Source organism: Halichoerus grypus, chromosome 14 (genome assembly GCF_964656455.1).
Source record: "Halichoerus grypus chromosome 14, mHalGry1.hap1.1, whole genome shotgun sequence".
NCBI lineage: Eukaryota > Metazoa > Chordata > Mammalia > Carnivora > Phocidae > Halichoerus > Halichoerus grypus.
In genome coordinates, this window is record NC_135725.1 from 1,154,388 (window position 1) to 1,271,241 (window position 116,854).

The 116,854-nt window shown below is 49.8% G+C and overlaps 1 protein-coding gene, 1 long non-coding RNA gene and 1 pseudogene across 4 annotated transcripts; 2 read left to right on the forward strand and 1 right to left on the reverse strand.

Moving 5' to 3' along the window:
- Window positions 1-6,161: 6,161 nt before the first annotated feature.
- Window positions 6,162-6,272, forward strand: LOC118549395 (U4 spliceosomal RNA; annotated as a pseudogene).
- Window positions 6,273-18,190: 11,918 nt separating this feature from the next.
- Window positions 18,191-21,988, reverse strand: LOC118549390 (uncharacterized). The gene is made up of 2 exons (XR_004924070.2): window positions 20,653-21,988; window positions 18,191-20,175 (listed from the first exon to the last, which is right to left on the reverse strand). It is a non-coding gene; the product is annotated as an uncharacterized LOC118549390 (long non-coding RNA).
- Window positions 21,989-22,117: 129 nt separating this feature from the next.
- On the forward strand, window positions 22,118-115,949 carry FAM120A (family with sequence similarity 120 member A). Of its 3 annotated transcripts, none has more exons than XM_036113721.2 (18): window positions 22,118-22,634; window positions 36,850-37,096; window positions 40,751-40,833; window positions 54,195-54,323; window positions 54,984-55,080; window positions 66,350-66,447; window positions 66,673-66,953; window positions 76,344-76,431; window positions 78,424-78,651; window positions 81,003-81,177; window positions 89,925-90,174; window positions 96,558-96,672; window positions 101,579-101,788; window positions 103,272-103,455; window positions 103,987-104,121; window positions 106,355-106,496; window positions 106,915-107,011; window positions 114,048-115,949. In XM_036113721.2, the coding sequence occupies exons 1-18, from the start codon at window positions 22,161-22,163 to the stop codon at window positions 114,357-114,359; spliced, it is 3,345 nt and encodes a 1,114-aa protein (XP_035969614.1). In that variant the 5' UTR covers window positions 22,118-22,160; the 3' UTR covers window positions 114,360-115,949. The 3 variants fall into 3 exon arrangements, with proteins under 3 accessions (XP_035969614.1, XP_035969615.1, XP_035969612.1); XM_036113719.2 differs by having other exon boundaries at window positions 22,120-22,634; window positions 103,987-104,124; XM_036113722.2 differs by lacking the exon at window positions 103,987-104,121.
- The last annotated feature ends 905 nt before the right edge of the window (window positions 115,950-116,854 follow it).

Below are 116,854 nucleotides of genomic sequence, written 5' to 3' on the forward strand. Positions count from 1 at the left end.
TATAAACAGCATTTTGAATAAACAAAGTAGTGACAAATTTGTCTTCATATATCTTATATCAAATTTAAATATACAGCAGAAGCCAATTTGGGATTCGGAAATGCAGTACGCGATACTTTGTACTTTTCAAAAGCTTTTCAGAAACATCTTTAGGAAATGCTAAGTTAAGTTCGGAAGCAAAGGGAAAGTTTGGTATTTTCTCATTTAGTAATAAAATATCACAACATTGAGGACTCACTTGCCAAACAAACTGTTCTAAAAATCCCTGTTGCTAGGGAAGGACATAAAAAAGAATGCTGAAGCCACTTGGAAAAAAATACTTGATTATCTAAAAAAAATAATAAATTCAAGCTTAAATTTTATAAGATTTTAAAAGTCTTGGGACTTCTTGTGCTGGCCAAGATAGTGTAAGCACAATATAGCCTATTTCTCCCACTCATTACAATTAATTTCTGGGCAAAATTATATATCAACTCCCTGTGGACTCTGAAAAGTAAATAATGACAGGAAAATTGGGGACTGTGAATTAAAAATCAAGAAGAAACATCCTGTACAGGAATGAGTTTCCCAATATTTTTCACTCTTCTAGCTTTGACATGAAAGTGGCTCCAGTCACAGAACTCACCCCAGTTGGCATGTACAGCAAGAATGCCAATAAAATCCCCATCTTTCTGGCCAGAGGACCAGGAAAATGGTTTTTCTGTGAGCCACAGAGATTTCAGGGGGAGATCCCTGAGTGTTCTCTCTCTCCCCACCTCTCTCCCCTCAATAGGTAGGTAGGTAGGTAGGTATGTACATAGATAGATAGACAGACACATAGATAGAAATAGGTATAGATATAGATTAGATTAGAGATGGTGATAAAGATAGAGAAATATCTTGCTCTTGTTTTTTTCTCAGCCCTGCTTGAGGGGGACCTCAGTCCTGGAACTATGCAAAAACAGGATGGGCAACAAAGGCTCCAAAAAGTTCCTGTGATTCAAACAGTGTATGTTGGGTAATTATAGGGAAGAGAGCTAGAGAGAAGGAGCCCTCAATGCTGCACATGAACTGGTGCAAGTCCCGGGCTCAGACCTAAGCTGGACATGCATGGACAGATGCAAAGATGTGAGTTAAAGCTTTGCAACCAGAGCTGCCACTGGAGCCACCATCCAGGAAAGTAGAGACATAATTTTCAGACTATCTACCTGGGTTAATTGCGTACTTAAAATCAATATTCTCCAGAAAATTATAACATGTTGCAGAGTCTCACAACATAGTATTCAAAATGCCCAGGATATAATACAAAATTCCTGGATACACAAGGAACCAGGCATATATCACTTACTCACAAGGGAAAAGACAATCAACACATATCAAGTCAAAAATGATCCAGATGGTGGATTATCAGATAAAAACTTGAAAGCAGCTATTATAATTACAATATTATAAACCCTTAGGGTAAATAGGAAGAATTCTTGGCAGAGACATAAAAATTCCAAGTGTGAATTTTAGAACTGAAAAATATAATTTCTTAAATTAAAAAAAATGTAATAGGTGGGTTTCATAGCAGAATGGATGTAGCACAAGAAAGAACCATGAATTCAAGACAGGGGATCAATACAAATTAACCAATCTGAGAAACACAGAAAAAAAGATAAGACAAAATGAACAGAGCTTCCAGAATCTGTGAGACAATATCAAAAAGCCTAGCATTTAAGAAACAAAACAGATGAATATAGGGGAAGGGAAGGAAAAATAAAATAATTTAAAGACAGAGAGGAAGGCAAGCCATAAGAGACTCTTTTTTTTTTTTTTTAAGATTTTTTATTTATTTATTTGACAGAGACACAGTGAGAGAGGGAACACAAGCAGGGGGAGTGGGAGAGGGAGAAGCAGGCTCCCCACAGAGCAGGGAGCCCGATGTGGGGCTCAGTCCCAGGACCCTGGAATCATGACCTGAGCCAAAGGCAGCTGCTTAACAACTGAGCCACCCAGGCGCCCTGCCATAAGAGACTCTTAACTCTAGGGAACAAACTAAGGGTTACTGGAGGGGAGGTTGGTGGGGGGATGGGGTAACTGGATGATGGACATTAAGGAGGACACTTGATGTAATGAGCACTGGGTGTTATATGCAACTGATGAATCACTAAATTCTATCCCTGAAACTAATACCATACTATATGTGAACTAACTTGAATTTAAATAAAATCTTGGAAGAAAAAGAAGTCTAATATTTTTGTCATTGAGTCTCAGAAAGATGGCGGGGCGGGGGGAGATTGGTGCAGAAAAAAAATAGTTTGAAGAAAAAATTGCTGAAAACGTAAAATCTGGTGAACAAAATAAATGTACAGGTTCAAGAGACTCAGCAAAATCCAACAAAATACCCAGTATGTTCATAATCTAATTGATAAAAACCAAAGATAAAAAATCTTGAATGTAACCAGAAAAACAAAACAACATATTCAATACAGGGATATCTAGTAAAAAATCAGGTAGGATAGAACACAGTGAAACAATATCTTTAGAGTATTAGTAGAAAAGCATCATCAACCCAGAATTTTATATGCAGTGAAAATATATTTTGGGAGTGTGGTGGTTCTAAAAATACATCCACAGATCCCTTGACTTGGAGCCTAATTCCCATCCCCTTGGGAGTGACCCAGTACTAGTGATTCATATCTAATGAATATTATATGGTAGAAGTGACACTTTGTGACTGTGAAGTGTCAGGTACCGCCCTTTAGCTGGCAGTAGTACCCCAAGGTCATGGTTCAAGTTTTAGTTACCACAGCGTATTAACTAAGTAACTGCATAAAGTACAGGCTTGCTGCAAACTGCTCTAGCTCCTCATGAAACCACTTAAAAGCATAAAGTTGAACAAAAACCAAAATAGCTGCACTAATGCTTCAGTGAAGCTCGATTTTAAACTAAGTAACCTTTTTCCTCTCTTCTGCAAACCTCCCCATCTCCCTTCTTAGCCTTTTGTTTCAGGAACCTGGTACCACCTGGAGACAGGATGAATGAGGCTGGCAGCCAAGTATACAATTCCTGTCAAAACTAGCTAGACTCTGTACTTCCCTATAAAACCCCTTAGCCCCTTCCTCCAGGCAGGCTTGCAATTTTAAAGGCCTTCACCTACTACAGCCTCTTTTGCCTGGCAAAGCAATAAAGCTATTGTTCCTCTTCATCCCAAACTCTGTGTTGTATTTTGGCTCCAAAGTACCGAGGTCAGTTTTTGACAACGCTCAGTCCACCAGTCACTGGGTAAATAACAGATGGCATCATGCTCAGTGACCAGTGATGCCACTTCTTGCAGAGTCTGTTGGGGACCAGTCACTGCACATCTCAGTTCGTGCACAGACAGCGGAGCATGTAGCTGTGTCGCCTCCTTGTCTCCAGTGATAAATCCACATGATAGTTTACAAAGTGGACCAGTGAAAAAGCGGGAATTGGAATCCAACATAAATGGGGTCATTGAAGAAGTACCTTGCTGTGGCATGCCGGCATTGCTGCACTGCAGACGCTCTGATGTGCAGCCAGAAGGATCCAGTCAAGGTGGGGTTATCAAATGTGTCAGGAAAGTGGTGTGACCAAAAGGGGGAAGATGTCCCAGAGGAAGGGGCACCAGCAAAAACACAGTCAAGGCACCTGGAGAGATTTCATGACATTAAAAGCACAAAGGAGAAAACGTTGAAAGCTGATCCAGACTTAGAAAAGATTATGACAAGTTGTCAAATAAGTTACACAACTTATGAAAAAGGCAAGTACTGCTCAAGACTCTTGATACACTTTTTACAAAGACGAAAAGCACTTTAATTTTCTGTGTTGCTAATGATTGCAATTGCAGGGTACAAAATAAATATTAATTTTATTATTTTGCTCATTCCTTTATACATTTATAACTGACTATATGTATATAGTGTTTTGATGAAAATTTCTAGAAGTCACAGAAAACCATAATTTCACTCATTGATAAAAGATTGTACAACACAGTTTTAGCATGCCTGCCTGGACATTTTTACAGTTTCATACTGCTGTGCAAAGCAAAGACTGTCTGCTTCATGTTGGTAGACTCTGTGTGCTAGAAGTCTAAACAATTCTCTGGAGGATGTGGCTATTTTCGTTTCATCAGGCGATCACTGGGTTAGCCTCACACCACACAAACCTGTCTTGCCCTCTCTTGGTGATGGTTGCAATGTCACTTAATTTTCAAAGTGCTGCTCCTTTGCCTCACATGTGCAGCTCTGGGCTAAGCGTGGACATGTGTCTGCTCATACACAGAATTGGGGAGCCCCTTTCCAGCTCTCTCCTCTCCAGGATGTCCCCCAGACTCTCTGGCTCCCAGGGACCATTTTCCCTGGTGGTCTGGCTAGAAAGATGGGGTTTCCTCTCTGATTATTACCTGCCAACATGCCCCATGATTTTGCCAAAAGGAACAGCTCTCAGGCAAAAATAAGAGAAACAGAAAAAAATAAGCATACATTTCCTCCACATTCTTCAGACCACAAGGTCATTTCTTCCTGCCTCCAGGCTAAAGAGACAGGCTTTTTCTCAGGGTTGACCTTACTGCTATCTCTTTGGCTTCTGTAGTGCTTCTCCATGACTAGGGTAAAGTTCAGGGCCGGACTGAGAAAGAAAAAAAATTAGGCAAAGAACAGGGATGCTGACACACCCTCTGACTTACAGGGGCCCCATTACCAGACTTTTTAAAGAAAGTTCCAGACTATTTTCCTATCAATAGTGTGAGAGTCCCAGTTCCTCCACACCCTCATCAGCACTTGGTAATAAGCACTCTTAATTTTAGACATTCTAATAGGTGTGTAGTAGGATCTCATTGTGGTTTTTAAAAAGTTTTATTGAGACATAATTCACATATGATTCATCCATTTAAAGCTTGAAATTTAATGGTTTGGTACATTACAGCAGTAACTTTTTAAAATTGTGGTATGGTAAAATACATCTTATATACCATTTTTTCATTTAACCATTTTTAAGTGTACAGTTGGCTAGCTTTAATTACATTCATGATGCATGCAGCCATCACCACTGTCTGCTTCCAAAACTTTCATCACCCCAAACAGACACCGTACCATTAAGCAATAACTTCCAATTCCTCCATCTCCCCAGCCCCTGGTAACCTCTGATCTAATTCCTACATTTGATTATTCTTTATACTTCATATAAGAGGAATTTAAACTCTCCTTTTGTGCCTCCCTACTTTCACTAGCATAATGTTTTCTAGGTTCATCTGTATTGTAGCACATTTCCATACTTCATTTCTTTTTATAGCAGAATAATATTCCATTGTATTTATTTACCACGTTTTATCAGTCCATTCATATGTTGATGGACATTTGTGTTGTTTCCACCTTTTAGCTCTTGTGAATGATGCTGCTGTGAACACTGGCATATCTGTTTGAGTTCATGCTTTGAATTCCTTTGGGTAAATATATAGGAGTGGAATGCTGAGTCATATGGTAATTCTATTTTTACTTTTTTAAGGAACCAACAAACTGTCTTCCATCGTGGCTGCAACATTTTATATTCCCATCAGGTATATATGAGAGTTCCAGTTTCCCTACATTCGCAACAACATGCAATATTTTCCATTTTTAAAAATTGTAGCCATTCTAGTATGGTTATCTCAGTGTGGTTTTGGATTGCATTTCTATAATGACAAGTGATATGGAATATCTTTTCATGCTTATTTTCTCTTTGTACATCTTCTTTGGAGAAAATCTAGTCAAATCCTTCACTTTTGAATTGTGTTTGGGTTTTTTGTTGTTGAGTTGTAGGAAGGTTATTTTTTTTAGTTTTTATTTACATTCCAGTTAGTTCACATACAGTGTAATATTAGTTTTGGGTGTACAATATAGTGATTCAACACTTCCATACATCACCTGGGGCTCATCACCAGTGCACTCCTTAATCCCCATCACCTATTTCTCCCACGCCCCGCCACCTCCCCTCTGGTAACTATCAATGTGTTCTCTATAGTTAAGGGTCTGTTTCTTGGTTTGTCTCTCTTTCTTTTTTCCTTTGCTTTTTGTTTTGTTCCTTAAATTCCACATATGAGTGAAATCATATGGTATGTGTTTTTCTCTGACTTATTTCACTTAGAATAATACTCTGTAGCTCCAACTGTGTCATTGCAAATGGCAAGATTTCATTCTTTTGATGGCTTTGTGCAGTGGCAGTATCGTAGCCAATGAGGTTTGTCCGAGGTGTGATTATTGCTAATTGAAAACTTTTGATGGCTGAGTAATATTCCATTATAGCGCGCATGCGCGTGCACACATACACACACACACACATCACATCTTTATCCATTTTCAGTGGATGGACATGGGCTGTTTCCATAGTTTGGCTATTGTAGATAATGCTGCTATAAATATCAGGGTGCATGTACTCCTTCAAATCAGTATTTTTATATCCTTTGGGTAAATACCTAGTAGTGCAATGGCTGGATTGTAGGGTAGTTGCATTTTTAACTTTTTGAGGAACCTCCATACTGTTTTCCAGAGTGGCTGCACCAATTTGCATTCCCACCAACAGTACATGAGAATTCCCTTTTCTCCATATCTTCACCTATACCTGTTGTTTCTTGTGTTGTTGATTTTAGCCATTCTGACAGGTGTGAGGTGTTATCTCATAGTGGTTTTGATTTGTATTTCCCTGATGATCAGTGATATTGAGCATCTTTTCACCTGTCTGTTGGCCATATATATGTCTTCTTTGGAAAAATGTTTATTCATGTCTTCTGCCCATTTCTTAACTGGATTATTTATTTTCGGGGTGTTGAGTTTGATAAGTTCTTTATAGATTTTGGATACTAAACCTTTATCAGATATGTCATTTGCAAATATCTTCTCCCATTGACCAGGTTGCCTTTTAGTTTTGTTGATTGTTTTCTTCATTGTGCAGAAGCTTTTTATTTTGATGTAGTCCCAATAGTTTATTTTTGCTTTTGTTTCCCCTGCCTCCACAGATGTATCTAGTAAGAAGTTGCTATGGCTAATGTCAAAGAAGTTACTGCCTGTGTCCTCTTCTAGGATATTTATGGTCTCATGTCTCACATTTAGGTCTTTAATCCATTTTGAATTTATTTTTGTATATGGTGTAAGAAAGTGGTCCAGTTTCGTTCTTTTGCATGTTGCTGTCCTGTTTTCCCAGCACAATTTGTTGAGGAGACTGACTTTTTCCCATGGGATTTTCTTTCCTCCTTTGTCAAAGATTAATTGACCATATAGTTGTGGGTTCATTTCTGGGTTTTTTATTCTCTTCCATTGACCTATTGTCTGTTTTTGTGCCATTACCATACTGTCTTGATCGCTACAGCTTTGTAATATAACTAACTGTAAGTCTGGAATTGTGATGCCTCCAGCTTTGCTTTTCTTTTTCAAGATTGCTTTGGCTATTCAGGGTCTTTTGTGGTTCCATACACATTTTAGGATTGTTTGTTCTAGTTCTGTGAAAAATGCTGTTGGTATTTTGATAGGGATTGCATTAAATGTGTAGATTGTTTTGGGTGGTATAGATATATATTTTTAAAGATTTATTTATTTATTTATTTATTTATTTGACAGAGAAAGAGAGCACAAGCAGGGGGAGCAGCAGGCATCTGTTTCTCCCTTAAACCACATCTCCACACTTCCTACCTTCTTTGATGTGGCCTCTTCTCTCCCTTTAGTTGTGGAATTTGTTTTGCCAGACTTCAGCTGAATTTCTGGGTTATTTAGGATGATTTGATAGTTATCTAGTTAACTTAGTGTGAGGAGGCAAGCCTGGGGTCATCCTACTACATCACCATCTTCCTCTGCTGAGACCACTCTTGTTTTTCCTAATTTTCTAATTTCTCTTTTCTTTCTTTCTTCCTTCCTTTTTCTTTCTTCCTTCCTTCCTTTTTCTTTCTTTCTTTTTCTTTCTTTCTTTCTTTTCTTTCTTTCTTTCTCTTTTTCTTTCTTTCTTTCTTTCTCTTTCTTTCTTTCTTCCTTTCTTCTTTCTTTCTCTCTCTCTCTCTCTTTCTCTCTTTCTTTCTTCTTTCAGTAGGCTCCATACCCACTGAAGAGCCCAATGCAGGGCTTGAATTCATGAGTGTGAGATTAAGACCTTAGCTGAGATCAAGAGTTGGACCCTTAACCAATCGGAGCCACCTAGGTGCCCCTCAATTTTCTAATTTCATAATACTACTCTTGCTGTGTCCCATAAGTAATGGTGTGTTGTGTTTTCATTTATATTAATCTTTAAGTATCTCTTAATTTCCCTTGTGATTTCTTCTTTGATCCATTGGTTGCTGACAAGTGTGTTGTTATATTTCCACAATTTTGTGAATTTTCCAGTTTTCCTTATATTATTGATTTCTATCTCTAACCTGTTGTGGTTGGAGAAGATATTTTGCATGATATTTATCTTTTAAAATCTACTGAGACTTAATTTATGCCCTAATATACAGTCTGTCCTGGAAAATGTCTCAAGTGCGCTTGAGAAGAATGTGTATACTGTTGTTGTTGGGTGGAGTATTCCGTGTCTGTTAGATCTATTTGATATATTGTGTTAAGTCCTCTATTTTCTTACTTATCTTCTGTCTGGTTATTCCGTCCATTATTGTGAGTGGGATATTGCAGTCTTTGCTCATTACTGTAGAATTCTCTATTTCTCCTTTCATTTCTGTGAATTTTTTCTTCAAATATATTGATGATCTCTTATTAGGTACATAAATGTTTATATTAGTATATCTTCTTGCTATATTGAAACTTTTATTAGCATATAATGTTTGTTTTTGTCTTGTCTTTATTATTTTTATTTTTTTCCATGGTGAAAATGCTTTTATTATTTTTATTTAAATTTTACTTAGCATACATTCCAATACTAAATTCTGGAGTAGAATTCAGTGATTCATCACTTACATGTGCTCATCAGAACAAGTGCCCTCCTTAATATCCTTCACCCATCTAGCCCATCCCCCCTTCTATCAACCCTCAGTTTGTTCTCTATTGTTAAGAGTCTCTTATGGTTTATTTTCCTCTCTCCTTCCCCCCACCCTCCCCATATGTTCATCTGTTTTCTTTCTTAAATTCCACATATGAGCAAGATCATATGGTATTTGTCTTTCTCTGACTTATTTCACTTAACATAATACTCTCTAGCTCCATCCATGTCATTGCAAATGGCAAGATTTCATTCTTTTTTATGACTGAGTAAAACTCTGTTGTGTATATATATTGCACCTTTTTTTACCCATTCATCACTTGATGAACGTTTGGGCTCTTTCCATAATTTGGTTATTGTTGATAATTTTTTTTTTTTATAAACACCGGGGTGCATGTGTCCCTTGAAATCAGTATTTTTGTATCCTTTGGGTAAATACCTAGTAGTGCAATTTGTGGGTAGTTCTATTTTTAACTTTTTGAGGAATCTCCATACTGATCTCCAGAGTAGCTGCACCAGTTTGCATTCCCACCAACAGTGTAAGAAGGTTCTCTTTCTCCACATCCTCGCCAACACCTGTTGTTTCTTGTGCTGTTACTTTTAGCCATTTTGGGGGCACCTGGGTGGCTTAGTCAGTTGAGCATCTGCTTTCAGCTCAGCTCATGATCTTGAGGGCCTGGGATTGAGCCCCACATTGGGCTCCCTGCTCAGTGGGGAGTCTGCTTCTCTCTCTCCCTCTGCTCCTTCCCCCTGCTCATTCTCTCTCTCTCTCAAATAAATAAATAAATAAATAAATAAATATCTTTTAAAAAATTTTAGCCATTCTGATAGGTGTGAGGTGGTATCTTATCATTGTTTTGATTTGTATTTCCCCGAAGATAAGTGATGTTGAGCATCTTTTCATGTGTCTGTTAGCCATCCAGCTGTCTTCTTTGGAAAAGTGTTTATTCATGTCTTCTGCCCATTTCTTAACTGGATTATTTGTTTTTTTGGGGTGTTGAGTTTGATAAGTTCTTTATAGATTTTGGATACTAACCCTTTATCAGATATGTCATTTGCAAATATCTTCTCCCGTTCCATAGGCTGCCTTTTAGTTTTGTTGATTGTTTCCTTCACTGCGCAGAAGATTTTAACTTGATGAAGTCCCAATAGTTCTTTTTTGCTTTTGTTTCCCTTGCCTCTGATAATGTGTCTAGTAAGAAGTTGTTATGGCCAAGGCCAAAGAAGTTTCTGCCTGTGTTCTCCTCTAGGATTTTGATGGTTTCCTTTCTCACATTTAGGTCTTTCATCCATTTTGAATTTATTTTTGTGTATGGTATAAGAAAGTGGTCCAGTTTCATTCTGTTGCATGTTGCTGTCCAGTTTGCCCAACACCATTTGTTGAAGAGACTGTCTTTTTCTATACACCAATAATGAAGCAGCAGAAAAAGAAATCAAGGATTTAATCCCATTTGCAATTGTACCAAAATCAATGAGATACCTAGGAATAAACCTAACTAAAGAGGTAAAAGATCTGTATTCTGAAAACTATAGAACACTTATGAAAGAAATTGAAGAGGACACAAAGAAATGGAGAAGCATTCCATGCTCATGGATTGGAAATAAGCATCATTAAAATGTCTAAACTACCCAAAGCAATCTACACATTTAATGCAATCCCTATCAAAATAACACCAGCATTTTCACAGAGCTAGAATAAACAATCCTAAAATTTGTATGGAACTACAAAAGACCCCAAATAGCCAATGTAATCCTGAAAAAGAAAAACAAAACTGGAGGCATCATGATTCCAGATTTCAAGCCATATTACAAAGCTGTAGTCATCAAGACAGTATGATAGTGGCACAAAAATAGACATAGATCAATGGAACAGAAGAGAACCCAGAATTGGACCCACAACTATATGGTCAACTAATATTTGACAAAGCAAGAAAGTATACCTTTTGATTAAGTCTATTTTGTCTGCTATTTGTATGGCCACTCCTGCTCTCTTTTGACTACTATTTGCATGTAATATCTTTTCCACTCTTTCACTTTCAAGCTGGGTCTTTGGATCTCAAGTGAGTCTCTTGTAGAAGCATATAGTTAGAACATGTGTTTTTATCATTCTTCTAATCTCTAACTGTGGTTTGGAGACTTTAATCCATTTACATTTAAAGTAATTACTGATTACTGATAAAGAGGCACTTCTTTCATTATGCTACTTGTTTTGTATATACTCTACAGGGTTGGGGGTTTTTTGGTCATTTTCTGCATTACTGCCTTCTGTGTTTTGGATTTTTGTTGTAAAATTCTTGAATTCTTTATTTCTTTTTGTGCAGTTACCATGGAGATTACATTCACCATCCTAAAGTCGTGACTTTCTAATTGTAGTTTATAACAGCTTAACTCCAATAAAAATCTCAGCTCTTTTAGAACTTCAGCCTCTTTTAGTTGTTGACGTCACAAAATTACATCTTTATACATTGCCTGCCCCAAAACATAATAATTCTTTTAAATGCATCACTTTCCTCAATCATGTAGAAAACATTATGTGGAGTTGCAAATCAATGGTACAGTAATACTAGCTTTTACATTAGTAATGTTTTTAACCTAGGGGCACCTGGGTGGCTCAGTCAGTTAAGCGTCTGCCTTTGGCTCAGGTCATGATCCCAGGGTCCTGAGATTGAGTACCACATCGGGCTCCTTGCTCAGCGGGAGGCCTGCTTATCCCTCTGCCTGCCGCTCCCCCTGCTTGTGCGCTCTCTCCCTCTCTCTCTGTCAAATAAGTAAATAAAATATTTTTTAAAAATAGTGATTTTTTCTTTTAATGCATCAGTCTCAAGTCACGTAGAAAACAAAAATTACAGTTACAAACCATTCTTACAGTAACACTACTTTTTAAAGATGCCCTTGTATTTACTTTTATTGAGATCTTTATTTCTCCATATGGCTTTGAGTTACAGTCTAATATAATTTTGTTTCACTTTGCAGGACACCTTCAAGCAGTTCTTGCAGGGCAGGTCTAGTGGTCTTGAGCCCCCTCAGCTTTTGTTTATCTGGGAATGTCTTGATTTCTCCCTCATTTTTGAAGAACAGTTTTGCTGGATATAGGATTCTCGCTTGATATTATTTTTCTTTGAGTACTTTGAATATGTTGGCCCACTGTCCTATGGCCTCTATGGTTTCTGATAAGAAATCTGCACATAATCTTATTGAGGATCCTTGTATGTGATGATTTGCTTCTCTTTGCTGCTTTCTTTTTATTATTATTTAAATTCAATTAGCCAACATATAGTATATCATTAGTTTCAGATGTGTTGTTCAACAACTCATCAGTTGTATATACCCCCAGTGCTCATCACATCTTGCCGTTTTCAATATTTGTTGTCTTTTGAAAGTTTGAGTATGTGTCTCAGTGTGGGTCTGTGACTTCATCTTACTTGGAGTTTGTTGAGCTTCTTGGATGTTTATATTCATATCTTTCGTCAACTTTGGATGTTTCCAGCCACTATTCAAGTGTTCTCCCTGCCTCTTTCTCTTCCCCTTCTGGGACTCCCATGATGAGTATGTGGGTACATTTTGTGTTGTCCCATATCTCCCTTAGGTTCCATTCCTTTCCTTTAATCTTTTTTCTTTCTGCAGCCTGGATAATTTCCATTGCTATCTTCAAGTTCCTGATTATTTCTCTTGCCTGCTGAAATCTGCTTTTGAATATCTCTAGTGAATTTTAGAATTTTAGTTATTGTATTTTTCAGCTTCAGGATTTGCCTCTCTCTCTCCTTCTTAGGTTTTCTCTTTATTGATATTCCTTTTTGTTCATACCTCATTTTCTTGACTTTCCCTACATCTTCCTTTAGTTCTCTGAGCACATTAAGACAGTTGTTTTCAAGTATTTGTTTAATATCTTTTGTTTTTTTATTTTTATTTTTTTAAAAGATTTTATTTATTTATTTGACAGGGAGAGACACAGCGATAGAGAGAACACAAGCAGGGGGAGTGGGAGAGGGAGAAGCAGGCTTCCTGTGGAGCAGAGAGAAGCAGCTTCCCGCGGAGCAGGGAGCCTGATGCAGGGCTCAATCCCAGGACCCTGGGATCATGACCTGAGCCGAAGGCAGATGCTTAATGACTGAGCCACCCAGGTGCCCCTTAATATATCTTTTATTAAGTTTATTTCAGGGGCAGATTCTGTCGAGTGGTTTTACCTTTGAATGGGCCATACTTTCCCAATTCTTTCTCTGGGAAAGAATTTTATGTGGTTTTTGGTTGAACACTGGAATTTTGAATCTAATAATGTGGCAAGTCTGGCAATCAGGTTCTCCCCACTCCCTAGGGTTTTGGGGCTTTTGTTGTTGTTGTTGTTGTTGTTTTTGTTTTGTTTGAGGTTGTCTCAAACAACCATGGATCAGACTAAGGTATAAACATAATGTCTTCTTAGGTCTTTTCTGAGACTTTCCTTGGGCAAGTGCAGTCACTTTTAAATTTTCTCTGTACGTGCAGTTGTTTTTGAATATCCAATCTTTAATGTCTGGCTCATGAAAGGGGAAAGGTGAAAAATGAAGGGGTGAGAAAAAGGCACTTCCCTTCACATTTCCTGGAAGTCAGCTCAGTGGGGGTTGGGGGTAGGGAGGGGTTTGCAATGGGGGAAGGTTCAACAACAATGGCTACCCACGTCTTTGCACCTCTGTGATCAGAAGCACCAATCATCAGTGAGAGCACAGATCACCAATGTTTGGAGGGCAGTGTCCTTTTTTTCCACCCTTACTCCTAGAGGCTGTATGTAAACTGCTCAAGGAACATGTGTACAGTTGCCTGCCATGTGGCTGGGGGTGGGGATGGGTAGCTGCTGCTGTGTTAAGAGCTGAAATTGACCAAAATTAACAAAATTTTACCATCCAAGCCTTCCTCTGGAAGTTGCAATGCTTCAACACATTCCAAAGTTCCAAAATAGTTACATCAGACAGATTCTGCCAGGGCCATTTTTGTCTAGATGGGAGACAGATTCCTGGTGCTTCCTACTCCACCATCTTCCCAGAATCCTTGTCTAGGTTAATTTTATCTAACTATTGAGGGAAGACTTTTTTAGTACTCTAGCTGATGACTTTTGAATGATGTGATTTTCCAATCTGTTGGAATCGGGCACTATACCCTCTCATGCTTTCCAAACATTTCTTCCTCTGCCTTGGGTAGCTTGTTCACATGCATGCACTAATCAATTCTCAGGTGAATATTTCAGGAGGATCATCTGCAGATCTCTCTTTACAGAATTCCTCTCTCTAATTCTCTGCCCTGCAAATCCTAGCCACTTTGTCCAACTCAGATTCCCAGTTCCATTCCCTCAACCTGAGGCTACCAGGCCTTCCTCACATCATGGCCCTGAAACTTCTACCAGGCAGTGAGCTGGGTAATTGTAGGGCTCACTCCCTTTGTTTCCCATCTTTCAAAGATCTCTGTTTGTCATTGACTGATGTTCAATGTTTAAGAAACATTGTCTCACTTAATTAATTAATTACTTTTTTAGAGAGTGAGAGCAAGAGCAGGGGAAGAGGGAGAGAATCTTAAGCAGGCTCCATGCCCAGTGTGGAGCCCAAAGTGGGACTCAGTCTCATGTTGTCTCACTTATTTTGTTTCAGTTTTTTTTGTTGTTGTTTCAGGTGGGAGGGTGGTCAGTCCCTATTACTACATCTTGGCTGACAGTGAGGCTGAAGCTCCAATTTAAAATTAGTATCTTCCTCATATGAATGTACTAATGGTACTAATTGGTGCTAATCTATATCTTTCTTGGTAATACAAGTTATCTCTATCTTTTCTTAGTAGACTATGAGCTTCTGGAGAGGAAGATAGAAATCTGAGTCACAAAAGGGACTTGACAAAATGAAAAATATGAATGCTTAATAAGTATCTACCTAATAGATTAAAGTATTAAAAGTTAACCTTATTTAGCATAGGATTGCTAGACTTATAGGTCATGGAAATGTCATGGAGATATACCATATGTTGATAGCTGTAAGGAGTTACATGGTGTTTCTTAGGAGAACCTTTGTGATAAAATACAGGTCTTAGTTTCTTAGTTAATTAAGTGAATTTGTGGTGAGTTAAATAAATTAAAAAAAAAAAAAAAAGACAGATGGATCAAATTAGAACTGGCCGGTTCTTTAGATATGTGGCTCAGCAGTGATTCAGTATATAATCACTGGCTTAAGATTTAGAAGGCATGATTTTATAGTATCTGTGTCTTTTAAGGACAGGGTATAGGAAGGGTCTTATCATGTATGTCATGAACAAATGTCTATCTTGGACATTCAGCATTCCTTTTCCCTTCCTAAAGGTACATAGATATCTTTCTCAGGAGTTGTATATAGTTTTGGTGAGATGCTCAGTCCAGGTACATGCTTCTTCATATTAAAACTGAAGGAGCCATATTCTTTTCACTGCAAGGTTGGAGACATTTTACTTAAGCTTGGTCTATTCAACTCTTTTTTTTTTTTCTATAACTTTGAATCTTATGCAAGTGACCACAGGAAAAGGGAATATTGCAGTTCATTATGTCATCTTCAGCACCCCAGATGTATTTTTACATGTACTAGTGCCTGCCCTCCCTCACTTCTGCCCACTTCTAATCCTGGTTCCTCAACTTTTCTAAGTTGATTTATGAGGTTCTAATTCTTTAAAAAAATGCCATTTTGCTTATATAAGAGGGAGTTGTCTCTGCTGCTTGTGACATAAGAGCCAAAGCCCATACAGTGTAATATGCTATCTTGCCTGTCCAGGCGTGGGGTTTTAGACAGTCTTTTCAGTTGACCAGGCTGTGCAATTGGCTATAAGTCAATGTGAGCAACGTGGGAGAGAGGTCTGCTACAATGATTAACACAGACTTGGTCTGCACTCACAGACCTACCCAGACCCCAGGAAGCCGGTCTTGATGTACACTGTGCTGATCAGGCAATAACTTGGGTATGGCATCTGGTGTGAGCAAAGTATTCTTAAGACTACTGACATAAACAAACAAACAAACAAACAAACAAACAAACAAACAAAAGACTACTGACATATTGGAAAGGCATCTCTTGCATATGTCCTAGGTGGTAAGAACTCTACAAACTGTGATAGAAATGGTGTGGGCTGGAAAATTAAAAATGCAGGGTAGGAGCCTTATCTTATAATTTCTACATTTCTGCAAGTAACTAGCCATCCATCAGAGCCGAAGAGATTTTTTTAAGAGAAGGCAATTTATAAACTATAAAGCACTGAGCAAATGTGATGTTATGTTGAAGCGTTACGAAGTAATTTACTGAATAAATTTCATTAAATGTAAGCCAATATGAGGCAAGGCTGATGCAACTGCTCAGCTCTTTAGGAATTAAGATCTTTTGATATAGTAGCCACTAGTCACATGTAGCTATTTAATGAAAGCTAAATGAAATTAAAAATTTAGTTCCTCAATTGTATACATCAAGTGCTCAATAGCTACATATAGCTAGCAGCTACCATATTGGATAGCACAGCTCAGTTTTCTTCCATCACAGAAAGTTCTATTGGACAGTACATCTCAAGAAAAGTAAATGCTAGGATAAGATTACTGAGTCTAGGGGCACCTGGGTGGCTCAGTTGGTTAAAGTGTCCAACTCTTGATTTCAGCTCAGGTCATGATCTCAGGATGGTGAGATCAAGCCCCATGTTGGGCTCTGCACTGGGCATGGAGCCTGCTTAAGATTCTCTCTTTCTCTCCCTCTGCCCCTCCTCCCCCTTCCTGCTTATGCTTTCTCTCTCTCTCTCTCTCTCAGAAAAAAAAAAAAAAAAGATCACTGAGTCTATAATCTTTTCTATTTTTTAAAAGATTGTATTTACTTGTCAGAGAGAGAGCACGCAAGTAAGGGGAGCTGCAGGCAGAGGAAGTAGCATGCTCCCCACTGAGCAAGGAGCCTGATGTGGAACTTGATCCCAGGACCCTGGGATCATGACCTGAGCTGAAGGCAGATGCTTAATCAACTGAGCCACCCAGGCATCCCTCATCTTTTCTATTTTAATGATGTGGAAATGTTTATTTTGAAATATAGGGTTTCCTAGTTTAACAAAACTGGAGGTATCTGTGCTGAAATCCTTACTCCCACTTGCACTGATGTGGAGATGGATGTCTTAGCCCCTCAGCTATGGCTGGTGCTGCGTGCACCCCCATCTAGGACCTGCTGCAGGCAGGGATGGGAGGAGGCAGTGGTGAGCAGAGAAGGCGCAGCTGTTTCTTGCTTCCAGCTCTTTCCTAGGCTCAGGCTATTGCTCCACCCTGAGGGCATCTGCATTTAAAGCAGAACTTTCTCCCTGCCTTCCCAACAAGGCACTTGTGCTCCTATAGCTCAGCAGGCAACCCTAATCTCTTCCCTAGACAGCGGAGGAGTCCGTGTGGGGAACCTCAGCTCACTTTCCAAAGAATGACTGTGTGTTCCTGTGTGTGAGGCTACAGGGTCCCTGGAGGAGGTGAGGTTCATGTGTTCCAACCTGGTCAGGCCTGGATGCTCTTCATATGCTGGTGTGAGAGAAGTGTTCCTTCCAGAAACATTTTTTTATAGTTTGTACAAATGTAACAGACCATTTAATGATAACTAGACTCTAAATAATTAAATCTTAAAATGGTTTTGTACTATGAATGGGAGTTGCTGGTTTAAAAATTTTTTCTCATTAGATTTATATCATATTGAGAAATAAAATTTAGTTTACCAAAAAAAAAAAAAATTTGGAAGATTCCATCAGGCATATTTAAGGAATGACTATGAAGGTCTTCTATCCAAATAAGAGAGACTATATGCTGACTGAGTATTGTCTTCCAAAGCATCCCTTGGATGTTTGTCTCCTCCTCCTCAGCAGCTCCCAGTGGTGAGGGTGGGAGTGAAGACAGTGTGATGCTTGAGTGTCTCATGTCAGTAAGGACAGATGTTGGGAGGAAGAGGCCTTGGATGCCCAGAAAGTGTGAGGAAGGCCATCAGGCATTCCCACAAGTGGTGGGGAGGGGACACAGGCAGTAAGTCCTTTGCAGACTTCAGAAAGAATGGACACCAACAACTGTTGTAGATAGGGAAGGGAAAAGTATGGTGATAAAGAGTGCAGCAGCTGTTCAGCGGAGATGGTCACCAACTGACGATGTAAAACGTTGCCATGCATTTGGGAACTCCCGCTGTACTTGAAGAGTGCCAGAAATGTGAATTTATAGAAATCTGCTTATATTTTCCCAGTGACTTACAATTTAAAACTATAACTGTATACCTGTTTATAAAAATTATGGTTGAAAGAGAAAATAAATCCACACCTGTGAAGAAAAAGGACTTTTAATCCACATAACTAAAAACGAAAAGCACTTCCTAATTCCAGAATACCAAAACAGCAACAACAAAATCTTCAAGACTGCAGAGATACCTGTGTGCTCTTCCAGGTCATTTAAGTTGACAATTAACAGATTAGAGCCTTAGTGCAAGGTAAACATTATAGGTTCAAATCCCAAGCAGGGATTAATCTGTTCTCTGCTCAGGTCACAGATTCCATGCTTAGCTGTTCCAGCCTGCTGTTCTCCCAATATATGCTAGTGATTATATGGGTGGGAGCAGAGCTCCCTTTCACCTTCCTTGAAACAATGAAAACTTACCTTTTATTGCTGGTAGATAGAAGCCTCAATTAAGTAGAATATTAATCAAAGGTGTTATTCTACTATAAAGCACTTTACTTTGGAAAGAGTCATGTAACTAAGACAGTATTTTCCTACCTTGAGCTGTAGATGAATTGATCAATAACAGATTGGCTGAATCGTAAAAGAGCTGAAAATAGTATTTCTGTCATTGGTTTTCCACCTACTGATAATTTTTGCACACCATGGGCTTGTTCTCTTTGTGTATTAATCACAACGTTTTTCCTGAGATTTCATTTTGTAATTTTTGTGAAGCATAGGACCATGTCCTTTTTAGCATTTTTTAAAGTTTTTCCTCACTTGTGTGACAATCTCTTGGTGAAATGAAAAGTTTTATCATACACTCTAAGTGAATTGTCCAAGGATAAAGTCATTGGAAATGAAGGTCCCCAGTCATTAGTTGCCATGTGCTGTGAACCCAAGAATATATTATAATTTTTTACTGAATTTTAAATACAGATGTTTACTGTAAAAATAACGATATTTAAAAATTTTTTTACTTCAACCAGCCCCTGAATTTGAGCTGAGGATGCAGATTACATAAAATATTTGTCAGCCAAACATCTTGACAGCCATTAATAATATTAGTTAAAAAAAAAAATGAAAGAATTAGCTTTTTTAAAAAGGTGAACACATAGTTAAATAGGGCAAGTAAGCATAAATTAATTTTATGTTTTATACTTATGAAAACCAATTTTAGAGTTTTAAACAGTAAAATAACTTGTCCATGTTCTCAAGCATAAAGTTAATATAACTAATTATGTGGAAATAATAAATATAAGAGCCAACATTTACTGAGTATTTGCTGTGTGGTAAGCACACAAATTATCTCGTTTAGTCCTATAACAATCTGGGAGGTAAGTACTACTAACGCCCTCATTGTACAAATGATAACACCCAAGGTTTGAAAAGACAGTACTTTTGACAAGGGCACAGAGCTGGGAGGAGACAGACTGGGCAGTCTGACTCCAGAACCTTAGTATCCACACTGTCTTAAGGTGAAAATTTATTCCCTGAATCCCAGATACTGGCGCTAAAGCATTTACAAAATTAAAAACAGGCACGTTTAAAATAAAGACAGTAAATATATGGAACGCAATGCTATAAATTAAAATACAATGAGCGATTGAAACTATTCTTCTTCCTAACCTTGTGGGTCTGCAGTGGGTCACAGAGGCCATGTGGACATTTCTGGGGTGTCCGCATTTAATGCGGCCTTAAACGGCTAACTGCATTTCTGAGTAACACATAATCCTGGCTTCGTTACTAATTTTGTGCAAGGGTAAGTGGCTTCACTTGCTACAGTCTGTTTTTAAAAAATTGAACATACTTATCAAAATACCAAGAACATTTTACTTATGTATGTATCACACTGGCTTGTATTTGAGGTGAAGTTACAAGAAAAGACGTGACAAAAGCCCAACTTGCCTTTTCAGGGACAGAGAGCGGGGGGCTTCTCGGAGCCGCGCGCGCAGGCTCCATCTGCTCCGCACCTGCTGTCTGGGCTGCTCCTCGGCGGGGCTCCTCGGAAAAAGGACAGATGGCAGGGCTGGAGGTAGGTAAAAATGCCACTTTCGAGCTCTCAGTAAGAGTTCAGAGTTTCTAAATGCTTCATTCTGCAAGACATTAATGTGTTTTTTTAAAAGTCGTCCGGAAGCATAATACACATACAGGATTAACCTCATTTTTACAGCAATTGCGGCAAAGCCGCCAAAGCAGCAAGGGCTGAAATCGCCGTCCTCGGAGGCGCTGCCGAGCCCCGGGGACCGGGCGGGGCGGCTCGCGGTGGGAGCGGACCGGAGCGCGCGCTGCGAGGAGCCACGGTCCCGCCGGTGCGCGCCGTGACCCCGACAGGCCGCCGCCCCGCCCGGCGTGTGCGGGCCACAGCCCCGTCCGCGGGGAAGCGGGCTCGGCCCGGGGGCGCTGCGTGGCGGCCCACAGCGCTCTCCCCGAGGGCCCGGGCCGCCCCCCTCGGCCGCCCACAGCGAGCACCCCGGTCTGCGGACGACCGCAGTCCGGAGGGGCTGTGTCCCCAGCGAGCTAAAGCGCCGTCACTACTTAGCACGCGCTCATCTCCGAGCTCTGGTACCCACCCCGAGGACACGCGGCACCGCAAGGACCAGTGCCATCTGCTGCCCCTCCCCCCGACGCACCCCGACTTCCGAGCTCCGGACCAGCCTGCCCCCCTTTCCCTCTGCGGGCTGACCGGCTTCGGGGTCGGGACGCGGCCTTTTCCGGGTGGTGGGACCCGAGGGACGGGGTCTCTTCAGGGTGACGGGACCCGCGGACGACGACGGGGTCTCCCCGCGGTGACGGGGCCCGCGGACGGGGACGGGGGTCTCCTCAGGGTGACGGGACCCGCGGACGGGGTCTCCTCAGGGTGACGGGACCCGCGGACGGGGACGGGGTCTCCTCAGGGTGACGGGACCCGCGGACGAGGACGGGGTCTTCCCGCGGTGACGGGGCCCGCGGACGGGGACGGGGGTCTCCTCAGGGTGACGGGACCCGCGGACGAAGACGGGGTCTTCCCGCGGTGACGGGGCCCGCGGACGGGGACGGGGGTCTCCTCAGGGTGACGGGACCCGCGGACGAGGACGGGGTCTCCTCAGGGTGACGGGACCCGCGGACGGGGACGGGGGTCTCCCCGCGGTGACGGGACCCGCGGACGGGGACGGGGTCTCCCCGCGGTGACGGGACCCGCGGACGGGGACGGGGGTCTCCTCAGGATGACGGGACCCGCGGACGAGGACGGGGGTCTCCCCGCGGTGACGGGACCCGCGGACGGGGACGGGGTCTCCTCAGGGTGACGGGACCCGCGGACGAGGACGGGGGTCTCCCCGCGGTGACGGGGCCCGCGGACGAGGACGGGGGTCTCCTCAGGGTGACGGGACCCGCGGACGAGGATGGGGCTCTCCTCAGGGTGACGGGACCCGCGGACGAGGATGGGGCTCTCCTCAGGGTGACGGGACCCGCGGACGAGGACGGGGGTCTCCCCGCGGTGACGGGGCCCGCGGACGAGGACGGGGCTTTCCTCAGGGTGACGGGACCCGCGGACGAGGACGGGGTCTCCCCGCGGTGACGGGACCCGCGGACGAGGACGGGGCTCTCCTCAGGGTGACGGCACCCGCGGACGAGGACGGGGTCTCCCCGCGGTGACGGCACCCACAGCCGCCACCGCGAGGCCGTCCCGGCGCCCCCTCCCTCGGGCCGGTCGCGCTGCCTCTCGCTCCCCGCCGGGGCCGGGATCCGGACTGGGTGCGGGCCCCGCAGGCCGCGGCACCGCCTCTTCCGCCCTCCGCCGGCCCGCGTGCGTCAGCCTGCGCCGCCCCGCCCCGCCGCCGCCGCCGCCGCCGCCCGCGCGAGGCCGCCTCAGCCTGGCCCGGGCCTCGAGCGGCGCACGGCGCAGGTCCCTCCCGCCATGGCCCTGGGAGGCGGCAGCACATGGCGGCCGCAGCGGCCATGAGCGCGCCCGCGGCCCGCCCCGGCCCCCCCTAGAGCCCGCCGCCGCCCCGGCCGCGCCACGGCCCCGCCGCCCCCGGCCCCGCCGCCCCCGGCCCCGCCGCCCCGCCGCCCCGCGCCCGCCGCCGCCGCCGCCGCCGCCATGGGCGTGCAGGGCTTCCAGGACTACATCGAGAAGCACTGCCCGAGCGCCGTGGTGCCGGTGGAGCTGCAGAAGCTGGCCCGGGGCAGCCTGGTGGGCGGCGGGCGGCAGCGGCCCCCGCACACGCCGCTGCGCCTGCTGGTGGACGCCGACAACTGCCTGCACCGCCTCTACGGCGGCTTCTACACCGACTGGGTGAGCGGCGGCCAGTGGAACCACATGCTCGGCTACCTGGCCGCGCTGGCCAAGGCCTGCTTCGGCGGCAACATCGAGCTCTTCGTGTTTTTCAACGGCGCGCTCGAGAAGGCGCGGCTGCACGAGTGGGTCAAGCGGCAGGGCAACGAGCGCCAGACGGCGCAGCAGATCGTCAGCCATGTCCAGAACAAGGGCACCCCGCCGCCCAAGGTCTGGTTCCTGCCGCCCGTCTGCATGGCGCACTGCATCCGCCTGGCGCTCATCCGCTTCCACGTCAAGGTGCGGCCGGCGGGGGCCGGGCCGGGGGGCGGCGGGGGGCGCGGGCTGCGCTCCGGCCCGTCGGGGCCGGGGGCCGGGGGTCAGAGGGCGCGGGGGCCGCAAGATGGACGCGCGGCCTGGAGCCCCGGCCGGCCTGGAGCCCCGGGCGCGCGCCGGGCTGGCCCCGGGCGCGCAGGGCGCGGCGCCCCCGCCCCGGCGTCGCGGGGGTGCCCTCCCTCCCCGAGGCGGGCAGGTCGCCGGCCTGAACTTGCACCGGATGCTCCCTTCGCGTGCGGCGGTGCTCGCACAGCAACAGGTTTTCCGTGCGGGCGAGTGGGCTGCGTGGCGACAGGAAGGGGTCCCGAGCGGGGGCGACGGGGACCGCGCGCCGCTGTCACCGCGTCCAGCCGGGGCTCGAGCCGCCCAGGGCCTGCCGAGGGGGCTCCCCTTTTGGGAACACAGGGCTGTGTCCAGGTTCCCTCTAAGATGACAGTGTTTGGAGAAATTGTCCGATTTCTGTGTGCGTTAGAATTCACAGAATTGCAGGATTGGACATGATGGAATTCTGTTAGTTCTGTGACTTCGCGTCTTGGGTTTTGTGTGTCTGCTGGGAAGGGTGTCGCTCAGAGTCAGGGCGAAGGGGACGGGCATCCGAGTGTCCAGGATTGAGGTCTCTGCACAGGGAGGACTCGGCCACTCGGGGCCGTGCACGCAGGTCGTCAGCGCTGCCGCCGCCGCCCCTCCGCTGCCCCTCTGGCACAGGGCTGCTCGCTGAGCCGGGGCCAAGGACGCCTCGGGACCCAGCAGCCATGCACAGATAACATGCAAATCAATGACCCTCCACTCCAGTTTTGATTGCTTCCTTTTTCGTTGTTCTTTGTTAAAAATTTAGGCGTCTGTTTTGGTTTTCTGGCTGCTGCCACTGTGTCTTCCAACTTGTTTGCCATTATTTCTGCTTGAAAGTGCTTAAGCTCAAAGTTTGTGAAATTCACTCTTCCTGTCTGCCTGAGCTGAGATGGTGGTGGGAAAGCCTAAAGTGATAGCGGAAGTCCCACCCCGGTCCTGTTGCGATTGGTGACAGGGCTTCTAAGTCTGCGGGTCGTGGCGGCCGGGAGAGCGGGGATTGGTCTGTGGGCCTGGCACAAGCACAGCCAGTCCGCTGGGAGTTTGGGTGAGAGCCTGGCGCCGCTGGCATTTTCTGCCCTGGAGCCCGGGCTCCCGGGGAAGTAAGGCGGCGGCGATTCCCAGCGCCTGTCCACCTCCCGAATATTTGAAAGGTATTCGGAGCTGGAAACTAGCACTGAAAAGGCAGGATGAGCTTTCTGGTCAAGTGACTTTCAAAGGAACTCTGTAAATATTATGCAGGATTAGATTCAGGGTGTGCACAGCTCTGTATCTTTTGAAAGAACTCCTGAATTCTTTTCTAACTGTAAAGAAGTGTCTTTATGTTTATCTCCGCACCTCTCTGTGTGGTTTACCTACTAGGTGCTCAGAATTTTTGTACCAATGTGTGAGTGCTTGGAAACTAGATTTGAGATGATTTCTCCCGTTGAGGTTTCCAAACACAAGATGGTTTTTTACATGCCTGTTTTGCTTTAGGTAAGCTTTTAGCTCCTGCTACAGAAGCATCGCACAGTGCTAGTCGCACAGACTGATACAGTCAGGGCTCGGGTACCCAGTGCGCACTTAGCCTGGCAGCCTCACCTTTTTGGAACACGTCTAAGAAATTTAGCTACTAGAAATTTCTAAGCTGCCAAATGGGAGGTCAGGAAGTTTTGGTACAGTGACCCGAAAAGAAAAAACAAAGCTTTCTTTTTCCTCACTGGAGAATCAAATCCTCTCCTTCTCAGATTTGGTTCTGAGAAGCTTGGTAACGCATTTCTAAACTCGGCGTGAGAGAAGGGTGCAGAGGAAAGTCGCCCGAGTCAGGAGTGCCATTAATAGCAAGAAGTGACACTTGGTAAGGGAGAAGATAAAAAAAAAAAAACAGCTGTAAAAACCAGACATAATTCTGTGGCCTATGAGGAAGAATCAGGAAAACAATCCTGTGTACTTGAGTAGCTCCCGAGGGTGGCACAGTGTTTATTCTGCAAGGATGATTTTGAGTCAGAAAAATTTATGTTCAGTGATCCCTAAGGGAATGAAGCGGTGTGTACTTTTTTTAAGACATGTCCATTAAAACGGTTAAGTAAATTAAAACCATGATAATATATCACCGTATGCCTGTTAGAATGGCTAAAACAAGCGTTACCAACAATACTAAGTGCTGACAAGAATGCTAAGCAGCTGGAAGCGTGTCACATGCCTGGTGGGAATGCAGGCTGGCACACAGCGTTAAGTATGCACTTACCATGTGCTCTGGCAGTGCTGCTCCAGGGTCATTACCCAGTGAAACTTTTGTTCACACAAAGACTGTGCTTGAGTGTTCATAGCAGTTGTATTCATAACAGCCAGAACTGGAAACAGCCAAAATATCCTTCAGTAGGTGACTGAACAAACGGGTCCGTCCATGCTGTGCCGTCCTACTCCTCAGCAACAGGAAGTTTTGGTACAGGCAACTCGTGGGTTGAATCTCCAAGGCTTTATGTTGAGCGAAAGAAGCCAGGCTTAAAGGTGTGATTCTCTTTCTGTGACATTCTCATGGCCAGGTCAGTGGTTGCCAGAGGGCAGGGGTCAGGGGAGGGTGCGGGGATGGAGCTTTTTGGGGTGATGGAACTGTTATGTACTCTGATGGTGGTGGTGGGAATGCATTTTTTTTTTTTTAAAGATTTTTTAATCTATTTTTTGACAGAGACACAGTGAGAGAGGGAACACAAGCAGGGGGAGTGGGAGAGGGAGAAGCAGACTCCCCGCCGAGCAGGGAGCCCGATGCGGGGCTCGGTCCCAGGACCCTGGTATCATGACCTGAGCCCAAGCAAGGCGCTTGATGACTGAGCCACCCAGGTGCCCCGGGAATGCATTTTTAAAACCTTAGAACTACACATCAGAAGTAAAGTTAATTTTACTGTATGACAATCAGTAGTTTTTTTCTACAGTATTATGTAAAGTTGACAAAGGAATTGCCAAAATTGACGTGAAATGTCACTATATGTCATGTTGGGTCCATGAGGCATGTGTCTTATAAAAATCTACCATCTTGTTGGCCTTCTAGGTTTCTGTAAACTGGCAGAAAGGCTTACTTTCCTGTCAGCTTTGCTTAGAGAAATCTTTTTTGACTTCGAAGAGTATGTCTTTGGTAGAGTAATAATTGTAATTTTTTTGGTACAGTAATAATTATATTTCTTTAACCATTAGGAGTTGGCCTATGAATCGGCTAATTTTGTTCAGGTCACTGAACTGCCTGGCCTGAGCTTGGCCTCTGCCAGTTACTGGGAGTGTTTCCTCTTGTGTGCTTTGAGTCATCACAACCTTTGTAACTTCAGGGAGGGACTGATATTTATTTAAAAATCTTTGTGGCATTAAATCCCTGGAGCTTTCCTAAATGTTCCTGCCACAAGACTTGAGTCGGTGCGGGTTTATAATGAAGACCTTCAGATCTTCCCCTGAGCCGGTGCTCTGGCATATTTAGTTAGGTCTGACATAATAAAGCCGTGCTCCTGCTTTACGTCAGTGGAAGTCTGTGAGATTTGGCTGTGGCTTGAGATTTTGGGATGATGATGCGTACCCGATGGGGCAGGGACTGACTTGTCAGGTGCCTGCCCTCGCTGGGCCCTTTCACGGCGTTGTCTCATCTGGCCAGCACAGGGTTTTGTTACCCATTTTATATAGGATGAGACAGGATTGCTGAGTAGGCTACATCTGGGGACAAGTAACCAGTAACCTTCTCAAGGAGGAAGTGCCGAGCTGAAGGCAAAGTTCAGTTGCTTTGTGTAAGAATGCCTCAGGGTGTGCCTACCTGCACTTCACTCCCAGGTCAGATCCGATAGCACTGCCTCTGCTGTGTTTCCAGCTACAGTGGGAGTGGCACGGTTTCTATCCAGGAGAGGCCAAAAACTAGTCGTTACACCTTGTTCTCTAAGACCTTGAATTGACCAGGGAATACTTAGGTTCAAAATTGACCACATTACAACCGAAACCAGTCACCCATGTAAAATACTTATTTTAAAATATTTATTATCTTGCAGTGTACCAATTTTGGACTGGCTTAACTCAGCCTAATGTCTTCAAGATTCATCCATGTTGTGACATTGTGTTAGTTACCCTCCTTTTTAAAGACTGCATAATATTCCACAGACCACATTTGGTTTATCCATCCATCTGTCCATGGATGCTTGGGTTGCTTCCCCTTTTGTGTGTTGTGAATAATGAGTCATGCTGCTATGAACTTGGGTGTGCTCTGTTTGAGCCCCAGCTGTAGTTCTTTTGGAGATGCCTAGAAGTGGAATTGGTAGGTCATATGGTAATTCCGTGTTTAATTTCTCGAGGAATTGCCATACTGTTTTCTGTAGCAGCTGCCTATGTATGTTTTCTATTATACATTACACAACATATTATGTACTATCACCATATGGTTTTAATTTTTAACATTAATGTGATCACACAATACATTATTCAGCAATTTGCTTTTTTAAATAAGGATGTAAAAAATCTTTATATGTTTATATAATTCTAATTCTTTTTAATGCCTGCATAGTGTTCCATAGTTTATCCAGCCCCCTGCTAATGGTGCACACACAAACTTGGTAGATCCAAGAGTGTGCATGTTTTAAAAACCTTATTGGACTCTAGAGCCGGCATTATCAGACTTCACGTTTTTCAAGAAAGCCAGGAATCCAGACTTTTATTTGAAATTATCCCATTTAAAAAATACTATTTAAGCCAAACAAAATAGGCTGTGGGTTGGATTATGCTCTTGAGCCCCCGATTTGTGGTTTCAGCACTGATTTCTATAACATTCATCACCATGTCTAAATCTCTTCCCTTTTCTTGAAGTTAGACTGATCAAAGCCAGCATTTCTCCTTTGTCTGCCTTGTTGAACCCTTTTCGATGATCAGAGTGCTTCTGTTTCCTGGAGCTACTGAAATAAGACTTCCCATAATTGCCACTGTTCTCCACTGCATGCTCTTCCTCCTCATAATCGCAGCATCACCTCTTTGAAGTTACTGCTGTCCACGTGTGCACACAGCTTCTGACCAGTCCCACGGCCTGCTCGGGAGACTTGTCGGGCCGTTGGTGTTATGTGCTTGACAGCGTGTCTCCTGACCACTCAGCACCCCCTTGCTGCCTCCTGTCCCTCACATCAGGTGGCCATTGTGCTTGTGCTTTAGCCACCCCAGATGGGACCCTGTAATTAGCGGGAAACTTCACCGTTAAGACTTTGAAATGCTGTCTCCCTTCTGTAGCCCCAACCCCTTCTGAGCTAGTCTTCATTCTTGTTTCTGTTCCATCCTCTGTGCGCTTGGGCTCCTCGGATTTTGCTTATAACCTTCACTGGTTTGAGCCTCGTCATCCACTTCAAGGTCACACTCCTGGCCCCCTAGAGTCGTCGTGTTGCCCCCTCCCCCTGCATTTCATGACCCAGCCTGCTGGTCCCTCTGCAAGCCCGGCAGTCTCCCACGTGCCCTTCCTCACTCCAGTACCCCCACCATGTGAACTCTCCAAGTGGAGCCTATAGGCCGAATAAGTGATTGTGCAAACCCCTTGGTGCTTGTGAAACCAAATTATTGGGTATTTACCGGCATTTAGAAAAAATGATACAGAATAATAAAATAGAGCAAAAAGTACACTGCTAGACTTACCCTAAGGGTACCATTTTATTCACCAGTGTCTAAGTGTGGGCAGCCGTCAGAATTGTATCTCATCTGACTGGGCCCCACGCCTGCTGCCTCACTTGTGGAACTCACCCTGCACACCTTGTCGGTGCGGCCTGCGGCCTCCTCCGGTTCGTCACTCCTGCCGGCACCTTGAACAAAACCATTAATCCAAACTCTGTACTGAGGGTCAGACCCTCCTGAACTGAGCTCCTTCCACCTGCCCGCATGGCTCACAGTTCCTCTGCTCTCCTTTGTCAGCGCTTCAGCCATCCCACTCCCTGCTTCCCCAGGAAACGTTCAGCTTCCCCACTCTGTTCGTGTTGCTCCTTCTTGTCCAACTACCCACTTCTGCTGGTCAGGATTTTGCTCATACTTTAAAGTCCATGTCAGGTGCCAGCTTCCTTCATGGAGCCTCTTTTTTTTTTTTGTAAAGATTTTATTGATTTATTTGAGAGAGACAACATGAACAGGGGAGGGGCAGAGGAGAAGGAGAAGCAGACACCCATTGCTGCATCGTAGGACCCTGAGGTCATATCATGACCTGAGCCAAAGGCAGACGCTTACCTGACTAAGCCACCCGGGCGCCCCACATGGAGCCTCTTCTGATGATCCCACAGGTTGGACCAGGCATACGCACAGTGCGCCTGTGCATCTGGGCTTCCTGGGTCCCGCTTTGTTACAGCTGCCTGGTGCGTCCCCAGCTGACTGCAAGCTGCTTGAGGCTGGGGACTCAGTTTACTCCTCTTGCATGTATGTAGTGTAGGTGCTTAACTTTTTAATCAGATATTTGCTTTGTTCTATTTATATAGACAGACATTTAATTATTTTCCTTCAACACCTGGATCAATGGCCATTGTGTAAGATTTATTTGCTCACCTTATATTCTTGATACTCTCTTTTCTGACTGGTTCCCAGTTGATGATTCATCTTCCCTTTAGCAAAAATCGAGTACCTGTTATTGGCCAGGCATTAAGGCAATCTATTAAAGAGATTGCAAAGAAAAAAGGAAGTCTCAGCCTATTACATAGCCTGGCAGCCACAGTCCTTGCTAATGATGCACACTAACGTCGTCATCTGAAGGAAAAGTAAAACCTCTATCTTTGACAAGTAGGAAGTTACCTCTTGGAGCCAAGTGCTTAGGCTTCTTAAGAAGACAGGTTGATGGCACAAAACGCTCTTTTTATTATTATATATTCTTAATTTTATTTTTTTAAATTGTGGTAAACTATAACAAATCTTACTGTTTTAACCATTGTTAAGTGTACAGTGTGGTGGCATTAAGTACAATCACACTGTCGTGCAACCATCCGCACCATCTGTTTCCAGAACTTTCTCATCTTCCCAAACTGAAACTCTGTCCCCACTAAACACCCAAACTGAAACTCTACCCCCCCCAACCCCCCCCACCCCAGCCCCTGGCGCCCACTACCTACTCTGTCTTGGAATTTCACTGCTGTCGGGACCTCATGTAAGTAGAATTGTACAGTATTTGTCCTTTTGTGACCAGCTTATTTCACTTAATACAGTGTTCTCAAGGTTCATCCATGTTTTGTAGCAGGTGTCAGGAGTTTATTCTTTTTCAAGGCTGAGTAATATTCTACTGTGTCTATACACATTTTCTTTATCCATTCATCTGTTGATGGTTGCTTCCACCTTTTGGCTGTTGTGATAATATTATTATGAAAATGGGTGTACAAATACCTGTTTGAGTTTCTGCTTTCAGTTCTTTTGGTATATACCTGGAAGTCGAATTGCTGGATCATAGGGTAGTTCTCTGGGTAATTTTTTGAGGAATGGTCATACTGTTTTCCACAGCAGCTGCGCCCTTTTGCATTCCCACCAGCAGTGTGTGAGGCTCCAATTTCTTCACCTCGCCAACACCTGCTTATTTATGTTTATTTTTTTGATAGTAGCCATCCTTATGGGTTTTGAATGGTATCTCATTGTGGTTTTGATTTTCATTTCCTTTATGATTAATGAAGTCGAGAATCTTTTCATGTGCCACTCACTTATTTTGAAAAATTATTTTTCCTTCTAAGACCACTATAACCAGTTCTTATAGAATAGGCAAGAGATGTGTAAGGTAAGAAGCTCTTCAGCTCTGATTCCAGATTTCCTCAGGGGGAGAGACTTAGTTTTTAGAGACATCGCTAAAATATGTCATAACTTGAAATTGCCCTTTTAATGTTGACAACAACAATAAAAATCTTCCGCCAAATTGGAGTTGACTTTTATGTCCTCATTCCTCTGTTGGACTCGAGCAGGAGTGAGTAGCTTGAGTAATCTCACCCACCCAGGACCTGGCAACTAGAGTTCAAGATCAAGGTGTCATTTTTTAAAAAAGCAAAAGAATTTAGGTCGACTCCTATCCTCTTACGTTCAGGTTAACTTACATCTTTTAAATCTCATAAGTGGCTGGAGGGTGTGTCACATTATTCCCTGAGCTGGTATAAAACCGTTCTAAAGAAAAACCTCACAGTATTTTTTTTCTTGATGTCGGAAAATCTATTTATGACAACTCATAGTGTTTCAGGTCCCATATGTTTGAAAAGTATGAAGAAGCAGATCCTTTCTTATGCAGCTTTCTTAAAGACAAATGGTAGCCGACTTTTATCAGCGTTTGTTATTTATGAAGGACTGAACTGTTTACATGCAGTTGCTCATTAACCGTTGCAGCTGCCCTTTGAGGTGTAGGGATGGTGTTACTTTTGCAGATGAAGAAGTGGAAGTGCAGAAAGTGTTAAAGTGGGCAGTGGGGTTCACCCCCTGGCACCAGAGACAGAAACCTGCCTTTATGGCGTCCGTGGTCTCGGGGTACCAGCCTGGGGTTTTCCTTACTGAGGCCGTGCAGAATTCCAGGTTTGGCTCACTCTCGGGGAGGGAGGCTTTACCCCTCTACTACCGCTTGTAGGAAGGTGGGTCTCAGGGCTTCAAGTTTTTAGCTTGAAATAATCATCCCAGTATCGTATGTCATAGTTTTCCCTCACTTCTAAAATTAGAATTAAGAACCAGGTGTACCGATTTCGTTATATTCTGCCCAGTTTGCACCTGGAGCTGGAGGCCAGGGAATCAGAGAAGCAGGGTGCTGTCCCCGGGCAGCTTAGGTGGGAGGCGGGCCCCAGAGCAGAGGACTTACAGGCCCGGAGAGCAGATGCTCAAAAGAGAGGGACAGCCAGCGCCTGTCAGACCCTGCTTCCCTGAAGCCTAACTCTGACATTTACTTTTTATCTTTAATTAAATAATTGCCTTTCAAGTCCTGTTTTGACGCAGCCTAGACCCTTTTCCTGTCCCTAGCCAGACCTTGCACCGACCCAGTCCCAACACCTGCTCTTTGAGGTGGTGCTCGTCTTGAGGCATTGTCCCGGGGCCCTCTGGCCAGGGGACTTGGTTCGTTTATTCGCAGGTCTGTAGTGGCCCAGTCTCACCTGCAGTGGGCTCTCCTGCTTCCTGAAGCCCCACGATCTGCGGAGAGATGTGTTTTCACATAATAGGATCTTAGACTGTGCTGTTCATGCCTGTTAATGCTGTGTTCACCTGGTGAAGTAGCTTAAAATAGTCTTCCAGCTGGTGTCTTGTAGACTGTTGACTTTTTTCTTTTTTAAAATAAACTTAACTGTGGAATAATTTTAGGTTTATAGAAAAGTTGCCAAGAGGGTACAGAGGGTTCCCGAATAACCTTCCCTCCGCTTCCATGCGTGGTAACAGCTTGTGAGCGAGCGGTTATCAAAACTAAGAAGTTCGCATTGATGCGGTACCATGAGCCTCACTGTGTTCTTCATTCAGTTCTTATCCCTCCTTCCGCCGGGGTTCTTTTAGGCTCCGTGCCCCGATCTGGGTTGCCCTGTGGCCTTCAGGTGTCTCATCTCCTCAGGCCCCTCTGGTCCAGGACAGCTCCTCAACCTCTGTTTCTTTGGTGTCCTTGGCACTTTGGGTTACTGAGCAGGTATTTTGTAGGCTGGCCTCCAGTTTGGGCTGCCTGGTGCTTTCTCATGTTTTGGGAGGAATGCCCCAGAGGTGCAGTGCCCTTTGCCACACCATACCATGGTGGAGTCTGCTGGCATCTGCTCTGTGACACGACTTCATCCCGTTGCTGGTTTGCTTCTTTGGAAGTGGTCCTTTAGGCTAGCCCCCTCTCGGGGGGACGGTGGGGGTGAGCTTCAGCTCCTGGGAGGGATTTCACATTATTGTTGGAATTCTTGTGTAGGGCAGACTGTGTTTATGTAATCATTTGTTTGGACTAATATGGGCTCGTGTATTAGTTTTATACTTTAGGTGATAACCTAATATGTTCTTTATTTTGTTGCATAAATTATTCTAGCTTTGGCCATTGGGAGTCTCTCGGGGGGGGGGGCGGTTTCCTGTGTCCTGGCACACCCCTCCTTCGTTTTGTGAGCACCTCCTTCCTTTCTGGCACTACAGAGACGTGCCCTAGGACCGTCTTGGATTTCCCTGCCCTGGCATCACCCATTTTTCTCAAGGGCCCTGGTTCCATTTCGTGGAGAATGGAATTTAGAAACCACATCAGAGCGCAGGTGTTCTCACTCCTGGGGTGTCGCTGCTTTTCAGCTGTCTTTCAACAGCGGGGAGGTGTGTGTGTACACACGTCACCTCTGATGATTTCTGTGCCTGTCTGTGTTGTCACCTACACATCAGTTCATAGGACGTCTCCATGGCTAAGCTGGCACCATAGGGTCGTGCCAGCCTCCTCCTTTTGCCCATGTGTAACCCCGTTCTCTGACGGTGAGACACCTGGCTCGTCCACCATTCATGATGTGGTCTCAGCGCTGTCACCTGCACCCCTGTGCCCTCGAGATACACATTACCAGGAGAGGTCAGCATCTGAGTGGTGCCTGTCCTCAGAAGTCTGACCTTCCATTCAAAACATTGTTCTCCAAAGTTACCTAGGGCAGCAGCCCCCACCCCACTCAGAGAGGTCATTTCAGACTTTTCTAGTACAGTTCTGTACCTTAGCCAGTCTGCATTCATTCCTGGCCCCCAGATGTCCCGGCCGATTTGTTTTTAATTTGCATACGTTAAAGTTCATTCTCCGTGTGAGAGGTGTAGTTGTATGAGTTTGGACAGTGCATATGTCATGTGTGTCCACCACCTACATCCCCAGCTCTGAACTCTGGCCTCAGGGTTTTGTGGTAACGGACCACCACGCGTCCATTACCCGCCCGCCGGGGGAGGATCGTGTCTCTGTTACCTTATGGTTTTAAGGCCATGTTGCCTTTCCTCAGGTAAAGGTGGGAGAGAATACCAGAAATTTGGAAGTTGAAGGAAACTTAAAGACCCATGAATTGTACATTCCTGGCTGGGCAGGTGGGCGTCAAGCCAGAACTGGGACCTAGGCGTTCTGGTTCTGTCCCCTTTGCCGGCCCTCAGGGTGCCTGAGGTGGGAAAGATGAGCAAGACAGGGGCACAGGTCAGCCCACCTTGACTCGAGCCTTGAAGTCCATGCTCACGGGCTTGATTCCTCCATCTTTTGTTTTAGGACGTTAATTCTAGTGGGCAGCTATTTGTTTAACGCTGGGTGTGCTTTGAGGGAGGATAAGGTATTGTTAATCATTTGCAAGTTAGTGTTCTAGTGAATTAATAAGAGCTCATTCACTTTGCTTTTTAATGCCAACTGAAACCAGATGTTCTGAAAGAACAGGGAACTGTGCTTGGGATGGCGGAAGGAGGCGATGGTGGAGAGCCCCAAGTCCGCCCTCTGCGAGGCCCTCTGCCTGCTCCTTCTGCTGGATAGAGCAGATCTCACCCATCTGCGCAGGTAGCTTAAAGACTCCTGGGGCCCCGTAATGGGGCCCCCAGTGTTCTTCTTTCTTTTGGAATTTACCATGTGCCAGATGCCAGGCTAGACCCCTGGTTGGCAGATGAGTAAGTGCATGCCTTGTCATCCTTGGGGAAGGAAGAGCGCCTGTCCCCACTGTGGTGACACTGAGGAGGCCAGTGTGGGTGTGGCTTATCCTAGTGCTGCTTCAGCGTTTTTATTCATTTTTTTTTCCTCTAAGGAAGTTTTCGTTAAGCTTAATTGCACCGTCCTGACACAGCTGTTGGCGTTTGCTGTGTCCCTTCCAGTGTTTCCCCACTGACGCAGCTTCGCGCTGCTCTGTGTACAGGGGATTGATTCTGAACAGTTTGCTTAGTGTTTTGTCGAAAGCTTTTGCCCGTGTTTCTGCACAACACTGCGGGCTGCTGTGTTTGCCCAGCTCCTGGGTGTTAGCTTACGTTCTCCCACGGGAGCCTGCTCTGACCCTCTGACGCTCCCAGCATTTGTTACCGGTGCTGGTTTCTTAGGCTCCGTTTCCTGGAGTGAGATCACCGGGTCAAAGGGCACGCACATTTTCAGGTTCTGAAAGTATAGTGCCGATTGTTGTAGGACTCTGAAGCCTTCCTTGAGAACTGCCAGGTGAGACCCCATCCCTGCTTCCTCTGAGTTTGCCACTGCCACCTCCCCGCTGTGCTCACGTCGGGCCAGTGCACCTGCCCTCCCCCCTGGGGCCCTGGTCGTGGGCCCTCATACCGGGCTGGTCCCCCTCCCCTCCTCCCCTTCCCGGGTGGCTGTGAGGCGTGCAGCCTGGTGACTGGCACGGGGGCGCTCAGGAAGGATGACGGCCCCGGCTGCAGCGTCCTGGGAGAGTGGTTTAATAGACTCTGTCACAAACGTACATACCGGGTGTGCAGTGTGCAGCTCCTGCACTTAATTCTGCCCCATCTCCACAGGGCGCCTGGCTCTGGAGCAAGTTGCCATGCTGCCTTTTCTGGAACTCCTTGGAGGGGTGGGGGGTGAGGGGTGGTCACTCACAGTCTCCTTTCATTTCAGGGCTTCTGGGGAGATTGTGCAGATTTATGATTAAAGTTGTCTGGACGACAGCCAGGGTTTGCTGTGATTTAGAAATGTTTTAAGACGTTGCTGTCATTATAAAGTTGTGCATCCTGAAGTGGGGGGAGGCGGGGGCTTGGGCTGGGAGAGGTGGAGCTGGCCTCACTTCAGAATTTTCTTAAACTGTACTTTTCTGTTTTAGTGAAGGTACAGTGTTTTTAGATAAGGGACGAAAGTGCATTTTTCTATTCTAAGAAATAGAAATAAATTGACTAAATGTTTATATTTTTCTTACGAAGTAAAATGTTTTTATAAAAGTATTAAGAGAATGCAGGAAATTACTTTTCCTCTAAATAGCATTTTTAAAGGGTTTGCCTTGCTTCTAAGTGAGATTTCATTATAACTAACTTTCCAACAAAATACGGTGACCACTTGTCCTGTGAAATTCAGTGAGAAATGGGAGCAACTCCACAGTGTGCCCAGCCGGTGACCCCTGAACACTCGTACTTACTGTTTGGATGTGATTTAGTTTTGATTTTAATTCAGTATAGCCACACATTGGACAGTATAGTTCTAGACACTTATATTTAAGGCGCATGTTTTTCAACTTTAGGGCTCTTTGGGGAGTTAATTTTCTACCGTTAGCTGAGTCACTTGATTTAATTTAAAAATCTGTTTTCTCAAATACCTTATCTATTGTAGAAACAAAAAATCTACCAGATTTCAGTTGGTTGAATGAATTTGGGAAATAGGAGAAGAATTGATTGTCTTTGACTTTATATATTTTAGGAAAGTGTTTTTCAAATGCCTTTTGGTATGTTTTGGGAGTAGAAAGATTCCTAGAGCCTTTTACTTTTCCACGGGTGTTGCCCGCTGCCCGCCCTTAGGATGCTACGGTCCCCGAGATTCCTGGGTCTCCGGGATACCTGCGGCGGACCACTCACCCTGGGAGAGTCGGGACAAGGAAAGAAGCTGCAGCTTTGTAGTCTTCATCACTAAGCAGGCAGTGAGTTTCAGCCTGGTCCCCATGGTGGTCCTGAGCCTGGGACTACACCACCAGGTCTGATCCTTTGCACGGGGTAACCATGTGACAGTGTTGTTTGGGGTAAATGTTCACCTTTACTACTGTCCCCATATGCTGAGTGCTCTAGCGTGTATAATAACTAGCAGATCTGTGGGTGAAGGGTAACGCTTGGCTTTTCTGTAAAAAAAAAAATCGTTTTTATTATTTTACCTATTTGACATATTTCTACTTTGAAGAAATTATTTGGTTTTACCGAGGTGGCTGGCTTCTGTCTCCTGCTTTGACACTTGTTTATTTTCCTCTTTTATCCGTGTTTCTTCTCCCTTTTTTCCCTCAGAATACTGTTAACGGGGATCAGCTGGCATTGTGTATTTTTAAGCAGGACGATCTTTGACTATGACAAGAAATGGGCAGTTAATTTGCAGTTTAGATGGGATTGTAGTCACTGACCAGGAGATGGCTCCCACAGAGCTTGCTCCCACGAGCGGTGTGCCACACCCTTTTTATGGTTCTTTGATTCTTTGGCTCTTTTGGGTGTTTCTGTATCTGGGATCTGCAGGTTCTGCACAGAGGCGTCTGCATGGGCACTGTGGCGGGCGGGCTCTGACCACATGCTCCTCTTGCTTGCACAGGTGGCCCAGAGCATCGAGGACCACCATCAGGAAGTGATCGGTTTCTGCAGAGAAAACGGCTTCCACGGCTTGGTCGCCTACGACTCCGACTACGCGCTGTGCAACATCCCTTACTACTTCAGTGCCCACGCCCTCAAACTGAGCCGGAATGGGAAAAGTCTCACCACGAGCCAGTATCTGATGCACGAGGTCGCCAAGCAGCTGGACCTGAACCCAAACCGCTTCCCTATCTTTGCTGCTCTGTTAGGTAGGTGGGCAGTGTGAACTGCTTCGTTTGATAGGGTTCTACGCTGGGAACACATATATATATATATATATTTTTTAAGATTTTATTTATTTATTTGACAGAGAGAGAGACAGCGAGAGAGGGAACACAAGCAGGGGGAGGGGGAGAGGGAGAAGCAGGCTTCCCGCGGAGCGGGGAGCCTGATGCGGGGCTCGATCCCAGATCCCGGGATCATGACCTGAGCCGAAAGCAGATGCTTAACGACTGAGCCACCCAGGCACCCCGCACACTGATATTTTTAAATGTCAGTGCTGGAATGTTGTGGAGTGTGCCCCTCCTCAGTGGTGTTCCTTACTCAGTATTATTTTTTGGTGTCGCTGATAATGTGCTTCTTTTGTTCTTAAGTATTCGTTTATGTGTTGTTCTTTCCGGGGCGGAAAACTAATTTTGTGAATAAATTCACTAATACTTTGGGGAAAATGGTATTTTAAAATCACAAATGTTAAGCACATCCTCACTATGAAAATTAGACATTTAACCCTTTGTCATAACTTATGTTTGTTAGAGAAGAAAATGTGTTGTGAACTCAGCTCTGTCATGGGTTCTTGTGTGTTGGGGGCACTCACTGCTTTGAAAGAAAAACAACAAACATAAGCTACCTTAGCTCACCTCCAATACCTGCATTTTAGATGTCTAGAAACTCCCTCGGAGGAATTCCTCATGCTGGATACCTAGAAGAGATGAAATCTTGTTTTGATTGAAGTTTTATATATTAATTCGTTTCATGTAAAAACGACTTTCCAATAGTTATATATTCATCTATCACTTTTGTTTGCATTTTGCAGTTTTTTCTTTCTTTTCTGTTCATTCCTGGTTTTGTGCTTGTAGTATGCACGTTTAAAGCTACTTGGACACCCAGCTGTAGTGGCTGGTTTTGTAAGAATTGTGCCCACAGTGTGAATGGGCGTTCTCCAGGCTGGGCCCTCCTGGGATCGCAGCCCAGGGGCCGCAGTGGCGGGTGGGGGGCCGCTAGGGACATGCAGGCCCTGTTTGAATGCTCCGTGGTCTCCAGATAAGTGAGATCTTACTGTGTTCTCCGTTTGTCTTCTCTGAAATGTGTAGGATGGCAGTCATATTGTGAGCTGTGTTTAGATGTTTCTACTTATGAGATTTTATAAACATTCCAAAAAGTTTTTACACAGTTAGAAATTACACTGAGGGAGCCACAATTTTTTTTGTGTTGTATTTGGTGATAGCATTTCAAACTGTGTAACCACCAATCCGTCAACAGTTCTGATTTTGCAGATTATCCTTGCTTGAATCTCACCTTAACTATGTGTTGTTAAGCACGTGGCTGTTTTCTGTCCATTTGGACTTGGGATTTGGAGAATTAAAACCAATTTTCTAAATATACTTTCATATTTTCAAATATTAAAATATAGAAGGTATTTTCTCTGATGTTAAAAGTGATTATGTAAATGGGGATATTGTGAAAAGTTTCCTGTTTACCTAAATGTTACACAAAATGACTTCGGCATATTAATTGACCTTAAATGAACTGGAAAATTGAATGCTTGCAGAATATTGGGATTCCCTAGCTAATTTGAGATATGGAGGATATTTGTTTATTGTATTTGAGAAACGTTGAATATATTTCTTAGGAGAGAGTGCAAACTCTGTACTCTTCTGGCTAAATTACCCTGTGAAGTCTTTTTTTTTTTTTTTTTTTTAAAGATTTTTTATTTATTTATTTGAGAGAGAGAGAATGAGAGAGAGCAAGCACATGAGAGGGGGGAGGGTCAGAGGGAGAAGCAGACTCCCTGCCGAGCAGGGAGCCCAATGCGGGACTCGATCCAGGGACTCCAGGATCATGACCTGAGCCGAAGGCAGTCGCTTAACCAGCTGAGCCACCCAGGCGCCCATACCCTGTGAAGTCTTAAAATGAGTGAAAAACAATAGTTACATTTTGAATAATAATGAATTTAGGGCTTGGAATTTCTTTAAAAATTTTATTTTTTTTATTTTTTATTTTTTTTTATTTTTTTTTTAAAGATTTTATTTATTTATTTGAGAGAGAGAATGAGACAGAGAGAGAGGGCATGAGATGGGGGAGGATCAGAGGGAGAAGCAGACTCCCTGCCGAGCAGGGAGCCTGATGCGGGACTCGATCCCGGGACTCCAGGATCATGACCTGAGCCGAAGGCAGTCGCCTAACCAACTGAGCCACCCAGGCGCCCTCTTTAAAAATTTTAGACTAGTTGCAGGTAAAGTCTTAATTGGGCGCGCATTTTTATTTTAGATTTTGTGTAAAAGTTTCAGTGTTCTCAAATGAGAAAGATTATTTTTCTTTTCCTTTTCCTTTTTGTAATGGGTAGTGTAGTTATATGAGTTATTTTGTTTTAGAGAGGTTGGGTAGAATATTCAGTTAAGTATGTGACCCAGATTTTAATAGACTATTACTGATGTTGGAATTGGCCTCATATTTTTTCAGATAGAAGCTTCAAAAAAAATCTAAGATGCATCATACTTCACAGTAAAGTTCTGTGCACCTGTGAACCCAGGAAGGCAGTGCAAAGCTCAGTAAGACAGTGAGGACGTAACTTTGCTCCTCTGGAATTCATGGCAGCTCAGCGCTCATGTGTCGAGTACTTTCATGTTTAGAGTATTAAGATTAATTAATTAGTTACTAAGAAATCACTTTTTTTTTTTTTAGATTTTATTTATTTGAGAGTGAGAGAGCATGCACAAGCGGGGGGGGGAGGGGCATTGGGAGAGGGAGAAGCAGACTCCCCCCTGAGCAGGGAGCCCGATGCGGGGCTCGATCCCAGGACCCTGGGATCATGACCTGAGCTGAAGGCAGACGCTTAACAACTGAGCCACCCAGGCGCCCCGAACTCATCTTGTTTTGCTTTCTCTTAGTAGTTAATTAATGAATCTGCCCTCTCAGTGGGGAGGGGACTAAATCATGATATAAAAATCACAGAATTATTCAGGAACTTGACACTTTTAAATTGCATCGAGAGAACTAACACGCTAATGATGTTGGCATGTTGGCATCCAAGTGCTACAGTGAAGGGAGAGTGTTCCCCAAAGTCCAGTTTCTCAGCCGGATGCAGCTCGTATTTTTGAGGCAGCCCTGGTGATAGGGCGTCCAGCCGAGTGGCATTCCTGGTGCTGGTGTGGTCTGTGCTTCGTCATCTGTGGGTGATGGTGGAAGTGATGGGAGGAGGTTGACCCATGTCACAAGTCACGTAACTGTGCTTAGAGAGATTCTGGAAGTGCGCAGTCTGCCTCTGCTGTGGAACCTGGAGTTTGAAGCCTAGGGTCTCGTGAGCAGACGAAACCCGATATCCCAGCATTGTCAGACTGACCTTAGCACTGTCGAGCGAAGTCACTTCAGGTTTATGCAGTTTGTTCCGTTGGAATGCTGTTGGAACTGTCCTGGAGACTCACGTCGTGCTGAGGCAGCTGCAGGAGGTCTGCCTGCTGGCTGTTGCTTTGTATGAAAAGATGAAGATGTATTTTCAGTGTTTGTGTGGAAGTTTTATGTGGTATGTCAAAGGAGACGGTCCTAAGTTACCGCAGCGTCTAAAACGAAGCCCCTAGGGACCTGCGGATGGTGGTGTGCAGTGTCAGTGACGCGCTCTTTCTCACTGTGCCGTGTCTGTGTTGCAGGGAATCACATCCTGCCCGACGAAGACCTGGCCTCCTTCCACTGGAGCTTACTGGGCCCAGAGCATCCACTAGCCTCGCTGAAGGTACAAGTGCACTTGGTCTCCAACGCTGGTGACGGTCAGCTGTTGAGTTTGCTGCTGCTGTAGTGATGTGAATGATGTTCCGTTACTGTAGAAGGAGATAGGCTGCAGAGTGAGCGATACCACGCCTCCCCTCACCACCGTCAGCACTGACAGACCCACAAACCTGCCTTATCTTGTTCCCAACACTTAGGCTTTAGCGAGATAAATGAATGTCCTTAAACGTCTCCTTAGAGGAATTCATGCTTTGTTCCTAGGTAGGTGGAAATCTTTTAGCTAAAGGTTTTTTATATTGTTTTACAAATCCTAATATTTTTAATAGGTAATACAGTCAGCTGTTACTTGGATCATGTCTTAGCATAGTTTGATAAATTTCATAATGTTCTATAATTTTCTAAAATAATAAAAGTCTAATTAATAATTAAGGTTTTAGTGTTTGGGTGATGGAGGGGACCCGACCAAGTTCGTTAGAGAAATGTTCCCTTTATACTGCTTTATTAACACTTTATATTTTTATCTTTCTTGCCTTCCTGTTGTGAAAGTGAGGAGCGTTGGAAACACGCACGGTTTTCTAAAGCGGGAGGGCTGTGGGGACGCCTGCCTGGTGTGTACTGGCCAGCAGCCTCCTGGGACTCTTGAGTCCCCTTTGCCGTGACCACAGTCGCTCTTGGGGGGCGGGTGGGAAGTCTGTCGGGCAGCCTGGGCCTTGGTTCCTGTAGCGAAGGGGCTGCTTGGGATGGTTCCCAGGGGTGCTTCTGTGAAATTCTGTCTCCTGTCAGATTGACCCTCCCGCTGTAAACTATCTTCTGTGGTGGTTAGTTTCAAAGCGGATTTTGTGTGTAACTTGGCGTGAACTTTGGAGAAACCGGATCATTCAAGCGCATCTCTTTCCTGCCTCTTTCCTCTGGCTCCTTGCCCCCTGGGCCCCTCCCTTCTGGCGTGCTGGCTGTCAGGACGCTTTCCTTGTCCTTCTGACAGTTTTCGGGCCTGGGGTTTTCAACTTCTCCTCTTGTTAGAAGCTACTTGTTTTCTTTGTGTTTTTCATCCTTGAAGGAGAGAAGCTTTCTTCCTGCTGTTGGCCGTAGTGTCATTCCTGTGTCCTCATGGATGGAAGTGCTGCCGTTTGTGGTCCTGCCGGTCCACTGCTGATGTGCAGCCTGAAGGCAGGTGCGCTTGCATGAGGTGTTGTGCTCATCCGGTTTGCCTGGCAGTGAGCTTTTGTAGGTGGGATGAAGGGAAGGCTGGCTTCTTACAAGGGTCAGGCAGTTTTGGGTAGCAGCGGAGAGGCTCCCGAGACCCCAGACCACACGTGCATTTCAGCCGAGCTGGCTTTGGTCACACGTCAGACATTAGACAGCAGCACTGTTGATGGGGTTAGTGGGGGACCAGCTCAATCTCGTGGCAGGTCACTAACATCATTAGCATGTGCTTTTCCTCACTTTGTTTAAGAAAAATATTCAGTACGTGGAAAGTTGAAATAGACAATGTCCATCCATGTATCTACTTGGTTCTACAGTTAACATTTTGCCATAAAGTATATTTCTATTTATCTTTGTTTTTTAACTCCACTATTTGGAAGTTAGTTGCAGACATCCTAACACTTCACCTGTGAAAACTTCGGTTTCTATCACGACCCCCTAGAAATAAGGCTAGTCTCTTCCTCACTCATATTACTATTAGCAAACCGAACTACATCAGCAGCAGCCCCTGCGTTCTGTAAGGTCAGGTTCATGTTCACGTTTTTCACTTGTTCCTGCAAGTCATTTAAAGTGTGTGTGTGGTTTTTTTTTAAAGTCAGGATCCAATCAGGTTTTTCGTATTATCATGTGTACTGTAAATATCAGCTGGGGGTTTTTGTGGGTATGATGGAGAAGCAATCTGCAATAATTTTTCAATGACTTGATAAGTTCTGGGTGTTTCAGAGTCACGGTCTGCAATGCAGGCACACCTGGCTTTGAGTTCAGGTACTGCGCAGTGTCTGTGTTTGGCCTTTTGTGCACACGTCCTGTGTGTAGCATCATTTTGGCATCGTGGCAGACGTGGGGAAGTCGGACATGATGGTGCCCTTTCTCATGAGCATCCCTGCTGTGTCACACTGTTCCTATCCTGTCTGCTTTACCCCGCTCGTAAAAGTAACCACATCTTTTGAAAATTTGGTTAGTTGCGTGTGACACTTTCTTGTGATTTTTAACAGTCTGTGGTAGACACAGCTTTCACAGGCATCTGATTCATGTCCCCAAGTGCAGGTGTTCCTCGCCCTTTCTTGTCCTACTGGGTTGCGTTTTGCCAAAGTCACTCCCACTGGATTGCTGTTTCCAGAAGGTGGGTGTTCTGTGAACTCCTTACGTGATGAGCCCACAGCACCCCTTGCCATGGAGGGCTCTTCACCCTCTCACAGCGACCTCCTTGCCCACAACTGCAGGTGGGTGCAGAACAGTGCAGACAGCCAGATCGAGGGGTGAAACCTGCAGACAGTGGGCAGGGAGGGGAACAGACTCTGTGCCGTGCTGTTAATCAGGGTGTGCTCACTGCGGGGGGAGGGCAGTGCTGGACACACTTAGAACCTAAAATCTCACAACGGTGGTAGAAAAGAGGAGGTGAGGCAGCCGGGCAGGTGTTGAGCTTTTTAGTTCTTCAGTTTCTATGGGAAGAGGTGCTGGTAAGGTGGCATCACATGTCTTAGGTTTGACTCAGAAGTAAAGAATATTTCATTTGTGTTCAGGACAGCAGGCAGCCATGTTATGTGATGGAAAATTCTAGAACTAGGGGCGGGGCCTTTGGGGCATGGGGTGGGCAGCCCTGGTGGGAACACCTCCTGGCCATAAGCACATGCTGAGTGAGCTCCCTTTTTAAATGTGCTTTTTGGGTTTTTATTGCTCTATGATTTTGAGTCCTAGTAAGTGGTAGAATTTTTATTTTGGATAGGCATTTAGTTTTAATTTTAAAAACGTTTTTAAGTTGGACCATTAGTTACAGGTCTTTGTATTCATTTTAATGGTTGTTCCTAAACTTCATGTTCAGTTTCCCGCATTTGGAGTTTTTATCCCGATCAGTGGTTCTGACCGCCAAGCATCTCCTGTCACGGAGCCCCTCGTCCACCTGTTGTTTGGGCGTGCCCCCTTGCAGGTCTGTGCCGGCCTTTCCTGTCCCTAGACCTCCTGGGGCACACACGCACACCTGGTGCCCCACCAGTGACCTCTGCATAGTAAGCACTACAAGGCGGCTCAACCAGAGACATTTCCCTTCTTGACACGAGCCATGTGTGGGACCAGAAAGATATGTGATAAAGCTGGGATTTGCCGGGCATTTACTCCAAAAGTGCCACTTGCTTAGAAAGCTTGTTTTTCTTTTTGTAGCAGCTTTATTGAGTTATAATTCACATGTCATAAAATCTATCTTTTCAGAATATACAGTTCAGTGATTTTTAGCTTTCACAGAGTTGTGCAACCATCACCACTGTCTAATTTTGGAATATTTTCATCACCCCAAAAGAAACCCAGTGCTTATTGGCAGTCATTCCCCACTTTTCCGCCTCCCTGCCCGTGGCAACCACTGATGTACATCTGTCTCTGGACACTTGATATAAGTAGACTTACGTGTCCTTTTTTGTCTGGTTTCTCTCACGAGCATAACTGCCTGGTTCATCCATGCGGGAGCAGCTGTTGGTGCTCACTCCTGTTTCTGGCAGGAGGACACTGTTCCCCTGGGGGCGGACTCAGCTGGTGGACGTTCACGTTGTGCCTACCATTTGGCCGCCGTGAGCATCTGTGCCCACGTCTGTATGGACTTCCCTTTCTGTCAGGCATGTGCCTGGGGCCAGAGTTGCCGGTCCTGCTCGCCTTCTCGTGGAGCCACCGGAAGGCTTCCTGTGGGGGCTGCCCTGCTCCCACTCCCAGCAGCAAGTGTGTGAGGGTTCTGATTTCCTCGCATCCATGCCAACACTTGCTATTGTCTGTTGTATTTTCAGCCGTCCCAGTGGGTGTGAGGGGGTTTGGATTTGCATTTCTCTGATGAGTGATGGTGTTGAGCATCTTCTCCTGTGCTCGCTGACCATTCATTTATCTTCTTTGGAGAAATGTCTGTTCAAGTCCTTTGTCCATTTTTAAATTGGGTAATTTGTCTTTTTATTATTGAGTTGTAAGGGCTTTTTTTAGTTTTTGTGTTTTTGTTTGTTTTGTATTCTGGATTCTGTCTCTTAGCAGACACATGATCTGCAAATACTCTCCCCCATTCTGTGGGCTGTGCTTTTCCTTTCCTGATGTGGCTCTTTGGTAACTCTGAAGAGTTAGGCCATCTAAACACCACCTCTCACCCTCCTAGTGGCTGTACTCAATCACTTTTTGTCACTTGGGAAAGCCTTGGGGTCCTTGCCAGTCTTCCCCTTTACCTTCCAGAGCCCTTGGGAGCTCTGTGCACTGGGGCTGCCAGACAGCTTGGCTGCACGTCCTTCACCTCCTGTCAGGTCTGCGGTCGGCCCTGCTGGACCACGGCCTCCTGGGCCCAGCGGCCTGCCCTGGGTCTCCTCTCAGAAGAGCTCCATCTCCCCTCGTAAGCTTCCCTACCCCTCACCCTCTGTCACCGGTGCCACCTTCTGCTGGTGCTAGTTCTCAGTGTGGACACTTGCTGCTGGGCCTCTGGGGGCTCTCTGCTCACCTCTTCTCATACCGCCCTTCCGGGGCACCCTCTCAAGCTGGTTATGCCAGCACCACCTGCCTTGGGCTCCTCATCAACCCCCTGCCCAGCAAACCCTCCTCCCTCGATGGTGCTGCACTATCTCTTCTTGAGAACTGCCCACCTGAGCAGATGGTGAATTTACAGTTGTGGTTAAAGAAGGACCTAAACAAATGGAAAAAAACACTGTGTTCATGGATTAAAAGACTTACTTAGATTTTATTACCTCCCTATCAGAATCCTAGCGAACTTTTTTTTTTTTGAAGTAAGTGAAAACTGATTTTAAAATTCATGTGGAACTGCAAAGGACCTAGACTAACAACAAAAATGTTGAGAAGGAAGAACAGAGTTGGAAGGCGCTCATGTCAGAAGCCCAAGGTAACAAAATGGGGAAGGGATAGTTTTTACAGTAATTGGATATCCATGTGCAAAAATGAAAAGAATATAAAAATCAAGTCTAGAAGAAACATAAGAAATCTTTACAACCTTAATTGAGGCAAAGATTTCTTATTGAAAAGCAAGCGGCCGAGGGAAAGGGTCAGAGTGTGTCTCTGGTAACAGACCCATGTCCAGAATTTGTAAAGGACAGCACAGTAAGATGATACAACCCAGCAAAAAAGGATGGGGGACAGTTTGAGCAGGCATTTTCCGGAATGTTCAGTAGGTGCGCAGAGGCGCTCTGCATCATGAGGGAATGCCAGTCACAGCCAGGGGAGGTGGCGGGACAGCACAGGCCGCCGCTGTCCAGGTGGCTGCCAGGGGAGCACGGCGAGTGGCCACCTGGAGAGCAGCCCGGCAGCTTCGCACAACACTGAACACACACCTCCTTGTGACCCGCACTCCCACTTGGCGACACTCGCCCCAAGTGAAGCTGTGTGTTCACACACACCTAGGTCTGAGCGTCCCTGGGGCTTTACCTGGGGCCTCCGAATCACCCCTGGGCCGGCCGGTGAGTGATGGGTGGAAGAGTCGCACGGGGAGGCCCTGGGAGTGGCGAAGAAATAAACTTCTCTTCAGTGAGAACTCAGACACAAAGGAAAGCTCTGAGACCGCCTCTGCATAAACCCAGAAAGGAGAGAACTCGAGAGAGGGCGCTGCGTGCAGCTGCTGCCTGGGGCTGGCTGGGAAGGGGCGCAGGGGGCCGGGGGCGTCTCGGGCGCTGTTCCCCATGGCGGTGCCGGCTCCGCTGAGGTGTGCCTTCCTCAGAACTCAGTGGATTGTGTGCCTGAGGTGGACGGGTTTTACTGCATGTAAAATGCCTCCGTAAAGCAGATTTAAACATTAGGGTCCCCATCACGAACCGGGCTGCCCGTGTCCGCAGGTAAAATCTCTCCTCCTGAACGTGTCGTGAACATTCATTGCTGTCTTCCAGGCTCTCCTGGTCACACACTGCTCCCACTTACCCTTCGTCCCAGCGCTGGGGCTGCTGCCCCCGTGGCCCCCTCCCCACTGCCCGTTCTCCCCAGCTAGGCCCGTTGCCACTGCCGTTTTCTGGTCTGAGACTGGTCTGTGATGTGTTCTCGAGCCGAGCTGTTTTCATTGGATGCTTCTGGGGCCCTGCACACCCGGTCCCGTCTCCCCTGTGCTCTCATGGCCCTCAATTTGTAAATGTGCTCCAGTCTTTCCCACGTTCTCCCAGCCCCACAGCTCCTCTACAAATCTCCGGAGGGTGGCCTCTAGTAATGTGCTCCGCAGCTTAACCCTGCAGTGAATTTAGGCCACCACAGTGGGCCTTTGTCCAAGGCCGCTGAGGACTCGGTTGACGTCTGTGAAGTGTTGAATGGTTTTCATCTCCCTGGGGTGTGAAACACTCAACGCTCAGCCACCCTGTTCTCCTTACCTCTGGGAACCCCTGCTTTTCTTCCTGGACCCCAGCCTTGTTCTGTGTCCCTCATGTGCCGTGTCCTCTTCCTGACTCCTGTGTGAGCGGGCTTCCTCTGCTTGTGTGTGTGTGTTCCTTAGTCCATGTGCATCTTGCTGCGGCCTCAAGCTTTCTGCCACATCTCATCTGCTCTGAGGGTTTCAGCTGCCATCGCTGTGTTGACCACTCTCCAGTGTAGTTCAGCCACGAGACCCCTTCCCTGACTGTGGGGTGTAGCCCATCATCTGCCAAGGCATCTCCACTGGGATGCTCCCCCTGCACACCAAATAAGGTATTCCTCCTTGCCTAAGTGGGTTTATCCCCTGGATTCTGTTTCTCAGAGAGTGATAACCAGCTGGCCCTGTTGACCCTCTCGGGTACAGCTTGGGGGTGTCTCTGATTCTTCCCCTCTCCTACATCTGGTCTGACCCTTCCTGCCCCCGTCCTTTCCTTCCTGCCTGCCTGCAGTGACGGTGCTCAGGTGTGTGCCAGAGCCCCCGGCCCCCGTGCCCATCCTCCCTGCGTCTGACAAGGCCTGACCTCCTGTCTCTCCTGTGGACAGTCTTTCTGTGGCTCGATCAACAGCATGGATTCAGGTTTCATGGACCTGTTAAAAAAAAGGTTGGGAGGGCTACTGTAGTGTTGCCAACTCTTAGCTGTGTAGGAATACCAAAAGGAAAAGGAGCTCGCCATCTGCCATTGTTTCATAGAAAGGACATCTCAACCCTAGAAGAGGTGTCACTTAGAAGGTAGGAGACCGGAGTGTGCTCTGCCTCGGGGTGGCCGCGCTGCTCACCTGGGTGCTCCTACGAGCAAGCACCTTAGTGGGCCCCTCTGTCCCCTCGGGACGTCCAGAGTGCACCGCACGGTGGTGGTGTGGGGGTAAAACACAGCGGTGCTCCTCTACGCGGCCCTCCGAGGGTCCCTCCTACGTCAGCAGTTTGTCTCCAACAAGAATGTGAGCCCCTGGCGTCCCATGTTCATGCACGAGTGAAGGAGTGTTGTTGGCAAAGTGGCTTTCTGGTTTCCTTCCCTGACACTGCCAGGATTGAGACGTACGCCGTCACAGCTGCGGCTTTCCTAATGGTGACGGAGCAGAGCTGTTGTGTGGAACTTGTGTTCGCTCACCCGTGTTGCAGCGAGCGGCCGGGAGGCCGTGTGCGAGCAGCAGCACCAAGCCCCAGAATCCTGGTTTTGTGGTGTGTTTGTTCAGTTAGCAGGGAGTCCTGTAGGGATCCCTGTGGGTCTCAGAGCTCAGGCCAGATGCACTGACGACTGGCCTGACGGGGACTGAGTGGCCATGACAGCCGTGCCGCCCCAGCTGTTGGCGTGAGAGCAGTACGCGTTCTGGCTTGCTCGTAGCCTCGCGCTGAGCAGTGAGACGAGAGGATACGGGAGGGAACAGCCGTGCACTTGCAGAAACGTACGTGATGGACGGATCGCATTTATGCAAAGTTTGGACACAAGCTGGGAGAGATCGTGAAGGGTTTTTTGTTCTTTTTTGTTCTTGTTTTTTTCACTTAGTCAAAATTTATTTCAGACTAACCAAAATAGTAGCACAGTAGTCTCCTATGTAAAACGTCATGTAAAACTTTTTGAAAAAGTTGATATTATTATTTAATTCATAACAGCATATTATAAGATTTTCAAAAGCAAAATAAAATACCATTGAACTTTGACATACTTATGATGACATAATTAGCAGAATTAAAATATAACTACAGTGTTTTTCAAACAAAACGGACATGAATCTGTTATACTTTGCATCTTATTTTTAACTTTGCTTCATTTTAAAGCATTTGGATTTCTAACATTTATATTTCCTGTCTTTCTAAAGAAACAAACTGTATTGTTTACCATAAACTAACATCCATGAAGTCAGACATGGTCTGGCTACATGCACCCGTCTTCCCTTCCAGTGTCAGCTTTATAAATGTTGCCCTGAAGTCAGCTGTGCAGCTCCTTTATGCAGGTGGGGGCGTGGTGGACAGCAAGTCATGCCCTGCAGCGGCCTCCAAGGGCCGCATCCCTACACAGTTGCTGCTGAAGGGGCCCCATTTGTGTCTTCCCGTTTCCTGAACATCTGAGGATTTCAGATTCCTGTCAACATGAAGAATAAGACTTAAGTGGCCCCAAATCATCTGTTCTGTATGAAGAAAATGCACGGGAGAAAGTTTAAGAGCAAGTGAAACTTCACCATGGGCTCTCTGCCCCAGGCTTCGAGCACCGCCAGGCCAACGTCAAACTGCACGTGCGCGCACGTCTAAACGCAGTTTAATGGGCTCTTGACTGGTTCCCTTGGTGTGTGCGGGGCTAAATTTTCGTTTTAAGAAACTGGTGTATATAAATGTGTTCAGCTAAATTGTGTGTCAGAATGCTGATGCTCTTTTCCTAAAGACGCAACACATAAAATCTTACAAAAATAAAGGGAGGGGGAGCCCCCTAGGTGGCTGCCTGGCTCAGTCGGTGAAGCATCTGCCTTTGGCTCAGGTCATGATCGCAGGGTCCTGGGGTCAAGCCCCGCGTCGGGCTCCCGCTCAGTAGGGAGTCTGCTTCTCCCTTCCCAGCTCGCTCTGCTTGTGCTCTCTGTCAAATAATAAATCTTTTAAAAGAAAAAAAAAAGCTTTAGAAGAGCCTTTGATACAATCTACATACTGTCTGGGAGAAAATCTTGGATTTTAGTGGAATCCTTTGCTGCTGTGGCATAATGGATTTAATTTAACAGTTGAAGTGTCATGTGGTAACTGCATTGTGCCATTTAAATTAATTTGCAGAAAAGTCTTTGATTTTTGAAATGTAACCAAGATGAGGCGACAGAATCACCTAAGTAGTGGAATGCTAGAACCTGGTGGCTACAAGTTGGTTCTATGGCAGGACCCTCATTATTTCCCCTCTAGGGGTGGGAAGAGATTATCTCCTTGGGGAGACAGATGCTAACTCGTGTTGTGGCCTTTGAATTGCTAGCGTATGGATGGGAATGGGGGCCCTAAAGAGTGGGAGCCTGTTGCTGCCTGTGGCGGCTGGTGCTGGCTCTGCTGGGGGGTGCGTGGCGAGGGCTTCCGTGGACCCGGTCGCATCCCTGTGGGGTGGGTGCGTCCCGTGCTCATACCACTGAGTTCATGACAGCTCCAGCACTGGACCAGGGGTCGGAAGAAAATACAAGGTAGAGGTTGTCAAGAGAGGCACATGGAACAGGATTATCATGGCTGGCAAAACAGGGGGCGCCTGCTGGCTTGCAGCTCTGAGAGGTCCCAGAGGGAAAGCCAGGGGGTGCACGAAGGGCCAGCGTGGAGGCCACCTGGCTGAGTGCCTTCCGCACTCGCCACCTGTCCACGACCCGCAGGAGACGGCAGCACGTGGTCTTCAGTAGGAAATGGGACCTTGGGGAAAGATGAGGCTCAGTGCAGATGGCCCCGTCGGAGGTGCGCCTGCCGCCCCCACCACGCAGGGTGTGTCTGCCACACCAGTGTCCCGTCTGCAAGCAAGGGGGCTGCACACTCTGGGAGGTCTTTGCCAGTTCCAGATTTCGTCTTTTTGCTTGCAAAGTGAGTAACTAACAATTACTGCAATTGCTACAAAGTGCTGTAAAAAGGCAGATGATCATAAACGTTTGGTTTTTAATTAAACAGAATTTACTTTCTATCCTTGGAGACAAAAAATACCTGTTCTCAACTTTAGATATATTGCAATTTATTTAAATTTTGGTTTTTTCCCCCTAATGTTAAGCTTTGGGCTAAAATAAAAGTACAGCTGCTCAAAGAAAAGAAAAAAGAAGTGGGACTTTCATAAAAATACCTTGAAGCCTCTCTCCAAGGAGCGAACACTTCATTTGTGTGGTTTGAGTGTTGATTTTGTTTTTATGAGTGGACAGGGGTGGATTGCTGTAAGTCTCCTGCAGTTGCTGCTGTGGGGGGGGGGGCACATGCTCCCCCAGAGCATCTTCGGGAGGTTTTAGCGCTTTTTGAGGGACAGCAGATCAGTGTTTTGCACCAGCCGAAAGTTGGCTGAGAAACACCTTCGTGTGGTGTGCGTGTGCGGGTATGTGTGGACGGAGAGCCGTAAGCCGTGTTCGAGGTGGCCGGGATCTTCAGGGACTGTTTCTTTGTCCGTTTGATTGGCGCTCTCAGCACCATTTTCCAGCCCGTAGGAATGCGCGATTCCTTCCCAGTGTGACATGGCCAGGTTTTTAAAGAAAGTACAAATTGGGGCGCCTGGGTGGCTCAGTCATTAAGCGTCTGCCTTCGGCTCAGGTCAGGATCCCAGGGTCCTGGGATCGAGCCCCGCATCGGGCTCCCTGCTCTGCAGGAAGCCTGCTTTCCCTCTCCCACTCCCCCTGCTTGTGTTCCCTCTCTCGCTGTCTCTCTCTCTGTCAAATAAATAAATAAAAATCTTTAAAAAATAAATTAATTTAAAAAAAAGTACAAATTAAAAGTTGTCAGGAATGTCAGAAGTTTAATAAATTGGTTGGTTATCTGCAAATATATCCTTATTTGAATGTACCAGGAATCTTTCTCATAAAAGGAATTCTGTGGTAAATCATTTTGAAACGTGTATAATCTTTTGGCGAATGTTTTGAGGTTATAACAGTGCCATCTGAGTTGCAGAAATTACTTTGTGTGCTCTTTCTTCCTGAGTTAAAGCCTCTCTTGTGTGCCCCAAGCCGTGCGTGTGCTCATGCTGTCCCCTGGGCCTGGCCGCTGCCACTGGGTGCCGCCCTGAGGTGGGTTTGGGAGGCTTGATTCTGAATGAAGCTGCAGGGCCAGTGGTGGCTGGTGTGAGGGAGTCAGGGCCGTGGGGACTTCTGCACCACTCGGGGCGGAGGGGGGGGCACTCAGGAGTCCTCACTGGTAGCGTCGGCTGTTTTCCTTCAAGGCTCGTGCAGCACAGCAGTCGTGGGGGCGGGAGTGAAGCAAGGATGTCCACAGGAACGAAAGTGACAGGTGGTCCTTTTCACTCGAGGTGGGACAGACTGTGAGTGGCTCCCCATCATCTGCAGAGTCCCAGTGACAGGGTGCACACCCCAGGAGAGGTAGCCTGTGCCACCGTTAGCTCCCCACCCCTGGGGGACAGCCCTTTCCAAATTTGGCTGTTTTTATATCCTGTAGGTTGTTCTCACCATGTTGTTATCGCTCTGTTCTGTATCTGAAATCCTCGTACAAGAGCCAGCCCTGGCAGTATGGTATGAAAACCTCGAGGGCCCCGTAGGCTTTCAGGGTGCCAGGGGCACACCTGGTCAGCCAGGTCCACACTGCTGAGGCCGGGAGTCGAGGCCCTGGGCCCTCGGGCACGGCTGTCCCTGGCCCCGTCCATGTTCCTTGAGGACGGTGCAGGGTTTCTGTTCCGATGCCTCCCTCCTGGGCTGCCACCAGCTGGTCCTGCTCCTGCCCGGCCATGGGACCAGACACCCCAGAAGGGGGAGCACAGATGGGACTTGCATTCCTCCCAGACTGGCTGGCACACGCTGTTCGCCAGGCTTCGTCCCGTGGAACATGTGTGCACCCATGGGCTTTTGTCTTCATGGGGGGTTGGGTTTCTAGGACTGAGCTTGTGATGTGTGCGCATAGACGTGTGCATGGCTCTCTGCAGGCCTCGCGATGGGGTGTCCCTTCATGAGCACTAATGACCGGCACATGGGGGCTGAGAACCTTGACTAGGACATGAGGAACGGTGCTTCAGGGAAACCTGTTGCTTCTGTGAGGAGAGAGTGAATGTAGTCTGCGCATCTGAAAACTTTCTTGATGGTGACTTAAAAGTGTAAATGTCTGTTTTCTGGTGGGTTCTTCCACGTCTTGTGCTCAGGCTCAGGTTTTCTGAGTTTTTTCTTTTGTTTTTCTCTGTCTTTGTGCATGTGTGCGCATGTCTTAAAACAACTCAGATTTATCATCTTACCGTTCTAAAGGCCACACTCCTTCTGGAAGCTCTAAGGGTGTTTTCTGCCTCTTCCAGGTTCAGGGGCCGCCGCACTCCATGGTGTGTGGCCCTTCCTCACTCCTTGTCCCTGAAGCCAGGTCCCCTGTGGTGACCCTGGGCCCACCTGCACAGCCCAGGGTGGTGGGCGGGAGCGGACAGTTCTGGAGGCACAGGGCTTTTTGGGGTCTGTGCCCTGTTTTTTTATCTTTGTGATCTTTGTGGTTATATGGGAAATAAAGATTATTTCTTGCTATCATTTGACTTTTTTTAATTGCTAGAAACAGACTTAGTGCCTGATTCATCTTTGTTTCTAAGAAAAGGGCGAAACTATAGTTTTAGCTGAAATCATATTTTTTCATGGTTTTTTAGTTTTTATTAAAGAGCATAAAACCTTTTAAAATAAAATCTGTTTACTTACCTTTTGGTGGAATGAGCTATTCTGAGACAATGAAGTATTACGACACTTGTTCCGTGTATCTTTCACAAGACATGACCGTCAGCATCAGCAGTCAGGGACCCACCTTTCTTCCCACTCAGAGCCGACTTGGCTTTCTTGGTGCTCTGGTGCCTGGGCTGCGTTCACCCGGCACGGCCTCCTGTTGGCTGGCGTAGGAAGAACGGAAGTGTCTGCAGCCCGTGGCTTCTTGCGCTATGTTCGCTGCTCTGGGGCACGGGGTTTTGAGCCCAGGGTTGATGGTGAGCAGGTCGCAGATGTGTCAGAAGTAACGTAGGACTGCCAGGCGCTCCGTGACCTAGCTTGGTGGAAGTGGCCGAGTTGTACTTAATAGCCGAGGGGAGCTACGGCTTGAGCCTCAGCACCAGAGTCTTGGGACCGAGACTCACCGAGGGGTCATGATGGGGCCTGCAGCTTCTGGGCCCTGCCCTTGGGACTCATGTACTGACCTGTGCGCTTCTTTCTCAGGTCCGGGCCCACCAGCTAGTCCTGCCGCCGTGTGATGTGGTGATCAAGGCTGTGGCCGACTACGTCCGCAACATCCAGGACCCCTCGGACTTGGATGCCGTAGCTAAAGATGTGTTCCAGCATTCTCAGGTACAGCGCAGGCTTGGAGCACTCTGCACGGCGGGGGTGGGTGTGGCAGGGGCCCCTCACCTGGCTCCCGGCCTCCCCGCGGCTGCACCGGGAGGGCTCGAGGTAGACGCCTGGGAGGTCTGCTGCTCCTGCAGTCTCCATCATGATTGATAACGTTTCTCCTGAGAAGACAGACCTATCACGCGGGCTGAGTGGAATTGTGAACATGACTTGTCCATCCCTTCAGGTGATGGTCAGGGATTTCTTCTTCTTTTTTGGGGAAAGTAGGGAATGTGAGCGAGTCGGGGTTAATGGAGGACATGAGGTTGGTGTGATCTCCCATGTCTCTCTGGAAAGCTGAAACCACTGTCCTGCTTGCTGGAGACAGGACAGAAAACCTCCCCCGGCCGCACCAGGGACGTGGCCCGGAGAAGCCCGGGACTCCTAAGGGCTGCATTGCAGACCCAGGTCTCCTGACGGGGTGCCAGTCTGTGTTAACCCACGTCACTCTGAGAGGATTAGTGTCTGATTTGTTGCTTTTCCTGGAAGATTTTAATGTCACTTTAAACTCTTCTCTAACTTGAAAAGCTGTAGATGATACATGTGCTGAATTGTGAAAGTATGTTCATGCACAGGACCAGTGGCATGCGATTTACAAAGGTTTTCCTACGTTTATTCCAGTCTAGAACAGATGACAAAGTTATTCGATTTAAGAGAGCAATTGGATATTACTCAGCGACTAGTAAGCCTATGGCATTTCACCCAGCACATTACTTAGGTAAGTAAATCCAAGCCTCTGTGACGGACGCTGACCATGCAGTCACCAGAGAGATTAAAACGTGGGCCCAGTAGTCTTGTAGTTTTATTCATTAGAGTGAGGTTTCCGCCGCTGGCATGAGTGCATGGAGCTGCACCTCCTGGGCAGACTCCTCAGTGGCCCCTGAAAGGCTGAGGAGCAGGACAGACAGACCTGGGAGTTGGGGGCGGGCCAGGAGGTGGCCACGGGGTGCTCTGCGGGGAGGCCTCTGGACCTGCAGACGCCTTCGTAAATCCACTTCAGAAAAGCAGATGGGTGTCTTCTCTTTTGCTGCCTCTTTTTTTGTTTTTTGTTTGCAAAAGACCAAATTTAACTCAGAGATTTGAAATTGGGGAATAAAAGTAATTATAAGCTATTTACGTGAAGCCTGCCTGGTGGTGCTCTCAGGGAGGCTGTGAAGCCCCGAGTCACGTGCCAGACTTCTCCCTGCGTCCGATTGCCCCTGTCTGGGGCCGGAGCCACGAAGCTCTGAGAGACTGTGCCGCCCACTGGTGTTTCTGTTGTGTTTGCTTCCACGTTCCTGATGTGGTTTGAGAGCGCCTCTGTGGACTGGTTTCAGAAGATTAGTCCCAGGTTTGCAATGTCCCAGACAGATGTCCCTTATGGGGTACGTTCATCAGCTCACCAAGCGTAGAGCTGCAGTGAGCGTGTAGGGCCCCCAGGTCCAGAGGAGTGTGGCTGCTGGTGGTGGTCGCTGTGGGTGCCCAGTGCCCAAGGAGGGCGGGGCCGCAGGCTGCTCTGCTGGCCTGTCCGCTGGGACCCACAGTCAGGGCTTCTGTCGGTGGGGCTCATCCTCCTGCTGCTCTGGCCCCCTGCAGCCATGGTGCTGTTTAAACTACTTGGCATGCGCAGTCCCAGCATGCTTGGGACGAGCTCTCAGCTGTGCCCCTGCTTCCCCCACGGCTTGGTCCTGCGCCCGTGGCTCTGCGTTGTCCAGGCCCTGCTGGCTTCTGCCGGGGATGTGCCATGCCGGCTCCCGCCTCGGGGCCTCAACGCCCTGCAGTCAGGAGTGCGCCCTGACCTCCTGTGCCTGGGACACTCCAATTTCTGAGGTCCCGGCTTCACTGTCACTTGTCTGAGGCCATCAGCCAGCAGCCGTCATGTCTCAGCACCTTGCTTTAATCCTCTGCACACTGCCTCCCACTCCTCCCCCAGGAATGTCAGGTCTGCAGCCAGGGCCCCACCTGCCACCTTCACCCTCATGCCCCCGTGGGAAAGTATTTGACTGAGTGACTCAATCCAGGAAAAGCTGTTGAACTGGGACAGTGAGAGGATCGTGATTTGGGGTCACTGTGCTGGACAGAGGGAGATGTGGCAGGCAGGTCATGTGGGTTGCTTTATTCCTATGGCAGGGGCACCCAGTGGACACTGTTGAGACAGGTGACAGGCAAGGTCTGACGCCAGGGGTGGACATCCTGACCCCACGGTCTTCGGCCTCAGGCTTCCTGGTTCTGGAGATGGGTGTATGTGACGTGCTCTGTGGCCCCTTGTCACAGGGCAGACACTGTCTCTGTTTTCAGAGGGACAGTGGCTGGGAAAGGCAAGGAATGGTCTGCAGCCACAGAGCCTGGGGGGAGCTCCCAGAAGGGCATCTTTGCCCCTCATGTGTCTGAGGGGACACCTGGTCCTCGTGTGACAGGGTAGTTGAAGCAGTCACTCTAGTGCACTAGGGACTAGAACGCTTACTCAGGAGGGGCCGGCAGGGAGGTCAGGGTGGAAAAGGGCATGAGGCAGCGTTTGGTGCTGGTCTGAGCTGCTAACAGGGTTGACGATATGTTGAAGAGGCGAGATGGGCTTTAAATTCATGTTTAAATTTGAGCTGCCTTTTTTTTTTTTTTTTTTAAAGATTTTATTTATTTATTTGGGAGAGAGAGAGCACGAGCAGGGGGAGTGGGAGAGGGAGAATCAGACTCCTCGTTGAGCAGGGAGCCCGATGGCAGGGCTCGATCCCAGGACCCTGAGATCATGACCTGAGCCGAAGGCAGTCGCTTCACCGACTGAGCCACCCAGGGGCCCCTGAATTTGAGCTTCTTAAAAACTTATATGTTGTACAAAGTGCTCTCGTGTTCTTACGTTGTCAGACAATATGTGAAGGAAGTATTTTATGGATGAAGGTGATGCTCCTGGAATTTAGTTTCACTTCCTGTCCGTGGGGTTTGGGGAATGGTGGTGGGTTGGGGAAGAATTTGTGGTGGTGGGGGCGGTATTTTTAAGCAGGTCCATGTGGGTGATAACTACCGTGTGTTACGTTAAAGCCTTCTCTGCAGGGTCTCCTGGTGCTGCTGCCTGTGGCGGAGACTGAGCCGTGGGGCACAGAGTTTGGGGCAGCTGAAAGTGCAGGCCGGCAGCTCTGTGGCCTGGAATGTGGGTGACTGGGGACAGAGGTTGGGGCAAGGCTGGGAGGAAGGTGTATTTCAAGTTACAGATACACAATTTGGAGCCAGCAGAAGTGGGTTCATGTAAAATCGTTTTTGTTGTTTTCCTGACAAGTATAAAGAAACAAAATAATGTGGAGATGGTGCCCATCCCTCTTGCCTGTACGTGCTGTCAGGCTCCCGCCGTGGAGCTGAGTGGGAATGGAGGGCCTAGAAGGAGCAGCGTGGGATTGGGGAGAGGCTTTCTTGGTATTCCACGTGAGAACCCAAGACACATTTCCCATAAAAATGTTTTTGTGAGCAGTAGGTAGGTCCTAAGTGGTCTTTTCTGACCTTGGTCCATTATGTTATTCTCTGGGAAGATGCATTCAGAACTTTGACAGCCAGTGTTGGAACATAATTTTATCATTCATTAGAACTTGTCTGTATGAATCATTTTAGAAACTGAAATATGTATAGTTTTAAAGACATTTAAAACATTGTATTAGCCCCTTGGAGGCTATTGGGAGTAAAAATGGGGAGAGTTGACTCTAACCAGGGGTTCCTAACCTGGCTGGAGTTGAGGTTCTAGGCCAGAACTGTTGCGTCAGGATCTTCACTGGGCCTCCATGATCCAGGAACACCTTCCTGGCCTGGCTGTGGTCAGGGAGACCGGCACGGGGCAGGGCTGCTGTGTTGGAGCCCGTGGGCCTCTGTGGCCCCGAGGGAGCCTCTGCTCCCCACACTGATGCAGAGGGTGTGGAATTGACAGGAGGGCCTGCACGCCCTGTTGCGCCATGGTGCTGGGAGGCCTGGCCTGCACAGCGTGTGGTATTGTTCAGGGTGAAAAATGGGTTCCCGTCCGTACTGTCTTTGCATAGTGGACCCCCAGAAATGATCTGTTTTGAGATGGGTTTTTAAAGTCAGTTACAGGTGAGATTAGTATTCATTTTGTAAACATTTATTATGTCAGAAACACCGTGTTGGGACCAGGGACCTGGAGATGGTTATGATTTTGTGCTTTCTGTCCCAGCACATAATGCCTCCCATGGCCACAGAGTCCCATCTGAATGTAGGTGCACATAAGAGCGGTCAGAATGGAAGCTTGTCAGCAGTGTGGGGCTCCCGGCTGCCGGAGGCCCAGCTCAGGCCTGTGAACGGAGACGGGAGCCTTCGGCTCACCCTGGTGTTCTTGTAAAAAGGCTGCACAAGTGAAACCGAGGCCCAGTGAATCTGAGGATGCACACGCTGTGTCTTCCTGGCCTCTTCAGTGAAAAGTAGCTGAGCTCCCACTGCACACTTGTCAGAACGGCCAACATCCGGAACGCCGACACCACCAGATGCTGGCGGGATGCGGCACAGCGCGAGCGTGTGTTGCCGCTGCTGCGGAAGACCGTGTGACAGTGTCTCAGAAAACGCAACACACTCTTTCCATGTGGTCCAGCAGCCAGGCTCCTCCGTGTTTACCCCGAGGAATTGGAAACTTCTGTCCACACAGAACTTTGCACTTTATTCATAATTGCTGAAACGTGGAAGCATCCAAGACATCCTTCAATGGGTGGTGGACAAATAAATTGTGGTGCATCCAGGCAATGACGTATTATTCAGTGCTAAAAAAAAAATGGGTTATTAACTCACGAAGATCTTGAATACATTCACTGAGAGAAGCCACTCTTCAGGCTCCCTGCTGTATGATTCCAGCTGCATGACATTCTGGAAAAGGCACAGCCACGGAGCCTGTGGAAAGTCAGCGGAGGTATGAACGTAGGCAGAGCACGGAGGATTTTGTGTGACACTATAGTGGTGGATATGTGTCCTTAAAAATTCATCCAAACCCATAGCGTGAGCACCGAGCTGTGGGCTCTGGTTCATAATTGTCACGTATCAGAAGTAGACCATCTGTTGAACACGTATCATACGAATGCAAGGGTTGTGTTTTCTGCTTAGGTTTTCTATAGACCTAAAACTGCTCAGAAATATTAATTAAAAAGACCAAAAACTCCTTGATGTGTCTGGCCCATGCCAGCACTTGCCGGTTCTGGACAGTGTGGTAGAGCAGACGTGCCATCCTGGGCCTTGCACACGAGTGAGACGCGGACTCGTACGGCTCGGGAGCAGGCAGTTCTGGGAAGCCCGGGAGACTAAGCTGGTACCGGTTACGTCAGGGCTTGGTTCTGCTTGACTGAGTTAACGTTGAGCTCAGGCTTGAAGGTAGAGCAGGAGTTTAGCGAGGTGGCGATGGGGAGGAAGTCTGTTCCAAGCGGAGGAGACCCAAGGTGGCGGCGCTGCGCATGGAAGCAGCGGAAGGGAGTGGCTGGAGCCCAGGACGCAGGGAGCAGGCAAGGGCTGGTGTGGCTGTGGGCAGTGGCCACCGGCCAAACACAGCCTGAGGCTTCAGACTCTCTAGGGGCTGTGAAAGCTCACTGAAGGATTTATAGTGTTAAAAGTTGTTACTTTGTACCTGTCGCACACCAGGTGCGTTTGGCACATGACCAATAGCCTGTGTGCAGTTAATGAAACCAGCCTCAGTGGGACATGACCAGTAGCCCATCTCCCCATCAGGTTCCCCTGCCCACCGGCTCCCTGAATTCTGTGTCATTCGTCCCCTTTTCTTTATCGTGTCTGTACCCCGAGTGCTAAGTGGAGACATGGAAGTAGGAGGGCTTCCCTGGGGCTTCTGTGGACAGAGTGGCTCGGGTCAGGGAGAGGAGGGGGAGCCGGGAGTGAGGTCGGGCTCGCAGGAGACAGCAGCGGTGTGGCAGGAACATCAGTTGTCAAGAGGTGAGGGGGGGACTTCTGTGGCTCCCAGGTGTGTGTGGCTGCTTGGTCCTCAGCGAGGTGTAGGGAGTCCGAGGAGAAACCGTTTTTAGCGCTGCAGCTGCTGCCACCCCACCAGGCACGGAGCAGGGAGGGCCAGGGGCCGTGGCAGCCTGTTTCCGTGGCTTTCGTAAAGGATAGGGCTTGAAACGGGAGGGGGTTGACTGGGCTTGCACCGTCCGAAGTGGGGGTCTGGCGGTGCGTGGCGCACATGTGGGGACTTCGGCAGGGCAGTCAGAGCGTGGAGGGTTTCAGAACGTGCCGGGCCCCAGAGCATGTAGGCCAGGGAGGAGCCTGCAGGACCAGGCCTGTGCCCGGGGTTGTGTGGGGATGGGAGCTGCCCCCAGGAAGCCAGGACCAGACTGACCGCGACCACAGGAAGGGGCCCCTGGGAGCCTGCATCCTCACTGGTCCCCTTCTGTCAGACCGGGTCACGGGAGAGCATACCTGACTGCTGTCTCACCTGGAAGGAGTAGGCCCGGGTCGTTGGCCTTCTGGAGCCAGCTCTCGGGGCCCGGGCTCAGGAAGGCGCAGGAGTAAACGCGAGGAGAGACGACTGGTCCGTGGGCCCTGGTTCTGGGCTGCGGCTCTGCCGGCAGGCGTCCCTTCCTGGTGACTGAAGGGGACCAGCTGTGGCCACACGGCCTGCGTAGCTCGCGTCACCAGCCTGTCCCAGCAGCTGTCGCTGGGCTTTCTGGGTTAACAGTCTCTTTGGAAGTACAGCTCTGCCTCCCCACAGTGTGGCTCCCAGCCTGTCAGGGCACGGTCGGCAGATGTCACTCTGGAAACGGAGACACAGTCTGGGAAGAAGGACGCAGCTCCTGCAAGGCTGCTTCAGCTGATGAGGCAGCTCCATCTCCAGGAAAGCAGGGTTGTCCAGGCGGGAGCACACGGATGCAGCGGTCACGCGGCCTGCCCGGAGCAGAGGGTGATGGCAGGTTCGTGTGTGCCCGGGGAGCGAGCCCAAGTGAGGACCCAGCACTGCCCGCACTGCTCCGTCCTGCTCGGTCGGTGCCACCTCCGCGGGAGCACGGCGGGACGGCCGCACGCTGCAGACAGCCTGCCCGCTCCCGCCCGGCCACTGTGGCTGAGGCCCGTCGCGGTCTTCGCCCTCTCCAGGTCTGCCCCATCGTCCCGGCTGCCGCCTGTGCTCGTCGTCTGGGGTATTTCCAGTGTTTGGCTGTTAACAATGATGGCTTTTTATATCATTAAACAATGAGAGTCCATGTTATACTGCTCCGCATGTTACTAGTGAGTCTTTGAAATTTGGCATTTAAAGTTTATGTGGTGTTCAGCCTTACAGTTCTGCTTACTAAAGCCACCATTTCCATGGTTTCTGCTTAAGCTTTTTTATTGTGGAAAAACTTTAAATGTAACTGTCAGTACAGGGCAGTGTCACGAGCAGCGGCGAGCCCACAGCACAGGGTCAGCAAATGGTAATGTTTGTTTCACGTCTTTCTTTAAAGAAATTCATTAGGCTTTTCTGAAGGTCCCATCTGTCCCCTCAAACAGGTTTCTTTGTTTTCTTACCTTGTATGTGTGGGATCATCGGGGGCTGTATTGTGCGTGTCATTCTGCCCTTGCTGGTTTTGGAGATGTGTCTGTGTGTCCGTCTGTTCCCATTTTTATCTCAAGCTGGAGCACATGGTACTGATGTCAGGCCCCAGGGTCTAAGTCAGCTCTGCCAGAGAGAAGCCACGGCGCTCTCACGTGGAGCAGAAGGTCAGCCTCATCTCACTCCCTTTCGATTCCTGAACATCATCCTCAGGCTCGACATCTGTTCCCATGACCTTTCATTAAGATTTTTGTGAGTTTATTTTAGTCCGTGTACTATGAACTGATACAGCCTGTCTGGTCTCATGGCTTTTTGAAAGGTCGTTTTTTAAAAAACACCTGAACAATCAGTCATTTTGGGGTAACTTGGCAGCCATTCGACAAGGTGTCTTTGCAGGATGACCAGCTCATCGTCAGGTCTGTTGGCGGCTTTTCAGGGCGTGGTGACAAAAGGGCACGGCCACTTCAGTTGGCAGGGACTCTCCCTGCAGGTTGTGCATTTCTGAAATCCACAGCGGACAGAGACTGATTTGTTGTGTTGGGCTCACGAAGCCACGTGGGCAGCCACGTGAGGCATTGGTGCTCCTTCCCGCTCCCCATCTCTGCCAGCCCATGTGCACGGCATCCTTCGCTGTGGGACTGCGCCGTTCTGGCTCGGCGTGAGTGAGCCGGGAGCTCGACAGATTTGGATACAACTTGGGTGCATCCGTCGCTCGTCAGCTTCTGCTCTTGAGGACTTGGGTGCTATGTGGGCTTGAGGGATGCTGCACCACGAGGTCCACGTGCGCTGTCCAGGCTCCGTGGTGCTAGAGGTGCTGGGGGAGCAGCCCGCTGGCGCCCAGCCATGGGCTGCTCTATGCCCACAGTCCCACGATCAGGAAGGCTGCCCTTGTCATGGTGAACTGCTCCAGTTCCCGGAGTTCTTACTCCTGCTGGCCTGAGTGTGCTTCCCCAGGGTCCGTGGTTCTGTCAGGTGCTTACTTGCTTGATTCTCAGCCCTGCACTCAGCCTGCTCGTGCTTCTCTGCAGATGGCGGCCTCTGGCTCCTCTTGGGGGGCCTGGCTGTGTGGGTGTGCCAGCTCTGAGCCCCCGGGAGCTGGTGCTCCTGGAAAGCGACCGGGTTCAGCCCCTCAAAGCTGGCTGACTTCCTCTCCTCCTGCTTCTGCCTTCACCATCTTTGGCCTGTGGCCTGCCTTCGGAAGCTACTCATCTGGAAGACGATGGAAGCAAGTTACACAAGATTCTCCATGTGGCTTTGTGTCTTCACTTCTGTACAATATCAGTGCTGAGTAAATACATCTATTTCGATACGGTTAATGTCGTTGGAAAATTTGACCTTTTTTATAGGTGTTGAAAATGAGTATTGGTGGTAGGGAACATATTGACTTGTTCTCTGAATCTGAATTTTCAAAGCTATGTTTTTTGTACAACACTTGAAAATCATGCATCCATTGGCATTAGAGAATTTTAAGAGTTCATGACTTTGGTACTCATTTGTTTGGTTGGCCTAACGTCTCTGCCGCTAAATGCCTGGTGGTAGATGAGTCTGTGCTAGGCGGGCCGGGGCGTGGGTAGGCCGACTGGTTCTCAGCAAAGCTTCTTGGTCAACACCATTCTTGGTTAAGATGTGTCTTCTCTTACTTCAGGGGATGGCTGAGCAGGTCCCCGGGGGCGCAGTAGGTAACTGAGGCAGTGGGTGCTGGGCGGCGTCTCGCCCACAGCACTGCTAACTTAGCGTAGCTGTCAGGCTGCCATGCGTGTGCTTTTCTCATCATTCACAAAGAAGTCTGAAAATTTTTTTAATTGTGAAAATATATTTCATACAGTAATTACACACTTTCCACTTGTCTGTCTCCGTCTGCATGGTCTGCTGACAACAGCCCTTCTCTCAGTAGAGTGTCTGTGAATGGAGGAGAGTGACAGGTTGGCGGTGTTCACCTCCACACGCAAGCCAGGGTCAGTCCCAGGAAAGACGGCCTTGTCACATGGCACCCAGTGCTCTGCTTGTTGACTCGAGGGCAGTGACGACCAGAACCCGAGCACAGGGAGGTGCGCCGCATCCAGAGGCAGGCCCGGCTTGCTGGGCCGTCCTCCAGCCTTCACAGAAGTGCAGACAGATGATTCACTTATTGGACTAGGTTCTCATAGATTAGTAACTAGCTTTGTAGCTTCTCATAGGTTTTTTTATTTGACGTCGGTGATTACAATGTGATTTTAGAAAATGTTCTTTCTTTGAAAATCTTTGCTTTTAAGTTATAGTTTATTTTTGTTTTTAAAGAAGCTTGTGCTTTTCAGGAACTTTGTAGCACATAATGGCCCAAAATAGAGACAAAAGGATCCCCTTCCCTGGAATGCTGCTAATTGGCATGGCCGACATTCCGTGTGGTCACTCAGAAGTTCGGTGGGGCAGGTCAGCCACAAGAGGTTGTAAACTGCGCTTCTCACGGTGACTTAAATTGTAGTGTTAGAGCTTGAATGGAGTTCCTAGTGTTCTGGATACGATTCAGAATCTCCTGAGAAGGAACTGAACCAGTTACAGCATCTTATGTCTCAGACTCAGAGGTTCCGATCTCCTGGGTCTGAACTATTTGATCAGGAATGTTTCCCTCTGTGTTTGCATGTGTACACATGTGTGTATGTATGTGGGGTGTGTTCATGTGTATGTGTGGTGAACATGTGTGTGTGTGTATTTGGGGTGAATGCACATACGCGTGCAGTACATGTCACACGTAGGGGCATGTGGGTGAGTGCACGTATGTAATGAACATGTGCGTGTGGGGTGAGTACGTAAGTGTGGTGAATGTGTGCATGTGTCATGAATGCATACCTGTGGTGAACATGCATGTGCGGCTGTGTGTACATGCATGTGGGTGAGTGCACGTATGTAATGAACATGTGTGTGTGGGGTGAGTACGTAAGTGTGGTGAATGTGTGCATGTGTCATGAATGCATACCTGTGGTGAACATGCATGTGTGGCTGTGTGTACGTGCATGTGGGTGAGTGCGTGCACATGCATGTGGTGAATGAGCATGCGTGTCTCTGGGGTGAATATGGTGAGTGTAGTGAACACGTGTGTACACACATGTATGTGTGGTCAGTGCGTGCGTGTGTTTTGTGTGCGGTGAGCATGTGAGTGCGTGTGCGCGTGCGCCAGCGTCATCGTTCCCAGTTACTCGCCCCACAGCTGTGGAAGCCGTGTCCCCAGCTCCTCTCAGTGCAGGCCATGTGCCGGGCACCTGGAGACGGGCTCTTGCAGCGGGCTGGGGCTTCCAGGCGCGTGGGTCCTTGTTGGGTGGGGAGAAGCGAGCCGCTGCCCCTCCCTCCCGGCTCCACCAGGACTGGGTGGCTCTGGAAGCTCAGCTTACATACCAGTGGGAATTTTCTTTCAGAGAATGAGAGGGAGGGTTTGGGTTTTGGGGTGCTTTATTACTATTTTTATTTAAATGTGTTTATCTTGGCAAGTATTGGGCTCCTTGTTTGGCCTTGAGTTGCCCAGATTCTGAAGTTGGAGGAACACCTTTCCTGGTAAAGGATGTTGGCGTTCAGGGGTCTCTAGGCTTGGTTTTGTTCAGTTTCTAAAAGAAGCCTAAGGAGGAGATCGTGTAGCTCTGCGGCCCCCCGTGTCTGCTGTCTGTTCCCACCATCTGGGTCGTGGGAACATTTGGGGCTCAGGTGCCCCAGGCCCGGCCTTGCGGCCTCACCTCACAGGTGCCCCATACCTGACTGTTCAGTGGGGGAGCAAAGCCGCAAAGGGTCTCCTTCCTATTTTTATTACGTTAGTAACTAGTTTGTGGTATTTGGAGGTGTTCTGATCCTGAGGCCACAGTCCTCATCACCACGTGTTAGTCACCACGTGTTGTGCCAGCTGATGGCTCTGCGTCCCGTCTTAGCACTTGGCCTGGTCTTGGTGTGTGTCCACAGCTGCTTCTGTCCCGGCTGCGCTCGCTCCCCTCAGCACGGGGCAGCTGAGCGAGTGCGGCGTCCGTCAGAGCAGGTTTAGAGAGTCACGTTCTGAGAGCACAGAATGCCAGGTTACTGGCCTGTAACACACATTGGTACGTGCAGCCCCATCGTGGTTCTGCTTCGCAGTGGAAAACTGGGAGGTACCGGTAGCAACTTCCACATGTCGCTGTTTCTGTTGAATAGCCAAGAGCTGAATTTTAGTCTCAACAGGAAGATTCCGTTGCCTCACTTACATGAGGGGAAGTATCTGTCCCTGCTTTGTCCCTTCAGCACCTGCAGTCTTAGGGCTTTGAGAGGCCGGCAGGGGCAGAGAGAGGGTGGCCCAAACGCCTGTAAGTTAAAATCCTAGGCCCAGTCTACAAGTTGATCACCATAAAATGCAGTATTTTTTCATGTGAAACATGAATTTCTGAAGGTGGGGATTGGTGGTGTCTTGTCACCTGAGGGGGCAGGGCAGGTGGGGGCATGTGCTGGCCACTGGGTGTCTGGGGCATGTCCTCTGCTAACCCTGTACCGCTGTCTTTCCTTGTCGATGAAACAGCCAGACCAAATCCGTTTGGAATGCCTGGGATCGTGCCGCCGTACGTCCCCCCCCAGATGCTCAACATTCCGCAGACCCCTCTGCAAGCAAAGCCTGTGGTAAGACCCTCCTCCCCCTCCCGCAGCTGGTCTGCCTGCCTTGGGGGTTGTTGCATACACATCAGGTTTTAACAAAAGCTAAAATAATTTTTTAGGCTGTTGAGCTGATATGTGAAGCAAGTGCCAGTGTTTCTTGAGTTAAGACGTAGCCAGGACCAGGCAGTGCGACCGGAGCCGGGTGCTGCGGGCGTCGAGTGCGCACGTGACCTCTGCCCTCTGTTTCAGGCCCCACAGGTGCCCAGCCCAGGTGCTGCGGGCCAGGGTCCACACCCGTACAGCCTCACTGAGCCGGCCCTCGCTGTGGAAACGAGTGGAAAGAGTCTGACTGAGCACAGCACCTACAGCAACATTCCTCACGAAGGAAAGCATACCCCGCTGTACGAACGGTCATCCCCGATCCACCCGGCTCCGGGCGGCAGCCCCAACCATGTGGACTCAGCGTACTTTCCAGGGTCTTCTACGCCGTCGTCTTCCGACAACGATGAAGGTGGTGGAGCAGCTGCAAAGTGAGTGGGTGCGGTGTAGCCGGTGCTTCCCGGACTTGTATCGGCTGCGTGAGGCCCGTCACATAGCTCGGTCTCCTGGGAAGCCGCCTTCCATCCTCTGGCGGCCGAGAGTTGTGTGCAGAGAGAGCTGTCATTTGTGGTAGGAAGGGGACATCTCTGTGCACAGACTCGGGCTTCTTGGAGATGAGGAGCAGAGGTGAGACACCTCCTCATGGCTTCCCGGGCTGAAAATCCGCACCGTTCCAGCTGCGTGCGGCCTTGGGCCACTCCTCTGCTGGGGTGGAGTTTTGGGAAAATTGGTTTGTGTGACCCTTAGATGTGGTGAAGTTATCTGGTCAAGTGCTGCTGACCCTTACTCTCCCCTGGGCTGTGAGACCCCATCCCACCCCCAGAAAGCATTTTAAGTTAGACCCTGGTGGCTTTCAGTCTTGGCTCCTGGATCAAGGGGAACTCTGAATGTCCTCTCCTGAATTGGATCTAGCAACTCACATCTCAACTCAGCAGCTTGTAGACCGTTCCTGAAATCATGCCGTTTACCTGACCGGAACCACAGAAAGCTGCAATCCGGGTTGGAACTGGAGAGGAGTATTTTAAATGTGTGTCCCTGAGTAAATGAATTTTCAAATATGTAGTTTGTTAGAATCTGATCAAGAAAGTCTTAAATGCACTGTCTTCCTCCTCCTGTCAAATACCGTTGTTTTAAGAAACCTGATTCACAAACGGGAAGAAATGGGGAAAAGCAAGGGCCTACCATACTGCTGTGTCTCCTCTTCCTCATTGCTCCCTGGCTCGTGGCTGGATGGCCAGGGCCCCGTGGTACTCCATCGATAGAGATGGTTTCTCGTCTTCTGCGAACGCTCGGTGAGCGTAGAGCCTGAGGCCGGACGTCCCCTCTCCTCCTCTGTGGAGTGGGCGCGAGTGTCCGCTGACCTTGGGCGCAGCTACCGAGGGCTTTGCTGCCGTGCACGGCTGTGTGCTCCACGGAATGGTGGGGCATAACTCCGTGTGTAAGTGATTATCGTGGTGGTGCAGTTCTGCAATCCCAAGGCGAATCACAGGTTGTACCTTTGCACTTCTGAGTTAACCTTCTGGAAAGGGAGTATAGTGAAGATGTACTGGGTGTGACCCTCTGGGCCGGGGTCCAGGCTCGTGTGCAAACGAGAACAGCTGGTCACATCCCAGAAGCTCTTCCCCTCTGGAATTCGAAGGCACTGAGTATTATCTGTTGAAAATCACCTCGCGCCAGCACACCCAAGATGTCTGTGTGGCACATGTTTGGTCTAGCGAGGGACGCTTTTCCTAGTCAGCTGGGAGCAAGGCCCAAAGCAGGAGGGGGTGTGCCGTGTGCCCGGGCCCTGAGCTGCCTGCAGTGGTCCCCCACCTAGCTTGGCCAGCCACCCTGTGGGGGTGGTAATTGCTGGAGGGCTCCTCGCTTCTCTTGTGTACCCTCAGCTCTGCCCTGTCCCCAAAGGCTCAGGCCTCGTCGCCTCTCTGGCTCTGCCCCGCCTTGGTGCTTTCACGGTGCTCTCTGGAGGAGCTGTCGGAAGGTGGGCTCGCGTGTGGGGTGATGGGAAGTGTGGTGAAGCCTCAAATCCAGACATTGGGTAGCCTTGTGGGCCTATCAACACTTTAGTGTCCTTGAATCCCCATTTATCGTGATTAGCAGACATGTTAAAACAGAGAGGAGGGCGGGAAGGGAGAGGCTCTGGGGCCATACGCCAGGCAGAGCAGGACCCGGGGCCTTGCTGTGCGCAGGACAGGGTTTCACCCTACTGGCTCAGAAACTTAGCTGGAGCAGGAAGGCGTGACCTGCTTTACCTTTGGTTTGGATCTGAGTCGGGAGCTCTGGACCTGCGGCTGCCCTCTGGACGGTCTAGGGGGAAGGAGGTGCATTTAGCCAGACACAACCTGAGCGCTCGCGGTGCTCTGTGAGCACGGCGACAGCGCAGACCAGGCGCGGGCTCAGGCTGGCGTGGCCTGTGTTGGTGGCATGTTTTTAAAGGATGGTGCTGGTAGGTGACAGGACCATTACTGAATGAAAGTGAATTGACCTCTTCTCTCCGTCAAAGCATCCTACAAGTGAAAAAGACAAGTATTTTAAGTAGCAAAGAACATAAACGTGCAGTTCACAGAAGAAACACAGATGGTCAGGAAGCATGAAAGGATGTTCACTCTCCCTTTAAAAAAAAAAAAAGGAATGTTAAAACATAACAAAGTGCATTTTTGTGAAACATAAAGTTGGCAAACACATACTTTTAAAGATAAAGTACAGTAGATGCAAGATCTTGGCTCTCCTGGCACGTTCTCTGGAGCGTGGCTCCCTGCGCCGAGGTGAGCGTGAGGTGTGCTCTGTGCCCTAATTGTGGACAGCGGGGAAAGTGGGAGCCCTACGAGCGTGTGCTCACGGGAGAGGGTGTCTCAGGAGTCCTGAGGCAGGAACTTGCCTCCTGCCTGCCGCCCAGGTTCACGTGTGTGTGTGTGTGTGTGTGAGAGAGAGAGAGAGAGAGAGAGGTGCCGGGCATGGTCGGTGTGTGTGTGTGAGAGAGAGAGAGAGAGAGAGAGAGAGAGGTGCCGGGCATGGTCGGTGTGTGTGTGAGAGAGAGAGAGAGAGAGAGAGAGAGAGAGGTGCCGGGCATGGTCGGTGTGTGTGTGTGAGAGAGAGAGAGAGAGAGAGAGAGAGGTGCCGGGCATGGTCGGTGTGTGTGTGAGAGAGAGAGAGAGAGAGAGGTGCCGGGCATGGTCGGTGTGTGTGTGAGAGAGAGAGAGAGAGAGAGAGGTGCCGGGCATGGTCGGTGTGTGTGTGAGAGAGAGAGAGAGAGAGAGGTGCCGGGCATGGTCGGTGTGTGTGAGAGAGAGAGAGAGAGAGAGAGAGGTGCCGGGCATGGTCGGTGTGTGTGTGAGAGAGAGAGAGAGAGAGGTGCCGGGCATGGTTGGTGTGTGTGAGAGAGAGAGAGAGAGAGAGAGGTGCCGGGCATGGTCGGTGTGTGAGAGAGAGAGAGAGAGAGAGAGAGGTGCCGGGCATGGTCGGTGTGTGAGAGAGAGAGAGAGAGAGAGAGGTGCCGGGCATGGTCGGTGTGTGTGAGAGAGAGAGAGAGAGAGAGGTGCCGGGCATGGTCGGTGTGTGTGTGAGAGAGAGAGAGAGAGAGAGAGGTGCCGGGCATGGTCGGTGTGTGTGTGTGTGTGAGAGAGAGAGAGAGAGAGAGAGAGGTGCCGGGCATGGTCGGTGTGTGTGTGAGAGAGAGAGAGAGAGAGGTGCCGGGCATGGTCGGTGTGAGAGAGAGAGAGAGAGAGAGAGAGAGGTGCCGGGCATGGTCGGTGTGTGTGTGAGAGAGAGAGAGAGAGAGAGGTGCCGGGCATGGTCGGTGTGTGTGTGAGAGAGAGAGAGAGAGAGGTGCCGGGCATGGTCGGTGTGTGTGTGTGTGTGTGTGTGTGTGTGTGAGTGTGAGTGAGATGCTGGGCATCCTCTGTGTGTGTGTGTGTCTGTGTGTGAGTGAGATGCCCGCCATGCTTGGTAGGCCTGCCCCTATTCCCGCCTGCTTGAATACCTCAGCGGCATCTTGGCCCTGGAGCTGGGGTGGGAGGCCGGGGCTGTTGCTCTCACGGGTGCTCCTGAGCCCCGTCTGCGTCCCTGCTGGCCCAGGAGTCCCGGGGCCTCAGAGGCTGCTGTCCACGCAGTGTGCTTACGTCAGGGTGTGTGCATACCTGTGTGCCTGAGTGTCTGTGCTTGCACCACGTGTCGCCTCTGTGTTTGGCTGTCATCACTGACGCTTTTAAATGGACGTCAGAAAGTCCGTTGGGAGAGAACGTGAATGTAATTTGTATGCTCTGTGGGGTCATTTGTGTGGATTGCTGTTTCTTGTTCCCGTGCACGTGGGTGCGGTACCGGGTCCAAGCAGCATCTGTCGGGTGTAGACCCGCTGTGGACCCTGTGGGACCGGATCTGGGCTGTGGAAGGTCCCCGTCGGTGCCCGAGGGCCTGTGCACCCATGTGAGGACTCAGGCCCCGGCCTCCCGTGGCAGGTCATGCTGCGCTGGGCGTGGATGGGAAGCGTCTGGGTTGTTTGTGAACCGTGAGCTGGTGCGTGAGCTCAGTAAGCGATAGACAGTGTCCGTGGTGTCAGAGCACCGTGTCCGTGTCAGAGACACTGAAGAACCTGGTGGCCCAGGGAATGTGCACCTTCCAGTGCACCTTTTGCCATGAAACGGTAGTGCTGTTGGGCTGTTCGGCTTCTACCCTGTGTCCTTTCAGGCTCCTTTCCCAAAGACACGGGTGGTTCACAGAGAGAACCACGTCTTCCCCGGCCCGGCGGCTCCCGGCCCCGGACAGGCTGAACACGGCTGTGGGTTCTTCCTTCCGGAGCCCTGCGCTCTGTCTTGTGCCAGACGGGTAGCAAACCTTCTGTCTCCTCGTAGAAATAATTCTGAGGTACTTTTCTATGTCGGTAAGACTTAATAAACTTCTGTGCCATCGCAGGAGGGGGTCTGCACGTGTCCTGGCCGTGCAAAGACCCGGGTGGGCATTTTGTGTGGAGCTCGTCTGCCTCTCTTAGGTGTCGGCGCCCTCCCTCGTGGGCGGAGAGGTGTGAGGAGTCCTGGCAAATGCGCGAGAGGCGCACACGGACGCCAGCCCCATCTGGCTGCTGCGTGGGAATTGGACCACCACCTCCTCTGTTCCCAGCTTCTTGTGAGGAAGCCTGAGCGTGTGACATGAGCTTAAATCGGAGCCTAAGGAGACTGCACCTGCTGCAGTGTCGTGGGTCCAGCTCCCAGCTCCCCTGTCCCGGAGCCGCGCCCTCTGCTCTGCGGTGGGAGCCCCTGGCTGCGGGCCTCAGAGCTCTGCAGGTCTGCGGCGGGGACAGGTGTGCATCCGGGCTCCTCCTACCGCGAGCTGGGGAGCACACAGACGTGAAAATGTACTGCTCGCGCTTGTTGCAGGCCATCTGCACTCACGGACCACATCTGTGACTTCCCGTGCACACTGGATACTTCTGCTGGAGATTGGATCTTTTACCTTTCTCTCCTGTTTTGTTGTTTCCCATCTGGTTTCATTTGCCTTTGCTGTTTCTTTGCTGTTGACAAGTCAGTCAGCTCGTGGTCAGTGCCCCATCAGGGCAGCCTGCTCCCGTGTAGTGGGGGCGGGAGTGAGAAGTCAGTGTGGTGGGCCAGCCGCCCTCCCCCGTGGTGCGCACGCACCCCAGAACCCCCATCCCGCCGACTGGACCCGAGTGGAGGAGGGGACCCAGTGGGAAGGGTGCTGTGCTGTCTCCCGCAAGCTCTGGTGCAGGATGGCCCCAAGTGTCCACCCGCAAAGTGAGGCCCACAGAGCCCAGTGGTGTGGTGCTGGCCTTCGTCCTCGCCACCGTCCTGGGTATGTTGATGGCTGCGTACAGCCCCTCTGCCGTGCGTGGGTCCCTTCTCCCTGAGCCTGACTCCTGTCAGCAGGATTTGGCATGAGCATGCAGGCTTCCCGTGGCCTGTGTGGGGCCCAGCAGGTCTCTCCAGGGCGTGGCCGGCGACAGGGTGCCGTTCTGAGGAGTTGTGGGGAGTGGAACCCAACTGCGTGTTCTTCAAGGCAAGGCATCTGTCATATGGCCAGTAGCTTGTTTCACGTTGTAAAGTGACATAGTCATCCTAGTGAGATGTTCAGCACTTTAGAGAAACTGGCTGTTGTCAAGATGCTTTTCAGGCAGAATTTCAGGTTTTATAGTATGATTATTAGGAGACTGTGAGATCATCTAGATTATGACATTACTGTTAATTTGGTAACCACTCTGCTTGGGTGCTCGCTGCCCTGGGGCCCATCTCATGAGGTTCACATGCTTACAGGCCTGCATGTGTAACGAGTCCCCGTGTTGAGCTTTGTGTCGCGTGGAGGAGAAGTCAGGTTTATGCTGTCTTCACCTTACACCTTTAGGCTGCAGTTACATGATTCGTTCCTTTAGCCACTGGGCTCCAGCTCGGCAGTGGCTGTGAGTGCTTATCTTCGTGGAACGTATAATTGAGTGATGGAGATGGACAGTAATTCAGTGCCAATGTGACGCATGCCGTGAGCGACTCGGCTGTGAGAATAGCAGAGACGGGCGGGTAGGGAAGCCTGCACTGAGGTGACGTGGCTGCCAAGGCCTGCAAGATGAGGCATCACAAATAAGAACCTGTCTGTCATGAAGAAAGGAGCTGGAAGTCCACCAGAGTGTGAGATCCCTCTGCCTCACCAAGGACTTGTATCCAGAATAGGGGACTTCCTAGAAGTCTTAAGAAGAACATTTTGCACGTTTTCTGCAATGGAGAAAGCATATGGATTATTTGTACAGGCAGCCCCAAGAGAAGATGTCACACGTGGAGAGGTGCTCATCTCCTTCGTCATCAGGGAAATGCAGACCAGACCATGTGGGGGTCACCACATCCCGAGAAAGGCTGAGGTGGGCGCCACAGGAGACCCAGCGTGTCAAGGGTGGGAGCTCCTAGGATGTCTTGTGGGCTGGACTGTAGCCCTGATGGTGGCGTGCTCTCCCTGGAACACGTCCAGCAGGGAGGCTGAACCAGCATGGCGGGCAGGAAGATGGCTGAGTCCAAACCGCGGGCCACAGGAAGTGCACAGCTGCACCGTTCCAATTTTGTGGCGCTCGAAGCCTAGGGAAGGCTGTGTTTGCTGTTAGAAGTAAAGCAGCCGATGTCCTTGGGGAGGAGGTCTGGATCAGGGCAAGGAGGGGCCGCCTGGTGCGTCAGCCCTGTCTCAGTTTGGCTGCCCACACGTGTGCTCAAATTATGGCCACCCATTAAGCTGTTCACTTGTAACTCATGCAGTTTTTTTTTACAGGTATGTTATACCTAATTGTTTAAAATAGTAATTAATGGATGTTATATCTCTTTATAAAATTTGTAAGCACTTGGGCACCTGGGTGGCTCAGTCGTTGAGCTGCCTTCAGCTCAGGTCATGATCCCAGGGTCCTGGGATCGAGCCCTGCATCGGGCTCCCTGCTCGGCGGGAAGCCTGCTTCTCCCTCTCCCTCTCCCCCTGCTTGTGTTCCCTCTCTCGCTGTGTCTGTGTCAGAAAATAAAATCTTTAAAAAAAACCAAACTTGTAAGCATTTAAGTAATTTGTTCCAAAGTTTCAGTAAATAAAGGTCATTGACTTCTTAGTGAAAAAGTACGTAGGCAGCTCTGTTTGTGCCGTGTTCTAGACACTTCAGTGCTGCCAACTTTTGCTTCCCAGTGCTTGGAATGTGTGCTCTACATGTGTGGTGGGGCTGTCCTCTCCGTCTCCCACTCAGGTGTAGGGTCTGTGGGCTCACATCCTGAGCCCTGCTGCAGCCTCTCCTCCACCATGGCTGCTTTTGTCTCGAGTTTAAACAGAATGATCGTTATGCTCTCGGAGTACTTCCATGTCCTGTGGTGCCGCAGCTCATCACTAGGGCTCCTTCTGGTTTGGCAGAGCTGTGGGCTGAAGGCGCACATAGGAGGAGCGGACCTGCACAGAGCAGTGCTTTCTGCGTCCTTGCTGATGACCAGGAACCTGGACGCCGGGCAGCTGTCCAGGTGCCCCGTCCCGTGGCTGGGACTGAGGAGCCGAATGGGCTCTGAGAGACACAACGGGGGGCACGACCCTTGGTTTACGATGGGCAGCCTGCTTCTCGTCTCTCCTTTTTGCATTTTTTTGTTTTGTTCTGTTTTGTTTTGGTAACAACTAAAATGAAGTCAGTTGGAAGATAGGAAAATTCGTGGGTCTTTTTTTTTTTAAAGATTTATTTATTTGCTTGAGAGAGAACACACTCATGAGCTGGTGGGTGGGGGTGTGGCAGAGGGACAAGCAGACTCCTCGCTGACTCCCTGCTGACTGCAGAGCCGATGCGGGGTTGATTCCAGGACCCTGAGATCATGACTTGAGCCGAAATCAAAAGTTGGACTCTTAACCAACTGAGCTGCCCAGGCATCCCAGGGAAATTAGTGGGTCTTAACAAATCTCCATCTGTCCCGTGGGTCTGTTAGAAAGTCAAGTCTGGTAAAAGCGCTCTTCCCTGGCAGGCCTTGTGGCCAGCGTTGGTTTTAGAAGCGGGTTTTGGCGTGGGGAGGGATGACGACGGAAGGCTCCCGTCTGCAGGGCTGTGCCTCAGCACCAGATTCCCAGCTTCCTCCAGGGTAGCGCTTTTCACGAGTTTGCCCCGGGACCACAGTAAACTTTCTTTTGTGTTGTGGTCTATAATAACAAGTGAAGAAAAGATGTATGCGATAATGTCATGTGTCCCACATTTACTGCATTCTGTTCCATTTTAAAATGCTTGAAAAAATGCTGGTTAGGGGCGCCTGGGTGGCTCAGTCGGTGAAGCGTCTGCCTTCGGCTCAGGTCATGATCCCAGGGTCCTGGGATTGAGCCCCGCATCGGGCTCCCTGCTCAGTGGGGAGCCTGCTTCTGCCCCTCCCCCTGCTCATGTTCTCTCTCTCTTGCTCTCTCTCTCTCAAATAAATAAATAAAATCTTTTAAAAATGCTGGTTAAGGGGCGCCTGGGTGGCTCAGTTGGTTAAGCAACTGCCTTCGGCTCAGGTCATGATTCTGGAGTCCCGGGATCGAGTCCCACATCGGGCTCCCTGCTCGGCAGGGGGTCTGCTTCTCCCTCTGACCCTTCCCCTCTCATGCTCTCTGTCGCCCATTCTCTCTCTCAGATAAATAAATAAAATCTTTAAAAAAAAAAATAAAAATAAAAATGCTGGTTAAGCCCACTGAATTGTTTTCCTGAGCTGCTAATGGGTCACAACCTACAGAGTTTTCAAGTTGCTGACTGACATGCCTCGTTCTGGCCTGTGAGCCCCTCCGTGCTCTTCCCCATCCCTTTCCAGGCCCTAGTTGCTGCTTTGTCACTTGAAGCCATTCCCCAAATAAGACTGTGCTGTCCGTTTGTTCTCTGAACCCACCTCTGGCTTCCCTGATGAGTCTCCCTCGCCGGTGCTCCTGCAGCCTCTCTGAGAACAGGCCAAGCGCCCCGTGTATGGTCTCTCAGCGCCTCATAGCTTACGTGTCTGTATGAATTATGAGTGACACTCGATCCACATGACATGTAACCCTCCCCTGCCTGATCGCTGTCAGTTCAATGGGATTGTTTTATCCTGTCTCCACGACGGCTGAGCCTCCTCCATTGGTCCCCTCCGTGGTCGTCCCTGGGCCTCTTTGGGCCCTGTGCTGGGTTCGGTGCTCCGTGTTTTCTGGAGAGTGGGGTCGCTGCCCCACTGAGCAAGCAGAGAGTGTTCCCAGTGCAGGGCTCTCTCTGGCGGGGGTTTGCTGGGGGAGCCGAGGTCCGTAGAGCCGGTCTGTGGGCTCGGTGCAGGCTGTCTTGTCGTGGCCGGTGTGATGGGACGCAGACGCTAATCGGTAACCGTGTTCCTTTTGTTTCTGTTCAGCCACATCAGTGGGAACAAGATTGGCTGGGACAAGACGGGGAGCCACGGGGAGCCACAAGCTCGGGGAGACCCAGGAGACCAAACAAAGGTAGTAGCTCGGCTTTTATTCCTTCAGATCTTGACTCTTTGAGCATGTGATGTTAGGGCTTGGTTTGAAGCAAAGTGCTGTTTTTTTAAGCGTGTTGTAATAGACACTGGCAGGTGGGAAGGCAAGGGGGCGTCACACACTTTGGGGACGAGGGGGGGGTCACAGACTGGCGGGGGGGTGTCAAGGACAGTGACTGGGGGATGGGTCCCAGATGTCGTTGCGGGGGAGGGGGTCCCAGACGTCAGTGTGAGAGGGGGTCCAAGATGTCGTTGCGGGGGAGGGGGTCCCAGACGTCAGTGTGGGGGAAGAGGGGTCCCAGATATCAGTGTGGGGGAGAGGGTCCCAGATGTCAGTGTGAGAGGGGGTCCAAGATGTCGTTGCGGGGGAGGGGGTCTCGGGTGTCAATGTCGGGGAGGGGGTCCTGGACGTCAGTGTGGGGGAAGAGGGGTCCCAGACATCAGTGTGGGGGAGGGGGTCCCAGACGTCAGTGCGGGGGAGGGGTCCCAGACATGGGGGAGAGGGGGTCCTGGACGTCGGTGCGGGGGAGGGGGTCCCAGACATGGGGGAGAGGGGGTCCCGGACGTCGGTGCGGGGGAGGGGGTCCCAGATGCACGGGGGAGGGGAAGGCGACAGCTCCTGTCTTCCACAGGCTGGGCGGGGCCTACTGGAAAGCCTCCTGTCCGCTGGTACACACTCCTGTCAGGACTTAGAGCCTTGCAGAGCCCTCATCTCCTGCAGGGTTTTGTGGGGATTGAATGAGGAATCACTTCGAATGTACACGTTAGAAATGAAAGTAAAGTTCATTCCGTTCCCCCTTTTATCTGCCTCCCCCTGTTGCTAGTGACCCCTAGCATAGCCTCCTGCTGCAGAGCCATACCTGTGCCCGCACGTGTTTGTACACAAGGTGACGCCGTGTCGGGAATTCGTGTAAGGCTCCGGGTACTCTCGCTGTTGAAGGCTCATCCTGTGCATGAGCAACAGAAATGCTCTGTGGATGCCTGTTATTTGCAGAGCATCTTCCAAAATTTTCAGCTGCTTGTGTCTCTGTTCTGTGAATGGAGAGTATAGAAAACACTTATGGATTATCCTTGAGTTTTTTTTAAGGCCAGTTCTGGTACTTTGTGTTTTAAAGGATAAAATTAAGCACTTAAGTACATACCACTGTAAAGAATATGTTTTGTTTCAAAACAGAGAAATGTATATTCCTTAGATTGACACGAAATCAAGCAATAAGCAATTATTATTTCCAGCATTTATCATGAGAAAGAATAAAACCGTTTGTTATGCAAATAATAATTGATCTCAGTAAACACTTTGGACTTCGCTAAATTCATGAAGAGAAAGTGAAGGGTGTCCCTCTGCAGACTTCCCTTTCCCCAGCCCGCTTCCTGCAGCCTTCCATCCCTGAGCCCCACGTGGGGCCCACTCTCCCCTCTGCAGCTTGTGCACGTTCTGTGCTTTGGCGATTGGTTGTTACAGGATGGATATTTTTCACTTAATGCTATCCTACGTTCATATTTCTGTGTCATTATGTAAGGATCTGACTCATCAGTTTTAATGGAATTAGTTTGTTTTTTGCTTTACTTTTTAGTAAGCAGCTCCCTGTGTATACTTAATTTGGGGCGTTATGATGACCTGGGTTTGGGTTTCTGTCTGTTCTCTGAACGCCAGCTGTGGTGGTGAGGAGTGGGTGTGAGCCGCGGTGCTGCGAGTTCCTGGGCAGTGACACAGTGTCTCTGAGCGTCCCCTCCCATTTCCACACAGCGAGCAGGGGGGGACACGGTGGCTGCCCGGGGGTCAGCAAGCACAGAAGGCCACTCCCACCCTTAGGGGCCCCTGGGAATAGTGTGGCGGGGTCACCCACCCCCACCCAGGCTCGGGGGGCCACTCCCACTCCCTCTCTTTGGGGAGGGGTCCTCTGCACGAGACACACAGTGAAAGGAGTGGAAACATGACCTGACCCGTTCTCCCCTGTCGCCCATGGCTCTGCAGACGGAAGGCTCATCCACTGCCTCCTCGGGCAGCCAGCTCGCTGAAGGAAAGGGGAGCCAGATGGGCACTGTGCAGCCGATCCCGTGCCTCCTGTCCATGCCCACCCGCAACCACATGGACATCACCACACCGCCCTTGCCCCCGGTGGCGCCCGAGGTACTGAGAGTGGCGGAGCATCGGCACAAGAAGGGGCTGATGTACCCCTACATCTTCCACGTCCTGACAAAGGTACGGGTGGCCGCTTTCCATCTGACCAGGCACCTGAAACGGACTGCATTTCCCCATTCCTAAACGTTGAGAGAAAAGGCAAAAATGCGTACCTGTCAACGCACAAAGAGAAGAACGTGGGAAAGGGTTATTTTCCCCTTCGGTTTGATAGGAAATAGTTTTGAGATGTGTAATTAATGGCACATCATGTTATTTTTCTGACTTGTGATTTTATTTTCATTTCTAATTTTAAAATTTTCTGTACCATATTTATACCATAGTGTGAGGTTTAATTAGCTGTCACGTGCACTGCCTGTCTTCTCTGTCATCTGTCCTAGAGCACCCCTGTGGAGTGGCGGACAGCGCTCCGCATCCTCGGGCTTGTCGAGTGCAGCTTATAGCCCTTCAGCAGAAAATCGAACACAGGACTGTGTGACATGCTAACAGTCAGAAAATGTGATTTTGTGTTTATACAGTATCAGGATTTCACTTTATTAGTGTCTTACCAAACATATGCTTCAATAGATATCCAGTGTGGCATCGTTTTTGAATCTTGGTGTCTCGAATGGATCTATGTGTCCATTTAAATTTTCTCAGTGACTTGTAGTCTTTCTGTTGATGTTTATGGCCCTAGACCCACGATTTAACATGTAACCTCGGTGACCAGATTTCTCATGTGGATGGGTTTATTGCCATCATGTATTTTTAACATGTTTTCATCAGTGTCTGTACCCCCACAGATAATCAGACATTTTTCTCCCTGTTTTCTGCAATCCATCTGTGCTTTGTAAGGTGGGGTCAGTAAGTGCACAAGCCCCCCTGCCCCACAGCACCCCGAGCCGGACTGCGACCGTTAGCTGGCTGACCCGAGCATCGCTCCCTCGGTGTCAGTCCAAGGGCACCCAGAGTTTTATGTTTAAACCGCAGTCGCCTCCAGGTGTCATGCACTCTGTGATACGGGTCTGCACGTATGGTATCACTTTTCAGATTACGGTTGTGAGGTAAACATTTTATTTTTCAGGGGCAACGCATGTTGTAAGGGTAAGTGGAAAGTTCCTCTCGCGGGAGGATTTCCCGAGTTTAAAGGGACCTAGGTTTGGGGGAGATTGCGCCCTTTCCCCGTGGGGTTATGTGGGCTGTGAGGCCCTGGACCCCTGTGCTTCTGCCCTGCTGCTGTGGTCTACTCGGGGGCAGGCTGAGTGACAGACGGCCTGTCCTCTTCCACCACTCCCTCATCTCAAGGGCAAATATTGATAAAGTGACTGTGGTTGAGAAAAGTAAATGATTATCTCTTCAGATTTTAAAATGCCACCTACCATTTTTCTGTATGTCAGGGCAGGCTTAGCGTGTCAGGCATGCTGTTTGCTGTGAGCTACGTGGCTCTGGTATTAAATTGTCAGGCCGACGTGTCTTCAGTGAGGCGAGAGCTTCACACTCACGCAGGCAGCCGGCTGAGCCAGGGACCCGGAGAGAGTGCCCACCGCACTCTCTCTCACATAAATCTATGTGAAGAAAGAGCAAAGGCCAGGGAATTACTGAAAGAGTAGGTAGTGATAAATTTAACAGACATTGAAGGTCATATGTATACTCTTATGTCATGAACATTCCTAAATAAAGTTCCTGCAAAATCTCTCGAGATGTACCTTGATGCCATAGAATGTCGGAGACGGGGCCACAGAGGTCTTGCCACCACCTCAGGTGTGGATGCCCAGCCCCTTGTCTCGTGCCGTGTTGGCTGCGGGATGTGAGCAGAGTGGGCCTTCCTTCGAGGGCTGCCCCAGCGGCTGTGCGTGCCCCTCATTCAGGAGGCACGTCTCCCGAGTCCTGGCACATGCTGAAATTGTGCAGAATGAGGGAGGCTGCAGGGCGTGCTCGTTGGGAGACCATGTACGCACATGCTAACGTTTTATGGAAGAGCTTGGTAAAGACAATTTGACCATTTTATTTTCAGGATACTCATTTCTTGGATTTCACATAGGTCATTAAAAATTATGAATTTCATTACATATGACCATCTTGACTCATAAGTAAAATTTGCAAGTTCTCAGCATTTTCTATTCTATTTGTTGTCTGCTCTTATCTGTCCAGATTGGTTCAAAGATTTCGGGGTCGTCTATGTGGTTTCCTTATGCTCTTGGTTCCAGGTTAAAGATGAAACCATGTAGATTTTATTTTGACTCTTTGAGCGCATGTTTTGACAACCCACTAAATGAACTCTCCCTAACACCCCACTGCACGCAAGTGGTTAAGCAATTGATTTGGAATAGAATTGCAATGTCGTTAACTGGAGATAATGCAGTGTATTTCTGTGAGTTTGTTGTAAATTCAACATGAAAAATGTGCAATATTATTCTGCTTTCTTCCATGCAAAGGGTGAAATCAAAATTGCTGTTTCTATTGAAGATGAAGCCAGCAAAGACCTGCCTCCCGCCGCCCTGCTCTATAGGCCAGTTCGCCAGTATGTTTACGGAGTGCTGTTTAGCTTGGCAGAAAGCAGAAAGAAAACTGAGAGACTTGCTTTTAGAAAGAACAGACTTCCACCAGAATGTATGTACTGTGAAATCCATTGTTTGTTTTCCTCGGTACCTCGTAACCTCTTGTGCATTTTCCAAAGCCTCAGAGGATCGTGACTGAGTCTGCCCCGAGCGTCCCCACGCAAGACGGTGGGCTCCACGGGGTCCTTAGGACAGGAGGACCAGCCCCAGGCTGTTTTCCTCAGTAATGTTCCAGTCATGCTGTGTATTTGGTAAAACATGTGCACTTTAAACTGGATGTTGATCTGGAAACAGTCCGGACGGGCACCCTCTCCTGTGGCAAGCGCGTCCCAGGCAGGGCGACAGTGGCGTGTGCTCCGGTATCTGGTCCGTGTTCCTGGGGAGGCCCTCACTCCGTGTGGCTGCTTCTGTGCGGGTGTCGTGTGCCCGTGCACAGCCCGCAGCAGACAGGGCCCTGGTCACTGTCCCCCTCGAGGACTCCAGCTGATCGACCCTGGGGTGGAGGGGAAGTGCAAAGACGGAAGGTGCTGTTTGACAGGTTGGCAAAAGCTGAGGTCAGAGCATGCATTTTCCATCTTCCAATGGGGCAGCGTAATATTTGGGGAGAACCGTGTCTATCTTAGGTTATTTTATTTACTAATGTAGGAGATGTTAAAAGTCACTGTATATTTATTAGGAAATATAGAAAAGTTTCCCAAAACATACAGTCTAAAATAAGAATATCCTGACCTGTGGACATTGTGGATGACCAGAGCATCGCCTCAACTAAGACTGTTTAGGGACAGATCCCCTGTGTGTGCAGCGGGTCAGAGCAGGCCTGGTGGCATGCCGCAGCTGAGCTGTGCTCAGGGACGCACGTGACGGTCTTACCTTTGGACTCTGAACTGGAGAGATTCTAGCAATTCTAAAAGCTCGTTCCATAGGTTCTGACGTTTTCTGTTTCTGATTACTACGCTGCAGCGTGGTTCAGTAAGCCTTAAAATGAAGCGCCTCCATGCCCTGACCTGAGGGTGGCCACTGAGCTCTGTAGCTGCCTATAGCTAATGCGTCTGCCTCCTCGCCTGGGGCTGGAGGCCCCGCGGGAAATACTGAGTGTTGTCAGTGGACTCTACCGCGCCGGGACGGCCCTGGTGGACACATCCTCTTTCTCGCTTCGCACAGGGTTGGCCAGTGTTCTGCACCGGCCGGCGCAGGCCCTGCAGCTGCGACCTCCGTTCCAGGGCCGTGGCCCCTTGCTTCTGCCTTGGCCTAGACTGCCAGGTGCTGCAGAGTGCTGGGCAGCCCCATTTCCTGCTGTGCCCTCGGCTCCGGAGCACAAGTCTGGCTTTCGTGGTGAAAGCTGTTCTCTTCCTCATTTGGTTATGTTCCAGAAACAGTTCTCTGTATTTAGCACACTCCTGGGAGTTTTCCAGGATGGGTCCCCTCTGCAGCGCCCACAGCTTTGTAGAGCAGTCCAGGTGGGCTGCTGAGCTCTGTGTGCACCTCAGCGGTGGGCAGGTGCGCTCTTCCCATCTCGGGAGTTCTGTGTCACAGGTGAGCTGCGGGTGCCAGGGACGGCAGGAAGTCAGGGGGTCTCTGCCCTGCTGCAGGTGTGCGGTGCAGCCCTGTGCCATGCAGCATGCGCACCCCCTTGTTGCTTGCTCCGCACCTGGGCGGTGCAGGTGCCCGACTGGGCCCTGAGCAGGCAGTAGGGGATGCCGGAGGCACGGGATGGTGCTCGCTGCACAGACCAGCACCCTCTGGTCATAAGCAAGAGAGCAGTGCCCTGTGGTGCAGGGCTGGGCGTGCACGCGCACCACGCTGGTGGGGCTTGGCGCTTGTGGGGAGAGGACGGGTGGGGGGGGTGTAGGGACAGGACAGTGAAGAAGGGAGGAGTGGTACAGATGAGCTCTGTGAGCTCTAAAGCTCTTGTGCATGGGGGCGTGTGGACTGGCTGAGTTTCTTTTATATGTATGTATTTTTTTTTTTAAGATTTTTAAATTTATTTTGAAAGAGAGAGATCTGGGGAGGGGGGGCAGAGGGAGAGGGAGAATCTTGAGCAGACTCCGCACCAAGCATGGAGCCTGACGCGGGGCTCTATCTCACGACCCTGAGATCATGAACTGAGCCGAAACCAAGAGTCAGACACCTAACTGAATGCGCCTCCCAGGTGCCCCCCGGCTGAGTTTCTGGGGGAGGTTGGTGCTGAGCGCATTGTAGTTTTTCTGCTCAGGCGACGAAAGAAAGTGGGTTCTCACTTTTCTGTCAGTCACGGGGAAACCACTGAAGGGTGGGGAAGGGTGGGACATTTCTGTTCAGGAGGGTGGGCTGGGTAGGGACAGGCGGCTGAACGGAGGCAATGGGAAAGCAGCTGTGAACCAGCCCTGGGACGTCAGTGGCACCTAGAAAAGTGTGATTCACGTGGGTTACAGGTAACGGTGAACCTCTAGGTGGAAAGATGTGTCCATTTGACCTCTGAGTTTACAGGTTAAGAGACCGTTGTTAGCTCTGTAATGAGTGGCTTTAGAACCCAGGTCTCTTTGGTCTTTTTGGGGACCTGATACACTTGAATTTGTTTCATGCATTGGTTGTCTTAATGAGGGGAAAACAGCCTTAGAAAAGGTTCTTAGGTCAGTAATGCATGCTCTTTATTTGCTGGTGATCATGCTAACTGGAGCACCAGCTCTCCACAGGGAAGAGTTTTGTCCTTAGGAGCTTTTGTGAGCCTTGAGCCTCAACGCTGGGAGCTTACTCAGAGCAAACCTTGTGTGAGAGAGGAACGTGGTGACCTTCACCTCTCATTACAGTGCATTATGATTGTTCCCTGAGGACTGCTCCCTGAAGCCCGCTCTTAGATCCCAGCTGACTCAACGCAGATGTGGTGATGCCCCTGCCGTGGGTTTCCCGCCTGAAACATGTCATAAGTGATTGCGCATTTTGGTGTTCTTAGGGAGGAAGCCCTTGGGGCTGTGGATGAGGTGCGGTTGTTGTTGCTGCTCAGGAGTTCCCGGTTGATTAGGTTTGAAAGTTGAGTCTGTTGAAACCATGATTTACCCGTGGCCACTCTTAGACCATCTGTGGATGAAATGAGGTCAGTGGTACTTTGCAGGAGATTCATAAAGCCCTGACCGTGCACCATGAGGTCTCTGGGGCAGGTTTGTTTCTCAGCTGCCTGCTGGCCCCGCCGTCCACTCCGTGGGTCCCAGGTGAGCCCGCCGTCTGTGGCAGGTGAGGAGGCTCCGGGTCCAGCATGGTGTCAGCGTGATGTTGGTTCGATGTGCTCGCCGTGACAGCTGGGGGCTCCCCAGGAGGGCTTTGTTGTCAGAACCAGTCAGAGGACCCGTGAAGTCTGAAGGGTTGTTTAAAAATATTGAACTCTCACCACATTTAAGACCTGTATCCATTTGGAAATGCAGTCTCTCTCTCTCTCTCTTTTTTAAGTAGGCTCCATGCCCAGCATGGAGCTCATTGCCGGGCCTGAACTCATGACCCTGAGATCAAGACCTGAGTCAAGATCAAGAGTCAGACACTTAACTGACTGAGCCACCCAGGCGCCCCGGAAATGCAGTCTCTTGATCAAGACACAGGATAAAGCGTTTCATAATCTGTAACAAGTGCTCTAGTGCTCGTGTGATTTTAGCGAGTTTCATTTTTAAAGTCATATGGTTAAAGCGGGATATCCACCCTCAGATCCTTAAAAACTCTGGCCTGTGAAAGTCATACTGAATTACATGCTGGCAGTTTATTTTCTGTGTGTCCATCCCTGGGTTCCATTGTCTGCTGTTAGGAAATTCATCAGAAGATTATTTATTATGACAGTTAGCTGCTCAAAGTCACCGACGGGGGCGCTCCAGGCCCCTCCAGTGGGCCACGTGGAAGACCGCAGACCTGGCACAAGCGATTTGCCCCATATTCTGGATGGGGACAGTGGCAGTTGCTGGGATCTGCCTTTATGGCTGCTGGCTCTTGGGTGGGGCCTGGGGACAGTTGTCCGGCTGGAGGCTTGGAGCATGAAGCTCCCGCCCTGCTGGTGGCCCCAGGCTTGCTGCCCCCTGGGGGTGCCCCTCAGCTGTCCCTCACCCCGCCAGGGCAGTCAGGAGGGGCAGGAAGAAAGGGGGTCTGGTTCCAAAAAGACTGCAGGGTAACAAGACTCCTGGCCACGGTGGAAGAGGTAAAAATCCAGGAAGTAAAGCCCAGTGATGGGCACATTTTCAAATTATTGTCCCCTTAGAAAAACTAGCCTCAGGACTCCCCAGGACGTCAAAATTAAGTAAGAGAAACAGGCTTCTAGAAAGTGAAGGGACATAAGGTGCAGACACAGGAGATGAAAGTCTCCACTTTCTAAATAGGAAAAGCCAAAGGAAACCTGGATTTCTTCGTGGTGCAGTTTGCTTTTGCTTTAGAAATTTTGTTTGTGCCAAGTAATTGGTTCTACTGATTAAAAAGGAGTAAAATTAAATTGGTTCACTGTGGATTATATTATAGAACAGAATAATATGACCAATATTAGTGCGTTGTTTTAATATGTGTGAAATTTGGTTATCATACACATTTCCCCTGTGATTTTGTGAAGGCTGTTTATATTTATCTGAGTTTCCTTACTCTACAAAGCTTTCCAGGAGTAGCATTAGCGACTGCCTTTTCCTCAGCGACCTGTGAGCAGCGGCTCCATGTGGCAGGTCGTGGCCCTCCTTCAGAGCCGTGTTTGTCCTGGGTCCCTGCCCTCCTGGGTCTGACACACCGGGAGCGGCGTGCGCAGGGGCAGGAAGCGGGCGTAGTCGCGGGCGTGTCGGGAGCACCGCGCTCTGCGGCCTGGGGGGCCTCGCGCCGTGTGCTAGAGGGCGCCCACACACGTTTTCGCACCAGGGAGCGGGCAGCCAGCTGGGCCGCGCCCCTCACGTGTCCACTCCTGTGAGGAGGCAGGTGCAGCTGCCATTTGCCCAGTGTTCTGTTTCGGCATAGATGCAGAAGAACCAGGTTTTGTTTTTACTTACTGTGTGGTTTTGTTGCTTCTCTGCGCCGTGAGGCTCAGCAGGCGCGGCAGCCCCCCTCCCGACGTGCGCGCACACGCCTGCCCGCAGACCGCAGGCCCGGTTGGCTTGCGCCCCTCCTCCCTACGTGCGCGCACACGCTGCCCGCAGACCGCAGGCCCGGTTGGCTTGCGCCCCTCCTCCCTCGGCCGTGCACACTCGGCCGGGGCGGGCGTGGCTAGCGCTCGCGGTCGCCGGCCCTGGGCGTGGGCGTTCTGCATCGCGCGCTCTGCCGGCAGCCACCGCCGGCTGGTTGGAGTTGGCTCACGAAATGAACATTTTCCTCATTCCTGGCCTGGGACGGCGTCAGAACAGATTGGCAAGGCAGCTGGCTGCCCTGGGCTTCCGTGCGGCCGTGCCTGGCGTCCGAGGGGGCTGCTGGGTCCTCGCCAGCAGCTCAGGTGTGACAGCGTGGTAGGTCCCAGCCTGTACTTTGAGGAGGTGCTTCCCGTAAAGAAGGCGCATTGTAGACGAGGCCTCTAGCAGGACAGAAAACCAGCACCCCGGGGTGGTTTTTGCCGACGTAAATGTCGCTTGAGCGTGAGGGAAGGAAGACAGTCTCCCGTTCAGTGTTTTCAGTTCTGCCTGAAAGGGTGAGTTTTTCTGTCGGTGGAAAAGCTGAGGTGAATGTTCGCTGATGGCGTCGCGGCAGGGTTTCTGGGCATGAGGGCGTGTCTTACACAACGTGGGGTCGTCGCGGCCATGCTGATCTATCACAGTGCTGTTGTCTGAGTGGCAGACGTGTGTGCCCAGGGGGCCCGTAATACCCCGGCTTCCCCATGTGTGATCCCCACGTAACCAGTGCTTTTGGCAAACACAGGAGCCCAGAGGTTGTGCTGTTGGCGCCTCTCCTTCTGATTGTCCCTGCGAGTGGAGTCACAGAGCCTGAGCCCTCCGTCCCGGGCGGGTGCGTGGATGGGGACATGCACACAGGGACGGCTGCGCGTCACCTGGAAACTGCCGTCCCTGGGATCCTTTATCCGCACTGGGCTGTGATGAGTTAACTGTGGTCAGCCTCACACAATGTAGCTTGTAGCCACATAACAGGCAGGAGGTGCCTGTGTTTCCTTCTCAAGGTTGCCTTAGGGTGAGTCCTCGGCCCCTTTCTGTGGTACCTGGTCCCAGGGCTGGGCCTCAGGGTTTGAGGACACCCTGGGTCTCGCGTGGCACGTGGCGGTTGGCCCCTGAGCCTCCCCTGCCTCCTCAGCTCCCCACCCCCGCCTGGTACATAGAAGGTGCTCAGTAAATACCTATGAGGTGATTGGCCATAGGCTCCCCCACTGTTAAGTGATGGTACGTGAGACGACTTCCAGAAGCAGATACACACACGTTAAAGGTAAAGCAAGTCAGGAGCAGCTTTGCTCTCGGGACAAAGTTTTGTGTTCCTTCCCTTGTATTTCCTAAATTAGATTCAAGCTGTTCATGAGTAGTGCAGTTAGGCAACAAAAATACTTAGAGCGACAAGAGGAAGTGACTACACGGGACCCCTCCTTCACAGGGAGCGCAGCCCTGCCCCCCCTCGCTCCTGGTGGGTGCAGAGCATGTCCCCGGCGGCCTCTGCCAGCTGGAAGATGCGTGCACAGCTGTCTGGGGAGCCCCGGGGGGAGTGGGGACAGGCGGGCGTGAGGGGCTGCCTCCATGCCCCCCACCCCCCCTTCCATGTGGGGCCTGGACCTCGAGAACAAGAGGGTGCTGCCCAGACCTGTTTCTAGATGAAAGCAGGACACAATAAAGTAGAATGACCGTGGCAGGTGTTAGAGAGCAGTGGGGACAGAGGTGCAGATGGACTTAGTGAGGACGCCTCCCAGAGGGCTCAGGTCAGAGACCTGGCACCGGGCAGCCACCTCGTGTGAGCGTGCGTGCGTGCGTGAGCGTGCGTGCGCGTGTGGTGAGGAGAAAGTGAAAGAACCGAGATTAGCGAATCCTACAGAGATAAAATCTAATCAGTGCCTTTAAACCTTTGCCACCAAAATGAATATGTTTCAAAATAGATTTGTGCGTTTTTGCTTCTTTTGGCAAGGAAATGAACATTGCGGATTAACCGGGAGACACACAGCAGCCTGCTGGTTAAGGGCTTGTTTTGTGACCAACCTTGTCCTCTTTATCTGGGGCTGACGACTGCCAGCCCCTGATACTAGTTGGGCTGAGGGGGCCTTGTGGTGACGGCTGCCGGTGTGCAGGCCGCGTGTGCCGAGGCCTGTCGGTGTGGGGCTAGATTGTGAGTCCAAGGACAGGGACTGCGTGGGTGCGTGTCTGACGTCTCAAAATACGGATGAATACAAAGATGCACGTATTTATGTATACATGTGTATCTGTTTGCGCTTAATGGACCTCAAGTATTTTACACATTTTAGATTTTTCTTTAGTGTTTAAATGTTAAGATACTCAAATGTGAATGAAAGGGATTTTCCCAGTGACAAAACAGTAACTTTTTTGTGAGAAGACAATTTTGGGGAGCTATCTTGACCGGCACCCTGCTCCAGCAGCCTGCTCCTGGGGTGGGAGTCCCAGGGTTCCGCAGCAGCGCACCTTTCCCTGCCTTGTCTGGGGCTGGGTGTGCGGAGCTGGCTGTCCTGTTGCTGATGCCCTGTGTGTCCAGGTGTCTGGCTGCCCACATTCTCCAGGACCCTGTGCAGGCAGGACTGGGGAGCTGCAGGTGGTCCATCGCTCATTCCACCAGAGTTTGGGCCTTCAGTCTCCCGTCTGCATTGGGCGGTACTTTCGGGAAAGTGAGCCCATCTGGGATGCTCTTGTTTGGGTAGAAGGGCCTGTGGAAGAGGACAGTGGAGTGCCAGTGCCATCTGGTTCTGGGTGGGTCACGCTGGCTGCTTCTTGGTTCCCACTTCTGCTCCAGCAGTCATGGGCCCAAGTGAGCTTTCATTGCCCAGGAAACACACACCCAAAGCCCAGCATCGGCCTGTCCCCTCAGTGCAGCGAGGGGACACTGGACGCGGTCCCTGTGGTGTGCCATGTCTTCACCGTGACTCCCCTGTCACACTTTTCTCTTACTGGATTTAAATGTATGTGGGAAGAGGTGCTTGTTTGTGCTTTAAGAATTAATGGACTCGAATAGTGGTAAGACAACTATGGGGAAGAGGCCACTGTTTCGTATTAGATCAGCTTAGACCTTCTTGCCTTTTTGGAGATGAAATGGGGAATTTTATTATGCTTTGTCTTCAGTCTTCCTGAATAGAATTACCATGTGCTGACATCACCTGGGATTTCAAAACACTGAATCTTGCCTCAGTTTGCCGCCTTACTGGGCTTTTAGGGTCTCACTGCAGGGCACTTATTTTTACTAATCTTTAAAAACACAGTTTAAAAGGGGACCTCCCAGCGAAGTGGCACCAAGTGCGGATTGTTTCTCAAATCTGATAGTGAAAGTGTCTATGTAGAAAAAGATTAGCTATCTAAATTGGATTTCCGTGATAATCATATACTTCTGTAAATTTTACCAGTTGTAAATATTAAAACGTAACAGACTTAATAAATTTTTTCCAACCTCTCTGATTTGTACATCTTAGTTGTATGGGGAAATCAAGTCATGATTTGATTGAGGAGAAACTTACCAGTGGCCTGAATGGAAATCTGATTGAGCCACGAGAAAGTGCGTAGGGGACAGAACGTTCTAGACCCGAGGACTGGTGGCCCGTGGCTTGCTGATGAGAGAATGCACTGACGTGTGAGCGGTGGCATCTGCAGACTGTAATTGTTGGAGGGTTGGATATGTTTCGGCTCCCAGTGGCTGAGCTGGGCGTAAATGGTTCTCCTCTGCTCTTCCCTCCTCCAGTTCCGCCTGTGATCATTAAAGAGTGGGCAGCTTACAAGGGGAAATCTCCGCAGACGCCAGAGCTGGTGGAAGCGCTTGCCTTCAGGGAGTGGACCTGCCCCAACTTGAAGCGGCTGTGGCTGGGGAAGGCGGTGGAAGACAAGAACCGCAGGATGAGGGCCTTCCTGGCCTGTATGAGGTCGGACACGCCCGCCATGCTCAACCCAGCCAGCGTGCCCACCCACCTCACGGTGCTGTGCTGCGTCCTACGGTAGGCGGGCCGGCGCCCCGGATGCCGTGCGTGTGCATGCGGAGTGGTCCCCGTCCCGTGTTCGCGTGGTGGAGATGCAGTGTGCGTCGGAACTGATCCTGTGTGGCATGTTGGTGGGATGGCTGTATGCGTGTACTGTATGTAAATATCATACTGATTTTAAACAGAATTTCTCCCTTAAACGTTAGAGATGTTGAAGGCTGTGTGTGTTATGTGTCGTTAGGAGTTCTGAAGGGCAGCTGTAGCTCTTTTAATCATGTGTAGATTGGTACGGACTTGTGGTTATCTGTTTTATTCCTAGGGTTATAACCTGACGTATCCTTGTTTGTTTGGTTGCTCAGATTGTTCCAGCTCGGGCCTCGGGGGCTCATTCAGTGGGCTCTTGTGTCCTCTGTGCCCCCAGCACATTCTTGCTTTCTGGTACCACAAGATGCCTGCTTCGCTCTGGACCCTGCCTTCTCCAGGGGTCCGGCTCCTGCCCCTTGGAGAGGGATTGAAAACCCGGATCTGGGCCTGCATGCTGGCATGCCCTCAGCCGACAGCCCCGGATGCCTGTGTGGACACTGTTGGTGTTGGGAGTTAGTTCGTGCTGACATGCATGTCTGAACTAGGTTCATTAGTTTTTTGAGGGGTTTTTTGAACCAATTTCCAACTTAGGAAAAAGTTGCAAGTACAGTACAAAGAGCTTTTTTTGTTTTAAGAGTTTAATTTTTTTGATTGAAGTATAATTAATATACATTATATTAGTTTCAGGCGTACAACGTATTGACTCAACAGTCGTGTGCATTATCAGTGCTCACCACACACACAGACTCCTAATACGGAGAAGAAACTGATGGTTGCAGAGCAGGAGGTGATGGGGTGGGCAAAATAGAGCCTTTTTTTAACCCACATACTGGAGTGTGGTTTTCGAACAAACAAGGGCATTTTCTGATAAAAGCACAATGTAGTCATCAGGATCAACATCATGCCTATTTCTGTCTAACTTCAGGGTCCGTTTAAGAGCCTCTGTTTGTGTTTGGAGGTAAAGTCCTGTTGGTTTTTCCGCCAAACGCTGGAAGGTGCGGCGGCCCCTCAGTTGCTGTGGTCTTGCACGGGCTGTGTGCCTGCACCCTGGCCGTGAGGCGGGGCGGGTGTCCACAGGCTTCTGCAGTGGGGCCGCTGTGTCCCCTGTGTAGCTAGGACACGTTCCGTGGGAGGCTGTTTGTGTGAACACTCCATTCCTCCTCAGACCTCCGTGGACTCACAGCTTCTGCCTTCTTCAGGGGCCCCTAGGCCACTCCTGCCATCACGAAATCTGGTGCTTCGTTGTCACTGGCTGGGGCCGTGTCGGGCTGGCCTGTGTGTTCTCCTGATGGGTCTCCATCATCCTAGGAGCACCACCCTTCTCTTTCTCCAGGCAGCCCTGCTTCCTAGGGGTAGAGACGGTCTCCCAGGCCCTCCCAGGGTGTTTCTGGTAAGCAGGTGCCTCATGCCTTTGGACCCTTCCCACGGGGCGGCCTCTGAGCCTGGCATCAGAGCCTGGGGGTCCAGCCCTGTGTGTCCCTCCTCCCTGGGCCCCGACTCCCCTGTTTCTCACCCTGGGCTGAGGACGGGACAGAGCTTTAGTTGAGTGTTTATTTCCTGATGTTTCTTAAATTCATCACAGGCTTTAAGGTCAGTGACTCATGTAGAAGCCTCTCCTTCTCTAAACTGAGGTTGGCACAAGCGTATTGAGGATTGGTTCGTGGGAGAGACTAGATCTTTGTTTCCAATCTTCTGTTTTCCTCAAATGGAAAATTCATTTATGGACCTGTTTTTATCAGTAAATATATATGTAGCCAAACATTAGAGATGAAGATTTTCGATGCTCTAAGATCAAATTAGCAAGAACAAATTTAGTTGATTGTATTTCTCTCTTCCAAGTTTGAATTGGTGTGTGGCCTTTACCCCAGCGGACAGCTGACCGTCCATCAACCTGGAGAGAGGATGCCGCCTGCCGCACCCAAGGCTGCCCTCCTCTCCTGGTCTCTGTCCTTGTCCTCATGGCCACTCCTTGGCCATCACCCCAGGCCTTTGTAAAGTCTTCCAGATTTCAGGATTGTCCTGGTCCCCATTTTTAAGACAATCTTTATGGTTGTTTATAGAAAATATACTCATTTTAGAACTTGGGACGATTAGTAAATGTGACTGGCCATGTCACGAGAGGCTCTAGCACTCTGGTGGGAGGCAGGTGCCTTGCTTGGCTGTGGAGATGGGCAGACATCTGGGGTTTCTTGCGTGGAGAGCCTCTCACGGTTTCAGGTCCTGTGGAGGTAGAGCTGGTTGAGGAGACGAAGTCAGGAAGAGGTGAGAGACTGCGGGTCACAGGACAAGTCCCCGGGGGCTTGGGGGCCGCCTGTAAGCAGGCTGGTCCACTTCCACTAAGAGAGTCTGTTCTACCTTCTGCATTTTGGGCTTGGGGACAGGCAGGTGACAGACGCACTGCATGGTCCCCTTTGGCTCCACCGTACGACCTCAGGTCATGGGGGTGGGCTGAGTCGAGGCCTCACAGTTTGGAGGGGGTGGTGCGTGGAAGGGTCAGGAGGAGGGGTCAGGGTTAATGTGTGCTCCTGAGGCCCTGGGGTCAGGCCTAGGTCCCGGGAGGGGAGGTGATAAGGCCCTGTGGGTGCCCAGCAGATGACCGTTCCTGGACAGAACCGGTTCTGAACTCAGGTTCGGCAGCTCCCCTCTCAAAAATCAACGTTCAAGAGAAAAGTGATGGTGGGAAAAGAGAGGTCGCTTTATTCAGAAAGCCAGCAACCGGGGAAGAGGGTGGACTAATGTCTGGAAGGCCACCGTCCCCGTCCAGGCCAAGCGGGAGGGTCTTAGAGGGGGAGGTGAGGGGAATGGGGAGGGGCCTGCGAGCAGGAGACACGGTGCCCAGGCAGTTGGCTCTATGTCCACGGGACCCTGACAGACTTGCTGGCATCCGTGGCAGGTATTTTTGAATGTGGTCTGGCCTTATCTCTTGGGAGAGACTGGTCCTTCACTCTCAAGGCCAGTGATCTGCAAATCCAAGGAGAGCAGGTTAGTTTGCTGCAGACGGCGACATCGGGCAGCAAGAAGGGGCGCGTCAGCCTGAGGCCAGCTCCCCACTGAGGCCGCGGGAGTGCTGCCGCTAACCCTTGGCTGTGGTGGCCGCGTGGGGCAGGGCTGGGGGTCGGCCACAGGGTTTCCCTTTCTTTTTCTGTTTCCTTGTTTTTCCTTTTTGGGTTTTGTTTGTTTGTTTTGCATAACTTCGAACTTGAGCAAATTGTGAGAGGGGTTTGAGGAGTTTGCGGCTGTCCTTCACCCAGACTCCCTACACACGCCCTTGAGTGGAAGTTGTGGATGCGATGCCTCTGTCCCTGAGCTCTTGGGTGTGTGTTTCTAAAAACAAAGACATTGTCAAAATCAGAAAAGTCATCTTAGTTCAGCTCGTGCATATGTCTCTGTGAGATTTTGCCTGCTGTCCAGTGATGTGCATCAGCAACGGGAGACCTCTGCTCGTGCTTGCGTTCAGCTGCCGAGTCTCTTCCAGTCCTTGAAGCGTCCAGGCTTCCCCTGGGTTGATGCGGGGCGAACACTGGCTTGTCTGCAGACGGTCTGTCTTGTAGACAGCACGTGAACTAACGGGGCGGCAGCTTCAGGAAGCTGTCCCTACAAATGGGTTCCCAGACCTTGGCTGCCGCTCGTCCGCCCCTGACTAGACCGTTTCTCGGTGCGTGTGTTCCAGTGTCTCTTTCCAGTGAGGTTTGTTCCTGCCTCCAGGGTCTTGATGTCTGTGTCCCTTCTGGGGCAGTTGACACTGTGACAGCAGTGGGGGATGGGAGGATGGCAGCCAGATCTCTAGAACCATCCTCACGAAGGGGGGATGGGGGTGGGGTGCACACCGGAGCCGAGGTTCAGTGTGGGAGTGGAGCGAGTGTTCAGAACAGGGCGGAAGGCGGCTTTCCCAGCGTACAGCCAAGACAGGCCCTCATCCCAGAGAACTCACGTTCTCCTGAGCAGCGGGCTGGCTTCAGTCCTGGTGGGACTCAGGTCAGTAGGTAGATAAGGGGGTGGAGGGCTTGAGCCCCCAAGCGAGACGCAGACAGTTGGTGGCACCTGTGCCCGCACCCTAGGAAGCACAGCCTTCCCAGGAGGGTCACACAGGGACCTGCCTCTGCCTGGCCCCACAGACAGCCTCCCACGTCTGCTCGTGTGGAGCGGCGTGGCAGGTGGGGGAGCAGGCCAGGCCGTTGTCCGTCACCTTTACTGATGACCGTGGGCATGGCCTGTGTGGTGTGGTTGAGTCCGACCTTTCCGCACATGCCTCGCTCCCTTGTGTACCCAGAAAGAGAGAGGTGAATGCTGGTTCTGTGAAAATGTGAATAGAAAGCCAAACGGGGGACATACCAGGGATTCTAACCAAAAACATTGTTGTTCAGCTAAACTGACTTTGGAGAGTCTTTGCTGCCAACAAAACCAGTCTGTCCCCAAGACGGCCTTTTTTCTCATTCATCATTTTAAAAGGAACAGGGGGAGGGGTGCTGGGGGAGGTGTTTGTGTCTGGTGGGCGCACAACGCCGAGCGGGTCTTAGGCCAGCGCTGTCCACGTGCGTGTGCTCACGACGGCAGGTCTCGTGTTCTGCGCATGTCATCACGATACAAGAGCAGCCAGGTGTGCAGCTGGAGTTCGTACACGGAGCAGTGTTTCCCACGGCCACTGCTGTCTGAGTGGGGGCCTTTGTGCACACCTGCTCTCTCGCATCGAGCCCTGACGCAGACCGCAGTCCCCCAGGCACGCGGCACCCACACCCCTGCAGGGGTGTGGTGTTCGTCCCTGTGGACAGTGGCAGCTCCGCGAAGTGAAGCTTACGTCTCCGTTAAATACATCCAGCTAAATCTAAATACCATACAGACGCAGCGTCTACCGTTTGTTTGCCTTGAAATTTCCTCCTCGCACCATGTAATGTTCCTGCAAAGCGCGTAAGCTCTGCCGCCGTGTCCCCATCTCTAAGGTGGGGCGGGGTGGCCCCTGCCCTGGGGTTGCTGGGGCCGCGGGGCTTGGAGGTGGTATGTGCCCGTGTAGACCGGTCCCTGGTACCGGTTTTTATTGAAAATACTTCTCCTAATCTGCTGGATGGAACCTCCTTTGTTGCCTGTTCACGCACGTTCCCGTGGATGAATATTGATTATTACCAAAATAGGGCTCCACACCACCTTGTTCCTGCTTTTGTTGACTTAGATTTTAAGCTCTGAGAGAACTTCCTCAGCAGACAGGACTGGAAGGAGCTTTGTGAGGCATGTCACAGCTGTCTCTGCTCTTTTTGAGCCGCCCATCAGAGGTCACAGAGGGGTCTGTCACCCCAGGTTATTTTTAGCAATCAGCGGCAACTTGACTGGGTCGTCCTTCAGGTTTGCCGAGTGCAGGGCTGGGGCCCTTGGGCTCTTGCGGAGCCTCAAGCCGGGGCTGGGGTTGTCATGGAGGCAGGGCTTGTGGCGAGGTGAGTAAGGAGGAAGACCATGGATGCCTGGCGGTTCCCAGGCAGATGGCGCAGATGGATGTTTCAGATTTAAAAGTCGGTTTCAGGGGCGCCTGGGTGGCTCAGTCGGTTAAGCGTCTGCCTTCGGCTCAGGTCATGATCCTGGGATCCTGGGAACGAGCCCCGCATCGGGCTTCCTGCTTGGCGAGGCGTCTGCTTCTCCCTCTGCCTCTGCCTGACACTCTGCCTACTTGTGCTCTCTCTGTCAAATAAATAAAAATTTAAAAATCTTAAAAAAAATAAAAGTCGATTTCACCTCCAGCTGCTCACACCAGAGCTGCCCCCGGGAGGTCAGCGTGTCCAAGGGTTGTGGGCACTGGTCTGGAGGCCGTGGTGTCCATTCTGGTCCCGTGGGCCCCGCTCTGTCCCCTCCCCTGGCGCGCTCCTGCAGTCGGGAGCCTCTGGTGTGCATGTGTCGCCCGCAACACTCGCTCTTGATCAGAAGCTGCGTCTTTTTTATTTGGACCTAGAGTCTGCCTTCCAGGTATCCGGTCTTGAATCGAAATAAATCAATCATGTAAATTGGTGCTTACATTGTATTTTCAGGGTTTGAATACCTTACCAGAGTGAAGTTGTACCAGAAATCGCTGAGCAGCCGCTTTGCAGCGTGTGCAAATGTGGTGTGCTATTTTAATCACCCTGAAAGCAAACACTGTGTTGAGCCCAGGTGATGAGACACGCGTTTGTAGCTGGTGTCATGCAGTGCGCATAAAGACACTGGGGGAGAACTCTCGGTGGTCCCCCCCCCCCCGCCAGCGCATGTCATCTGAGTGTCCCTAGAACCTGGATGCCAGGTTGTGTGTGTGACTGGTGACTGCTCCATCCTGACACCAGACCCTCTCTGTCCACCTGTAGGTATATGGTGCAGTGGCCTGGAGCACGGATCCTGCGTCGCCAGGAGCTGGACGCCTTCCTGGCTCAGGCGCTGTCCCCCAAACTCTATGAGCCTGACCAGCTGCAGGAGCTCAAGGTAATGGACAAGCCTCATTCCTTGTGTTGGGAAGCGTTGCTTCGGACTTCTGTGATGAGGGCTGACCTCACCGGGCAGAGCCGCTCAGAGCGCTAGACTAGAAAACCGAGCTGCAGACTTCGGAGCCTTCAGGGCAAAGGCAGTATCCTTCCCGGTGGTGGAAACGGTCAAGTCTACTTCTGTCCGATAGAGGTTTTCCCTCGTTACCAGGGGGCGTTTACTCTTATTTTCACATCAGGAAGTAAACTTGCTTTTGTTTCAGGTGGGGATCCCGAACCCCAGGGAGGGCTTGGTCTTCAGGATTTTCTCACATCTGGCCAGGATTCTTTTCTCGTTTCGTTCTGTTGTTCCTAATAACAGCATTCGTTTTCTCTAAAAAATAGTCTTGGCCCTCCTCGATTGTAAACCCCTTTAAAAAGCCACTTGAAGAACAGTGTGACGCCATCATCCCTGTGCCCCTTTTGCTTAGCATTTAACATCGTATTCCTTTTAAGTTTTCCTTCCAGTAACTCCTTTTGTTCTTTATTGTTTTGGCAACGTTAATTTTCTCCAAGTGGTCCCCTGATTTTTCGGGGTGCTTATCTTTTCAGTGCACTTGGGTTAGTCGCTGTGTTCGCACAGCTGTACTCGCTTTCTATAATGTCTGTACTAAACTTTAGAAAGTTTAAGACTTTCCAGAGTTAGCTAAATCAGTGGATCTGCCTTTTCTTTTTAATGTACAGGGTTTTTGTTTTTTTTCCTTTGACATAGTTTTTTTTTTGTTTTGTTTTTGTTTTTTAATACTTGGTTTGTAATCAAATAATCTCTTTTGACAAATTGCCTTCACTTTTAGATCTTTTAGCCATTCTTTATGAAGGCATTCTTTCCCTGCAGGGCTGTTTGGGGCTCGCTTTATAGATACTCAGTATTGCACAGTTGGGGCCCAGTCAATGTCTGGTTCCCCTGAATTATTTAGTTATATTCAGTAATTTGGTGTTGAGTGGCCCTCGACTGTGCAGAGCCCTGGGTCACCCGTGGTCGCCCTAGGCTTCTGATGACTTCGACACAAGCTAATAAATAAGACAACAAAACTTAGAACCCACCCCAAATTATATTCTTTACTTTGCAGATCAAGCTTTTCTGTTTGTTAGACAGAAATTATTTCATTTGTAATGTTTTTGAATTTAAGTTTTCGTTCTAGAGTATTTGGCTGGGTGTCCCCAAAAGGCTGGCCCTCAGCGCAGGCTCTCGCTTGCGTGCCCCCGGCTGGTGGTGCCATCAGCTCTGTCTTCGTCCCCAGCCTGTGCTCAGGGGTGTTGTGAATACTTTGACTAGCGTGTGGTGCCATCCCTCTACCTCTACTTCCTGTTTCTCTTATTTAGATTATTACATCAGTATTGACATCCCAGTTCTGAAAATCAGACCGCCAGGTATCAGGTATGCCCACCAAGCCTTACTCACCATCAAGTTGCTTTTCCTCAAAGTTCATCTTCTCTCCCATATCCTTTTCATTTTGGATCAACACACAGGGTGTAACTTTTGAAAGACAGCCACACTCTAAGCTTTCATTTTGGTTCTTTTGAGGTCTTAGTGCTTTCATGGTTTTCTCCTGATCCTTCATCTGAAGCCAGGTGTTTCTAGAGCTGTGTTTAGAAAGACCCATTTTATGTGCAGTGACTTGAGGCCCGCCACTGTCCCTTCGGCTCTTGCTGGTCTGGAGGTCCGCCTTCCCTTCAAGGACGGCCTGCACTGCTGGCACTTCACTCCCAAGCAGCCCAGATTCCGTAGAGCTAGAAGGGGGAAATAGTATTCACTGGGGGGAAAGGTAGTTTTTTGTTTTTTGTTTTTTTTAAGATTGAGGATTCTCTCAGCTATCAGATTGAGAATTGATAGGAATAATCATTATTTAAATGCTACAGAAATCCCTAGGCAAAGCTGAGAGTCCTAAAATTCAGTGATAGAAAAGTTAATTTTTAAATTGGTTTTTCATTTAACCATTAAAATTTGTTATATCGAAAGCAAGGATGATGCTTTTCCATGCAATGCCATTCCACTGTTTGGGATATAGTCAACTCTTGATTTTGGTAGTTGTCTTAGGGGCCTCTGTCCAGTTTGTGGATTGCCCAGACCCTATTTTTTTTCTCCCATTTTTGTCCATTCTATGCTTTTTAGAATAAAAAGGAGAAAAGTAAAAGACCCAATTCTGACTTTGGCCTCTCGTTGGCTTTTCTGATGGGAGGTTTGGTGGGGAAAGATGTTGAAAGCATTAATTTAGAATGACTTTGTAAGAGTGCTTGTGTGTGGGTGCTCAGTCTGCCCACCGTGACCGTGAACAGCTGCGTGTCCGGCGTGGCTCCTCGCAGACGTGGTCTACAGGGATCAACGGCCCTTGTTTTCCCTGCTGTATTTTTAGGTGCTTCTCTTAGGCTACCCGCATGAAGGTAGTGGAGAAGGTAAATCAGTGCTGACCCTGTGCCTGGAGGAAGGCGGGGAAAGGGTCAGGAGAAGGACTTTTGTACAGGCTCAATATTTATCCAGTTTCTTTCTCCCCTGCTCTTGATGTCCTTATAATTGCTTTAAATTCTTGTAACAGTTTCGCCTACTCAGTGCAGAACATAAAAGATGGAGGAGGAGGAGCTCTACGACTGGATCAGGCCCCTGTGGCGCCTGCAAGAGTCAGGGTGCGTGCAGGTGACATGGCCAATCAGAGGACGGGTCTGCGGCCCAGCAGAGAGGTGCTGGGCGGGGCAGCCTCACTGGCATTTGGTTCTTGAGCTAATTGGGCAGAGATTGAATTCCGTATTTGTATTTCCTATAAAGTCAGAGAATTGTGTCACTTTCTCTAGTTGAGGGACTTTGGATACTGCTGACGATTTTCTCTTCCTGGGTGTAAGAGAGTGAGGCTGGGATGCCACCGTCGCAGCTACACCCACGACCCAGGGATCAGACTCCGGTGCTGCCGATGACCGGTGTCAGGACCCCGAGCGCCCTGTGACTCCGTGTCCCACTCTGTGAAGTGGAGTGCTAGGAGAGGTGTGTGTATCGCACAGTGGTCGAGACGTAAACGAGAGAATGCACGTGACAGTGCGCACAGCGGTACCCGATACGTACGTGTCACGGTCCCTGTAGGTGTTACGTAGCGTTATTTGTATAATTAGCACGTAGGGAAAGAAATACAAAACACTGTGTGAAGTAATTTAGAAAACTGTTTGGACCAGGCAAGATCTGCACGGCAGTTGAGATTTTATTTACATTATTTAAACAGCGTTTATTTTGAGAATTTTTTCTGTGAAATTATGGTAGTTGTTGTTAGTAAAACTAAATGACTTGATAATCATTTTTGAAACCCATGCAAACGGTTCTTTCACTGATGGTGAGTCTTTTTAGAATAAGTAGATATGTGTGTGGGTGAGGCTGACTCCCCACACCTCCTGTCAGCTGCCCGGGAGAGCCCTCCATGTCTGCCCGCCGGGCGGCGGGGGCTCCGTCCTGCACGTGAGGGGTGGCATGTGCACGTGGCCACCACCGGGGACTGGGCGCTGGCAGCAGCTTCCCCAGAAGGCACTGCTGCCCTGCGGGACAACACTGGCCACCCCTGGCTTCCCCATGGTCCCCTCGCTGCGAGGCCACGTTCCCAGGGTCAGCTTTCCAGGAGGAAACGCTCCCACTTTCTGCTTCGAGACTCTCAGAGGAGAAGGGACTTTTCCACTTCAAATGAATTCTTTCTCCATTTTGTTCCTCTCTTTCTGTGTTTTCTGCTCATAAATATAAAAATGCACCCAGTCCCATCATGCAGCCCTGCCTGCCCTCAGCCGAGCGTGGTATCCCTCCCAGTGAGGCTGGAGGCTCCAGAGAAGCCGCTCCCAAAGCCGGGGCCGGCGGGCTAGGCTGTGGGCATGGACAGGCTTTTCCAGGTTTGGAAAAATCCAAAACACAGAGGTTGGAAAACGGCGTTAGCTGATTGTGGGGATGTTGGCACGAAATGGCAGATGCTCATAAATTCATCATTATCTGGCACGGGCATGACCTTTTTCCTTTTTAATGAAAAGCCAGGGCACCTGCCACTTTTAGGCACTTAGTGGGTGCCCCGTAAAGAATGCATTCTTGGGACACCATCACCTTAGAAAGTAAGCATGCAGGGCAGGAAGACAGAAGCCAGGCAGTGAGAGCTCGGTTCTGGATAATCCACAAACCAGGTCCTTCGTAGACAGACGATCAAGAGTTGACTGTATCTGTCAGTGTTCCTTGCCCAGCGCACCAGGTGTGAGCAGAGGGGGCGGCAGCACCAGCGGGGGGGGCCAGGAGAGATAGTCTGCATGGTCCAGACACAGTGTTTTTGTTGTTGTGTTCTCCATTTATAAGCTATCCATTTCTCCCGAAACATTTGACAGTCTCATTAATGAGTTGCTATCTAAAACATTAACATATAAAATGATATAAACATGAAGTACAGGTTTTAGAATGAAATTATACTGAGTACTTTTTTAATATAATGACTTGAAAAATGTAGAATCTTACTAGAATGTTCCTTGTTATAATCTTTCTGTTCCTACGTTGGCAGCATGTAGGATCTGCAGTGTGACTTGTTGTCATGCGTGAGTTGTGGACTTCCTGAGCGCTAAGGAGACTCCTGGTAGTCTGTTACTGTGTGGCGTCAGCCACAGCGCGGTCTCACTGTGCGCTGGTACAACGCTTTACAGTTCCACATTGAAATAAGCAGTATGTTTATACAGCGGTGTCTTAAACGTAAATCCGTTAAGTAACATAAAAAGTCTGTGCTCAGATAGGCCAGCGCTAGGGTCACTGTGCTTAGGGGCGTTTGGTGGAGGGGTGTCCACGTTAACCGTGGAGAGCTGTAGTTAGACGCTGCGAGAAGCGGGGCCTGTCGTGCTCTTACTCCACGGAAATCACTCTTTTCCATTTAAAGATTGAGAACCTCGACCCCCGAGGCATTCAGCTGTCAGCTCTCTTCATGAGTGGTGTGGACATGGCCCTGTTTGCGAACGACGCGTGTGGCCAGCCGGTGCCCTGGGAGCACTGCTGCCCTTGGATGTATTTTGATGGGAAGCTCTTCCAGTCCAAGCTCCTCAAAGCAAGCCGGGAAAAGACCCCACTCATCGACCTCTGTGATGGTCAGGTCAGTTGCGGGGAACGTCGGTGGGGGGCAGGGAGGAGGGGCGGGCCGCCTCAAACCAGGATGCAGGAACGTGCGCCGGCTCCTGAGCCCGGGCCAGCCCCGCGTGTGCGTGAGTGACCGTGCAGGCCGCGGGCGCCGAGCTCTGGATGTAGAGGCGGCGTGCTGTACCCACCTGAGCACTCAGTCACCGGACGCTGAACCTTGCTCCTGGGGGTCGTACGGGGCTGGGTTTCTACCGGCCCCTGGCCACATCTCTGTCACAGCTCCATACGCTGCCTTGTTTGTGTGTGTTTCTGTTGCCAGACGTCTCGATGGACATATGTTGCTCACTCACATTGTCCTCGCGGCCGCAGCACTCTAACAGCCTGAACAGTGCACGTGACACACGGGCTTTCTCCACAAGGCACATCCCACAGCCTGGCACTTAGGGACACGAGCCGGCACGCAGCACGATGCTCGGGCCCATTTCAAACAGCAGAATCACCCACAGAAACACAGAAACGTGGCACTAAGTAGACGGTGTAAAATCTGCAACAGGATGGCAGAGCCCTGGTGGCACCTCCCACCTCACCCTGCTCTGCACGGGTCTGCGGACCGCCACGAGAAGGTCACGAGCACTGATTCGGGGTTACAGATACATTTCAGCAGTAGGTGAATCCACAGACGTGGAACTCGTGGATAAGGAGGGATCATGCTTGTGTGAAATCCTGGTTTAAGCATAAGGTGAAGTCGGCCGTCAGGTGATCTTGTCCCGTTGCACGAAAGAGGCTCACGTTTGCTTCAGGCTTCTAACTACGTATTCTCCCCGAGCCACCGTGGCTCCCAAGTCAGCCTCAGTCTAAAGACAGATTCATGGGGTGCGCGGGTTTTCAGAGCCTCGGATCAAGAATTGGGGTTGCTGTATGTCTTTATGTATTTATTAACAAAAGACACTCCAGGCGAATGTTGTAGGTGTTTTTTCACGGTGAATTTGACGCACATGAGCAGTGTTGGGCGCGTTTGTGTGGGTGACGTTACCCTCTGCGATGTGACCCCCTCGGGCAGCTTCCTGTCCCACCCCAGCGCGGCCACTGTGTCTCAGTGTGCTCGGTATCATGCGCAGCACGCGCCGGCCTGAGCGCCAGTCCGTGGGCGCTGTCTGCGCTGCAGCGTGACCTGTCTGGACTCAGCCGCTGGTTTCCAGAACCAAAACACTTTCAATGAAGAACTCCTGTAGTAAATGGTTTTTGCCTGGAAATAAGCCAAGAAAGCCGGGGTTTAAGTTGATGTTTGTCTGGGATCGAGGTCATGGGAGCGAGAGGGATCTGTTCATTGCGTTTTCAGTCTTGCTTGCCTTCCGTATGAAGTGTGGCTACGCAGACCGTGACTTGTGGGAAGTATGCAGACGTGTCCTGGCAGTTGGCGTGTCTCCCTCTGTCCTGTCCGTTCCAATTCAAGTGAAGCCTGTGAGCCACGTTTTCACGTGCCGGCACTTGACTTGCAGGCCGAGCAAGCTGCCAAGGTGGAAAAGATGCGGCAGAGCATCCTGGAAGGGCTGAACCTCTCCCGGCAGAGCCACCCACTTCCCTTCCCGCCGCCTGCGGCGCTGCCTTTCTACCCTGCCTCCGTGTACCCCCGGCACTTCGGGCCCGTCCCCCCGGCTCAGGGCCGAGGGCGGGGCTTTGCAGGTGAGTGTGCAGGCGCTTCCGGGAGGGCCCGGCGGTGTGGGGGGACAGGCGCACATGCCATGTGCACCACGTGTAGCCCCGTGGTGGTCCATGTCTTGCTGTGCTGGGAACTGGTAATTAATCGTCAGGCTTATGATGAAGTTTGCAGCACCAGCTTTTCAGGAGTGACCAGTGCAGACTCGACTCCCGAAGCCGTGATGAGGAGGGGAGAGAGGGAAATACAACCTGCTGCAGAGATCAGGTGTTAGGGTTGGTCGGCTCATGTCTGGGGTGCCAGAGGAGTCCTCTCCGCCAAGGCCGCCCTCCCCTCCCCCTCCCCCCCCCCCAGCCAGTGGCTGAGCCCCTGTGGTTGACAGTTCAGAGTTATTCCAGTGCTGGTGCGGGGGGCTGGGAGACCCCCCTTCCTGGCAGCTGATGGTGTGGGAGCAGCAGCTGAAGGAGACGGGGTCGCTCTGCCCAGAAGTCCACCGGCGGCTCCCCCCGAACCTGCTCCTCATGGCTTCTCCGTCTCTCTCCACCCGGGTCCCACAGGAGTCTGTGGCTTTGGAGGCCCCTATGGGGAGACTGTAGCGACAGGCGCTTACCGTGCCTTCCGAGTGGCAACGGCAGCGGGGCACTGCGGAGCCTTCTCCGGCGGTGACAGCAGCAGGACTAGCAAGTCGCAGGGTGGTAATTATGCCATGCCTTCTCCTAGAGCTTCGCTGCCCCGCCTGGCCCCCCTCTGCTGTCCCGGCCCGGCACCGCATCCTTTCCGCTAGGCCCGCTCCAGCCCCCTCCACCCCCAGGTCTCTGCCTTGCAGCGGGGCCATCGGGTGTCCACGTGGCCCTGTGCGCCCGGCCCCAGCATCGCCTCCTGTCCTGGGACAGGCTGCCTGACGGTGCCCGTTGGTGGGCTGCTCCCCGGCGAGAGAGGACGAGCTGGTGTAGAAGGTTCCGAGGCCGTAGCAGAACTCCTGGCACAAAAACTTTCCACAGACTGTTTCATAGGAAACATTTTTAAAGAAAGTTCTAATACCACATATATAAATGAGTTTATTTTAAATTCCCTTTGCTTCTCTTCTTGTATGTGTTAGTCTTACAAGAGAGAAAAAAGTCTTAACATTTAGTTTTGAAATAACGTCTTGTGATTTTGCTGTAATTAGAGCTTGTGACTCGTAGCTTTGTCACATGTCCTATATTTTGGGACTGCAGAGTTAGACCCGGCCATCCCATCCACATTACAGGGCTCTTCAGATACATTTTTGAGTAACTTTAGGACAGGCAAGTCTTCCTCTCCTGCCCAGGAATGTTTTTCCAGCTCAGCTCCTTGGGGCTGGAGGGAGAGCTCTTCTGGAGCAGAAAAGACTCGCAGGCCAGCGCAGCGCCCCCTACCCCCCCACAGGGCTCTGGGGCCATTTCTCCCCCTCACCGGCCCCGCATGCCCCTCTCCTGCCTCCCACCGGCGCTTTTCTTCCTGCCCACGCCATGCAACGTGCAGTGACTCGTGCTCTCTGCTTCACCATTGGCTTCAGCTCCGTGCACCCCTTGTCTGGACACTCATGTCAGTGTGCAGTTGGGATACAATTCTGGGTGGGCTGGTGGCTGTGGACACTGTGGGGTCAGAAGTAGTTTCTTGAGGGGCGCCTGGGTGGCTCAGTCGGTTAAGCGACTGCCTTCAGCTCAGGTCATGATCCTGGAGTCCCGGGATCGAGTCCCACATCGGGCTCCCTGCTCAGCGGGGAGTCTGCTTCTCCCTCTGACCCTCCTCCCTCTCATGCTCTCTCTCTCTCATTCGCTCTCTCTCAAATAAATAAATAAAATCTTAAAAAAAAAAAGTAGTTGTTTCTTGGGCTGAAATGGCAAGAGGAACCTGTTTCATAACTTCCCCCAAATTGTGTCTGGAGCTCAGCTCTGCATTGTCTAGTGGAGTAACCGTCGGCCACCGTGGCTCTTGAGCACTTGACCTGGGCTCGTCCAAGCTGAGCTGGGCCCTAAACACAATATACACATCCAATTTTAGACCTAACATAGAAAAAAGAAAACAATATCTAATTAGTACTTTTTATATTGATTACACATTGAAATAATACTATTTGGGATATATTGGGTCAAATAAAACATTATCAAAACCTATTTCATCTGTTTTTGTATTTTTTCAGTGTGGCTGTTAGGAATGTGAGGCTTGTCGTAGATCTGCCTGTGGGGCAGTGCTGTGTGGCAGCTAACTGTCATGTCGAACACCTGGATGATGGAGAGTGTGTTAGAACCCATTCCATCTGCCAGGAAATAAGCAGCCTGAGGTTCTGTTCTGTTTGGTTTTTATCAGAAGTTTTGCTGTCAGTTAGTTGAGAATTTTCTTAGTTTAGTCAGAAAACCTTAGAAAATGCAGGCTATATGTAGCTAATAGAAGTTAATGAATACAGTGGATGTTTGTGACCCCACGTGAAGGAATTCTAATTTAACAATACAGTGAGAAATAACAGCCACGTTTACTGGTTAACTTCTGTAATGTTTGGTGAAGGCAGGAGACTTGGAAGCAGTTACGGGAAGAGAAAACATTGAGTTTGCAGGTGTCCACCTTGGTGGTGAAGGGGGTTCCTGAGCACCCAGTGGCAGCACTTTGTTGAACCTATTTCAGGCTAAAAGCCTTGCACAGTTGCATTTGTAGCTTGTTTCAATTGCCATGAGTTCTATGAATAGCCAACATGTTTGCTTACTCTCAGGTGTATTTTTAACAACAGTTAAAACCATTAAAATCAAATGATGTGCACATAGATACTTTACGTAATAAATAAGTCTTCACAAAACAAGGGAAGGGGGTTTTATATGAAACGTAAACCACAATTGAAAAGAAGTTGCTTGCTTGTTTTTGCTATTTTTAATTCTGTGATTGTCAAGATCTGTTCTGTTTTTTCTGCAGGAATCCAGCCGATACCTTCTCAGGGAGGGAAGCTAGAGATAGCAGGGACTGTGGTCGGCCACTGGGCTGGGAGCAGACGGGGCCGCGGGAGCCGCGGGCCCTTCCCCCTACAGGTGGTTTCTGTTGGAGGACCAGCGAGAGGGTAGGTTCTGAAAACGTGTTTGTATTAATAAGAAAACAGCCTCTTCTTTCAGTTATGACTGTACTAGGAACATTTTTATATCATTAGATACATTCTTTGATGTCACTGTTTGTGGTTACAAAGGATTCCATTATATGTAGTATTATGTAGTTGTTTTAACCATTATTAAATAATTATCCACACATTATTCAATTAACCGTTTTTCAATATTCAAAAAAAGTAACATTTTTGAAGTGTATTGTTTTTCAAATTGAATGCACTGGATATGGACCAAAACAATAAGATTGATTTCTTGGAATGTTGGGATAAACCCGTGCTGTGGCACAAGTCTACCGCGTGAGATGGACGTCATTTTAAATGTCTTAGCTGTCTCAGCAGATTCAAGCCTGTGTGCTTCTGTCCTCTTTTATCCATTCAGGCGTCCAAGGGGAGTTATTTCCACCCCGGTGATCAGAACGTTTGGAAGAGGTGGACGGTACTACGGCAGAGGCTATAAAAACCAGGGTGTGATTCAGGTAATCCGCAGCTCGGGGCGGTGGCGCACCCCGAGGGCCCGGTCTCGCGGGCTAGTCCTTCGGTGCCTGGGTCTAGACGGGGAGTGCTGGGGTGTTTCTGTCGCTGTCGAGTGTGCATCTAACACAGTGGTGGCGCGAGGCGTGACCCCTCAGCCCAGTTGGGCCGCCGTTGTCATCGGTGCCGAAGAGTATGGTCTCCTGGTCACAGCTGCACGGGGGATGTTCCAGGGCTGTCAGTGGCGTTTATGTTCTAAAACATTATTTAGGTAAATAGCAGTTAGGGTTTAAGAAGAAAACTGAAATCTTTTTCTTCTCCTGGACCATCTTGGCTAGCTTGTGAGGGGACAGAGTCATGTACATTTCTCCATGAAAAGAGCTGGAGTTTCGTCCCGCTTTGGCTGTTACCACTTTAGAACCTGGATCCTGATGAATTTCCCCTTGAGAAGGATCTTTTAGAAATGCCAGTCAGTCTACTTCTTGAGTTACAACATTTAATCAAAGTGTGCATTTCTGTCCATGCTGCAACGTGCAAACCTCAGGACTCCTGGGACTCACATACTAATAACCCACGCACGGAAATTTAATTGGCCAAGAGAAACTAAAATGCCTGCCTTTACCAGCTGACCTCAGCATCTTAAAAACTTCTGTTTTGTTTGTTTTAAGATTTTTATTGTAGAGAGAGAGTGAGTCGGGGGGAGGGGCAGAGGGAGAGAGAATCTCAAGCAGACTCCCCGCTGAGCGTGGAGCCCGATGTGGGGCTGGATCTCAGGACCCATGAGATCGTGACCTGAGCTGAAACCAAGAGTCAGACACTCAACCAACTGAGCCACCAGGCGCCCCAGAAACTTCTGTTTTGATGAAATCTAGCGAGTCAGGTACAAAGGCAGCCCCCTCCCTAGAAGCAGGGCCCAGTCTGCAGTGCAGCATCCCCCGGGGTGGGGGGTGGGCTCTGCTCACTTTGGCCCCCCAGCCCCACCCCGACCTCCCTCTGCTTTCAGAAACGCCCCTCTGAGTGGAAGGCACTCAGCCTCTGAATCAGGTTGACGAGAGGGAGGGGAAGCCGCCCTTGCTGTGCTCCAGCCCAGAGCCTGTCCTGTGCAGAAGCCCGCGTGCTGCTGCCGGCCCTGCTGGCTACGGGGCCTTTGTATAAAACACAGACACCAGAGCCACACAGGACAGCTGTGTGCCGTAGCTTCTTCCTTGTCTCCGTGGGGTGCCCATGTTCTTCAGAGTCCCTGGATCCGCTGGCTTCCCTCCCTCCCTGCTTGTTTCCTTCACTTTGTTGGAGGACGGATGACGCGGTGTGTCACCCACAGACTTCCTGCGTCTGGCCGCGTGTGTGCTGAGGGGGCGGCCCCCGTGACCCGGCCTCCTCTGTCTTGCGTCCTGGGAGTGGGTCTGTCCCGGTGCCAAGGCTGAGGTGGACCTGTGTGCTTCTGTCGGGCTACGTGTCTGCGTGTCAGGACCTGTTGTCAAGACGTGCCGCTGACCGGATCCACGCAGTCACCGGAAACTGCAGAAGGAAGACATTCTTGTTCCATCGTTTCTTTTTTTGTTATTACTGGGGTATTTTTATAAAGAGAAGCTTCTTCCCCTCGCCTCCTGTTTGGTACCTGAGTATGACAGCCCTTGCAGGACAGACCCTTGCCCACCCTGGCGTGGGCCCTCGTGTGGCGTCTGGTCTGCGGCAGCTTCCTTTGCAGGTATCGCCTGGCCCAGCAGAACCACCACATTTCTCTGAGTTCCTTGGGCTCTTTAGTGGGAAATGGCATTTCAAGACCACAGTCTGGGTGCCCGTGGACCCCGATGCCATGGGGTCGGTTACTGTTCCTCGTGCACTGTGTGCACACGCCTGGACATGCAGTCCTGTTTCTTTGTGCAGAAACACACACATGACATGCGTGCTTTTTATTGCGTTTTTTTAAGATACAATCCTCATGAATTCACACTCCTGTTTATAATTTAAACCAAGGGCTTTTACTGTCACAGGACTTCTGTTGAATCTCTTCCTTTCCTCACACCGAATCACTGTTTCTGGACTTTTCCTGTGACCGGGGCTAGAGGAAGTACGTGAACTCGAATGTACCGTGCGCACACAGACACGCGTGTGTATGCCGCTGCTTTTCTTCGGTGAAATACCTCAGGGGTTTATATGGACTCTTCTAATTCAAATTTAAGACTTTGGAAATTTGACCTAAACTTTACCGTTGGTATCTATGTGTCTCTTCTTCCACCGCGAGAACCCGGGCATGATTGAGTTAGAGTGCCCCCGGACTTGTCATTGGCTTTGTCCCAGCTGCACGCACAGTGGCTCCGTCCCCTGGCGCTCGCGTTTCTGATGGTAGCTGTGCTGTCACTGATCGCGTCGTCCCGGCACACAGCCTTGACCTGCTGCCCCACCGCGGCCTATCTCCTCGGCTTCTGTGGAAGCGTGTCCTCTGTCCACCAGCGCTGTCCCTCGAGGCTCTCCTCAGCACACTTCACAGGGAGGGCCCAGTGGAAACGAGGGCACGTTTGAAAGCACTTTGCTTTCCTAACAATCAAAAGCGGTGGCTCTTACCTCCCCTTCAGGTGTCTCATGCACGTTCTGTCATTTTCTTCTGTCATAAAGCTTTACGTCAAAGACTAATAATAAAAGAATTGTGTTTCCCTTGGAAGTCATTTGGGGTTTTGGCCCAAATGCCCAAATTGTTTTTGTTTCTCTGCCAAGGTTTAGTGATGCACCCCGCTGCTGGTCGTTCTGGGTTGGTGCTCTCAGCACACAACGTGCTCTTTCTAAACGCAGTTTCAGATCTTGTCTTACATCAGAAAGTTTTCTTGGATTACTGGTTTTTCATTTCTCTTGTTTTTCCTTCCTGGCTTTCATCTCTGGCATTCCTGTGGAGCTCGTCCCGTGTCTGTTGTCGGTGTTTGGCATGTTCTCCGCTCCCTGGAGGTCTTCTTTTGAGACAGAATTCACCTGCTTCAGGTGGACAGTGCAGTCTGTTCTTACTGTCATGCAGCAACCCTGCTAATTCCCGAACATTCACCACCCCAAGAAGAAAGCCCTTACTCAGGAGCAGCCACGTCCCAGCCCCTGGCAGCCACGGATCTGCTTTCCGTGGCTGTGCTCTGTGTGCGTGTCCCGGAAGGGCACTGTTGCAGCGCCAGCACGTCGCTCCGTTTGTTGCTGCGTGACGCTCCACCGGGGGACGGGGCACATCTTGTGTATCCATTTCTCAGCTGATGGACATTTAGGCTGTTTTCACTGTTTTGGCTGTTATGAGTAATGCTGCTGTGAGCATCTGTGTATAGGTTCGGGTTTTCCCCAGCGTTACTGAGATGTCAGTGGTATATAGCATGGTATTAGTCCCAGGCGTACATACTGCAGAGTGATCGCTGCAGTAAGTCTAGTTAACCTGCATCACCTCGAATAGTTACAAAAACGTATTTTCTTGTGATGAGAACTTTTGGTATCTCTCTTAGCAGCTTTCAGATACGCACTATTGTTCACTACCGCCTTTGCCTTCAGGTGTTTGCATGGACAGACGTCCCATTCCTCTGGGGGTGATTCCTGGGACCTGTGGGCATTCTGCATTCATGCACTTGAGGAACGGCCAGACTCTCTGCGGCGGCTGCAGTTTTCCCTTCCCGCTAGCCGCGCACGAGGGTCTGCGTTTCTCCGTGCCCTCGCCAGCGCCACTTACTGTCCATACTTGAGTTTAGCTGTCTGGCTGGGTATCTCATTGTGGTTTGACTTGCATTTCCGATTTTAAGCTTTTCTTCCTTTTTGCCATCTTCATGTATTACGATGTTCACTTGCTGTTGTGTTTCCCTAGTTGGGTCTTCGTTTCCGGCGCCGTCGTTGTTTCTGTTTTGGACCTCCCCTCTGTCTCCCACCTCCCCTCCGGGCTTTCTTGGTCTGCTCCGTGCTGCTCCTCTGGGTCGGGTGCTGGAGCCGAGGCACGGCGGCCCGCAGGGGTGCGGTTCCTTCCCTGGTGTTCTTACGCTGTGTTCTGACGGCTCCACCTCGGTGCTTCCTGTTGCTCGTTTTTAGGTGGCATCAGTGTTCTTGCCCCTTGAGAAGCAGATAGTGAAGGGCAGCTGGCCTGCGAGCGTCTGTGGCCCGTCTGTCTTGTTGGTGTTGCAGCCGCCCGGGAGGGTCGAGTGTCAGCGGGCGGAGGAAGCAGTGCCGCCCTGTGCTCGGGGTGCCCTTCGGGGGGGGCATGTAGTGGCCAAGGCTTATGGGAAGACTTGGCTGTAGAAAGAGGGCACGTCTGTTTCTGAACAGGTGCAGTCAGCACGCCTGCTCCCTCCGCTGGCATCGTCTGTACCTGCCCCCGTGGTCTCCAGACAGTGACTGTGGGGAGCCCCCAGCCAGCCGGCCCCCGCCGCCGGCCCTGGCGACCCTGCTGCACGTGTCTCTCTAGTGGAAGGGGGCTTTTCCCTCAGAGAGTGAGGGCTCGGAGGTTGGAAAGCTTTGATGTTACCTTTTTCCCCGCTTTGCCCTCTTATACTTTTGTATTAATTATTTTTCTTAAGGTTCCAACAAAATGACAGTAGTATTGACTTGTGGAAAAGCTCACATTCGTATTTCTGAACTCTAAAGTGAGAAGACCCATGGGAATGGAGCCCAGAGGGGAACCAACCCAGGAACCACCAGCATGCGAGATGGCGTGCCGGAGGCGAGGGCGACGGGCACCTCCAGCCCCACTTGGCTGAGCAGGGAGGGCCTTTTTTTCAACCAGGCAGACACCCTGGTTTTCAGAGTAGGGAAGACTGGAGACCAGACACGCTGCTGTCTTGGGTCGAAAGGGAAGGAATGCAGAGCTGGGAGATCTGTAGGCAGTTTTCGGGTTCTGGGTCTCAGTTTCTTCACTGAAAGATGACCATTTGAAGGCAAAGACCATTAAGGTTTTCTTCGGCAATGTGTCTGCCTCTGACAGCGGTTCTCAGCCCTGGTGATGTCGCCCCCCTGAGGGCCATTGGCTTATTTGGGGGACATTGTTGATCAGCACAGCTCAACCTGCAGGTGCTTCTGGCTTCTAATGGGCAGAGGCCAGTGATGCCCACCACTCTGTAGCACACAAGACAGCCCATGGCAGAACGATCAGGTCCAAGATGTCACGGTGCCAGGCTGAGAAACCCATGGTATAAGATGTAAGCACCTGGAAGATCTCGGGCTGTCTTCCTTGTCTTTCAGGACATGAGCTGAATCACTCTAAAAGTTCATATTTTTCCAGAATTACTTTTAAATCTGTTAAGAGGAGCAGAGAGACCCGTTCAGAAGAGATAAGTCACAAACATATGTGGCGATTATCAGCTTAGACTTATTTCTTGTTGGGTTGTTCAGAGAGGACTTAGGTTTGCCTCCATTTCCCAGTAGAAATGGGCCTCCCACAGACCGTGACAGGCAGACGTGTTAGTTGGTGAACATTTGGGGGAGTCGTAGTCTGAAATTTCAGACAGGATTTATTGAGGGGCGGTGTTAAGGTAGAACTGGTACTGCCCAGAAGGATGAGGTAGAGCTCAAGTGGGGCTCTCCGGCATGGCCAGGATATTAGCTACAGAGAAGTGGAGGGAAGGGGTCCCAGCATGAACCTGCTGAGACAAGCTCCTGCCAGTGGCAGGTCAGTCAGAAATAAGACAGAGTGTATTAGAGTGTAGACTATAGAGGCACAGACTAGAGAGAGTGTGGAGTGTAGACAGTGTAGACTGTCGAGGATGTGCGCACACGAGAGTGTGTAGAGCGTGCGGACTGCTGCGTGAGGTACAGAGCAGAGTGGGCAGGTGTGTGTGCTCTGCAGGTGCTAGAACGTAGGCTCGGGTGTGGAGTACATAGAGCATGCAGACTGCGTGAGGTACAGAGCAGAGTGGGCAGGTGTGTGTGCTCTGCAGGTGCTAGAACGTAGGCTCGGGTGTGGAGTACATGGAGCATGCAGACGGCGTGAGGTACAGAGCAGAGTGGGCAGGTGTGTGTGCTCTGCAGGTGCTAGAACGTAGGCTCGGGTGTGGAGTACATGGAGCATGCAGACTGCGTGAGGTACAGAGCAGAGTGGGTCGGTGTGTGTGCTCTGCAGGTGCTAGAACGTAGGCTCGGGTGTGGAGTACATGGAGCATGCAGACTGCGTGAGGTACAGAGCAGAGTGGGCAGGTGTGTGTGCTCTGCAGGTGCTAGAACGTAGGCTCGGGTGTGGAGTACATGGAGCATGCAGACGGCGTGAGGTACAGAGCAGAGTGGGCAGGTGTGTGTGCTCTGCAGGTGCTAGAACGTAGGCTCGGGTGTGGAGTACATGGAGCATGCAGACTGCGTGAGGTACAGAGCAGAGTGGGTCGGTGTGTGTGCTCTGCAGGTGCTAGAACGTAGGCTCGGGTGTGGAGTACATAGAGCATGCAGACGGCGTGAGGTACAGAGCAGAGTGGGCAGGTGTGTGTGCTCTGCAGGTGCTAGAACGTAGGCTCGGGTGTGGAGTACATAGAGCATGCAGACTGCGTGAGGTACAGAGCAGAGTGGGCAGGTGTGTGTGCTCTGCAGGTGCTAGAGAACGTAGGCTCGGGTGTGGAGTACATGGAGCATGCAGACTGCGTGAGGTACAGAGCAGAGTGGGCAGGTGTGTGTGCTCTGCAGGTGCTAGAACGTAGGCTCGGGTGTGGAGTACATACAGCATGCAGACTGCGTGAGGTACAGAGCAGAGTGGGCAGGTGTGTGTGCTCTGCAGGTGCTAGAGAACGTAGGCTCGGGTGTGGAGTACATGGAGCATGCAGACTATGAACCTGTACAGTGTGCGGACTGTGTAGACAGACTGCGGAGAACACAGACTGGAGTGTATGGAGAGAAGGGGAGAGAGTGCGCAGGTGCACAGGGAGCGTAGAGAGGACGGGCTGTCCAGCCCACGGAGTACGTAAGGGCAGCGAGCACACACCGTGAAGAGCACACCCGTGCCGTGCATTCCGCTGTTGAATCTGAGGCAGGCGGTGTCAGGCCTTGGTAGGCATTCCTTTTCTCCCACTGTTCATCAAAGCTGCTTTATTGCTTGTTGTCCTTGATTTTGACCAGGGCAAGCCTCCTTATGCTGCTTCAGCGGAAGAAGTGGCCAAAGAACTGAAGTCAAGATCCGGGGAATCCAAGTCGTCCGCCGTGTCTTCAGATGGGTCCCTGGCTGAAAACGGAGCGGTGGCTGAGGAGAAGCCTGCTGCCCAGATGAACGGGAGCGCAGGCGACGCCAGGGCCCCCAGCCACTCGGAAAGTGCCTTGAACAATGACTCTAAGACGTGCAATACAAATCCTCACTTAAATGCACTAAGTACAGACAGTGCTTGCCGCAGAGCTGATGCTCTGGAGGCTGCTGTCTTAAAGAAAGAAGAGTAAACTTATTTTTTATAGAGGGTGAAGGATGCTGGAAGGGTAGGATTCAGGAATATCTGGAGAGAAAGAGAGCCTACAGTTATGTACATTTTTTCCTTTCCGTAAGAGAAAAATGAGGACTTTGGAAATTCGGATCCCTCTTTGATATCAGAGATTTAAACAACACATTTTTAGTTTTAACCAGTTGTAGTCAAAATGCTACAATAAAACAAAAAGAGAGAAAGAAAATGAAGAGCATTTGACTCCCACACTTAAAATGAAGTACACACACAGTTTAAACTGGTTATGACAAAAGCCTATAGTTGTGTTTCTTGAACTATAAAGAAAACAAATTCTGGCAGTCTTTAAGTATATATAGCTTAAATATCATTTTTAGCATTTGGCACCATATGTATGCCATTATCTTTGATTTTGCATTACTGTTCACAAGAAAGCTTTGTCTAAGGCTTTGATTTTATGATTATGAAAGAAATAAGGCACACCACGGTTTTTCTTTCTTACTTAAATCTCATCACTGTTGATGTGGTTCTTTTGTGTTAAAAAAAAAAGTGCAACTATCAAAACTAAAAAATTATAGAGTAATATTGCCGTTCTGCTGATTTTAAATATGCAGTACATCATACTTACTTTACAAGCAAGTTAAATGGAGATAAAGTTGAAATCATAGAAGATGCAAATGACCTTTCAAAATCAACACAATGTGTTCTGAAACTTTTCGTGACTTAATACCATGCATCTGTGATCAATGAACTATGTGGTTTTGATCGGACGTAGACCATTAGTGCTACTACTTGAGCTAACCTTCTGCATGGTTCATAATTTTTAAAGTGTGTAGTTAATATTATGCATGTTATTGTCCTTCCATTCTTACCAGTATGTGCCCATTTGCAAAACAAAATGCTAATAATCAGTAATAGTCCTATAAAAGATGTTAACTCTGTTTAGTCATTGACTGATCTTGCTCTAACCTTAAAATTTTGTGATTATTGACCTCTGTTGCATTTATTCTAAAAACCCCCCAAAAATTATCTAGCTGTTTCAAATATCAACATTACCCTGGTGTATTCACTGCTGTATGCATTATTGTTCTTTGTTGCTGTTTTATGCCTTCATATTAGCAAAATATGAAATTCTGTGAAAAACAAAAAAAAATCCCTTTGATCTTAAAAAAAACAAAAAAAAAACAACCTCCCCTTCTGTAGCAGGAAACAAATTGCTTGTTCTTGAGAACTTTCCCATCAAGAATTTAGTAGAAGCAGGTATACTTATATCATTTTGATGTTTTTGTTACTGTTTCCAAACAATGTACTTTGAAATCAGAATCACTTCTTATTCGTTTTCATATAATTCTCCTGATGCTCTTCATCACACATTAGTGATCAGAAATGAGATGTAATTCCCCAATCCCTGCCCGCGAGACCTGAGTAGGATCTTACTGTAAGTTGAAGGGAGTTCTGCCCTAACTCATGGATTGTGCAAGAATGAACTGCTGTTGGGTCTGACTGATTGTAGGTGGGTTGTGGAGTGCTGTACCGAAGGCTATTGAATGCAACTTACAATGCTTAATAAAAATCTTTATTCTTTTAGTATAAACACGGCGTGGCTTCCAGATTCCGCCGGGACCGCGGCGGGGGCGCCCGGGGTGGGGGCGCAAGCCCCGCCGACGACACACACACCGGGCCGGTCCTCGGACCGCAGACTGGGGGCGCCCGGGGGCTCGGGGTGGGGTGGGGGTCCGAGCCCCGCCGACGACACACACACCGGGCCGGTCCTCGGACCGCAGACTGGGGGCGCCCGGGGGCTCGGGGTGGGGTGGGGTGGGGGTCCGAGCCCCGCCGACGGCACACACACACCGGGCCGGTCCTCGGACCGCAGACTGGGGGCGCCCGGGGGCTCGGGGTGGGGTGGGGGTCCGAGCCCCGCCGACGACACACACCCCGGGCCGGTTCTCGGACCGCAGACTGGGGGGCGCCCGGGGCTCGAGGTGGGGTGGGGGTCCGAGCCCCGCTGACGACACACACCCCGGGGCCGGTGGGTGGGGGTCCGAGCCCCGCCGACGACACACACCCCGGGCCGGTTCTCGGACCGCAGACTGGGGGCGCCCGGGGTGGGGGCGCAAGCCCCGCCGACGACACACACACCGGGCCGGTCCTCGGACCGCAGACTGGGGGCGCCCGGGGGCTCGGGGTGGGGTTGGGGTCCGAGCCCCGCTGACGACACACACCCCGGGGCCGGTCCTCGGACCGCAGACTGGGGGCGCCCGGGGGCTCGGGGTGGGGTGGGGGTCCGAGCCCCGCTGACGACACACACCCCGGGGCCGGTGGGTGGGGGTCCGAGCCCCGCCGACGACACACACCCCGGGCCGGTTCTCGGACCGCAGACTGGGGGGCGCCCGGGGCTCGAGGTGGGGTGGGGGTCCGGGCCCAGCTGACGACACACACCCCGGGCCGGTCCTCGGACCGCAGGCTCGGAGACCAAGCAGAGCGCGCTGAGCGCTG

What these genes read in the sequence shown, in the direction of transcription:
- FAM120A (XM_036113719.2), top strand. Translation starts at nt 22,161, where the DNA reads ATGGGCGTGCAGGGCTTCCAGGACTACATCGAGAAGCACTGCCCGAGC. An exon ending in ATCCACTAGCCTCGCTGAAG is followed by an intron (nt 40,834 to 54,194) that starts GTACAAGTGCAC and finishes CTTCTTTCTCAG; the next exon opens with GTCCGGGCCCACCAGCTAGT. An exon ending in CCGAGGGCGGGGCTTTGCAG is followed by an intron (nt 103,456 to 103,986) that starts GTGAGTGTGCAG and finishes CGGGTCCCACAG; the next exon opens with GAGTCTGTGGCTTTGGAGGC.